At 59.6% G+C, this 139496-nt stretch overlaps 2 protein-coding genes and 1 long non-coding RNA gene across 17 annotated transcripts; 2 read left to right on the top strand and 1 right to left on the bottom strand.

Annotated features, from left to right (window-relative positions):
• Positions 1-22069: 22069 nt before the first annotated feature.
• On the top strand, positions 22070-25561 carry LOC136794337 (uncharacterized). The gene is made up of 3 exons (XR_010840947.1): positions 22070-22219; positions 22596-23919; positions 24092-25561. It is a non-coding gene; the product is annotated as an uncharacterized lncRNA (long non-coding RNA).
• Positions 25562-52445: 26884 nt separating this feature from the next.
• SLC19A1 (solute carrier family 19 member 1) lies at positions 52446-74193 on the top strand. 15 transcript variants are annotated; one of them, XR_010840887.1, is made up of 8 exons: positions 52497-52547; positions 55007-55101; positions 56417-56655; positions 60909-61677; positions 61755-61947; positions 64806-64947; positions 72586-72733; positions 73399-74193. XR_010840887.1 is itself a non-coding variant. In XM_067035257.1 (8 exons), exons 4-8 carry the CDS (start codon positions 56467-56469, stop codon positions 73618-73620), a joined length of 1515 nt encoding a protein of 504 aa, XP_066891358.1. In that variant the 5' UTR covers positions 52497-52547; positions 55007-55101; positions 55689-55781; positions 56417-56466; the 3' UTR covers positions 73621-74193. The 15 variants fall into 15 exon arrangements, 14 of the variants coding, with proteins under 14 accessions (XP_058921370.1, XP_066891368.1, XP_066891356.1 ...); XM_067035257.1 differs by lacking the exon at positions 72586-72733 and adding an exon at positions 55689-55781; XM_059065387.2 differs by lacking the exons at positions 55007-55101; positions 72586-72733 and adding an exon at positions 52923-53044 and having other exon boundaries at positions 52446-52547.
• A 4296-nt stretch (positions 74194-78489) lies between these two features.
• Positions 78490-123469, bottom strand: COL18A1 (collagen type XVIII alpha 1 chain). The gene is given in 43 exon segments (XM_067035268.1): positions 78490-78920; positions 79857-79972; positions 80475-80672; positions 80959-81204; positions 82296-82328; positions 82744-82872; positions 83263-83336; positions 83420-83573; positions 84097-84219; positions 84410-84453; positions 88147-88209; positions 88698-88740; positions 89277-89345; positions 90637-90711; positions 90964-91017; positions 91220-91246; positions 92141-92215; positions 92447-92509; positions 92700-92726; positions 92808-92837; positions 93310-93399; positions 93663-93698; positions 94010-94081; positions 94514-94549; positions 95340-95366; positions 96610-96672; positions 97019-97150; positions 98261-98287; positions 99157-99219; positions 100042-100200; positions 100355-100408; positions 100715-100801; positions 100888-100950; positions 102097-102123; positions 102452-102583; positions 102928-103004; positions 105307-105436; positions 107155-107214; positions 108006-108095; positions 112244-112791; positions 122700-123389; positions 123392-123421; positions 123424-123469. Coding segments are annotated over 43 exon segments (4593 nt in total). The 3' UTR covers positions 78490-78709.
• Positions 123470-139496: the final 16027 nt, after the last annotated feature.

Raw genomic sequence — 139496 nt, 5'->3', positions numbered from 1 at the left:
AGACAGATGGATCGTTGGCGGGTGTAGATGCCAGATGGACGGGAAGTCACACATCAGTCCCCGGGAGACTGAATGTCGACGGAGCCCGAGGCCCAGCCGCGCTGCCCTCAGCCGGAGGTCGAAGAGGTGTCTCGGACCCGCAGAGACCAGAGGGTCACAGGCCGTCCCCGAAGCCACCGCAAGTGCCACAGCCCAGGAACGAGGACACTGAGCCCACAAGAAGGACGTGAGACCAAGAAGCAGCGGAGAACTACGTCCAATGAGCCTGGATGTAAAACAAACAATTCAGTGACTAATCCGGGGAATCTGGCCGTAAGGGGGAGCTGAGAGAGCAGAGCTGTGGGCTTCCAGGTGAGGTGCGGGCACCAGGGACACACCCAAATGAGCCCTGGGTACAGGAGGGACCCCACCCCACAGGGACCCCGCACAGGCTGCCTCCGCCCCGGGCTCCCTACCAGCGGGCGGCGCAGCACAGGCTCCGGCCAAGGGGGGCGGGGCGGGGCACCTCCTTTATTTGGCACGAAGGAGCCTGATGACCTCACAGCTCTGCTCCCTGGCCTTTCCCGGGGGCGGTGGGGGTTACCGAGGGGCCCGGGCAGCCTTGGGCCCCTCCCACCTGCTTCTCTTCCTCCCCGCAGCACGTCCCACCCTCGGGGTGGACGACCGAGCCCGCCCAGCCAAGCTCTGTCCGCCACACTTTGAAAACAGCCTCGCTTGGCCCGCCGCAGGCCTGGGGGACACACCGGCGACCGGGTCTGCCCCAGGGAAGCTCTCGTGGAAGTTTGGCAGGGGATCCCCGGGTGCGGGGCCCCAAGGTGGGGTCCACAAGGCAGGGGCACGGGATCCGCGTGGACCCCTCCCCAGGCCCCTGACGTCTGGTTCTACAGGGGGGGGCAGACTAGGGCCAGAGGGGTCTGAGGGGCCGCATTCCAGGTGACCTGTGCCCACTGATGTGACTTCACAGACGGTGCTGCTTCGCTTTTGTAAGTGCGTTAGCAGACACATGTGCACATGCGCACACAGCCTGAAGACAGCGCTGACACCACGAGCACAGGTGGGGCGGGACGGCGCTGCTGACCTGGCCGCTCCCCTGGCCTCACGGGCCACCTCAGGAGGCAGAACAGGCTGCACACCTGCGCGTCCTAGTCAGGCCTGGGAGCTGGGTGCTGTCGAGCATTTTCAACAAAAGGCGGAAGAGCTCACGTAATCTGTCCCTTCTGGGTGAAAGTGAGGTTTCTAAGAGTTTAAAATAACTGCCCTTTAGGGAATTCCCTGATGGTCCAGTGGTTAAGAATCTGCCTTCCAGTGCAGGAGAGGCGGGTTCGATCCCTGGTCAGGGAACTAAGATCCCACAGGCCGCCGAGCAACCGAGCCAGCGTGCCACAACTACTGAGCCCGAGCACTCTGGAGCCCGCGAGCCACAACTGGAGAGAAGCCTGCACCGCAGCAAAAGATCCCATGTGCCACAACTAAGACCCAACTCAGTCAAATAAATAAATAATTTTTTTTAAACTGCCCTTTAAAAGAAACAGGTGCTGTGCTCTGAAAACCAATATTTGAACTGTTTTTGATGTCATGTGACTTGGTAGCTAAAACCTGTTAAATTTGTCATTTATAGCATTCTCATATTTCCTCATTTTAAAAATATAGAAACATTTTTTTCTAATCTGTTTAAAAAAATTTTTCCAAATAAAAAGGCTCAGTGAGTTTTGAATCCGTTTGTTAAAAATATACTGATGCAACTCTTAGTTTGCAAGAACTGCTATCAGTACCTGGGAAGATGGAAATTCACCAGCTGAATCTCACCAAAGTGTCTGGTGGATGGATGGAAACAAACAGTGTCATGATTTTGTAAGTGCAGCCCACGATGCTGTCTTTTATCTGAATTTACATGCTTCAGGGGGTGTCCTCTTGAGCTCTGGCAGCCCGAGTATTCAAAGAAGCCCGTTTCAGAGGAGAGCCCGGAATTGAGGTTTCACAAGATGGACCAAGATGTTAGAAGGGCCAAGTATCTTCATTCACACTAGCCTCGCAAAATAGCGTTACACTTACTCACTTTATATTAGATATAATGTTAAATAAAGTGTTTGTAATAATAAATGAACATTTTGAAAGATTGTTCATTTCATTTTATCTCATCCTTTCTCATTTTAGTGTACATTTTGCAGTGTATTCGATGTTTTAGCACAACTAATCACGTACATATTTTTAATTAGGTCACATACATTGGGGGGAATTTGTTCAGATGCTTTTTACTGATTGGTAGGTGATCAAAAAAAGTTTTAAGACCACTCATCAAATTAAGAATATTTTTTAAAAAATTTAAATAGTTAAAAAAAAAATACACAATGTGCCGAGAGGAAAACTGGAAACAGCAGAGAACAAAACGCCAAGAGTTGTACGTGGATGATGTTCGTTATTTCTCATTCTGAGCACAGGACGTGAGCCCTGCCTGTAAAGCGGGGGCAGTGATGGCCCCTGTCTCGGGGGCTGGTGGAGGTGGAGTTAATAGACAAGTCGGTGGTGCCGGCACACGGTCGTTGCTGCTGAAGGTCCCTGTGCTTCTGAGGCTGAAGTGTAGGAACCTGCGGGTTTGCAGCGGGGTCCCCCCCGCCCGCCCCCAGGCGCCCGGGTTGTCGCCGTGAGGAGTGCAAGCGCTCAGCCCAGCGCTGTTCCTGCGCCCCGGTCCTTCCGGGATGGGCAGCTCACCCGTGAAGAAGTGACACCTGCGTCCGCTCCCCTCGGCCCAGGAGTGGCGTATGTGATGCTCGAGATGCCTGAGGCCAGGTGGGGAGGGACAGCTCAGCTCTCGCCCAGCTCTCTCGCGGGCCACTCGCCCTGGATCCCCGAGGCTCCAAGGGCAAAGCTCACCTAAAGCCGCCGCGCTGGAGAGGCCCCGAGAGACACAGGGGCGCGGCGGGAGCTCCGGGGAGCCCAGCTGCTGAGGCCTCCCAGCGGCGGGCTGGGCTCGGCCGTGAGCGAGCCTTCGGTGGTCTCCCAGCTGTCGGCCGAGTACAAGCGAGGGGGCGCTGCCTGGAGGAGCCCCGTCCGGTCCTGAGCCAAACAGCCAGGGACATGTGATCACCGTTGCTTTAAGCCCCTACGTGCGGGGGGCACTCGTTCCGGCGTGGGCTGTGCACGGGGTCTCAGTGCCTTAAAGGTGCTGGACCCTGGGTTACCGTCCACCTGTGGGCTTCCCAGTTCTCAGGAGAGCCCTGGGGAGGACGGGGAAACAAGCATGGAGGCTACTCCCGCTGACACCCAGGGTACCTCTTGCAGCCACAAGGTGGGGGGCCGGGGGCCCAAACGTGGCTATCGCGAGGCCCCTTGCACAGTGGGCGGGGAGGGGGTATCGGTGGCCAAACGTGTGAAGTCAGAGACCTCGGTCTCAGGAGAGGAGCTGCCGGGTCCCTCCCCCCCAGACCCCCCCAAAACCTGCCGAGGACCTTGCTGAGGGTGGGCAGCTCATCGCTGCATTTTACTTAAAAAAAAAAAAGAAACAGCAACACAGGCACACACCACCAGCGGTGTCTGCGCCCTTAAAGCTCTGTGAATGCAGAATTTTAATCAGCCCAAAGCTGGGACAGGCCCTCCTAAGCCCTGGGATTAACAGCTCAGCATTGCCGTGGTCCCCAGATGACGGGCCGCCCCCCAGAGGACGTCAGTCCTGAGAGCTGGGGAAGCAAGTCATCTCAGCAGAAGCTGGGCCCCTGCAGCCCCGGGTGTACTGTCACTGCGTGCGCTGCTCATGGTGACAAATGACACTTACCCTGGCACAAAACTTTGTGTTAAAATGTTGGAGGGGGAAAATCTGTGGGTGACTTTGTCAGGGATGAAGTGACTGATCCTTTCCGGGGGTTTATGTCTCGGTGAGGGGAGGGCTCCAGATTAAACCCTCACTTCTGGAAACACAGCACATTGTGTCCCCGCTGACTGTCACTTGAAACTAAAGTATTTGGCTTAAGCTTATTTTTCCTCCTAAGCTGCCTGGCACATACTCTGCCCCGAGAGCGGCTTTGCAAAGCAAAGATGTTTATTTCCTGAGTTTCAGAAAATCCGTACCCCTCCAAGCGACCTGCTTACGTGAGAAGTTAAGTAATGAAACGCAGGGCCCAGTGGATGGGGCCGCCGAGGGTCTGAGGCGCCCCAAACGCCACCGCCGGCTGACAGCCGCGTCTGCTTGCGGCCCACGCCGCGACGGTGCTGACTTAGCTCCCGAGGGCGCTTGGCTGGGCGTGCGGGACGACATGGCTGGGGCAGGTCACCCTCTCTGTCCACACAGCGGGGAGAGGCCAGGCCTTAGGCACCCCGTCCTCCTCCTCTCCTGTCCCCCAAGATGGGGGGCACAGTCCTGGGGGCAGCAGAACCCCCTGTGTCACCGCCTCTGGCCGCACGGCTCAGGCATCCACTCTGAGCAGGGAGCATGGACGCCACGTCCTGGCTGGGCTACAGGCTCACGGGAGAACCGAACAGCATCCCACGAACGTTATGTGGAAGCACTTTAAGGGGCAGAGCATTTGCACTGAGCGTCAGCTGGGCGGCTCTTCTGGGTCCAGCCTGCGCAGCTGATCCCTGCAGGACTCTGGTGGGTCTCAGGGCACTTTACCCATTTCCCGCCCATTTCCCACCCTGGTCCAATCCTGTGCTTTGTGGTTTCAGTACTGTGTATTCTTCAATCCCGTAAGAAGTTATCATTGTTGCTTTATGCATCCAGGTCACTGGATTTACCCATATCTTTCCCCTTCATCATCTTCAGCCTCCTTTATCCTCCAATACCCACCCAGGATCACAGTCCTTCTGTGTGCAAAGTACAAGGGGTGAATTTTATCAGTTATCTGGGTGGCTATGAAAATCCTTTCTTTTAGTTTCTTTTTTTCTCTTTGTCCTTGGTTTTCACTTCTTTATTGATGTTCTTAGGTGAGATTTTCTTTCAGTTTTCCTGCTCGGTGATTTTGGTGCTTCTTGAATCTGGAGTTTGATAACTTTCATCAGTTTTAGGAAATTATCAGCCATCATCTCTTTAAATATTTCTTCGGCTTTTACGCTAAAACTCAAATTACACACTCGTGAAGCCCCTACTGTATCACCTATGCCTTTCCCTCTATTGCAGCTTCCAGTTTTTGTCTTTCCATGTATCAGCTGCCCTCCAAAGCAGTCGTCCACGATGGGAATGAAATTTACGAAGAGCTATACTGTATGATCCATGAATCCACTGACCAGAGCCCAGTTGGACGGCAGAGAAAGTCCAGGGAGGGGATGCCCGGCCCCCTCGGCCGCGCAAAACCCACTCATCTCTGGGGTGTGGCGAGTGCCTTGTGGGCCCTCTGAGAGTGGCCTGCCTTCTACGTTCACGTGTCAGGAAAGGCTAGCTTCTGCCTCATGGCTGAACATTAACTATGCAAATACAGAGACTAAGCTCCCCTATCTGCACTCTGCAGACCTCTGGGAGGCAGGCCCCAGACCTCGAGGGCCTGGTCTTCTACCCCCACAGCCCACAGGGGACGGTCCTGGGCCGGCACTGGTAGTCTGTGTGCTGAAAGAGGAGCAAAGTGTGCCTCCTGAGAAGAGGCGGGACAGGCAGGGGCCGTGGCCAGAGCTGCGACTCCACTCCCTGCAAAACCACGTGGTGCTCCCAACTCCCGAGCTTTCGTGCTGTTTTGAAAGCTCTGACTTACATCTTATCTTTGCCCTTGCAGGTTTTAGGAGACAGCCCCTGTCAGAGGGCGTCTGAGTCACTTCTGAGCTTATTGAAAAGTTGATGCTCTTGGTGTGACGTGTTCTCAGCTAATAGCTGCCTGAGAAGAGCTGAAATGTCTTCCTTGTCTAAATAAGCTTCAGATCTGCTCCCTGGCCACCCAAGCTGGTGGCCTCAGTCACCCCACCTTCGTACACAGAGCTGCGCCGCCCATCTCCGAGGGTGCCCCCCCGCCCCGGGCTCGCGGCCAGGGCGCTGTCGCCTCCCTGATGCCGTGCAGCGAGGCTCTTGCTGTGCCAGCCGAGGCTTCAGCCACAGAGTCTGCTGCTCTCCGGGATCTAGGCAAAAGCCCCCGACTCCCAGGGAACGCTGCCCCTCGCATCACTTTGGAGTGAAGAGGCCTTGAGGCCAACAGATGGACAGGCGGCGTGGGGACGGGGGAGAAGCAGTGTGAGGGCCTCCAGGAGCTTGAAAAGGAAGAAGAGGTCACACGGGTGGAGGGGGGTGGGGGACAGGGCCAGACCACCCGCAATAACAAAACAGCAGGGCAGCTTGCTTCTTTTCCATGATTAATACCATTGGCAAGGAAATAAGAAAAAAGTCACAAATTCCTGCTGCTTTCAGGAGCGAAAAGGTGGTCACTGCCCAGCCTACAGGCGTTAGAAGGTTAAGACAAGGATTTCAAAGGATCTTCACACCAGAAGAAATGGATGGTTTCCTTGAAAAAACTCGACCTACAGAAACTGTCACAAGCAGATATAAAAACCCAGAAAGGTCCTGTAACTATTATAGAAACTGAACCTGTAATTAAACACCTTCCTGCAAAGGAAACTCCAGGCCCCCCGGGGGTCGCTGGTGAGCTTTCCTTTAAGGAAGGACTTGCTCCCGTAGGAAACAAACAAGGAAACACACCCAACCCACCTTCGGGGCCAGCACAAACCCACAGGCCAGCACTTCCCACCAACATCACACGATATCCTAAACTCAGTTCTAGCAAGTTGAATTCAGTGACTAAGAGAGCTTGCACCAGAAGTGCATTTTTATGCATTCAAAATCAACCGATCTTATGGACAGACTACAGGAGAAAAGCCCTGTTATCAGCGAAATAGGTGCAGGAAAAAAAGTGGATAAAAGTCAACCGGTTCGTGATAAAATATATGTGTATATATATATATATATATATATATATATATATATATATATAGTCAGAAAACTGGAAACAGAAGTTTCCCTCCATCTGTTAAACAGCATCTGCAGAAACTCTACAAATAACACACATGATGGTGGAAGAGCCCCAGACACGTCACTTGGATGGGGACATAAAGCTACTGTCAGCTGGCAGTGCTGCCGTAACTGAACTCAGTATGGAACGTAGGGGCCGTGGCCCGTGTTTTACAGCAAATGCACAAAATAACCTGAGATGGTCCAAGACCAGCAGAAGAGGGAGGAGGAGCACAGACACTACGAAGCTTCAGGGGGACACGGAGGAGAACATCTTCTGACCACGGCACTGCTGGGATTTCTCGGGCAGGATAAAAGCACAACCATAACATTAACAAATGATAAATCGGACTTCATCAAAATTAAAAACTTCTGCTCATCAAAAGGTACCGTTAAGAATATGAAAATAGTGGGGTGAAAATATTTGCAACACAAAGGTGAGACAAAGGACGTCTATCCAGGATATATAAAGAACTACTAGTAATAAGAAAAAGACAAACAGCCCAACAAAAAATTGGCAAAGACTTGGGCAGACAGTGTGCAAAAGAGGATATCCAAAAGGCCAACAAGCATATAAAAAAAGAACCCAGTGTCTTTACCCAGCAGAGGGATGAAAATGAAAGCCACGGTGAGACGCCACCGCACACCCGCCAGGATGACTGAAGAGAAGAAGTCGAACGACACCAAGGGCAGCGGGAATGCTCACCCATCGCTGGGTAAACGGCACGGCCACGCCGGACGCACTGACGGTTTCCAGTGACGTCAAATCCACCGTAGGGCCCAGCGATTCTCCTTCTGGCCATTCACCCCAGAGAGACAGGCGCCCGTGTCCACAAAAAGCCGCGACGAGCATGTGCAGAGCCGCCGGTTCTTCACAGCCCCAAACCAGGAACGAGGCCCACACCCAGCAAGAGGGACGCAGACGCAACTCTCGGCTCGCGCCAGGGCGGGATGCGTGCACGGAGCTTCATGGGGGTTCTCCAAGATTAGGTTGAAAGAAGTCAGGCCCAGCAGAGAGCGGGCTGTGCGATTCCGTTCACCTGAAGTTCAAGGAGGACAGCGCTGTCCGTGGTGCGGTGCCGGGTCCACGGGAAACCACGAGTCGGTGTGGGGCGGAGCCCCTCCCACCCCTCGGGGGTGCGGTGGGGGTCACCCCCTCTGTGATGGATCCTAACCACAGAGGCGCTGGGGAGGGGAGGGGGACCAGCCACGCCCTCAGGATGGGCCGCAGACACGGGACGGAACTCTTCCTGGGACCCTTCCCTGCCGCGTCCCTGTGCCACATCCGCGTGCCACGCTCGTGTGCCGTGTCCGTGCGTCCCCACACAGCCGCCTGAAGGCCCCCTCCTTTCTCCCCTTGCTCCCCACTGCTGCATTTAGGGAGATCATGAGGGAGAGCTTTCAGGTGCATCCCAGGACACAGAGGAGGGGAAGGGGTCTCAATGGAGCCAGCAGGGACGCACACCGCCCAGAGCCCCCGAGTGAAAGCCAGTGAGGCCTGGGTGGCCCCTCGCTGGGGAGGGGCCTCTGGGCTTTTCAGTTACAGGAGGATGGCTGCTTTGGGTCAGGCGGGAGGCTGGGAAGGAGCATGGGTGCCGGGCGGTCACGGGTGGGTGCCCTGGCTTTGGCAGTCTGGACCCCTTCCTGCCTTAGGGGGTCCCGCGTCTTGGAGGCTGGAACCAAAGCCAGCCTGGTGGGAGCAGCGCTGTGTCCCCAGGTCCCCTGAGCTCTTCCTACACCACACAGGCCTCCCTGAAGTGTCCTCTGGGTGGCGCTGTCCACCAGCGGCCAGGGTCTTTGGATGCACTTGTAGCGCCCTAAAGCTGTGCAGTGACGTGGCATGTGCACACGTGTCCGTATCAAGACACCGCCTCTGACTGCACGTCCACGAGCAACACGGACACTCGCGCCTGCCCTGCAGTCTCTGCGCTCCCGGCGCGTTGGCCGGTTGAGACACAAAATACCACACCATCTTGTCTCCCAAACTTTGCTCATTTCCCCCTAATTGGGGCGTCTTTCTTCATATAAAACCACAAGCTGTGGCCTAGATTGGCAGTCAAGCCAACAGTGACATCTGCTTGGAAGACGGAAGAGGACGGGAGTGCTGCTCCTGGGTTCTGAGGCGCGTGTCTCACACTTTGGCCTTGTGAGACCTGGATGCACTTCCCACGTGCTGACAGCAGGTGGCGGCCTGGGGCGGCAGTGAGGACCTGGGGCCTGGGGAGGTGGGACGGGGTGGGTGAGCGCGTCTCCTGCGTGGACATCGCCACCAGGCGCGGCCAACACAAATCCCGTCGGCGGGGATCATTGCCAGACTCTCAATAATTTTCCGGGAGCAGTCAAGGTAGCAGCGTATCTTCCGAAGACTCGCACAGGCTCTAGGGGAGCGAGGGTGCTTCCCCAGCCCGAATCTACAGCTGGGTGTCCTGTTCACTTTTGCTTTAAATATTTCATGGGCCCCTTCGCTCCAGAGGCCTCAGAGGAAATGCACGCTGTGTTCTTGTCAGCAGCCTGGACCTCCTTTCAGAGCAGGACACGGCTGCTTCCACTCAAATCAGAATGATCTGTCCCGTCAAGCAGAGGCCGGTTGTCAGGATTTTGTGTTTTTAAAGTATTGCCTGAAAGTGAAATTAACGGAGCGCTCTCGCAGTGCGGGAGGGGACGCAGAGGGACGGGCCATCAGAGGGCACAGCCAGAGTGCCGGCCCCTCCCCTCCCCGTGCGGGACCCCAAGAGTCTGGGTTGGGCAGGGCATGCTTCTCTGGGTCTGCAGCACAGACTCCTGCCAGTGCCTGCTTGGCCAAGCCAGCTACGGGGGGCTCGCTGGCCCACAGCTACACGTCTGGTCCAAGAGTGCCTGCCGGGGCCTCTGGTCCCTGGGGACCTGGTGGGCGTCTGCCCAGGTGGCCTGAAGTGCCCAAGCCCTGAGCTAAAGGGGAGAGCTGTGGACCCCTCCTTGTGCCTCCGGAGGGGACAGCTGGACGTGCAGCCACCATGCCCACCCTGCACCGTCCACCTCTGCCCAGAAGTCCCTGCAGCTGCATCTCCAGGAGCTGGTCAGACCCCCTGATGCTGCTCCCGAGGCTCCGCCAGAAGGGCCCAGGGCAGAAAGACAGGTCAGCTCACGTGCTGGGGCACACAGACGCACACGCACACACACGCACACGCACACACACGCGTGCACACACACGCACACACACACAGGCTCGCGTGCCAACACAGACACATGGATGAAAGAGGGAGCTTCAGGCAGAAGGAAGAGGATCCCAGAGGGAAGCGTGGGGTGAGGAAGGAAGGAAGAGGGAGAGAAGGGTAAACAAATAATAGAAGCAAATGTTGTGAACAATCATAAGAAGTCGCAGTGTGTAAAATGTAAGGAGATTTTAAAAACATTTATTTATTTGGATGCACGGGGTCTTAGTTGCAGCAGGCAGGCTTCTTAGTTGTGGCACGCGAACTCTTAGTTGCAGCATGTGGGAATCTAGTTCCCTGACCAGGGATCGAACCAGGCCCCCTGCACTGGGAGCGTGGAGTCTTATCCACTGCGCCGCCAGGGAAGTCCCATGCCAAGTAGATTTAAAACAGAAGAACAGGGACTTCCCTGGAGGTCCAGTGGTTCAGACTCTGCGCTTCCAATGCAGGGGGCACGAGTTCGATCCCTGGTCGGGGAACTAAGATCCCGCATTCCACACGGTGCTGCCAAGACAAAACAAAACAAAACATAGAAGAACAATACGTGGAGGGAAGGGGTGAGAACCGGGTCCTGGCGCAGTTGGCCAGGAGGTGACAGGACAACAAACGCTACACTTTAACGAGTCAGAGACTCACGTAATCCCAAGGTGACTCCTGAAAGAATGGTAAGTCATAGCTGGCCAGCTAATAGAGGTTAAGCCTGGAATTAAAAAGAACCAGTGAAGAAATGGGGAACAGATGGGAAAAACCAAGACAAACGTAACGTGGTGGATCTGAACCCAAATAATTAAGCTAAGTGTGAAAGAGCCGAATATTTCAGTGACAAGATAAGGCTTGTCAGACTGGAGTCGGTGGGAGATACACCCTAAATTTAAGAGTGGGAGAACCGAGATGTGGAAGGAGAGACCAGGCATGCGTGACCCCAGAGAAAGCTGGCAGGGGCACGTCGCAGCTCTAGCGCGTGTGTGTGGGGACATGGAGGCCGGGGCCCTGCTGGAGACTCAGGGGTCCCTGCACAGCAGATGGGCATCCACCACAAGAGTAGCTCCCAGCGCAGCCGGGAACCTCAGCTCACGGTCTCAACGTGCGGGAAGAAAAGCCTCAGTGCCGAAGGCAGGATGATCCAGCGGGGCAGAACATTCCAAACGTCTCCCTTCGCAGCTGACACACCGACGTGCAAAAACACGAGCACGGCTTGAATGGAACGGGGGCCTCATCGGCGCAAGAACAACTGTCCCCGAGGCGTGGCAGCAGCCAGACCTGCAAACCGGCGGCCATGCCGGCAGTTTTCCTGCCGTGAAGTCTTCCACCCTCTGGGGACCACCACATCTGATGGCAGGTAGTAGTTTTTAATTCGTTGTCAGGTTTATGCAGCTGCTTTTAAATTTTTAGGCTTTTGCACCCTCTTTCACGTGTAAAATCGCTGCCGGTTTTCTTTTGCTCTTGAAAGGGTCCCACATATGACAGCTGCCTCCTCCCCCCCTCACCTGGGCTTCACCTGGGCTTTGTTTACGGCCACAAGTGTGCCAAGGTGGGTGTGACCGCAGAAGGCAAGGGACATGGTTTCCCTTTTCTTACTATTTCAATCACTATGGTAATGCGTACCCTCGTGCGTCCACATGTGTGCGCGCGTGTGTGCGTGCACGTGTGCCAGCGTTTCTCTGGAACAAATACTGGAAACAGCAAGCACCCTTTGTGGAGAACGCGCGTGTCTGTGGGTTCCCGCCCAGACCCCTGGAGGCCAGGGGCGGAGAGGAGGGCCTGGGCTTCCCAAAGCAGAGCCGTGAGTGAGGAGGGCCCAGAAGAAAGGCCGGCCGGGGGAAGCAGCCAGAAGTACGGGGGCAGGGAGACGGGTGTGGGGAGGTCGGGGTCTCCCCGCCGGGAAACTGAGGTGGGCGACACGACCCGCCAGCTGGCGGGGGCTGACCCCGGTGGGGGACACAGTCTCCTGCCCGCCACTCGGCAGCAAACCACGCCAGACCAGACACCTGAACGGGGAGGCCGCCCACGGGGTCGCCGGGTCACTGTGAGACACCAAGGAGAGGGAGGGGCAGCAGGACACCGAGGGAGGCTGAGTCTAAGTGGGTCACGTGGTCATCTGTGTAAATACGGCGGCCTGGGCCTCCCTCCCAGCAGAGCAGCTGACCCTCCCCTCTCAGGGACGCATGCTCCTCTGAGGACCGGGTTTCCCGCCCTGCACGTGAGCCCAGGGCTCAGCCTCCAGCCCCTCCTCACCTCTCCACCTGGGGCGCGTCAGCCGGCAGCCCGAATCACGCTGCAGCGCCCCACCCCTGACGGGCCCTGAGGCTCCACGCGCCCAGGCCTCACCCGGCGGTGCGCCCAGGCCCGTGCTCCCAGCAGAGCCTGTTCTCCCACGCCCGGAGCCGAATCCGCCAGCCCGCCCAGCTGCCCGTCCCCCAAGCTTTCCCACACCCCGCCCTGCCTAGCGTCTTCCCTGCAGCCCTGGGCCAAGCCCCCGTCAGGGCTTCTGGATTATCCCCAGAGCCTCCCCGGCCCCCACCGGCCCCTACAGTCTGCCTTAATGCAGCGACCAGAAAGACCCTCCTAGAACTTAACTCAGATGATACCCCTCTGCCCCCGTCCCCTACGTCTTGCCAATTCTCAGAGTCAGCACCTGCGTCCTCCCTGCGGCCCCGGGCCCCACGTGAGGCCCAGGCGCGCACTCCAGCCACACTGGCCCCGCCGTGCCCGCGGCCATCGCTCACACCTCGTCCTGCCCAGCAAGACCTTTCCGGCCCCAGCCTGGCCGTCCTGCTGACCCCCCCGCCCCACGGAGCCCCCAGCAAGCCCTCGGTCTTCTCCAGCTGGGACGCAGCCTCCCTGCGCAGAGCCCTTGTGGCTCCTTCACCTTTGCCCCAGCACGTGGAGCGCCCCCGCCCCAGAGCAGGTGCTCGAGCAGGCTGTGGGGAAGGACTGGACCCAGCCCCCCTGCTGGAGACCCTCCCGACCTGCCCCTGCCTCACCCCGCCCCTCACCCCGCCCCCGCCGTGACCTGCCCCTGCCTCACCACGCCCCTCACCACGCCCCCGCCGTGACCTGCCCCTGCCTCACCCCGCCCCCGCCGTGACCTGCCCCTGCCTCACCCCGCCCTTCACCCCGCCCCCGCCGTGACCTGCCCCTCCCTCACCCCGCCCCTCACCCCGCCCCCGCCGTGACCTGCCCTTGCCTCACCCCGCCCCCGCCGTGTCCTGCCCCTGCCTCACCACGCCCCTCACCCCGCCCCCGCCGTGACCTGCCCCTGCCTCACCCCGCCCCCTCACCCCGCCCCCGCCGTGACCTGCCCCTGCCTCACCACGCCCCTCACCACGCCCTCGCCGTGACCTGCCCCTGCCTCACCCCGCCCCTCACCCCGCCCCCGCCGTGACCTGCCCCTGCCTCACCACGCCCCTCACCACGCCCTCGCCGTGACCTGCCCCTGCCTCACCCCGCCCCTCACCACGCCCTCGCCGTGACCTGCCCCTGCCTGCGCGGCGGTGCAGGGGGCACATTCCCACTCCCACCTGGCCTCCGTTGCCAGGTGGGAGAAGATGCACTCACCTCTCTGGTGGCCTCTGCGGGCAGTGTGGTCCCAATGCAGTGAGTGGCAGCCCTGGGCAGCTGGGTGGGTTCCTTCCTGCTCCCAGCAGGGGGTGGGGTCTGCGGCCAGGGCAGCAGAGAGGGAGGGACAGCGTCAGCCAGAAGGGCCTGTACCAGGGATGACGTCCCGGGTCTCCCAACAGGACCCTCAGTGAAAAGCCCCGGGCTTCAAGCTACGGGACGAGCCAGGACCTGGGGCCGGAGGGGTTGGCTGTCCAACCCCAGCAGGTGGCCCAGCGGTGCGGGGGTGAGAGACCCCGGCTGTGGACAGGGCAGCTCCGCTCTACCCCTTATACCTGGAGCCCCGTCGTGGGTCCTCCTCTGCCTGAGGCTCCCTGGGGCTGCCTCTACTGCCCCAATCGTAGCCTTCCTCTCAGAGGCCCTGGCGCGTCTGCCCGGCCTCCCGGCGTGCCAGCGTGGGTTCCACAGTCTGCTGGAGCAGAGACCCTTCTGTGGCCCCATCAGACCGTCCGGGTAGTGCTGGGGTATGATTAATTTATCGGGCCGCGTAAACGTGCCAGGCTGCATTTGCAGCTGCGGGATCACAGGCAGAAAGAGCGAGCTACTGCCTCGTCTCCGCGTAAATCACCGCCGGTCCTGCCGCAAGGGCACGTGGGGGCGCCTGGGGCTCCAGCGGGAGCAGGACCCCAGTAAGTGACATTCCCCCAAGGGGCTGAAGCCTTTGAGGTCAAGGAGGGCCACACGAGAACGGGGCAGGCGGCTAGGAGGCCAGTGTCCTCACCCCAGCCCGGGTGCTCTGCACGGCTCGTCCTTCCCAGGTGGCTATGGTCACTGCTCTGCAGGAGGTGTCGACAGTGCGGCCAGACTCTGCCAGCTCTGAAACACCATGTACGGAGTCCTGAGGCCCTGAAGCAGGTGTAGCTGGGTTTCCTGTTCCCAGTGGCCTGCCGGGCCTGCCCCTCAGAGCAGGGCTGCGAAGGAGTGACCTTCAGGAAGGCCTGGTTCGGTCCTGCTCTTGGCCAGGTGACCAGGGCCGGCTGTCCAGCCTCGTGAGCCCTGCTGTCCCCACGCATACAATGGGCGGAGGGCACCCAAGGATGGTCCACGCAGACTCCCCAGCAGCTGCTCCTTCTCCGGGGCAGTGAACGCCCTTCTCTCTCCATCTCCACTGGAAAAAAGTGGGAAGGGAGCAAGGACGTTTCCCAGGAAAACAAATGTCTGCTCTTCCCACTGAAGACACCCTTCCTGTACCGAGAACCCAAACATATTGGAAACGTACTTCACGATATTTTTAAAGCACGGCCAAGCTGGCCATGTGCGAGGGAAGCAGTGGGAACCCAGAAGCAACTCGGTGAGCATGCACTGGGGTCAGAGGGCCCTTGTGACCTGAAGCCCAGATTGCAAAAGGCCCTAGTGAGGGAAGGGGAGGCCTGGAGCCTGGGCAAGGATTGGGGTCCAGACAGAGACCCCCACACAATACCAGGTGTCGCAAAGGACCACACACTCAAAGGAAAACCCTACCCCCAGAAGGACCTGGGTGAAGCAGGAAAAGGAAACAGTCACAAGAAGGAAAGGAAAGACAGAGGTCTGCTCTGAGAACTCTCACAAGAAGCCCAACTCACACAGCTGCAGGGCCAGCAATCACACCACCTCGAGGCAAACCAAGAAAGCCCAGACAAAGGTGTAGTTCAATGTGGTCCCGAGTTGGGGGTCACTTGCTTAAAGAAATGAAAGAAGACATTGGAAATAGGTGGACAAGAGATATCAACATTGAGGAAGCAGATATGGAAAAAGTTATAGAAATAAAAAAGGATAAATGAAATAGAAAACACAGCAAACAAATTAAGCAGCAAATTAGACACAGATGTGTGTAAAATTAGTGAACTGGAGGCTGTATTCAGAGAATCACCCAGAATGCAGCACAGAGAAAGAAAAGAGAGGAAACAGTCCCTCGTTAGTGGTTAGCATTTCATGTGGAGTAAAAGGCTGCACGTGGCCTATCTAGGGTCCAGAATAAGGAAGCAGGTAAAACGGGGCTAAGGAATGTTATGAGATTGTGAGCAAAAAAGACGTCATTCGTCTGACCCCAACATTTTAATGGATGTAAGTAGGGTAAACATGGAGAAAGGCATGCCTAGATACACCATGCTGAAACTGGAAACTTTCAAAGACAGAAGGAAGATTATAAAAGCAGCAGAGAGAAAAGAAAGAGAAATACAATTAAATAAAATGAGACTAATGTCTCAACAGCATCAATGGAACCACAGACAGTGATCTTTTTAAAGGCGGGGGAGAAAATAACTTTAAACCAAGGATTGTTCTTCCCATAAAACTGCCTTTCAAGAATGAGGGCAAAACAAAAACACCTGTAGTTAAACAAAAACTAACCACGATTAGATACCTGGGTCCAGGTTTACTCTCCCACCTAAAATAACTATAAAGCCAGACAAAATAGGAAAAAAATCTTTTTTAGACATTGGACACCAGGAAGAATTGGATAGTGATCTCTGGGTTCTCAGGAACAAGTGAGTGAGCTCTGTAAGTCCCCCTGGCTTGCTGTCCTGCCACGTTGGAGACTGAGTTAGGAGTTAGGAGGCCAAGGCAATTAGAATATGCAGGGCTGAGTACAAGAGAAGTGGGGGGGCTACAGATAGGGGGAAGGGGAGGTAACTGCAGGGAGTCCCCCCCACGTCTAGGGCTAAAGTGATCTGTGCACACATGTGGAGAAACTGTGTGTACCCGGGAAAGGGGCACTGTAAGGAGTAGGCAGAACAAACCCAGGGGTTCACACAGGGCCAGGGTAGTTCCTGTTTCCTCGAGACAGACAGCAGAGACCTCTTAACCCACGGTGGGGGGTGGGGGCTGGTCATAGGGGCCTTCACAAGGGTACCCCCTCAGCAACAGGGCTAAATTAGCCCCAGATGAACGGACCCACGTTAATGAAGCTTCAAAGCAAGACTCAAAATGACCCCAACAAAACCCCCAAATAGTTAAAGTAATATCGAAAGTTCAGCACCCAACAATATAAACCCTTCAATGTCTGGGGTTCAAGTTAAAATTACTACCCATGGAAAGAAGCAGGAAAATGCGATCCATAACTAGGATCAAAGTCTACTGATAGAAACAGACCCAGAAAAGACATAGATAATAGAATTAGTATTTAAGAACATTAAAACGGGTTTGATAACTAGATTCTGTATGTTCAAGAAGGTAGAGGAAAGCATGAACATGAAGGGGAGATTTTTTTTTTTTTTTTTTTTTTTTTTTTTTTTTTTTTTTGCGATACGCGGGCCTCTCACTGTCGTGGCCTCTCCCGTTGCGGGGCACAGGCTCCGGACGCGCAGGCTCAGCGGCCATGTCTCACGGGCCCAGCCGCTCCGCGGCATGTGGGATCTTCCCGGACCGGGGCACGAACCCGCGTCCCCTGCATCGGCAGGCGGGCTCCCAACCACTGCGCCACCAGGGAAGCCCAAGGGGAGATTTTTAAAAAGACCAGATCAAAGTTCTAAAAACGAAGAATACATGATATCATAGAGATAAGATAAAAATCCATCTGATAATTCTGAGTCCTTTAATGAGTGTGAAATAATTGGTAGCATCCATTTCTTTATTAATGGCACATAAAAGAGTGGTACTGTCCTAAACTGAGTGAAATATGGTCATAGTCTATCACAACCTACTTGGCATTTACTTATCCCCTTTAAGATGTAACCGGCACTTTGCTTGTTTGTTTGTTTGTTTGTTTTTCATTTTAGGGTCAGGTTGGGAGCAAGAAGGGAAGTAACCTCCCTCATTGACACACTTATTCACCCCAGTGGGTGCTGAGGAGTCTGAGTAAACCCCAGGCTATGTAGACCGGGGACTCTACACAAGGTTCTGCAGGAGAAGGAGAAGGTGGAGTGAGACAGGAGTTTCAAGGCAAGAAGTCAAGTCTGGCTGAGGAGGAGGGAGAGCTTGGGCTGGACTTGGATGAGGACCATTTGACCGGTGAAAGGTGGGGCTTTCAGGCGAGAGACCTGGCCTCCACCAGCCCTAGTGTGAATGAGGAAGGGCACCCTCTGTGTGGCCCAGTCCCACAGGTACACAAATTGGCAAGTGGGCAACACCTTTGAAGTGAGGAGCTACCAAACCCCTGGCCCATCAAGGAGCTGCCAGGGAAGGAGAAGTCAGCGGGGGCACATGGGAGAGTGGGGAGAGTGGTCTGTATTCCAGAGCAGCAGGAGGAAACCACTCCCGGGGGGGATACACTACATGAGCTCAAGGATCTGAGGAGAGAGATTTGCAGGCAGAGTGTCATGAGGGCTAACTGGTTTCTCCTAGCTTCGTAAAATAAAGTATGGATGAAATAATGAAGGAACTTTCTGGTTTTGAGCAAAATTTAGAGGAAACATAAAGGAGTCAGGATTTGGCTAGGTTCAGTGTTGTTATTTCTTACACGAGTCTTTAAACCAGCAAAATGTGCTCAAAGCAAGAAAATGCCCTATTACGGACTGAATGTGTCCCCTGCAAGTTCATATGTTGGAGTCCTTATCCCCAGTGTGGTGGTAGAAGATGGTGGAGACCTTGGGAAGTGATTAGGTCATGAAGGTGGAGCCCTCATGCGAATGGGATTTGTGCCCTTCTAAGGGGCTGAAGAGACTGGAGCTCTCCCCTTCCACCAAGCGAGGACACAGTGTGAAGACTGCCGTCCATGACCCAGGAAGCAGGTTCTCACCAGACGCTGAATCTGCCTTGACCTTGGACTTCCCGACCACCGAAACTGTGAGAGATAAATTTCTGTTGTTTATAAGCCACCTAATCTATGGTGTTCTGTTACAGCTGCCTAAACTGATTGAGGCATGACCCACGGCAAAGATCAAATTCAGAGGCTAGCCAGTGAAACATGGCCCTAGGCAACAATCAGATTGAGTGTGGCTTTCATACCATTTACTGAGCCTGCAGAAGGATTGAAGGCTGAGAGGACATCTTTTGTCTAATGGAGCAAGCCCCCCCCCCACCATGAGATTCATAGGTAATCCACAAAGTTTTTAAGAAAATTGTAGTGCCAGAAGCACTGTCGCTTGCAATAAAAGAGACAGTTTAAAATGAAAAGAGGTCTCTGGGACATCAACCACCTATGCTCAGGAAGCAGATTAAGAAAGGTACTCAGGGGCAAATATGGGCCATTTCTCCTGGAAAAGGGAGAATGACTTTGGGGGTCAAGAACACAGAGGCAGAGGCAAGGACAGAGGAAAGCCCTTCTAAGGAGAGCACTCAGCCCCGATCAAGGTGCATCTCCTGCGTCCTGAGCAGGGCACCGGTGCCCTGGCAGCTGGATTTCTGCAGTGTGGATCACGGCCGCTGTGTGTCCTCACTTCCCCTCGTTCTGATTAGGAGTGTCCATCCTGACCATCCTTCCTCCCCAGTAAGCTGGGTGTGGAACAGAGAATTTGACCCTTTTAGTTCATAGATCTCCAGATCAAGATCAAGGGAAATTGCACCTGAGGAAATATCTCAGAAATAAACTGGAAACTGTTGACTGAAAAAAAAAAAAACACCACCACAGCCTAAAAGTTGAGAATTATGTTTTATCTGGTGGCATACTGAGGACTTAAGCCCAGGAGGCGGCCTCTCAGATAGCCCTGAGGGACTTCTCCCAAGAGGTAAGGGAGGAGCCTGGATGTATAGGATTTTTTGTCAAAAACAAACAAACAAACAGGTAGTCAGAACTTCCAAAGATTACTGTTAAAGAAAACCAGACATCTCAAGTTAATGAATTTAGTGCTTTACTATGTTTGGGAAGATGCAAGAGTCTGGGCTCATTGAAATCATTCCTCTGAGATGCACTTTAGCTCTCTGGGGCCAGCGTCCTGCTTTTTTCCGTCCCGAGTCCCCTCAGGGTGTACAGCTGGGCAGCTGCAGTGGCTTGATGACCGCAACATTCTTCGTTTACTGGTATGGCAGGGACATTCTTTGTCCACAGGGTACGTTGTGGACCTGCACTTGTTTTATATGATGAGACTCTGGACTTAAGCTGATGCCATAATGGGATGAGAGTGGGAAGGGGGGAGGGGGGGTCGATTGGGGGGAAGCATATATATTACACATGGAATGGACCGGAATACTGTCGTCTGAGTGTGGACGTGACATATTCTATTTTTCAAAAGGGGCCACAGGAGCGTCCAAAGCCACATGAAGAAGCTTGCCACACCCTTGTCCAGAGGTGGGGCTACTTCTCCACCTTATAAACAGTCCAATGAGGCAATAGAACAGGTGTTCATGGTTTGCCTGAGACGGACGTATAGGAGGAGACACATGAGTGAACTCAGGAAGCCTGAAGTTGACCCGGTGGAGGAAAGGATGCTTTACTAGAACAAACAGAACTGGAAAATGACATAAGGGGCTATATTTTCTAGGAGACTTCTCAATAAAGTCAAGCTCTTCAGATTTATGGTATTTTAACTACATTCTATTTTTCTGCCACGTACAAAGTCTTCAAAAATCACATTGCATGTTTTGAAGTATTTCCCTAAAAGATCCGTGTGCCCTCAGGCTGGGTCACAGGCTGCCTTTACCCCATTCCAGTGACGGTGCACTGTGGCCATCACTGGCCCATCATCAAGAGTCTTGACTACCCAGATGGACGAGAGGGTCAGCGGCCCGTCGCCATCCAGGAGCTTGGGTTTTTAAAGTTCCCCTTCTGTATAAATACTCCCTCTGCTTGTTTTCACAAATGCTTTGTTTCAGGTAAAACCCCCATCGGAAAATAGATGTCAGAGAAGGTCTCCAGCAGCCCCTAAAGGGAACCAGGACCTGGGACCACAGATGAAAAATCCCGGAAAGGGCAGCGGGGAGGGGAAGGCCCAGCACAGTCAGGGGCCCTCCGAAGGGGAAGGACCCTCGGCTGCCGGGTGGCCTCCCTGCAAGGCCAGCAGGATCCAGCCATCGGAAGCTGTGTGAACCACTCCTGAGCCTGGGCTTAGCCCCGCAGCCAGGTCAAGAGCCCCACAACTGCTCAGCTCCAGTTTCAGGACGGGGAGGCCAGGTAGTAGTACCTGGGGGTTGCAGTGGGTGCTGCATGGGTAGAGAAGGGACAGAGATGGAGCAGGTGAGGGGCACACGGGGGTGGGGGGGTGCCTGTGGGGGGGGGAATGCATGGTGAATGTGTGCAGAGGTGTTAATCCGTGTGTGGGGGGGTGGTTAATAGGTTGAATAGTGGCCCCCAAAGTTCATGCCCACCCAGAACCTGTGAATGTGACCTTATCTGGAAACAGGGTCTTTGCCGATGTAATCAGGCTACGATGAAGTCATACTGGAGTTGAGTGTCCTGATAAGAGGGACATTTGGACAGAGAGACACAGATGCAGGGAGAAGGTCATGAGAAGATGGAGACAGAAACGGGAGTGATGCTGCTATAAGCCCAGGAGCAGAAAGGGACACCTGGAGCCACCAGGAGCTGCAAGAGGCAGGAAGGATCCTCCCGGAGCCTCCAGAGGGAGTGTGGCCCCGTGGCTCCTGGATTAGGGGCGTCTGACCCCCATGGGTGGAGAGGCTGGGGGTCCAGGCTGCTTAGGCCCGGGAAGACCCCCCGGGACAGAGGCGGGATTGTGGCAGGGGTGGTGGCCTGTGACCAGCCGAGGCAGGTGGCCTGGGACGCCCAGCTCACTCCTTTATTTTGTTGCTGAACCCAAGTCCCTGTGCCGGGCACACAGTGAGGTCAGACAAACCGAAGTGTAGGAGTTTGGATCAGAGAAAGGTTAATCACGGGGCTGAGCAAGGAGAATGGGTGGCTTGTGCTTAAAAGACCCAAACAGTGATGGCTTTCAGAGAGGGGTTTTTAAAGGCAACATTTGGGGTGAGGGCTGCAGGGCGTGTGCCTTTCTTCTGATGGGTTGGTGGTGAGATCACAGGGTGGTCTTCCGGGAATCTCAGTCATCGCCTTCTGGTTCTGACCAGTCTGGGGGCTGTGTGCTCCTGGCCATCATGCAGTTAACTCCTTCCATCTGGTGGGGATTTTAGCATCTGCAAAACTATTCAGCAATGTACGTCAGACACTGTTATCTAGGTACTTCAGAGAGGAACTAAAGATTCTGTGCCTGCCCTATGGCTGATGTATTATTTAAATTGTCACCAGTTCTTCCGACCCAACCACTATTTTTTGCTACTACATGTTCACATCCGTTCAAGCATTAATTCTTGAGCCAGGATTTTGCGACTCAGGGGAGGCCTGGGAGACCACAGCTTTTCTTTTCAGGCAAGAGGCAGGTGGAGGACATGGGGGGTGGGGTCTGTCCCGGGAAGGCCCCAGAGGGTGTTGCTTGGTTACAACGTCACCGTCCTGGAGGAACACCACGAGGCCCCGCCCCCTGTCACGGCGCTGCGGCAGGGAGATTGCTCTACGTCAGGGACGAGCAAACCCAGGAGGGGGGCGAGAAGCCGTCCTGCGGTGGGGATGGGACCACCCCTGCAGGCAGGCGGACCCCACCCCAGACGTGCTCGGCTGCAGAAGAGGGAACAGTCGGGCGTCCCGGTCGCGGGGGAGGGGACTGTCCTTCCAGAAAGACAGGAGACGGAGGTAACGAGGGAGGGTGCACGTGGGCGTCCCAGGAAGTTCAAGTGTGAGAGTCTGAGGGGGTGGTCGCAGATGAGACACGGTGGGGACCAGGTCAGTGAGTTGGGTGCCTCCCACCCCCGCCCCCGCCCAGACACAGGGGAAAGTAAACGCCGCGAAAGTTCTTAGAGACACAATCCCACACGAGTAAGGACTGTAGACACTTGTGAAGAATAAACAGAAACAATGTAGATGGAAGAGAAAATAAGCAAAGACCTACTGGGAAGATTTTCCCTGGGCTGAGAAAGGCCCTGTTCATGCAGATGGAATGTGAACTGTGTTGCTTTAAAGAATCAAAGCAGAGAATGACAGACCTGTGCTGGGAATGTGCAAATTACAGGAGCTCCAGAAACATCCTACATGGGTCCAGTGAAGGAGAAAAAGACCAGAGAAGGGAAACAGCTCATCAACAGACGCCGGAGTCCGCCTGGCGGCCCTCCCGCCACGTGTGTGCGGTGCAGGGGCTTGAGGGGGGCCTGGGTGTGGCCCCCGGACACCTCTCCAGGCTGGGGACCGAGCAGGCGGCCGAGCGTCTTCTGCAGACCTGTCTCCCCCTCTGCAGGCAAAGGGGGCTACAGCTCCTACTCGTGACGTCGCTGGAGCACGAAGTGAATTCCTCCCTGTGAGGATTTGGCAGGTGCCCATATCACACGGTAGATGCTCCCCTGCAGGGCCAGTCCTGGGTTATTTCACTATTGTTCTTTGTATGAATGAACCGGCACAAGGTCAGCTTCAGTGGCCTGAGAGTTCACCCAGCTCTGGTTCTAGAAAACACACTTCCCAGCCAGTGTCAGATGTGACCCTCTAAGTTTCAAGAAACAGAATGCCCAACTCAGACTGGTCTCAACATGAACCTGCTAATAAATCCTGCCTCCTATGGCAGGACAATCCAGAGTAGATCAGGCTTCAGGTGTGATGTGGTCAGGTTTTCAGACCCATCCCTGCAAATATCTGTTCATGCAGCCCTCCACCTGTCAGTCTTATCCTCCGGGTGGCTGCCCTCGTGATGTCAAAGTAGCTGCTAGTTCCAGTCTTCACACCCACATCCAGGGCCTGAGGGTGGGGTGGGGTCTACCTCTTCCCACTCTTCATCCTCAGACCCAGGAGACCTGGAGCTGTTCTCAAACTGCATCCCTTACCTCTAAGTCCAGGTTAAATCTCCTGTCTCTGCTGAAAACAGCCCCTGGTGCTGTTGTGTCCTGGCGTGTTCCCAGAAGCCTGACCTTTGACTTTTGACCCAGCTGCACAGTTCACACTAGGAGAGATTTTGCTTCTTCTCCCCGGGAGCAAAGCTGCAGGGACCCGCGTAAGGCTTTCAACCTTGCTGGTGTCTTCGCCGACACTTAGCTACTTTTACATCATAGGAAACGAACGTCCTTTCTTTTTTTAAACTTTATGAAAGCGCCAAATCAGGGTCCAAAGAGCCCTAGCATGCTCAACTGGAGGGGAGTCCTCAGTGCAAAGAAGAGAAGGTTGGGCCCAGAGAATAAACTGTGTCCTCAAGGTCAGGGCGGCAGGAATGGAAGAGGATCTTGCCCCAAACGGGCTCATTCACAGGGACCTGTGGGCATGAGCCGTTTCATGAGTCAGAGGCGCCTGCACGCTCCCTGCTTCTCACAGCGAAAGGAGGAAGAAAGCCGGGCTTCACGGAGAGCGCACTGGGGGTAAGGCATGCTCGTCCCGGCAGGAACAGGGCGGGCACCTTGGGGACCCCATCCCCATCAGGCTCCCGCGGGTCCGAGTCCGGGTCCTGGACGGGGTGGCAGGGCCACGTGGGCGGAAGAGGGTCTGGTCTGACTCCGAGACTGAAACTCCTCCCTGGCGTATGCCGGCCAGCTCTTGCCTCGGCAGCTGTGTGAACCTGGCAGCCGGAGCGAGAGAGCCCCGTTTGACAAATTAAAGACGCGACGAAGGAAGGACGTCTCTGGAAATTTCCACCCAGGCGCGGGGGACCAAATCCGGTCAGCCCCATCCGGGCGGCAAGCAGGTGGCCACGCGTGGCCAAGAAGCTCGGCGGGGTGCGTTTCCACTCGGAGAGCTGGGGGAAGCCAGCGCTCTGCAGGCTTATTTTTTAAACACGAGACATGTTCAAAGACAGAACTCAGAAGACATGTTTGTCTTAAAAATTATGACTCACTCTCTCTGAGCTCTTTGCTGTGCAAGGAGGTCAGATGGAATTGAGTCAATGACACAGTTTCCCTCAGTGTGTGCCACTTTAAGTTATTATTTGTGTTTGCAGACTTGGGCATTTTCAAAGTCCATTTATCATTTGCAAGCCCAGAAGGAACTTTAACACAGTTTGGGGGTAAAAGCAAGAGGCAGCACCGTGGTCTCAGGCTCCTCCTTCCCTGTTCCCATGCCTGTGATGCTGACAGCTCACAGATTTCACCGAAAAGCCCAAATTCCAGCTTCTTGGGGTGCTCGTGCTTTCCTCCCGCAGCTTTACTGAGATACAAATACACTGCCCACTTTTAAAGTGTGGGACGTGATAAGTCCAGGCTTGGGAGTCAAACACTGGAACCAGGATCCTGGACACAGTCACCCCAGAGCTTCTCCCTGCCCCTCGAAACCTCCCGTCCCCAGGCAACCACCTACCCACGTCCTGTCACCACGGCTGCTCTGTGTTTCCCAGAATTTCACACAAACGGAGTCGTGAGCACGTCCCCCTTGGGGTCTGGCGTCGTCACATGACTCAGCACAGGCCCTCCGAGGCCCCCGCTGAGGGCCCGCCGTCCCTTCCCTTACGGCTGCTTGGCCTCCCCACCTACGGCTGCCCCACGTTCAGGGCCACCTGGTGATGGACACCAGGCCGAGGTCGGGTTTGGGGCGACTACAAACAAAGCTGCTAAGAGCGCAGGCTTCTGCTCGGACGCCCAGGCCCCACGGAAGGTGCACCTTGAAAGTTAATGCGAAGGAAGAGCCGTGTGCTTCCCGGAGCAGCTGTGTGCCTGCCGCGCCCCCACCTCCCCGCCAGCCGCTGGCACCGTCGCTTCTGTGACTAGCCTCCCAGTGGGGCGTGCAGCCGTCTCACTGAGCTTTTCATTTGCTGTTGCCCAATGGGTAGCACCTTCCCAGGCGTTTATTTGCCATAGGTGCAACGCTTGTTCTTTCCCCTAGTATACTTTGTTCTTCTTTAAAAAAAGGAAATTTTATTTTTGAAACAGTTTAAGATTTATAAACTGTAAAGATAGTACAACAATGTCCCACATACCCCCCGCATCTCCCCCTATTGTTAACATCTTACCTTAGTATGCTGTGTTTGTTACCTTTAATGAACCAACATTAATACACTGTTGTTGATGAAACTAAGAAGTTGTAGTTTATGCAGACTTTCTCAGTTTTCCTTGGGGCCCTTCTGCTGTCCCAGGACCGCATCCAGGACCCCACGTGACATGTAGTCATCGTGTCCCCTCAGAGCTCCTGTGGGCTGTGACAGTCTCTCAGACCTTGTCTTTTTAAATAAATAAATAAATTTATTTATTTATTTATTTATTTATTTATTTATGGCTGTGTTGGGTCTTTGTTGCTGTGCGGGCTTTCTCTAGTTGTGGTGCGCGGGCTTCTCATTGCGGTGGCTTCTCTTGTTGCGGAGCACGGGCTCTAGGCATATGGGCTTCAGTAGTTGCAGCACGCGGGCTCAGCAGTTGTGGTGCAGTGGCTTAGTTGCTCCGCGGCACGTGGGATCTTCCCAGACCAGGGCTGGAACCTGTGTCCCCTGCATCGGCAGGCGGATTCTTAACCGCTGTGCCACATGGGAAGTCCCAACCTTCTTGTCTTTAACGACTTGACCGTTTTGAGGACCAGTCAGGCGTTTTTCAGGGCGTCCCTCAGTGGAGACCACAGAGCGGAAGGGCCTTTCTCATCACGTCCCGTCCGGGGCGCGTGCTGTCACGTGACCTGCGCCGTGGACGCTGACCTTGGTCACCTGGCGCAGGTGTGTCTGTCAGGTCTCTCCGCTGTGCAGCTGCTCCCCCCTTCCCCACTGTCCTCTGGAAGGAGGTCGCCGTGCACACCCCGCACCCAAGGAGGGGGGACGCTCCCCTCCCCTGCCCGAGGACGGAGTGTCTGCAGAACCACGTGGATTCTCCCGCAGAGCAGATTCCCTCTCCTCCCGTCTCCTCATCAGTCACTCATTGATGTCCGTTTGGACCCGTGGGTATTCATTTTATTCTTCGGGCCATGGTCCAATACGACTTGGTTCTGTTGCTGAACCGGCTCCAGCTCCGGCCCTTGGGAGCTCCTTCGGTTGGCTCCGCTGTTCCCCTGACACACCCATCCCTGGGGGCTGTTGTGCTTTGCTTCCGAGCACTTTCCTTCCTCTCTGGCCCGAGGAGCTTCAGGCTCATCCCGAGCATTTCCTGCTCCTGTCCGAGAGTCGGCGTTTCTCCAGGGAGCCCGGGTCCCTTCCGTTGGAAGCGGTGTAAGAAGCCAAGATCTGGGCGCTGGTGCGCTGACCGCGGCTGGGGTGTGGTTGCTTCTAGGCCCTCCCAGCTGACAAAGAAGGAAGTATATGTGTGTCTACTAACCCATATGTATACAAGCACACCTCGTTTTATTGTGCTTTGCAGACATTGTGGTTTTTGTTTTTGTTTTTTGTTTATTTTATTTATTTATTTTTGGCTGCATTGGGTCTTCGTTGCTGCGCGCGGGCTTTCTCTAGTTTCTGCGAGCAGGGGCTACTCTTTGTTGCAGTGCGTGGGCTTCTCATTCGGGTGGCCTCTCTTGTTGCGGAGCACGGGCTCTAGGCATGCAGGCTTCAGGAGTTGTGGCACGTGGGCTCAGCAGTTGTGGCTTGTGGGCTCCAGAGAGCAGGCTCGGTAGTTGTGGCGCACGGGCTTGGTTGCTCCGCGGCATGTGGGATCTTCCTGGACCAGGGATCAAACCTGTGATCCCTGCACTGGCAGGCAGATTCTTAACCACTCTGCCACCAGGGAAGCCCCAGACATTGTGTTTTTTACAAATTGAAAGTTTATGGCAACCCTGTGTCAAGCCATTCTCTTGCCACAATTTTTCCAACAACATTTGCTCACTTGGTGTCTCTGTGTTACATTTTTCAAAACTTTTCATCTTATTGTATTTGTTATGGTGATCTGTGATCAGTGATCTTTGACGTTACTACTACAGCTTTCTGAAGGCTTAGATGATGATTAGCAATTTTTATCAATAAAGCATTTTAAAGTTATGTACATTGGTTTTTATATACATAAAGCTATCGCACACTTAATAGACTACAGTATAGTGTAAACGTAACTTTTATATGCACTGGGAAACCAAAAAATTTGTGAGTCCCTTTTTTTCGACGTCCGCTTTATTGTGGGTGCCTGGAACCGAACCTGCAGTATTTTCGAGGTACGCCCGTACACGTACCTAACATTCTTCCATACGTAGCCGTCTGCATCCTCATTAAGCTAAACGTGAGTTCATACTGATGCCTCTAACTCTAAGCCACCACCACATGGATCATTTTAGCCTCGTCTCCCCTTCCTGAGATGTCACCTCCCCCTCAAACAACGAGACAGCTCGCTCCCACTATCTCATCCACTTAATTGTTTAATTCCAATATTGAAACCAAGCAGGACACTCAGGGCATTCCCAGGAACAGACCCTTGTGTTCCCTGTTTCTTGTTTGTAGAAAAGCCTTAGCCACCTAAGCCTCCCCTGACTTCCAAAGAGCAAATTTAATCAGAAAAGTGGGAGGGACTTCACTGGCGGTCCAGTGGTTAAGACTCTGTTTCCACTGCAGGGGGCACAGGTTTGATCCCTGGTCAGGGAACTAAGATCCCACATGCTGCCTGGCACGGCCAAAAAAAAAAAAAAAAAAAGAAGGAAAAGAAAAGTGAAAAAATGCAGAAACAAAGGAAAGCAGTCAAGCAAAACAAAATAATAACACTTTAGCCATAAAGCAAAGTCAAGGATACTTCCTTCCTCCTCAAGGGCTGTAGATAATATCCTGATGAATATCCTTGGGCTGTTTTGCAGAAACTAAACCCCACCAGGTGGAGGAGGTTGACTGCAGGCTGACCACCAACACGTAGACTCCAGACATGATGGAGCCAGAAAATCAATAGTTGAGGTTCCTGAAATATCATCCTGTTACCTCACCACCAACCAGTCAGAAGAATGTCCCTGAGCTGACCGTGCTCCCTGAGACCCTCACCCCTAATGTTGCCTTTAAAAACCCTTCTCTAAGAGTCATTGGGGAATTTGGGTCTTTTGAGCAAGAGCTGCCCATTCTTCTTGCTTGGTGTCCTGCAAATTAATGCTGTACTTTTCTTCACCACAACCTGGTGTCAGTAGATTGGCTTTGTTGTGCATCAGGTGAGTGGACCCAAGCTCGATTCGGTAACAGTATACACGGATAGAAGTACCAGAATTATTAACCCATGCCCCCAGGAAACAACTTTATCAGCCTATGCATAGTTTCTTTGGCCTTTGGACTTACAGATTCCACTTGTCTACAACATTGGTCATTCCTAATGAGGTCAGTGCCCCGCCCTCCTCAGTGAGGATGCTTTATACATTTGTGATAAAGTTAGATTGTTTCATCACATTCTGGATTCCATCCTGAGATCCCCCAACCTCCTAAATGATCTTTTAACTTGCACACAATAAGATGTACTCTTTGTGCTGTAAAGTTCTATGGGATTTGACAAACGCATAATGTCGTATATCCACCATTACAGTTTCATACAGAATAATGTAACCATGCTAAAAAAAAATCCCCTTTGCTTCACCTACCCAATCCCTAATCCCTCCTCACAGATTCCTGGCAATCACAGATCTTTTTACCATCACAAAAGTTTCACCTTTCCCAGAACGTCATACAGTCATAATTACATAGTGTGTAGCTTTTGAAGACTAACTTCTTTCACTGAGCAATATGCATGTATGATTCATCTGGAGTGCCTCTCTATATCTATTGAGATGACCATATGGTTTTTCTTAATTTCTGTCTGTTATTGTGTTGAATTACATCGATTGATTTGCAAATGTTAAACCAAGCTTACATTCCTGGGATAAACCTCACTACATCATGATGTATTTTCCTTTTTACATACTGTTGGGCTTGCTTTTCTAACATGCAGCTGAGAATTTGTGCATCTACATTCAGCCAAGGAGAGAGTGAAGTGAATATTTAAAGTGTTGAAAGAAAACCTCTACCAGCCTAGAATTCTATGTCTGGTGAAATTATCCTTCAAGAGTGAGGGAGAGGGGCTTCCCTGGTGGTGCAGTGGTTGAGAGTCCACCTGCCGATGCAGGGGACACAGGTTCGTGCCCCGGTCCGGGAAGATCCCACACGCCGCAGAGCGGCTAGGCCCGTGAGCCATGGCCACTGAGCCTGTGTGTCCAGAGCCTGTGCTCTGCAACGGGAGAGGCCACAACAGTGAGAGGCCCGTGTACCGCAAAAAAAAAAAAAAAAAAAAAAAATGAGGGAGAAATAAATAAAGACTTTCTCAGACAAACAAAAACTGAGGGAATTCATTGTCAGCAGACATGCTCTACAATGATTTTTTTTTTAAACTTCTTCAGGGAGAAGGGAATGATATAGGTCAGCAACTTGGATCTACATAAAGAAATGAGTGTTTAAGAAGGAATAAAGGTAAATTAAATCCTTTTCACACTTATTCTTAATCGATCTAAAATATAACTGTTTAAAGTAGTAATAATAACAATGTTTAAGGTGACTCAATATATGGATAAGTAAAGCAAACGACAGCAGTGGCATAAGGGATGGGAGTGAAATTTGGGAACTCTGCTATACGGCACCGCCACTGTACATGAAGCAGTACAGTGTTAACTAAAAGTGGGCTTAGGTTAACCTTAGATAAACCTCACTAGGTCATGTTTTAATGTACACTGCAAACTCTAGGGCTAACACTTAAAAGTTTTTTAAATCAGAAAAATTGATATGCTAAGAGAGGACATGAATGGAATTACGTAAGATGTTCAATTAAAGCAGAAAAAGTAGAAAAAGAAAACCTCACATTTTGATAAGCTGTGTATTCATCTTCATCCTGGTTAAAATACTCTCTAATTTCCCTATATATTTTTTTCTGACTTGTGGATCATTTAGATATCTGTTTTTAGTTTCTGGATATTTGGAGATTATCAAATTTTGTTATTGATTCTTAATTGATTTCCACTGTGGTTGGAGAACATACTTTGAATGACTTGGATCCTTTAAATTTATAGAGAATTGTTTTATGGCCCAGAATATGGTCTATTTTTATAAATTATCTATGTACGGCAAAAAGATTGTGTATTCTGCTGGTGTTGGGTGACATATACTATAAATATTAATTTGGTCGATAGTATCATTCAAGTCTTCTATGCATTTATACGTCCTGTGTCCATTTGTTCTATCAGTTTCTGAGACAGGGTGTTGAAATCTCCAACCATAATGGTTGATTTGTCCACTTTTCCTTCTGGTTCTATCAGTTCTTTCTTCCTGTGTTTTGACACTTTGTTATTAGGTACATAAATGCTTAGGGTGTTAAGTCTTCTTAATGAATTGATCCCTTTCTTATTACAGAATAACCCTTTTTATTTCTTTCAATGTCCCTTGCTCTGATATCTACTTTGTCTGATGTTATGAGTTACTCCAACTATCTTTTAAATAGTATTATCATGGTATGTATTCTTCCATCTTTTTATTTCTAACCTATTTGTACCTTTACATTTAAAGTGTTTTTCCTGTTGTCAGTATATTGTTTGGTCTTTGCTTTTTTTATCCAGTCTTACAATTTCTGTTCCAATTGGAATGTTTTGGCCATTAGAGCATCAATGTGATTATTCATTGGTTAAGTTTAAATCTATCATCTTACTATTTATCTTAAATTTGTCTCATCTGTTATTTTTTCCTTTTTTGCTTTCTTTGAGATTAATAGTTTTTAAATTTCATATATCTTTTATGTTGGCTTATTAGCCATAATTCTTGTTTTTTTTTTCTTTTATCTGTGGCTCTAGGGTTCATAGAACACATCCTTAATTTAACACAGTAATATTATGTTACAAGAGTACATTTCCATTCCCCCTTCCCAGGCTTTGTGCGATTGTTGTTATGCATTTTGCTTCTATGCTTGTGATAAACCCCATAATACACCATGTTTTTCTTTAAGAAGTCAGTTATATTTTAAGAGATTTAAAAAATACATCTTTTCTATTTATCCATATATTTTCCATTTCTGATGCTTTTCATTCCTTTGTACTGATTCAGATTTTCCTTCTTCTCAAAGGACTTCCTTTAATATTTCTTATGATGTATGTCCACTGTTGTGAAGTCTTTCAGTCTTTGCATGTCTGAAAAAGTCTATATCACCTCCATTTTTGGAAGACACTTTTCTTGGGTGTAGAATTCTTGGCTGAGTTATCTTTTGGTACTTTAAAGGTGTTGCTCCACTGTGTTCTTATTTGCACTGTTTCTGTGAGAAGCCTGCTGTCATTCTTTTCTTCGTTCATCTATGTGAAAGTGTTTTTCCTCCCTCTGGCTGGTTTTAAGATTTTTCTCTTTGTCACTAGTTTTGAGCACTTTGATCATGATGTGCCGTGGTGTTATTTTCTTAATATTTCCTGTGCCTGGGGCTTATTGAGATTCTTGGTTCTGTGCATTCATGTTGCTCAGATATTTGTCCTTATACCTTTGGGGACTTTGGTGACAATATTAAAGGACTTTAACTTGTCACACAGCTCACTGTTTTCTATTCATTTTTTAGAATTTTTTTCTCTGTTTCATTTTGTATAGTTTCTAGCACTGTATCTTCCAGTTCACTAATCTTTTCTTCTGCAATGTCTAACCTGCTGCTCTTCCCCTTCAGTGTATTTTTCACCTGAGACATTTTAGTTTTCATCTCTCAAAGTATGACTTGGGTCTTTTATATCTTCCGTGTCTCCCTTTATCATGCTTCCTCTTTTTTTCTACCTTCTTGAATATAAAAATATAGTTATAATAATAGTTTTAATGCCCTTGTCTACTAAATCTATCTTCTTTGTCATTTCTGGATCTGTTTCTACCTATTGATTTTTATCCTCATTTTCGGTCATACTTTCCTGTTTTTTCTGCATGCCTGACAATCTTCTATTGGATGCCAGATACCACGTTTTCCCTGTATTGGATGCTTTTGTGTTCCTATTAGCATGTTTGAGCTTGTCCCGGAATGCAGTTAAGTGACTTGGAAACAATTTGTTTCTCTCAAGACTTGCTTTCAACTTTTAATGCAAGATCAGAGCAGACTTTAGCCGAAGGGTTGTTTTTCTCCTGTTCAGAGGCAAAACCCTCTGGATGCGCCATGAACTCTGCTCGGTGCCCCATGAGGTTTTCCACTCTGACTGGAGGAGGCAAAAGCACCATTCCTTGATCTGCGTGCGCGCTGTGGGTTGCGCCCTCTTCTCCCTTGGCCTCGGATACTGTCCTCGCACACACACTGATCTGTGCTCACTTGAATTCTGGATGGGGATCCTCTGCAGATTTCTGGAATTTCCTCTGTGCAGTTTGTTTCAAAGTGGGACCCTGTGCGGTGGTTCCTACCCACCTTCACCTCTTGGACTCCCAGAATTTTCCTCCATGGGGAAACCTGTGGGCTCTGCCTGGACTTCCTTTCCCTGTGCTGCAGCAGGAACTCTCCTGCCCTGACCTTGGGCACTTCTGGGTCACACCCCTTTTGTTTCTCGTCTCAGGGAACACTTACGCATCCTGTTTTCCAGTGTCTGAAAACTGTGGCTTTCTAGATTTGTCTGTTTTTTCCATTGTTTCGTGTGGGAGAGTAAGTCTAGGCTCTGTTAGTCCATCTGAACTGGAATTGGAAGTTGTCAGAGCTGGTCTCTTGAAAAACTTCCCAGAGGCCATCCTAAGTCTCACACAGTTATGGGACTTCCCTTTAGCATGCGTGTGTGGTACGTGTGGTGAGAATGTGGGGGGGGGGGGTGGGATGTGTGCCTGCGTGGAGTGTGTGTGACGAGGCCTGACTGGATGTCATTTTCCACAAAAATGGCTTTTGGTTCAGGCCTGATAATTTGTCTTAGAATCAGAGGGAAATCCTGCTGATTTAGTGCACATTTCTGGAAGCTTTGTCTTCCGTGGCTGCACCGGTGCTCCCACCCCCGTCCTAGCACAGGGCCCAGCGAGGGAGCTCATACCCACTGGGCCGAGTGGGGACAAGGGAGGTGGTCCATGTTCCAGACACGCCATGTGCAATCCTGGTCAAAGGGACCCTGTAAAATCAACGTGCCAGGGTCGTGAGGAAGGACAGATGTGACACCAACAGAAATTGCTTTTACTACAAATGGACGGCAAGCTATTCAAACAAAGTACCTACGTTTTTGCTATTTTTCAGCACATAAAGAAGGTCATTAACTGTTCCTTCTTTTCACCTCAGCCATGACTATCAGAAGCCATTTGCCCAAAGCTGCGTGTTATCCAGATCTCACCCTTCGGCGGGCAGACAAACGCCATGTGGCTCACGTGGCCGTCCACGCTGCGGGGCTGATTAACCACGCAGGGGCAGCACTGTGAGCTCCCGGCACGTCTGCCACTTGCTCCTCCAGGTGGCGGCATGAGCCCATCCCTCGCCTGGGGCCCCACTGCCGCGCGGTGTGTGTCCGGAGTGGGTCTGGAGGAGGAGGCCGCGGGGCAATGACCCTGGAGAGGGGCGGGGGGGCCACAGCGTGCCCAGGCCTCCATCCGACCGTCCGCGCCAGGCCCCTCTGCAGGACGGCTGCCCGCTTCACACTCCACCCCCCGAGGTGTCCCAGCAGCCCACATTGCGGCCAGTTTCCCACACTTTGCCAGTCAGCCGGGTGAAAAGCGCTGTTTAACCTGCACCCCGATGCTCCAGGTCCCCTCACTGCTCTGTTCACACGCAGCCCTGACCACGGGGGCTGTGCCCTCTGCTGACGTGTGGGTGTTCTCACACCTGCAGCGCTCTTTGCCCTCGGTCACCAGAACTGGGCGTCACGGTTAAAACAAACCTCTCCATGCGCCCCCAGCCCCACCTCTACTGGGGCCACGTTGACAGCAAACTTTATTTCCTTGAAAGGATTTTATAAATATCCTTGTGCACCAGTGAAATGGTGAGTGTTCAAGGTGATTAGTTCTTCACTGCTGTTCAGAAGAGAACTCGAAGCTCCTGTGTGTGGGTTTGGAGCTGTCTCCCAGGCTTTACCGAGGGAACGGGGAGGTGGACACAGTCCGCCAGGAGCCACGTGTGCCACCTTGCACATTTGGGGCGGATTCGGCCCCCGGACCCAGGCTGCCTGTCGGGGGCGGGGCTGGGACGGTGGGACCCGGGCAGAGAGGGGACAGGTGGGAGGGAGACATTCACCGCATCACCTTTTATACCTTTTGACATTTGAATTATGCAAATACACTACCTATTCAATAAAAGAAAGACCGAAAAAACCCTGAAAAAATAGGTTAAACTTTTAAAAAAATCTTTGCAAGTTGGATTGTCAAAACACGGCCTTCTCATGACTTCAACGTGACTCTTTTTAGTTCTTGTTTTGAGCCGTCGCCCTCTCCGGCGGTGCCCGTGTTTCGGCACGTGTGCTCCTCTTTTCCTCCTTGGGCCAACAATGCTCATCAAACGCGGGAATGCGCAAGTACGTGCAGACCAGACGCACCCACACCCACCGCCTGAGGACAGCAGCCCCACCTGGCGGCTCCACGCAGACCCGTTCCCAGGGAGCCTCGGGGCTGCAGTGCCTGTGCTCTTTGACCTAAAGACGTTTTCAGTTGAACGTAGGCGGCCCGACAGTCTTTTCCTTTGTGGTCTCTCCCTTCGCCTCCCCAGATCCAAGTGGTTGTTGATGTTTATGTTAAAATCCGATTTACCTGGAGGTGTTTTCTGTGTGCTGTGAGGTTCGAGTCTACCTTCCTCTTCTTCCCAAGGGCTGAGGGTCCCAGTGTGGGGGGTGGGGGCTTCCCCGGGGGGGGGGGGGCGGGGAGGGCGTGTGTCAGCTGCAGCCACACAGCCCATCCCAGCTCTTCGCATCGGCACCACTCTCTTCCCTGAGGCTGCTCTTCTGCAAACAGAAAGTAATTCCATTATACTCATTTATTCGTAGAGATGAGCTTTAGAGACAGCTTGCCAAGTTGAAAAAGACATGTTCCTTGTATCCTGATGGACCTTGTACTGATTCTACAGATCCGTCCTGGGGGAAAGGCAGCTTGGCACCACGAGCCTTCCCCTGGGCTCCAGGTACATCTTCTACTCACTTAAATGTCCGTCCGATAGCTTTCTTGTTTCCCCATATATGTTCTGTACATTTCTTGTTAAGTTTATTTCTAAATATCTTATACTTTCTTCTAGATATGTCCATACATATACACTTCTTTAACAAGTTACTTTACTTAATTCTCTTATGATTCTAACATTTTTCCAGGTGTCACACTTGGCTCTCACGGGTGGTCTCAATCTGCAGCCAATGGCAGGGGAGTAGCTCCAGTGTGGTCCACGGGACTTTGGGACCCTTCCCGGCGTTCGCGCCCGGTCACACGTCGGGGGCCCTGTCACACCCTCTGCTTGCCACCCCTGCCTCCCCGGGAGAAGCCACAGCCCAGGGATGGGGCAGAGGCAGGCCCTGCAGACGCTGACCTCTGGGCTAACGGCTGCACCTTGAGGGCCAGGGCCCAGCTCCTTGATCTCTTTCGCCCCAGGCCCCCGTGGGCACCTCCTGCACGGGGTCCATTCTTGCCCTTGCTGCTGCATGAAGCTGGGTGAGGACGCGTCACATCTGGGGCAGTGGGAGGGCTGGTACGGCTCAAGCCTCCAGGGAGTGTGTCTGGGCAGCTGGGGGTGGGGGGGCTCTGGCCAGCGTTGCCCGCAGATCTGTCTGCGGTGATGGAAACGGCCCACGTCTGCACCGCCATTCGTATGCGACCGAGGGCCTGAAACACAGGAACTGGACTTCAAGTACTGCTTAATGCATCTGACAGGACGCACACAGCTAGTGGCCACTGTGGTGGCCAGAGCAGGTCTGGAGATGACAGGAAACCTTACAGCCCAAACCCGGCTGGTCCAGGCAGGACCACAGTCGGTGGAGCCCCAGCCGGGTTTGGGCCGAAGGAAGAACATCTGGGTGCAGAATCCCCCATGAGGAGGGCGGGAGTTGGCAGAGGGCATTGTACACTGCTCCCCTGTCTAGGGCCACGTCTAGGGCCCCCAGGGGACCGTGGCAGGCCGGCCTTGTAGATGCCACAGCTTGTCCTCAGGTTCCCCTCCGTGATCCTGGTGTGTCTGGACGGCCCCTGTCACAGCCCTCACGTGAGGTGTGGATTTGGGGACCCCCGTGGGACAGGGCGCGTTCTGTATCGGAGCTGTTGGGGAGGCCGTGTCACCCTCCAGGGTTGACAGTGGGGTCCGCGTGGCACAAGGCCTGGGGTTGGAGGGGGGACGCGCCCCAGCTGCTTCCTGGTCCATCCTCTCTGCTCCTCTGCACTATTTGAAGAGGTGAGAGTCATTTCTCCAAGTTGAAAATGCGGCGTTCCCTTGATCAACGTGCACAAGAGGCTCAAGAGAGACAGGAGAGCACCGCGAGGGACGTGGCTCCGTCCTCTCGTCCGAGGGCAAGCTGGCTGGTGTGCCCCACTTGGAGGTGGGCAGTGGGGGCTGGGTGGCCACCCCCGCCTGTTCTCGCCCCCGGACCCGCTTCACTGCTGCCAGCCAGACAGAGCCCGGGAGCAGAGGCAGAGAGATAGTGGGACCCTCCCCCGGCCCCATGGCGGGCTCCTCTTGGCTCCCTCTGGGACCAGGGCAGGGCGAGCAGAGCACGGCCACGGCCAGATCCCCTCGGGAGGAAGCCGCGTGGACCACACAGGCCGTTCCGTGCTGTGTTTCAACTGCTTAGCGAGGTCTCTGTACCCGAGAGCTGCCACCCCAACTGGGTCTCCGGAGGAATCGAGTGACGTCACGCTCCACCCGGACGGGCCCCTGACCCGCAGCCCGGCTTGCAGGTTGCCCGTCTCGGACGCCCGGCAGCCTCAGTGGGCCCGTCTGGTGCGGGGTGCCCAGAGACAGCCCCCCAGCTTCCCCCGGGGGCAGCCTAGCCGGGCAGGGCATCGCCCGCACCCCAGCACGACAGTCGTGCCCGGAGCTGCCCCAAGAGCGCGAGAGAACTCGGGGCCGGGCCTTGCCCTCCGGGTGGCCAGGCCCGAGGAAACAGTCGGCGCCTCCCTGCACCGGGTCCCCGGAGAGCAGAGGTCCAGGGTGGTCAGAACACCTGGGCAGGAGGCTGGGCCGGCCTGGAACCGTCTGCTGTGCTCACGTTATGCCTCCGATGAGCCCAGCCCGCCTCCCGGCCCCATCCCTGTGTGTGGGCCTCGAGCTGCCTGCCCAGGGCCCCCACCGTCTCCCTGGGGCTCTCGGGGCCCCCAGGGCAGTGAAACAGCTGGGGTGAGCCCTTCCCGCCCTCTGGACTGAGCTCAGGATTTCTCAGTGGCTGGGCCTGGAGGCCGGGCGCTCGCGGAGTGGAGCCGGCAGCACCCGAGTCCCAGGGTCACCGGCTGAGGTCCTGCCCGCCCTGCCCGCCTGGGTGTCGAGAGACCGGCTTGTGAGCCATCAACCTCCCCGGCAGCAAGGAGGCCCTGGACTCTCTCATCGGATCAAGGGCTGTGTAACTCTCCGTCTGCCAGCAGCCTCATTTTGAAAGCAAGGCTCTAAAAATACCCCGAGTAGGTGTCCCCAGGGTGCACCTTACGAGGGCGGAGCTGGTGTTGAAAGAGTCGTGAGTCAGACACCCACGGAGGCCGTTCCCCGCCCACACCCTGTCTCAGCGCCTTGCCCTCAGGGAACCGAGGCCAGGGCCGCGCGCTGCCGTCACTAATGGCCCAGTTTTCCCTTGGCGGCATTTTCTGCTGGTGCTGAGGGTCGGCGTTGTCAGCTCCTCGTCTGAGCTGGATGAGCTCGCCTCTCTTGTCACCCGTGCACGACCAGACTCTCCCAGGACAGCAGGGAAGAGGGCAGGGAAGAGGGCAATCACTAGGGCCCTGGCGCCTTCCAGGTGGCCCACCCCGTGCCAGCCTATCCCACCTGCCGTCCACCTGCCCCAGGTGAGTCAGGATTGAGTCCCCTGAGGGGCGAGGGCGCTCACGCAGCTCCATCCGCGTCCGCGGCCTCCATCGGCCCCCATCGGCCCCAGGGGCCACACCAGGCGGTCAGCCTGGAGACCCAACCCCGGCCGGCTCAGGACACAAAATGAGTCCCCACCGCTGCCCCAGCCCCGAGCATCTCTCTGCCTGCTTCCGTGAGCGACCTCGGGACGGGTCTCTGCCCCCTAACACCTGTCGGCTCCTCGGCTGTGGCCACACCCCTCTTGGGGACCAAGGCCAGAGCCGGCCACTCTCGGGCAGACGGTCATGTGCCGGTGGCCCCCAGCGCCGCCCTTATGCCTGTTGCCTTCCCTCCCCTGTGAGTGAGCGGAGACCGAAAGGTCCCCCCCGCTCCTGGTGGGGGGCACAGGGTTTGGGACCAGGTAGGGACAACGAAGCTGCCAGCCGGCGCCTGGATTCACCCCATGTGGACCCGAGGCCTGGGGCGTGCGGCCGGGGTGACAGGGTAGAGCCGTGGGGGGAGGGGCGGGGCCCAGGGGCACAGAGGGAGGCGGGCTGGGGCACGGAGGTGGGGGGCGCTCGCCGGGCAGAGCCCCCGGGACCAGAGGCAGCGGCAGGCGGGCTGACTCCCAGGAGCCTGCGTGGAGGGGTCGGGCCTTGCTCCTGTGCACCAGCAGCTCCAGAAGCCCCCGTTTCCTGTCCAAGCAAGGCTGGGGGAGACCGGCCGGGAGGCACCTTGTAAGTACTTGGCAACGTGGAGAGACAGACAGGTAGCGGCTGAAGCCAGATCGTTTCCCTTGTTCCCTCCGGGCTCAGGCCCTTCCGGCCGGCACCGCCGCCCGCCCGCCGGTCCACGGTGTGTCCGTGTGTCTGCTGCTTTAGTCAGCTCCGTGCTTTGAACGGAATTCAATTAGTTTTAATTGGTACAAATTTAATCCATTTTAATCAGTTTTAACAAATGTAAAGCGTCATTAGTTAAAAATCAGGGCTTTCACATAAAAATGTCCGATAGCAGACGCTTGGCCCCCATTCCGCGTCTCTGTGCCCCCCCCCCCGCCGCCCCGCACCAGCTCCTTCCTGCTTCAAGGCCCTGGCGCACCGGCTGCTGCCCCACAGAGAGCTCACCAGGTCACCCCGATGCGCGCCACGCCCTCCGCCCCCAGGACACGGGCAACCAGCCGAGAGGCGGCCCCGCCTGAGGCCCGCCAAGCTCTGAGGCCTCTCCTCGGGCAGAGGCGCCGGCTCCCCTGCACGCACAGGGCCCCTGCTGGGCTCCCTTCCCCTCCCTGGGCTGCCCCCGCACCCCCCGGCCTGCTCTGGCCAGCTTGAGGGGCGCAGAAAGAGTTGATCTCGGGAGCCAGTGCGCAGGCTGGCCCTGGGTGGGCTGCCCTCACCCTCGGGCCCCCACACAGCGCAGCCCCCCCTCAGCTCTCAGGGCCCCCGGGGGGAGGAGCCAGGTCTGTGAGGTCCCAGAGCCAGGAGGGCAGTGAGGGTCAGTCAGGACAGGTGAGAGGCATTGAGGACAGGTGAGGGCCGGGGAAAGCAGGTGAGGGCAGGGGAGAACCAGTGAGCACAGGTAGGGGCAGGTGAGGGCCAACGAGGGCAGGTGAGATGGGGGAGGGCAGGTGAGGGCCAATGAGGGCAGGTGAGGTGGGGGAGGGCAGGTGAGGGCAGGTGAGGGCCACCGAGGGCAGGTGAGATGGGGGAGGGCAGGTGAGGGCAGGTGAGGGCCAATGAGGGCAGGTGAGGTGGGGGGGGGCAGGTGAGGGCAGGTGAGGGCCAACGAGGGCAGGTGAGATGGGGGAGGGCAGGTGAGGGCAGGTGAGGGCCACCGAGGGCAGCTGAGGGCAAGCATGGGGCGGTGAGGGCCAGTCTGGACTCCCAGCCTGTGTCCTCCATGCCCATGTCTTCCCGCAAACCCCCTTCCAAGGTTCTAATGGCGCTCCTGTCCGTGGACGTTTCTGGTGGGCGTCACCTCATATCTCTGAGCACCGTTTACCCACCCACCCGTCTGCCGACAGACTGTCCCACCAGTGTCCTGTCTGTGACCCCCAGGGCAAGCCATATGCTGAGTAGCATGGTGCGGTGGCCCAGTGCAGCCTCCTTCCTAGAGGCGGGAGTCAGCACCTCGCCGGGCCCCTCGGCTTGAGGAGAATTCCCACTTGGCTACTGCCTTGAGCAGAGCCCCCCGAAAGGCAGGCACGTGGTAGGCCTGACCCCTGACGCCCTGCACCCCACCTGGCGGCCACAGGTGTCCCCGCATCTGCCTTTCGTGGGGCCACTGCTGCTTGTGAAGCGGGTGGTGTCTGCACCCCGCCCACTCTCCACTTCCCACGGCTACGCACTCCCCCTGACCCACCCCACAGCCTCTCCCCACCTGCCTCCTGCTTGCTGGCGCCAGGATCCGGGGCCCTCCCGGTGGGCCTGCCTGGCACCCCAAGCGTGGCTGTCGTGCCTTGCTGCCTGCGAAGCGGGGCCCCCGAGGCCAGGAGCCGCCGGCCACCTGGAGGTCACATCCCAGACAGGGCACGTCTCAGCCACCTTGCTTTCAGAAAAGGTAGTAGAAGAGAAGCCAGCTCCAGAGCCGTTTACTTACACATTTGAAATGGGTCAAATAACAGGGTACCAGGTTTTGGAAACATAAACCATGGACTAGCCCTATAAGTGCGGAATTCACGACAGGGCCCTTCAGGGAAGAAGAGCAGGCTGAGGTGAGGGAGTGCTGACCCCCTGGATTTTCTATCGAAAATGATAAGAAGGTGTCATGTTAGGATCTGGTAAATCTGGATGGTAGGCTAAAAGTAAAATACAATAAAGTAGGGAAAACTCCAAACACTAACAGAAAGGTTCACCTATCAGTTTGTCACTGACAATAATAAGAGTAAAAATAATAGCAGCACCGCAGCCAAAAGTGGAAGCTCCCCCAGTGTTGACGGACAGATGGACAGATAAACAAAACATGGTCCATCCACACAATGGAAGATGATGCAGCCTCAAAAAGGAAGGACACTCTGACACCTGCCACGACGTGGGTGAACCTCGAGGGCTTCACGCTCGGTGACGTAAGCCAGTCACAGAAGGACAAACGCTGTCTGATCCACTGACATGAGGTCCCTGCAGGAGCCAGATTCATAGGGACAGACAGCAGGACGGTGGGGGCCGGCGGCTGGGGGAGGGCATGGGGAGTGAGTGTTTCATGGGGACGCTTCAGTCTGAGGAGATGGAAATTCTGGAGACGGATGGTGGTGAGAGTTGCACAATAATGTGAATCTAGTTAGTGACCCTGAGCTGTGCACTTAAAAATGGTTAAAATGGTACATTTCAGGTTATGCATATTTTGCCACAATAAAAAAGTAATAATAATAGCCAGGCCCCAGGGTATTGGTGCGACAGGGACCCGGCCCCGCTGGCGGGGTGGGTGGAGACGGTAGGGGTGAAGGGGCAGCCCTGCAACCGTAACTCCTCTGGGACTCCGTCCCGGTGGGTTGGCAGGGGATGTGGCCTCAGGTCTGGCCATTACCACCTGATGCAGGACCTGCCGCTCAGACGAAGCTTAAACGTGCGACGTCTCTGGTTCCCTTGGCCAGGATGAGCAGAGGGTGCCCGCAGGACGGTCCCAGGGTGCGCAGGGCACGCTCCCGCCCCTTCTGGGGGGCCCAGCACCCCGCTGCCCTCCAGCCACGAGGCACCGAGGGCCCGTTCCTGGTCCGGGGCTGGGGCTGGTCACCCGCCCAAGGCAGACACCACGGCCTCACAGCACGGAGGGTCAGCGTTCATGCCCAAGGTCGGGTGGGCTCCTGCCCTGGGGCGAAGGAAGACAGCGGAGACTCTTCCAGTGCCGGGAATACGCAAGTTTCCAACATGGGAGAGTCTGCTGGCTCAGCTCTGTTGGGAGGAAAAGCTTCTTGTACCCCAGGTCTTGCGTAAAAACCAACAAAGCAGTGGTACATGTGGTGACCCGTCCCGCCATCACCTGGGCGCGGGCGCTGGCGCTGGCGCAGGGCGGGCGGATGGGCAGGCCCTGGGTTGGGCACAGCCCCAAGGGGGGGACGAGCTCAGCCCAGGCCTGAGGGACACAGCAGGGGGAGCCACTCGGGGCTCAGCTCAGGGAGCCAAGGAACGGCTCGGGGCTCGGGGCTGCTCTGGGCAAGGCACCTCCTCCTGTTCTGGGGACGCCGGCGACATGCTGGGCCCTCCACCCAGGATCCTCTGGAGGTCTGCGGCCCGGGGCCGGGTCTCTGCTCGCTTGGACGCTGCCGGGCGCTGGCCCTGGGCCGAACTCCAAGTGCGCGGCCTGCCCGTCCGGCAGCGCCCCTGGGCAGCGGTGCCAGCCTGGTCCCCCAGAGTCCCCCCGAAGTGTTCCCAGGACCGACGCAACACAGCGGCAGGCAGAGCCGCGCTGCCTGCGGTGGCCGCCCGCTCGCCGGAGGCTCTTCCTGAGCTGGGTTCGCTCTGGTTCCTCGTTCTCCGGACAGAGGAGGGAACCACTCTGGCAGCGCAGAACTGCCAAAGGGCACTCACTCTGCCTGAGGGCCCGGCCTTGGGGCGGCGCCTGCTCACGTGTGCCGAGTGCCCCCTCTTCTGGGTCCCGGGACATGGAGGGGGGACAGTCCCTGCCTCCTGGGGCTGCCGGAGGGGCCGGGGTGGGGGGGACCAGCAGGTGACAAAGACACAGATCCACAGGGGAGAGCACCTGGGTGTGCACCTGGGAGCGGGGGGTGGGGGGTGGGGGTGGGGGGTGGGACAGCCGCGGGGGGTGGGACAGCCGCAGGCGGCGGGGCAGGAACGGGGAGGGAAGGGGGAGGGGAGGGAGCGCGACTGACCCTGGAGTCTCTATGGGCCGGACCTGAGATCTCCAGCTCTCTCCGTTTCTTTAGGCGCTCACGCTCACGCACGTGCGTTTACACGCACGCTGCACGCAGGAAGGTATGAACACAGCGGCCGTGTGTGATCCCGAGTTTGCTCTCTGCCTCTTCCAGACACAGCAGCTCCTGTGTCAGGATGTGCTTTCAGCAGCCTCGTGGTGTCTCCTGCAGCCCCGCCCCCACCCCAGCTTGTGCAGCCCAGCGGGGTCCGCTGACGTCTCAGCGTTCGCTTTCTAAACAGCACAATCCTGTCCGATTACAACTTTACGGAGGTGTGATTTACCCCAGTGGCAAGGTCTTTCTTTCATCGTTAGCCAGAGCGGGCCGTGGACTTCATGCTTGTTTGCCCTCAGCCTGGAGAAGGGCCTCCTTCCTCATCTCGTTGCCCCCGCCCGGCCCCACAGGCTGAGCCCAGACCCCCAGCTCTGCAGAGGCGATGCCCGGGCCTCAGGGGACCCCTAAGTGGCCCTCTGTCTCCCGAGGGTTCGGATGCTTTGAACACAGCGGAGAGGGCAGCAGAGGGGCTGTGCTGGCCCTCGTCAGTGAGAAGGCTGGGCCCCCAAGCAGACCTGAAACATCCAGCAGGGGGGTGGGCGGCAGCAAGCCCCAAAGGTCGGGGTGGGGGAGGGGGGCACCGATGCCGAGGAGCAAGTCCCCCTCCCCACCCCGGGCTTCCAGTCTCACCAGGCCCCGCCCCCACCCCGCCCTCAGGGAACCCGGGGAGGTTGGGCCGGTCTGGCTGCCTTCCCACCTCCCCATGAAGCCCTGAAGGGAGGTGGTAGCTGAGCTGGTCATCGTCTTCCCAGGAGCCCGCAAGCTGAGGGCCGCGCTCGTCCCCCCTCCCTGGCCTATCCCCTAACCCTCCCAGAGCAGGGCCCGCTGCAGCACTCTTACAGCCCCCGGGCAGCCACGGCACAGCGCCGGGTGGACCCCAGGCTGCTTACACTGACCCCATCCTCCGAGTATCCCGACAGTCACTGCTGCAAACGGATGGCCCGAGTAGCCTGTCTAGCAAGACACGAGGGACATTTGGACCCCAACGGAATCACAACGAATCTGTTTAGAATAATAATGATATCAAGTAATAATAGGAAAGTGCTCAGAAGAAATTAAAATAACCAGTGGGAAAAGAGCCAGTACAAGGTAGAATTTGAATGTGGCCATTTCAGAGACCGCCCTGCCCGGTTCTCATTTCCAGAACACTGAAGAACCCTTTCACCCTCCAGAAGCACTGCTGTCCTTAGCCTTCTCTCCCACATGGAGTGACACCCTCGCTACGTGAAATATCTGGGGGTAAGAGGGGTTTCCATCCAGCCCGGAATCACTGGCAGTGGACGCTGGCTGCAAACAAGCTACTATTAAAACTTCCATATAACATTATTCTTCGTGGCCAGAGTCTAGATGCTTTGCCTCTGAGGTTGGGAACAAGGCAAGGGTGTTGGTTCTCACATGAGAATCAAAGTGATAAGGCAAGGAAAAGAAATAGAGGCATAACAATTGGAAAGGAAGACGTGAAAGTCTCTATACACAGATGGCATGATTGTGAGTACAGGAAAGTCTAAGAAAGCGATCCAGAAATACTAGGATCAATAAATGAACTTAGCAAGGTTACAGGATACAAAGTTCATACAAAAATAAACTATATTTGTATATTCTAGGAACAAATAATAGGTAGATAAAAATTTTAAAACACCATTTACAGTACCATTAAAATCATAACATATCTAAGAATTAATTTAATGAAAAATTGCATGTTCTTTACACTGAAAACTACAAAACATTGCTGAGAGAAATTAAAGAGTATCTAAAAGTGGAGAGATGTACCAGGTTCATGGATTGGGAGGCTCATTGCTTGGGTGAAAATTCTCTCAAAGTTGGTCTATAGAGTCAATGCAATCCAATCAAAATCTCAACAGGCTTTTTACTTTGTAGAAATTGAGAAGCTGATTCAAAATTTATATGACAATGTAAGGAACATTCAGTAGCCAAAACAGTTTTGAGAAAGAAGAGGAAAGTCGGAGGGCTCAGACACACAGAAAATCAAAGGAATGAATAGAGTCCAGAAAAAGACCCACACATACACAGACAACTGACTTTCAACAAAAGTGTCAATATAATTCAGTTGGGGAAAGAATAGTCTTTGGATCAAATAGTGCAAGAACAGCTGGGTACCCACTGGGTACCCATTTTCACAACACTCGTTCGAAATGGGCGATGAACCTGATGACTAAAAAGTCATTCGCCATCTGGTTCTATGAGAATTAGGCCACTGGCCACTGCAGTCCTGACCTTTAACACAGCCTGAAAGGTGTTCAGGGCAGAGATCAGGAATGAGGCGCTCTGGGTGAAGGGCTCTGGGAAAACTGGAAAAACAGGATGTCAGATATTTTCAGGAGAAAATTTTATGAACCCAATTCTTGCATCTTCTTATACCTAGAAAAGCAGTAAATCCATTAACACAGACGTCTGCTCCTCATGACCAGCAGCAACCTTCTACCGAGATATGTGCTTGATGGCACGTACTGCCTTCACCAAAATCACATATATACTGACCTCCCTGCTTTACCTCTTCAGAGCAGTTCCTCAGAGCTACTGAGAGGCTGTCTCCTGGGCTATAGTCCTCAGTAAGTCCCCAAATAAAACTGAACTCACGACTCTCATGTTGTGCTTTTTTTTTTTTTTTCAGTTGGCAAACCTCAGTTTAAGAGCTAAATCTGTAAAACTTCTAGACCTGTGTTGTCCATTTGGGGAGCCGTTAGCTATACGTCGTATTTAAATTTAAATTAATTGAAGTTAGGTTAAAAATTCAATTCCTAGGCATACTTCTAGTGCTCACACATATCTGGTGGCTGCCTGTCGGATGGCACAGACATGGGACATTTCTATCATCACAGGGACGTCTATGGGACTGGGTTGTTATACATGAAAACATAGCAGAAAATTTCCCCAAACTTGGGATGGGCAAATATTTCTCAGGATACAGCAAGCAATATTCATGAAAGGAAAATGGATGGACTGGACTTCATCAAAATTAGATCTTCTGCTCTTTAAAGGATACTTAAGCTAACAAAAAGACAAGCCACACCTGGGGGAGAATATTAATATCCCGCGTATCTAACACAGAACTGGTACCCAGATACATAAGAATCATTACAACTCACCAAAGAGAAGACAAATATCCCGTTTTTAAAATATGCAAAAGATTTGAATGGCACTTAAAGATACACAAACTACTAATGAACACATGGGAATGTGCTCCATATCACGACAGGTTGTTAGAAAGACCGACATTTAAAGAGATGACATCACTCAGCGTTGACAGGGCTGTGGACGGGGCAACGGTACAGCCTTGGAACACATTCAGGCAGCTTCTCGCAAAGTTACATGTGCACCTACAGTCAGACCCTACAGTCCACTCTTAGGCATCTACTCAGAAGCGGTGAAAACATACATTCACCAGAAAAACTCGTGCACGGAGGTTTGTAGCGTTTTTATCTATAATCCTTAAAACTGGCAACAACCCAAACGTCCATTAAGGAACGAAGGACGAACACGGGAGGTGGACCCATGTGATGAAAGCTGCTCAGAATAACAAGGGAAGAACAGTTGAGTGCACAGCCCACCCTGAGTAAACCCTCTGCCCTTAAAACCCTGTCCTGAGGGAAGCAGCTCGGCGCTTGCCTGCGGCTGGGAAGGGGCTGTGGGCTCTCTGGGTGGATGGACGTGCGGGTGGGTAGAGAGGTGGGCGGGGTGCTGTCAGAGCTCATTGAACTGCATACTTCAATTTATTTCACTGCAACTTATTGCACGTGAATTGCACCTTAATAAACTTGATTCTTTAAACCCTGCACTGCCCTCAGTGGGTGAAAGGTCGTGGGACCCCCATCTCACTTCCTCATCTCCTGGGGGTCTAGCCCCAGCTTGTTTTGACAGGGAAACAGGCATCGGGAGGAGAGGGGAGTGAGCAAGGGAGTCGGAGGGAACGAGAGGCTGGGGCAGGGAGCAGCCGTGGGTGACGGGGACGGCTTCTGCCTGGACCCTCCCCAGCCAGGAGCGCGGGCTGCCAAGCGGACGGGGCGCTGGCCCCCTGGCCCTCAGTCGCAGGTCAGTCCCGGTGTCCTTGGAGCCGTGAGGCGCGTTGGGGGCAAGGTCAGGTGCACTCCATGCGACGTACACTCCTCTCCCACGGAGACCATCCCCCCCCACCGCCCCTTCTCAGCCCCAGGGCCGCCCTCCCAGGCCGCAGACCCCCGAATCCCTCCTGAAATTTGGGGTCGATCTCTCCCCAGAACCCAGGCTGATGCGCTCAGATTTCCAGCACCTGGTCCCAGCTCGCCGCCCTCCCTGTCCCCGTCTCCCCAGCATTCTGACAGTGTCCCCCAGTTGCCCACCTGGCCCAGGGGATGCCTCCTGCTGGTCTGAGTCACCCTCCGGCTTTGGGGCCTCCCACCTCCCGGCGTGCCCCAGGGGGCGCGTGGGCCTGGCTCTGGGGACCCCTACCTACCTGAGCAGCAGCCGGGTGGTCCTCGCCTGCCCCCTCCACGTGCTGGACCCACTGCTGACACCACTGCCGTGGGGAAGCGAGTTATGAAGGGCTCTTCTCCTTGGAGTTTCCTTGGCTATTTTGTCACATTTAGTCTTAGCAATGAACTTACATTTTATTTGCCAAGTTTCATAAAACAGACATCTCCTCCTGAGATATGGAGCAGAACTGCATTAAATGAAGAGGCGGTGTCTCTGCAGACTGAGGTCTGGACAGACAGCGTGCTCTCCCTCAGCTGTCACGCTCAGGGGGAGGGGCTGTGCACAGACCCCCAACTGTGAGCGCCGTCCTCCAGCCCAATGGGGACATTTGTGTTTACTGTGTTTCTTGGTCAAACTGGCAGGCATTTGACAAGCATTCCCCACGCCATGTTATTTTAATTTTTTGAGGAACTCTCTTCTGGATTTAAAAAAAAAATCAAGTTTTATTTGCTTTCAAGTTAATGAATTTCTGGTTTTCTCCGTATTGCATTCTTTTCTTACTTTCTTTTGTTCATTTTGTTCCATTTTTGTTCTAGCTTCTGAGTTAACTGCTATGTTTCTTTCATTTTAATAGTACAGCCAGGAGATGGTGAACATGATCTAACAGGGAACTCTCCTGGGGCCCTTTGTCCGGGCCCCACCCACCTTGGTGATGGGTGTTTAGCCACAGAAGCCTGATTTCCTCTTCGACCTGTGGCTCACTTGGAAGAATGAGTGAAAATTTTCAACCAGTCAGATTTGATTGCTTTTTTGGTATCATTAATATTTAGTTTTATGAAGTTAAGATGTGAGAATATGGCCTACGCGAGTTTTCATTTTTTGAAATTGGTTTGAGCTTTGATTTGCAGCTTGATTTGGGGTCATCTTTTAAACTTTTCCATGGGATTTTGGGGAAAAAAATGTCTATTCTCTCTATGCATACTGCACTTTATATAAAAAATAGTATCAAAATTGTTCACAGTGGGACTTAAGTCTTCTACACACTCACTGTGCACGTTCCATGGGGATCTCTTGAGTCTGGCCACAAGAGTCAGCGTCCCCGCCATGGCTGGATGTGGCCGCATCCTCCCTGCATATTCCTGTACCCGGTGCAATACCATGTGACTCTTAGAACTTCTGCACCAGGCGGGGTCTGGGTGAGAGGCAGGAGCGGGCAGGGCAAGTCCCACCTCAGTGCATAGTTCAGACCTCTGCCTGTTATCGCCTGTCATCCATGGGCCAAAGCCAAGGGGCGATGACGCCCCCACCTCCCCCCGGGCCACGCGCACCTTCAAAGAGACCTCTGTTCCCAACAGCCCGGCACCCACCTTGGCTGACATGTCTCAGCTTGTTTGCGCCTGTCCTGACACAACCCCGCCAGCCAGAGGCTCCGTGAGCCTGGAGTGGAGCCGAGGGTGCTCAAGTGTCCATTACACCCCTGGGGGAGGACAAGGCCCCTTCCCTGATGTCCTGAACCCCCAGTGCGGACATTCCTGGTCTCCACTGAAAGCAATGCCGCCCACGACTGTGGGCCCTAAGCCTCAGAGGTGCCCTGACTCCCATGTCCTCCTTCCTGTAAGTGGCCACAATCCTCCTGAAGTCCTCATCCACGTTTTCTGGGCACCGGAGACCGCAGTACACACTTCGTGGGTGAGGGCTGAACAGATGTTCAGGCTGCGAGGCAGCAGGATGCCCGAGGCCGATCTGTCGCGCAGACCAGCGCCTCAGGGCGAGAGCCTGGGCCCCTGGCCTGACCCTGTGGGGGGATGTGTCCTTGGGTGCCTTTGAGGGAATCTTTCCAGAAGGTGCTTGTTGGGGTGCCTGTGGCATGCGTGTGTGCCCATGTGTGCGTGTGCCTATGTGTGCTGGCATCTGGTCTCAGCCTTGCTTCCAGAGGTGACACATGATACCGAGGCCGAGGCTTGGGGGAAGGCATGGTCCATCCCGCTGGCCGACCAGGCCAGAGGCCACAGGCTCCCCAACGGGCCCGGAGCATGGGGCGGCCCAGGTGTGCTGGGCGGGTCCAGGGCCCCGTGTCCCTCCTGCACTGAGCACTGCAGGTATGTCCTGGTCCCCTCCCCCGGGCTCTCTGTGTCTCTCCCTCTCTCTCCCCCCGTCCTCCTTCTCTCCATGCTCCCACACCCCTCAGTCTGGTCTCACTCAGCAGGGGTCACCTTGGCTCCTGTCTCCTTTCTGTCCCCCCCTTGTTGGGCGTTTTGCAGTCGAGGACAGCCAGCTTCTCCAGTGTGTGAGGATCACATTCCCTCCCCACTCTCCCCTCGGCGCAGCTCGAGGCCACCCCCACAGCCTTGTCCCTGGGCCCTCCTTTCGGGGATGGACCATTTCCCTGGGTTAGGCCAGGGTGTCCCCGCAGAGCCTGAGGGGCCTGGGCAGGAGCTGGCAGCTGGGAGAAGTCCACCATCCGCCCCCCGAAGCCTGGGAGAAGCCCTTTGGGAGCCTGGGCACCACGGACCCCCAAAGATGAGCCTCCCTGGAAGTCCTCCCAGGGGGAGTCGTGCCGCAGATTGGGACCCCAGTAGGCTGGCCTGGACAGCAGGGAGCAGGCCCCTCGCTATCGCAACCCGGACTTGGGGTGCGGGGCTCTACCCGGGGTGGAGAGGGAGGGGGATGGAAGGGGGATGGGATACACTCTGGGGGGGTGTCCCAGGAGGCGGTGAGCTGGGCACGCCTGGAGCTGACAGGCCGGGGCACCCCGGCGCGGGGAGACAGGCCTGGGTGGGCCAGGTACGGGCTGGGGGCTGTCATTCACTACAACTGCTGAGCGCGCCTGAGCTCCCCTTTGAGGGGGGAGGGGTCCCGTGGGGCAGTAGACCCTGGACATCTCCGTGAGCAGGCGTGACTGGAGCCTGCAGGCTGGTGAGGCTGTGGTTCAGCGCTGCCGGGTCCATCCTGACCCCTCCCGACCATGGGTCCACCCAGGGACCGACTCTCGCTCCCTCTGTGACCCCCGCGTCAGCTACCCCGATCCTGCGTGGAGCCGGCATGTAAACATCTGACGCATAGACTGTTAAAGCCAAGAGAATCACTTAAAGCTACGATGACTGAAGCACAAGATCCATCCTCCAAAATGACCGCTCGCCCCAAGCCGCTTGATTCTGCACGGCTTTCTGCCTGGCAACCCCACCTTCCGGGCAGCTGCACCTGCGGGGCCTCTGGGACCCTGTGCCCTGGCGTCCAGGCTGCTCCGGCAGCAGGATCACATCGTGGACTCCAGAAGCCCTTCCCTCTTCCACGGAGGAGCGGCCTCCTGGTGACGATGCCCATGGGGTGCTGTTGGGCACCGTGGCCCAGCCAGACACTGCAGCCCCAGCCGGGCTGAGCCCGCCTGAGCCCCCCTTCGGGCCAGTGATGCCCCCCCTCGCCCCAGGCCCACCTCATGCAGGGTCCCTGTGCTCTGCGTGGCCGGGGGTCACAGCGAGGCTTGGGCTCTGTTACTCGGGCTCCACGCATGCCCACATGCCACAGAGAGACCACCGGGTGCGGGACTTGGGGGACGGAGCTCTGACCCTCGCTGTGGGCCTGCTCAGGGGCAGCTGCTTTCTGCACACCCGTGCACACCTGCGTGTGCCATGGGCGCCCACCCGGCCTGTCCCGGTCCCAGGGTGCTGTGCGTCCTGCTCCACGAGGGGCCGCACTGCCGGTCTGGGCCAGTTCCCAGACTTGGCCAACGGCAGTGGCTCACTGGTGCTGGGTGCCCCGTGGCGACGCTCCTTTGCGCCATCCTTTAGGGCAGCGGGAGGGCGTAGCCGCTCTCTGAGGTTGTGAGGGCAGCCTCCAGGTTCTCCCCCTCCCAGCAGAGAGGAGTGGGGTGCAGCAGGGCTGCCACAGGGGCTGCTCCCCACTGCTCCAGCCTGAGGGCCACAGCCTGGGCACCCGCAAACCCCCTGCCATGACTCAGAGGCCGGCATCCCTCACTGCCACGGGCCTCACTGCACCAGACAGGTCAAGTCCAGGGGGGTCGGTCCTGCCGTGGGGAGCGGGGAGAGACGTTGGCCTGTTGCATTCCTGGGATCCCTCCAGGGGACCTTCTAGGTCCAAACAGACCTCTGGTCTGTTCCTTTGTCTTTGTGCCCCTCTCCCAATTTACTTTGCCTCCCTCGGGAAGGCTGAGCCTGTGCCTTGTTGGAGTCCCCAGTCAACCGCCAGAGCAAGTGTGGGTCAGGGTGATCTGCACGGACGGCTGCGTGGGGGGGAGGGCGCCCCTGCCAACCCCACAGCCCTGTCTCCTGCCTGGCTCAGTGACCCGCGTCCCTGTTGAGTTTGCGGGTTGGCTAGTAAAGGAGCATCTCAGAATGAATGAACCCAAAAGAATAGGCACAGGGTGGCGGCGGGACAGGCTGTGCAGAAGTCAGGGAGTCTGCCCTCGTCGAGGGGCGGTCACAGCTTGCGGGGCGCGGGGGGGGGGGGGACGAGTCTCTGTCCGGGTCCGTTCCCGGAGGCCTCCAGCACAACCCCGAGCTGTGACCAGTATGACCAGAGCCAGGCGCTGGGGTTAGGCGCCAGGGGCGCGCGAGGAGCTCGGGAGGGGGCTCCGGAGGGTACGGCCGGGCGTGCGGACGCACGGGGAGTAGCCCGCGCTGGGCGGTCACGGGCGCGTGATCGGGGACGGCGACGTGGTGGGCTGGGGTGGGGACCGAGTCCCGAGTCCCGGGGCGCGGCTGCTGCGCCCGTTCCGCGGGGACCTCGGGTGCCTCGGTAGGGCGCGTATCAGAGACCGAGCAACTGCTGTCCGCGGTGACGTGCGGCGGGGGCGGGGCCAGGTGCGCCCCCTCCCCCAGCGTCCCGGAAGCGAGCCGCCGCGGGGCATTGTGGGCAGTGTGGTCCCTTCTAGCGCCAAGCAGCGGAGGCCGCGAGCGCTCAGGTAGTGGGGCTCCCGTGTCTGCAGGAGCTCCGGGGGTGAGGAGCGGGGGCTGTGGGAGGAGCGCGGGGGTGCACGCGCTCCGAATGTCGAGGGGGCCGGGGGCCGGGGGCTTTGGGGCCCGGGGAGAGCACAGGGTGCATGGGCCCCTGGTGCCGGGCTGGGCGCGGGGGCGCTGGCGCTGAGTGAAGGGGCGGTGAGTCCCACGTGCAGCGTCGCCCCATGTGGGAACCCAGGCGCACGCTCCAAGCGTCTGGCACCTTCGGTCTCCGCGCGGGCCTGTGGAGAAGCCCCCGGTGCGCTTCTGGTCTCCAGCCAAGCCACTGTCGTTTCCTGCGCCGGGAGTCTGCAGTTGTGAACAACTTCCCCTTGGAGCAGCTCCTGGCGCGGTCGGAGCCCAGCGCTGGAGACTGTCCAGAGCAGTGAGACGCTCTACACGTCTACGGGAGAAAAGCCGCGTCCCCCGGGACCTGTCCGAAACACTTGTCCTGAGTGTCTAGGTATCCGCCAGGCACACACGTGTGTTCATGGGGTTCCTCGCCATGTGGGGATCCCCGGCCGCAGGTCTCAGATTACAGGTTGGAATCTGGGCCAGCTCAGAACTCCAGAAAGCATGTAGAAGCAGCTGTCTCCCAGGCTGCCCGCGGTGCCGGAGCCGTAGTCCTCGGAGCTCCCTGCTGGGGGCCCAACCTCGCCAGGGGAGAAACTTGCTCCGCGTCCGCCCTTTCCTCTGCACCCCCATCCCACGCCCCAGTACAGGTGGCCTTTCCTCCCGGGGGCCCTGCTGCTCCCGTGTGGCGGCCCGTGCTCCTGGGATGGGGCCAAGCAACTCCCCGTGACCCTGCAGTCCAGACATGGACCCATGAGTTGGCAGCCCTCCGCCTGTTTTGGAAGCTTTGGGAAGCGCGTCGGTGGTGCGGAGCCAAGCGTGGGAGACCGTGTGGGAGGGACGCACCTTCCAAAGTGGGCCCGGCCTCGTGTGGCGGGTGTCCCTTGAGTTCGGATCAGTGCCACCGCTCACGGCCCTGGGTGGTCGTCCCGCAGCGGCCGCAGTGCTGGCTCCTTGAGGCCTGGTCCTTCTCTGTTCAGTGAGGCCTGTAGGGGCGTTTCCGCCTGTGATGGGTGACAGAGGTCAGCGCTGCCTCGCGGCCCCCTCCCCGCAGCTCTGCCCTGCGTGCCCCTGCAGGGGCCCTCTCACCGTGGGGAGCCAGGGGTGCTGGTGAAGGGCAGGCCCAGGACCGTGCCCCCCACAAGAAGTTGGAGGAGAGCCTTATGTGGGTGGAAGGGACAGATTTTAAAGCAACACTCAGGAGAAAACGTCCAGCAGGAAAGCAAGTGGCCATTTCTGAAGGGAGCCCCGCGGGGTCTGGTACCTTCTGTGCTTCTCGGCATCCTCACTGCCGTCTCTGCTCCCCTGGCATGGGGTGGGGCGAGGCTGGGCTCCAGGGTCACTGTGCCCCCAGGGGCGATAGAGGTTTCCTAGGATAGGCGGCTGCCCTTGTCCGGGGTGGGCATCTTCTCTCACGTCCTTGGAGAGCGGGCCCCTGGCACCCGGGCTGAGTGAGAAGCACAGAGGTAGTTTGAGTCCCTCTTTCTGGCGCGTGTGATGGCCCTTCCCAGCCCCAGTGAGAAGGCTGCCTTCCCTCGGCCACCCCTGCTGGGTGGCAGGCCTGAGGCTCCGGGGCTCCTTGAGCAGACGTTTTTGGAGACAGCAGGTAGAAGGCTCCCCGTACAGTCTGGGAGGCCCGCCAGCCAATGGGCTGCAGCCCAGAGGTGAGACGGTGCGCACATGAGACCTTGGCCCTTTGCTTCCTGTGATCCAAGAGCAGAGGAGGCCTGGATTTCTCCCTGCTGGCTGGGGGCGGCCCCTCCGTCCTTCCAGGTGTCCGGTAACTCAGGAGGAACGCGAGGGACTCCAGCACTGAGCACAGCTTCCCCGGACTGTAGGGGTGGGGCTGGGAGGGAGGGGGCGCAGCTCGTGGGGACACTCCCTGAGACCCCATGTAAACCCCGTCCCTTCAGCCCTGCTCCCCGGCTGTCAGCAGACACTGCCCCCTACCCGCCGCCCCCCCACCGCAGCTCCCTGGCCATCGCAGGGTGTGGACCCTTGCGTGTCCTTGCTTCTGGGGATGGCGGCGGTCCGCCACTGTGTTGTGACCCTGGAGGACTCCTGGGACCCTCAGGGCTGGGCACGGGGCCCTGGGGCCCATCTGCGTGCAGGTGTAGGCGGCATTGCCGGTGGGGGCGGGATTGCCCTGTCGGCCTGAGATACCGGAGGCGGAGCTCTCATCGGTGACCAGCTGGAAATCCCGAGGCAGCAGCTCCCTGCGTGCTCGGTCACCTGTTTGGGCGTGTCTGGGGGTCGTGTCAGGGTGCAGAGTCCTGGGGTGTGTCCGAGACCTTCCGACACACTTCTGACAAGCTCTCACTGGAGTCTCAGAAGTACCGCCTTGGGGTTTCAGAAGCCATGGGAGTCCAGGAAGTAGAAAGAAGAAGCTGGTGAGCTTGCTGGGTTCTGGTGTCTGACGCTTCCGCCCCGGGATTCGGGGGACGCCAGGTAGGGAAGCCTCTGTCATCTCTTTCAGAACGGGGGGGGCCAAGAGCAGGGGCCCCCAAGCCCCTGGGGGACAGGGAGGGTGGGGGCCCACTCCTGAGGACCCTGGGCTTTGTAAATTCTTGGCTGTTCACCCCATGCTGGGTGCTTAGCTGGCTGAGAGTCTGCAATTTTCTGGCACCCAGGGGGCAGCGCCCTGGGAGTGGGAGAGTGAGCTTGGGGGACTCCTGGGGCTGGAGTGGGGGGCTGTGTGTGCACCCCCCGCCCCAAACATCAGAGTGTTTCTGCTGGAGCCATTTCGCCTGTGTGCTCTTGGGGGGACCACACCTCCCGGGGGGAGGGGGGCCGGGGGAGGGGCCGGGGGAGGGGGGCCGGGGGAGGGGCCGGGTTCCAGCCTCCGTCCTAGCCGGTGTTGCGCTTGGCCCTTGAGAACGTTGGGACCTAGGACCCTGTAACTCCTGGGCCACTGTTGCCCCCCTCACCTCTACCCGGCCCCTCATTGTAGCTTCACAGACAAACCTGCCAGCTGCAGCTTCTTCAGGGGGTTTACTGCTGTCACACAGCAGCCCTCCATTTTCCCTCCGTCACAGAAATCACCACAGGAGGGAAGAAGAACAGCCGGGCTCATTTGACTGTCGTAGTTCCCCTTGCTGAGCAAGGCCCAGGCCTGTGTTGAAATCCTGGTACTGGGGTGCAGTCTTACTCTGCCCTCGGTGGCCCCTGGGGGTTCTCTACCCCCATCACTGACCCCTGTACTGTGGTCTGGCGTGTGCCTGGCCCGGCAGGTCCTCCTTTTGCCACGTCCTCTGGGCCGTCGCGGGCACGACCGCTCCTCCTCTGGGTCTGGCACTTGGACACGCCTGGTGCTGTGACACCGTGAGGATTAGGCCGGCAGACCTCGCGGGCGAGGTGCACGCAGCCCAGCGATCCCAGCTGGCGCCGTGAGCGCGTGAGATGAGCCCAGTGTCCCTGGGGAGCTGGACCTTCAATTGCGTTTAGTTTTCGTGACTTAACATTTACGGGCCCCACGTGGTTGGCAGCCACCCTATGGGAGCTGCAGCCCTGGAGCCCCCAGAAGTGGTGACAGCGTGGCCTGGCTGGGCCTGGCTCCTGGATCGTCCCAAGCTCCAGGTTGGACCATGGGGCCGGGACTGGGCCTGGGGCTGAGGCCTCTCCACTGCGTAAGGTTGAGCCCGATTGGATGACGGGGGGAGGAGCCCTTTGCAGCCAGGTTTGCGGGGGTGGGAGACGGCTGCGGGGGTGGGAGACGGCTGCGTGCTGTCTGCTGAGCTGCCCTGACTCTGGCTCTCCTTCCCAGGTACGGCGTCCCCTTCGGTCTCCTGCAGGGCCGTCGGGGACCTGGGCAGCATGGCCCTCTCCGGCCCGGAGGTGGAGAAGCGGATGCCGGCGGAGCCCAGGCCGGGCCGCAAGCTGCAGTCCTGGTGGAGCCTGGTGTTCTGCCTCTGCTTCTACGGCTTCATGGCCCAGATGCGGCCCGGGGAGAGCTTCATCACGCCTTACCTCCTGGGCCCCGAAAAGAACTTCACGCAGACGCAGGCATGTGGGCGCGCGTGTGAGCGGGACGGGCCGGAGTGCGGGGGCTGCAGGCGCTGGCGGCTCCCAGGTCCCCGCGGTTAGAGGGATGGCGGGTCTGGCAGAGGGGTCCATGCCTGCCGTGGGCCTCTGAGGGGAGAGCCCAAGGGGGCCCCCGCCCTCCCGCTGGGCCCTTGCTTCCAGCAGAGGCCTGTTTGCGCAAAAGGATTACGGAAGGAATTTGCCTTTTGCTCAGAGCAAGGACAAAGCATCTCACTGGAACCTGACTAATAAGCTTATACCCGACGGGAGTCTCTGGGGTCAGACGTGGGGTAGAAGCAGCGACAGGCAGTGTCCCTCCCGGTTTGTGTCTCCATAAAATAAAACAGATCAAAAGGGCTCGGAGGCCGTTGGTTGATGAAGCTCACGGTCAGGGCCATGGTCACCACACCCTGCTCATCCTGCCCGAGGACCGCGCGCCGCCCCAGAGCCTGGCCCCGGCCCGCCAGCCCTGTCTGTCCCCTCCAGGGGGGCCACCGGCCTCCACACCCCCTGTCGCTGTCTCTGGCCCCTGTTGGGTCCCACCGGGATTTCCCACTTGATTTCTTCAGGGAGCCCCTGCCTCTCCCTGGCCCAGAGCTCGGCCCCAACCCCTCACCGGCCCCAGAATTAAGTCACATGGACTCGCCATGCAGATGAGGCCTGTTCCCTCAGAGTAGCCCTCTTGGAAAATGGACACACCGGGGTGCCCGGGCCGCGTGCGTAGGCTCAAAGGTCTGTGTGTGTGATTGTATCTGAGTGCACGGCCAGCGCTGCAGCCAGAGGGGTCACTTCCCAGGTGAGTCCGGGGTGGGGGCTTGCCTCCCTCGAGCAGCCGGTCTGGCATGTCCCTCGCTCACTGATTGGCCTGTTCCCTGGACACCACTCTGTTCTGCGAGGGGCCGTCTTCCACCGCGGAGATGACGTAGGAGTGAGTAGCAGGCCCCGTGAAAATAGCAAGAAGGAAAACCTGTCACGCCCTCCCCCCAGCTGCCCTCTTAGCGCACACGGTAACTGATTAAACAGTAGGTGGCAGAAATTAAGCCACCCACCAGGCCTCGGACGTGACCAGAGGATGGCAGAGGCCTGTCTGGAAAGAGCCCGCCGGGTCTGTGGCCCTCCCACGCAGATTCGGGCTGCTGCCGCCCAACTTGCACCCAGGACCTCAAACCTCAAACACAGGGCCTGCCCACCCCTGCTCCGGGGGGCTCCGGGGTCTCCAGCTCGTCCCTGGGGGAAGCGCTGCTGCTGGTGGCTTCCTGCTGTGACCCCGCGCAGCGTGAGACTGCTTCCAGCTCCCTGGCCAGCACCCGCGAGGCGCTGTTGAGTTTCTGCCCATCTGATAGGCGGAAGGGCTCGCTGCTGGGTTTGCATTTCCTCGATTTCTGCCACGATCCCGTGTTCCTGGCTGTGCCCGGAGCGAGGCCTTGGCCGGTCTCCACCTCCCTGCGGGCGTCTGCCTTCCCGCGCCTGGCGGGCTCCTGGCGCTGGCAGGACCCACCGCCTGTGGGCAGCGGCTTCTCCTGCCTGCGCTGCCCCCCCGCCCCCCGCTTGCCGCGCGTCCTTTTATGCCGCACCTTCGCCTTTTCATTCTGCCGCATCTTCCTTTCGGTTTGTGCTCAGTGATGCCCCGCGTGCCGCCACCCCCGCCTTGTGAAGAACCTCCGGGAGGGTCCGAGCTTTGCGTTGCGCCTTTGGGCCCGTGATGCCTCTGCATCTGAGCTGCCTGGGCTGGGTCACGCCCCCACCCCCTCCACGATGACCCCTGCCCTTCACATCATGCCCCCAGCTGTGTGAAGGGCGCTTCCAAGCCCATGGCTGACCCTGCCCGTTCTGGCGGGATCCTCTGCGACGGCCGCTGTCCTGTCCTCCCTCCCCTATCAGGCAGGACTCGGCGCCCCTCTGGGTGCTGCCAGGTGCTGGCTCTTGAGGCCGCTCCCTTTGGAATTCAGGTCCCCTGTGGCCCGGCCTGGCCCTGCCCTGCTCCCCTGGTCCTGGCTGCTGTGGGGCCCCAGCCAGGCCTCCCGACTTCAGAGCAGCTGCTGCCCTGAAGCCACCTGGGTCACGACCTGGGCCCAGCTCCCACGTCCTGCCCCTTAGCCTGGACCCGGCGCGTCCCAACCGATTTGTTGGGAACGTGGTCCAGCGGTGCTGGGCCGAGGCCAGCAGGAGACTGTGCTCGTGCCAGCTGCCCGCCCGGGGACTCTGGGGGTGCCCCTGCTCCCAGCACTTCACAGGCGTGGCACGGCTCAGCCTCTCTCCCGGCCTGCATGCGTGCCCAGCCTGAGTGCGGGCGACAGCAGCGGGAGGGAAAGCCCAGCTGGCCTGACCCGCAGCTCTGACCCGCGGCCCTCGCCGCCGTGCGAGCCGTCTGCCCAGAGGTTTCGTCAGCTGACGGAGGCATGGCTTGATGTTCCAGGAATTTTCCATAGACGAGGTTCTGAGCCCTGCCGCCGGCGCCCGTGGCTCCGGGACCAGCGCTGATTACTCCTCCTGCGTCAGGGACGGACTTGCACCAACACTGCCTTGGACCGTCCCGGGGCCGCTAGTGCTTGGTGTTGGGGGGGCCACAACCTTTGGAGTCAGCCGTGGCTTCTGGTGGGCATGTGGTGCGGGAGGCCACCCGGCGGGGGAGCCCTGGAGGCGGTGGGTGTGCGTGCCGGCCCGGGGTCCTGGGCCCACACTGGGAAGCGCTGCCCTGGGGCTGGCTGGTCACGTGGCACATCCTGGGTGGACGGGTTCGAGGGCTGCAGAAACCCAAGGTGAGCCGGCCGCTAAGCGGTGGGCTTGGCTGGGCCCCACGTGCTGGCCTGGGCTCGGCTCTGGGTCCTTGGTAGCATCTGTAAAGTGGGCCTTGGTGCCTGCTGGCCTTGCAGGGCTGAGGGCCCCCCGGGCTGGCGCAGAGATCGCCCCGTGGTGTCAGCAGGTGGTCAGGCCTGAGGCAAGGTTAGCGCCCCGAGTCAGGTAGGACCCAAGGGAGGCCAAGGCCTCTGAGAGCCCGACAAGGGCCGAGGCTCCCCTGGTGGTGCCCTGGCTGAGCTGAGCCGTGGCCAGGCCCTGGGCAGCATCACGTGGAATCCCTGGGTGGAGCTCTCGGTGGGAGCCCCTGGGAGGTGTCAGATGGGGTCTGGTGCGACCCCTGTGAGGGGCCACCTGCTGAAAACCCACCCGGGCCTCAGGAGAGGCTCTGAGCACAGGGTGCCTCCCGTGCCCATCCCCCAGGAAGGGGCCGAGGCCAGGGACCTGGGCCTCTCGTGAGCTGGGACCCCTTGCTGGGGGCTGGGCCCGGGTGAGTCCAGGATGGCCCTTCCTGGGCAGCCAGGGGCACGTTTGGCTGTTGTCCCAGGTGGGCCTGTGGCTCTGGCCTCCGCCCTGTGTGCCCAGGAGGGGGCGTCCTACTGGGCCAGCCCTCTTTGAGTGGAGAGCCGAACGGCCGAGGCTGCGGGCAGCTCCCGTGGACGCGTCCCCCGCGTCCTGCCTGGCAAAGGGGCTTGAGGGCCCGGTCCTCTCCTGCATCCCCTGTGCCCTGGGACCGAGTGGGGCCGGCCACTGGAGGCCTTCCTTGGTGGCCAGCGTGAGTGTAGAGTGGTCCCAGCTCTGTTTTCTGTATCGGTAGACTTAAGGTGAAATCATATCGTGTTTTTATTTCATTCGAAACAGACAAGCCTGGATCGGCACGGCTTAGCATGTAGTTACCGGTTATTTTCAGCGTACTTGCCAGCTCTGCGTGCGTCGGCACCGAGCTGCCGCCTGAGAAGCACGCCCGTGGGGGATGGGGTCAGGCTACAGCACGGTCTGGGTGTCGGGCGGTGCTTTTCTCCATTTCCCTGGCTGCCCCGGACAGTCTTTTTTTTTTTTTTTTTCTGTACGCGGGCCTCTCACTGTTGTGGCCTCTCCTGTTGCGGAGCACAGGCTCCGGACGCGTAGGCCCAGCGGCCATGGCTCACGGGCTTAGTTGCTCCGCGGCATGTGGGATCTTCCCGGACCAGGGCACGAACCCGTGTCTCCTGCATCGGCAGGCGGACTCGCAACCACTGCGCCACCAGGGAAGCCCCCGGACAGTCTTAATGGGCTGTGCGTTTTTGGAGGACGGCACACCCCGCATAGTGCTGGTGGGGCGCCGCGGTAAAGGAGTGCGTGGGGTCCGGGTGGGGCTCCCGGGCAGCCGGCCCAGCCCGGCAGGCGTGACGGGCGACGGGCGCCCCGGGGGCTTGGGGTCACACGCGTGCCGTCCGCAGGTCACCAACGAGATCACGCCGGTGCTGTCCTACTCCTACCTGGCGGTGCTGGTGCCCACCTTTCTGCTGACCGACTACCTGCGCTACAAGCCGGTGCTGCAGCTGCAGGGCCTGAGCTACGTGTCCGTGTGGCTGCTGCTGCTCTTCGGCACGTCCGTGCTGCACATGCAGTTCATGGAGTTCTTCTTCAGCATCGCCGTGGCCGCCCGCATCGCCTACTCCTCCTACATCTTCTCCCTGGTGCCCCCCGCCTGCTACCAGCGCGTGGCCGGCTACTCGCGGGCCTCCGTGCTGCTGGGTGTCTTCACCAGCTCCGTGCTGGGCCAGCTGCTGGTCACGATGGCCACGGTCCCCTTCTCCATGCTCAACTACATCTCGCTGGCCTTCCTCACCTTCAGCCTGGTCCTCACGCTCTTCCTGAAGCGCCCCAAGCGCAGCCTCTTCTTCAACCGCGGAGCGCCCGCGTGTGCCGAGGCCTCGCCCTCCGAGCTGGGCCCGATGAACCCGGGCCAGGCTCAGCCCACGGCTGGGAAGCCGGGCCGGCCGCCGGCCTCCTGGCGGGACTCGGCGCTCGCGCACGTGCTCCGCGAGCTGGGCCACACCGCGCGGCTGCCGCAGCTGCGCCTCTGGTCCCTCTGGTGGGTCTTCAACTCCGCCGGCTACTACCTGATCGTCTACTACGTGCACATCCTGTGGAACGTGGTCAACCCCACCACGGACAGCACGAGGGTCTACAACGGCGGGGCGGATGCCGCCTCCACTCTGCTCGGTACGCCCCGCCCGCCTCACCCGGACGGTGGTGCCCCGTGAGGCCGAGGACGGCGCTGACGCGTCTCGCCTCCCCAGGTGCCATCACCTCCTTTGCCGCCGGCTTCGTGAAGATCCGCTGGGTGCCGTGGGCTAAGCTGGTCATCGCGGTGGTGACGGCGCTGCAGGCCGGGCTGGTCTTCCTCATGTACAAGACTAGCAACATCTGGCTGTGCTACTCGGCCTTCGCGCTCTTCCGTGGCTCCTACCAGTTCCTGGTGCCCATTGCCACGTGAGTCGGGCTGCTGCGGGGTGGCCACGCGGGACTGCTGGCGGGAGGCTCCCGAAACGCTGGAGCCGGGGGTGGGCACCTGGAGGGTCGTGCGCTGTGTGAATCGAGAGGCCTCCTTCCAGAAGGTTCCAGGGGGAGCAGCAGGGGTATGTGCCGGGCGGCGTGGGGCAGGTGTGCTGGCACGTGATTCACGTCAGGAGGCGCGTGAGCGCTGGCTGCCTTTGGCCAGGGCCCCACGCGTCCGCAGCATGCCCCGTCCTGGCCACCGGGATCTCAAGGCTGGGCAAGGAGCCACGTGGGCGTCCCCTTTGCTCCCCCCTTGAGCCACGGTGTCCACAGGGACCCGACCTCGGCGAGTCCCTTCTTCCGGTCTCCTGGCCCTGCTGTGCCATCTTGGGTCATCCCCGTCCCCTCCCGCTGCTGGGCATGGTGGCTCACAGCCCAGGAGCGACTGGTGACCCAGCTTGCCTTCTGCCTGGGGGAGCCCTTCCCCCGATGCCCTCGCGTTCCTCACACTCCTAGGGATGCTCCCGCGCTGGCCCAGGGACGTCCCGGGAGCTGCCTGCCGACCAACCGTGCCTTCCAGAACCTTCCTCGGCCCGCATCTTGCTGGCTTCTGACACCCTCGTACAGCCTTTGAACTGGACCTCTCACGGAGCTGCACACGCACACCACGTGTTCACCGCAGACATGTGCTCACACCGTACGCGTTCACACCGCAGACACGTGCTCACACCGTATGCGTTCACACCGTAACACGTGCTCACACCGTACGTGTTCACACCGTGACACGCCCTCGTGCCACACACGCTCAGGACACACGCTTACACCTCCTGCACCTGGCAGGTGGCCTGTCCTTGTCCCCAGCCGTTTGGCCCTAGCTCCCCTCCGAGCCCCATCTCCCTAGGGGCACCTCCCTCCCCACTTGGACTGTCCACTCCGGTCACGCCCGGCGAGATCTCTCCCTGCCTGGTGTTGAGCTCAGAGCGCGTCCTCGGACTCCTGACCCTCTGCAGCCGTAACCCCGCGGTGTGGTGGCCTGGTTCCCCTGAGCCGTCTCACGGGAGCGCCCGGCACCCAGCGTCCCTCTCCTGCCCTGGGCCATGTCCTTCCTTTCCTGCCCCCCGGGGTCAGTGCTGCCCCGACCCCCCGACTACCCTGGACCTGCGCTCTTGATCTCCTCCGCTAATGCCCCCCCCGCCCCCGCGGCCGCGGCTGTGGCCTGCACTTCCGCGCAGACCGGACGCTGTGTCCTCCCCTCCTGACGCTCAGCCCGTCAACGTCCCACCTGTCCTGTCACTGTCAGTGTTTCGGAGCGGGCGCCAGGGCCGTGGGTGTCTTTCCCTCGCTTCTCCCAGGACCACTTAGTGTCTCATGTGTTCTTGTTAATTGTAAAAGCCGTAGATGTTTGTGGCAAAAAGATCTGATACAACGCAGGAAAGGTCAAATGTGAGGCACAGAGGCGTGCAGGAGGCAGCGGAGCCCCTCCGACGCCAGCCCCCGGGGCTGGCACGGGTGTTGGGCTGCCTGGAGCGAGCCAGGGTCACCCTGCACCCCTGCCCCTCGTAACCGCGTGGCTCCACGTCACAGGGCGTTGTCGTAGGTCCTCCTGGTGATAAGGCCCCCGTCTCCCATATCTTCCCGTGACAGACAACACGGGATCCACACCCTCACCTACGTTTTTCTTCCCCAGTTCTCATAATGGCCTCAGGTGGCTCCTGGAAGGGAACCGGCCAGGTCAGAGGGCACGTGCTTTGGAAGGGGGTTTCGGAGACGTTGCAGACGCTGCCCAGGCAGGCACACAGCCCCTGCGGGTGGTGGAGGGCGGCCCGCGGGCCGGTTGCCTTTCCCTGGTGTCCTGCCCAGATTATACCCGTGACTTCTTTCGCTGCTGGGTTTTCTTTTTTCCTGATTATCTGCAGTGCGCTTACATCTACCACATGTGATGGGAGCCTTTAGTTGTGTGTTGCCGTGTGACCGTTTGCTTTAACCTGACTCTGGGAGTTCGTGCAGCGCTACCTGAATCAGAGGGGTGTGTGGTGTGGCGTTCTGCCCGTGCCGGCGGGACCTGGCCCGGCTCCGGCCTTCCAGGACTTACTCTGCTGTCGGGGACCCTCGGTCCACCTGCCGTCTTCTCTTAGTTAGTGCGCCGTTGTCACGTGACCGCTCATCCTTGCACTTCGCCTACTGTACCCTCCCCCTGAGCCCCCCTGCAGGAGCTCCTGGGTCATTCTCTTTAAAGGCTTCTTGGGTATTTTTGTTCATTTATTCTTCAGAACTGTAGGACACTTCTTGATCAGCTTTTTCTTTTCTTTTCTTTTTTTTTTTAAAGGCACTTAGGGGCTTTTAATTGGAAGTACGTTCAAGTGTTAATCTCTTTGCAGAGCACTGCAGGCCCTGAGCGTATTAATTCCTCCTGCCTTCTTTATTTGTTTTACGGTTCTTTCTGTAATTTACTGAATCATTTAACGACAAAGGACTTTAATCCCGGAATTTTCCTCGTGCCCTGTCCGTGCAGTGCACTGTCTGTTAATGCCCGGTTCTCACGAGGCTGACTTTCTGGGGACCCTGTAGTGACTATGACTTACTCTGTCCTGGAGTGACCTGCAGACTTTAAGCATCTCCCGAGGTTGCCTTCCGCACCTGCTTTTGCACTCGCTTTTGTGAGTCATCGCTGGAGGACGCGCCAGATCAGGACGCGGCTCCGGAGCGGTGGGCAGCCTGGGTGCCGGGCGGGTCTCGCCTGTCCCCCGCGGCTGTTCCTGGCGGCCCAGGAGCGCTGCCTCGCACCTGGGCCCCCTGCACCTGTGCGTGCATCTCGCCCCCAGCTGTCTGACCTCGGCCGCTTCCCCGTTAAGTTTTCAGATCGCGTCTTCTCTTTCTCAAGAGCTCCGCGCCCTTGTCTTCGGGGTCAACACGTTCCTCGCCACTGTCCTCAAGACCGTCATCACCCTCGTGGTCTCCGACAAGCGGGGCCTGGGCCTCCCGGTCCACTCTCAGGTGAGCCCCCGTCTTGGGCTCACTTCCTTGAGGAGGGAAGGCTCTGGGGCGTGTCCTGGCCGGGCCTCCTGGTGGCCACGCAGCCAGTGGCGTTGCCTTTCCCGGGACCCAGACCGCAGACCCGCTGGGGGTGGGGCATCTCCATCCAGACCCTCTGGGCTGCGGGGGAGCAGGGAGGGAAGGGTCGGAGGTCCAGGTGGCAGGGGGCCACAATCCGGCCTGTGCGGCTCCCTGCCAGGGCTGGGTTTGGGGCTGTGAATGCCGCCCGCGTCTGGGCAGTGCGGTGGGCACGCGCAGTCGAGTATGGTGGGATCTCGGGGGCCTCCAAGGCCGGCCTGGGTGCAGGTTGCTCTGGAGGCGCTCTCACCGGCCCTGGGTGCCCCCTGCACTGGCTGGGGTCCCAGGAGGGACAGAGGCGTGCCCTCGTCCCGGTCCCTGCCTGCGATGGGTCCTGGCTCACGTGACAGCTGTCTGTCTCCTCTGTGGAGGGCAGCGGAGAGTGGAGCTCGTGGGGTTGACGTTGGCGCGTGCTGGCCCCTTTCCCGTCCCCTCCCTCCATCCAGTCCTAGGCGGGTCCTCGGTCTTCCAAGAAGAACTTGAGACTTCCTGTTCGCTGTGAGGCTGGGGGCCGCTCGGGCATGTGACCCCCGGCGGCCTCGCCCAGGGCAGGGCCACTCTTGAGTGAGCTGGAATTACCCAGATGGTGGTCCAGTGGGAGAGACTGTCACCGGGCTGCCCGGGGAGCCTGCCCCGCCCTCCGCCTGTGGGACGCAGCCTCCATCTGCTGGGGGCCCAGACCCCCCTGGGGCTTGGTCGGCTCCGTGGAGGAGTCCCAGCCCTCTGTCCGAGGTGCCTTGGTGATCCCAAAGCTGGCCGGGAAGGAGGTCCCGGGCATGAGAGACCCTCTTGTTCAGAAGCTGGCTTTTCGGGTGGGGTTTGGACATCCATTTTGGTGAAGGACATCAGAGCCTCTGGCCCTTTGTGTCCACATGGGCAGGCAGGTCTTGGCCCTTGGTCACCAGTGGGGCCCTCCAGGGACGCTGCCCCTTCCACCCCAGGCTGAACACCGGGGACTGTGGCTGAGCAGGTGGCCGGGCTGCACTCAGGTCCGCAGGTGCGTGTGCAGCTGCCCCTACGGGGTGGGCGGGAGGGCTTGTCCGGAGAGCACAAGGCCTGTCGTCCAGAGGTGGCGGGCTGAGGCCTCCTTCACCGGGGACCCTCCAGGGGAGGCCTCTGCCCCAGAGCGGTGGCCTCCGCAGGGGAGCATGTTGTCCCCTGGCCTTTCCACGGGGCCTTGCCTGGCAGCTGTCCAGCTGGCCTGGGAGGGGCCCCAGCCCCTGGGGGAGCCTCTCCCTCCCTGGAGCCCTGGGTGTCCCGGCACTGGGCAGCAGGGCTTCCGAGGGGCCCGAGGCGGGGGGCGGGGGCTGGGCCTTGCTCACCTGACCTGGCCCCAGCCCCTTCCGCGTGACAGCTTCTGGCCACGTTGGGTCCACCTGACACCGATGTATTGATTTTTCTCCTGCCGGGTTAATCTCCGGGTTAAAAGGTAACTCTAGAGGTTTGTTGGCCGTTAGAAATCCCGGTGGCGTCCAGAAGGAAAGTCACCCCAGCCCATCCTACTCAGCTTTCGTGCGTGTGACGCTCTGGGCGCCCTTTCCCTCCGTGCTGGGTGGTGAGAGTGGGGCAGAGCCGGCGGTGGGGACCAGCATGGAGCGCGCAGGAAGCTGCCCTGGGCTGGCTCGTCTTTTAAGTTGAACTCTACTTCTGGGTCAGCACACACTCACCTGCGGGGTAACAGGCTGTGCAAAGACCCACGTGCCTGGTGCGGGCCCAGCCTCCCCGCCGGCCGCGTCCTGCAGTTCTGCGGCGCGGGCACTCTCGGGAAACGGACCGCGCAGTCGAGACGGGAGCCCCCCTCCCTGCCCGCTGCGGCCGCACCGGGCCCCCAGCCTACCTCCCCCCGACCCCTGGCCGCCGCGGTCTGCCTCCCGTTTCTGTGGTGTTGTCACCGCGAGAGTGGGACCTGCAGCTGTGAGTCGGGATCGCCTGCCCCCCTCGGCCCACGTCCTGGCGACGCGTGGCTACTTCACTCCGGTCCTTGGCCACGTGGGGCTCCGCGGCGGCTGGGCCACGGCTCACGTACCCACTCGCCGCCAAGAGCCCTGGCTTTATCCGGTTGGGGGCTGCTCTAAACACTTGTTTATAGCTTTTCGTGTGAACCCAGATTTCCATTTCTCTGGATAAGTGCCCTGAAGTCACGTGGTGGCTGCCAGACTGATTTCCGCGGTCGCTGCACCATTTTACATTCCCACCGGCCGTGCCTGAGGGATCCGGTCTCCCCACGTTCTCATCAGCTTTCAGTGTGGTCACCGTTTCTGTTCGGCCGTTCCGGACCGTGTGGGGTGCTGCTGACCCCCGTGGTTTTAATTTGCATCTCCCTCCTGGCTGTGATGCTGTTCTTCCCCCGTGCAGCTGCCGTCTGGACATCCTCTCTGGTGAAGTGTGTCTTCACTTTTCTGCCCATTTCCTAATTGGCTCCTTTGTTCTTTCACTTGAGTTTTGAGAATGTCTGTGTGTTCTAGGTAGTAGTCCTTTGCTGGATGTGTGCTTTGCAAAGTCTTCTCCGTGCTAGTAGCTCACCATCTCATCTTCCTAATTGGGTTGTTGGCAACCTAAGTTTTTAATTTTGATGAGGTCTGATTTATTCATTTGTCCTTTTGTGGATCTTAGTTTTGGTGTCACATATAATAACTCTTTGGCCCTGGGTCCCAAAGATTTTCCCCAACATCTAAGTCTGTGACCTGTTTTGAGTTAATATTTGTGTAAGGTGTGAAGCTTACACAAATTTCATTCCTTTGTCTGTGCGTGTCTGGTTGCTCTAGCACCTTTTGTTGAAAAGACTGAATCGCTTTCCACCACTTGCATGAGTCGGTTTCTGGGCTCTCTGTTCCGTTGAGCTATGTGCCTACCCTCCCTCCACCACCACACCGTCCTGCTTGTGTAGCTAGGTGGTAAGTTTTTGAAATTCGGTACACTGATTCCTCCAACTTTGAAATTTAAAAAAATTATTTTAGCTATTATCGTTTCTTTGCCTTTCCCTATAAATTTTAGAGTAATCATGTGTATGTCTACAAAAATTTTTGCTGGGCTTTTGCTAGGAATTGCATTAAGCCTGTTTATCCATATTGGGAGAATTGACATCTTTTATTACGTTGAACCTTCCAACCGGCGAACATGGTATGTCTCTCCATTTATTTAGAACTTTGATTTCTTTCAGCATTTTGTAGTTTTCAACATGCAAGTACTGTAGTGCTGGGCATGTTTTGTTAGATTTATTCCTAAGAGTTTCAGTGTTTTTTTGAGCAACTGTAGATGATACTGTATTTATAATTTTGGTGTCTGCATTAATCTAGGGCTGCCATAACAAAATATCACAGACTGGGTAGTTTATGCAGCAGAAATTTATTCTCTAACAGTCTGGAGGCTGGAAGTCTGAGATCAAGGTGTCAGCAGGTTTGGTATCTCCTGAGGCCTCTCTCCTCAGCATGCAGACGGCCGTCTTCTCCTTGTGTCCCCATGTGGTCTTTCCTCGGTGCGTGTGCACTCCTGGTGTCTCTCTCCCTCTTATAAGGAGTCCTACTGGATTAGGGTCCCACCCTCATGACCTCATTTAACCTTAATCATTCCTGAAAGGCCCCATCTCTAAATACAGTCGCCCTGGGGCTTAGGGCTTCAACAAATGAATTTTGGAGGGGTACAGTTCAGTTCATAACAGTGTCCAGGTGTTCACTGCTAGTACAGGCAGACCTCATTTTGTTGTACTTCGCTTTATTATGCTTCACAGATATTGACTTTTTTACAAGTTGAAGGTCGGTGGCAAACCTGCATTGATTGTCAGTTGATAGTGAGCATTTTTTAGCAATAAAGTGTTTTCATTAAGGTATGCACATTGGTTTTTTTTTAGACATAATGCTATTGCACACTTAATAGACTATAGTATAGCATAAACATAATTATTATATGCACTGGGAAACCAAAAAATTTGTGTGACTTGCTTTATTGCAATACTTACTTTATTGCAGTGGTTCGGAACTGAACGATATCTCTGAGGTCTGCCTGTATGAGAAAAACACTGATATTTGTGAGTTAACCTTGTATAGTCTTGCTGAGGTCACTTATTAGTTCTGGGAGGCCTTTTCTTTTAATGCTTTTTATCTATTTTTCTTGCCTTACTGTTACTGGCTAGAAAGTTTGTCCTTATTGTTTCCTTCTTTCTACTTGCTTTGGATTTATTTTGCTCATCATTTTCTAGGTTCTTTAGATGGGGGCTTAGATAAATCATATGAGAATTTTTCTTTTCTAATATTTCCATGTATTGCTATACATTTCCTTCTCAGCCTGCTTTAGCTACACCCCACAGATTTTGATATGTTGTATTTTCTTTTCCATTCATTTCTGTGTATTTCTACCTCCTTTCATACTTTCTAATTGACCTATGATTATTTCAAAATGTGTTGTTTATTTTCCAAGTGTTTTGATATTTTCCTGTTGTCTTTCTGTTATTTATTTCTATTTTGATTATGTTCTATTGTGATCAGAGAACACAATCTGTATTATTTCAATTCTTTTTTTTTTTTTTTTTTTTTGTGATACGCGGGCCTCTCACTGTTGTGGCCTCTCCCGTTGCGGAGCACAGGCTCCGGACGCGCAGGCTCAGCGGCCATGGCTCACGGGCCCAGCCGCTCCGCGGCATGTGGGATCTTCCCGGACCGGGGCACGAACCCGTGTCCCCTGCATCGGCAGGCGGATTCTCAACCACTGCGCCACCAGGGAAGCCCTATTTCAATTCTTATAATTTGTTGAGGTTTGTTTTAGGGGCCAGGACATGGTCTATCTTGTTATAAGCTCCACCTACACTTGAAAAGAAGGTGAATTCTGCTGTTTTGGGGTGGAGTGTTCCATAAATATCAATTAGGTCCTATAGTCGATGGTGGTATTCCTTTCTTCTCTATCTTTATGGATTTTTTTTGTCTGGCCTGTTGTTGAGAAGGGGTGTTGAGGTTTCCATTTATAATTGTGACTTTGTCTATTTCTCCTTTCAATTCTGTCATGTTTTTGCTTCACATTTTTGCAGCTCTCTGTTGCATACACATACACTGGATGTCTTGGTGGATTGAGCCTTTTATCATTATATAATGTTCTTCTCTGCCTGTGGACATTTTCTTTTCTCTGAAGTCTACATTACCTGATATTAATATAGCCATTCTGCTTTCCTTTGGTTAATGTTTACATGACATATTATCTTTCATCCTTTTACTTTTAGCTTGACTATATTGTTATACCTGAGTTTCTTGTAGGTAGCATATGGTTGTCATGTTTTGTTTTGTTTTGTTTTGCTGTACATGGGCCTCTCACTGTTGTGGCCTCTCCCATTGCGGAGCGCAGGCTCCGGGCGCGCAGCCTCAGCGGCCATGGCTCACGGGCCCAGCTGCTCCGCAGCATGTGGGATCTTCCCGGACCGGGGCACAAACCTGTGTTCCCTGCATCGGCAGGCAGACTCTCAACTACTGCACCACCAGGGAAGCCCGGTTGTCATGTTTTTTTAATCCAGTCTGCCAATATCTGTCTTTAATTGGTTTATTTAGACCATTTATATTTAGTGTAATTGTTGATGTATTAGTCCTTATGTCTGCCATTTCATTTTTTGTTTTTTTTTAATTATCTGTCTTTTGTTTCTGTTTTCTTTTTGGGGGGCCTTCTCATAGATTATTTACAGATTCTTCAGAATTTCATTTTGGTTTATCTGTTGTATTTTTGAGTGTATCTCTTATGGTAATTTTTTTGATGGTTGCTTTGTGTATTAAATGGCCAGTTGTAGTGAAGTATTGAAATCTCACGTCCTTTAGGTCACTTTTCTCTCTACTGTTTTAAGTACAGGTGTCTTACTTATTTCTTCTGTATACCATTAGAGCCACCTACGATAAGATAATTAGTTTTGTTCCAGCTGTCAAACATTTAGGAAACTGAAGAGAAGGAAAGTCTATTTACCCACAATTTTGATCACTGTGTTATTTCTTCTTCCTGATGTTCCAAGTTTCTTATCATTTACTTTCTGTTTAGAGAACCTCCTTTAAGCATTCTTTTAAGGCAGGTCTGCCGGTGACAGATTGTTCTTTTGGTTTTTCTTTATCTGAGAATGTCTTGATTTATTTTTCATTCCTGAATTTTTCAGTATGAGAAAAATTTGTCATTTCCTTGTGGCCTTCCTGTTTTCTGATGAAAAATCCACTGTTGTTCTTATTTTTCCCTCAAGGTGTCATTTTTTTTCTGGCTGCTTTCAAGATTTTTCCTTTTTCTTTGTCTTTAGCTTTCAAAAATTTGAATATGGTGTGTGTTGGTCTGATTTGGGGGGTGTTATCTTGTTTGGGGTTCTCTCAGCTTCTTGAATCTATAGGTTTATGTCCCTTGCCAGACTTGGGAAGTTTTCCCAGTCATTATCTCCTCAAGTACTTTTTCAGCCCCATTCTTTTTCTTTCTTCTTATTTTACACCCATGACACAGTGTTACATTTTGTCCCCTGAAGAATGAGGCTCTGCTTTTTTTCCCCATCTGTTTTCTCTTTGTTGTTCAGATTTGGTGATTTCTACTGTTCCATCTTCCAGTTCACTGATTCTTTTCTCTGTGCCCTCCATTCTGTTGTTGAGACCATTTGCTGAGTATTTATTTTGGTTATTATATGTTTCAATTGTAACTTTTCTTCTTTATCCCTTCTGTTTCTTTTCTGAGACATTTTTCATTTGTCTCAAGCACGTTTGTTATTGCTTGTTGAAGCATTTTTATGATGGCTACTTTAAAATCCTTCTCAGATAACTTTAACATCTCTGTCATCTTGGTGTGGGTGTCTGATGATTGTATTTCATTCATTTAGAGATCTTTGTGGTTGTAAGTATGCTGAGAGATTTTTTTTCTTTTAATGAAACCTGTACATTTTGGCTATTACGTTTTGAGACTCTGGCTCTTATTTAATCCTTCTGCTTTAGCTAGCTTCTCCTGACACCAGCCTAGCAGAGGACGAGGGGCATGCACCTCGTTATAGCCAGGTGGGGTGGAATTCTAGGCTCCCGACTCAGCTCTCCTCACACTGAGGGGTGGGGGTGGGGCTTCTCCTTACTGCTGGGCAAGGAAGGGAGTGCCAGCTCCCCACATGGCCTGCAGTGGTCAGGAGGGCCATGGGTGCCTCATTACTGCTCCCCATGTGGCCTCCAGTGACACTGGTCGGGGAGGGGCGTTCTCACTGCTGCTGGGTGGGGTAAAAGTCCTGACTCTTCAGGGAGGGGGGGCACCACCAGTGGGGAGTGAAAGTCCAGGCTTTCCATGTGGTCCCTGTGGGGGTGAACATTGCAGCTCCCCACTAGGCCCTGACCAACACCACCCGACGGGGGTGGGGGATTTTACAGCCTGGGTCACGAGGGTGGGGTCTGGCTGGAGGAGGGTGGTTCCCATTCATCAGCATCCTGTCCTGCTGGGTGGGGTGGTGGTCCCTCTCCTGATCCTTTGGTCGGAGCAGCTTTAGTTGAGTGTTTCCTTCTGTGTTTCCTGGTATTTCTGGTTTGTGGGCTTCTTTGGTTCCTTTAAAAGCACTTGCAGCAGAAAGAAAAAAAGCCCAGGGAACACGTTGCCGCAGTGCCCCTTGGATGCCGAGGTCCCAGCTAGCGCCGCCCCCATCCCCGTTTCAGAGTCACCTCTGTGCGGCGTCCAGCGTCTTAATCGTACTTGCGAGGAACAGGCAAGTCACGCCAGCTCCATCCTCCCGGAAGCCAAGTCCCCGACGCTTCATTTCCTGCTTTTGCTTCTGAAAATGAGTTTTCCTAGAAGGGCTGAGCATGCAGTGCTGAGGGGTTCTCGGGGAGGCCACTTGGGGCAGCTGAGCTCCGGGGCCGAGGGCGGGACTCACGCTCCGGCCCACACACGAAGGGGACCACCCCGGACCCCCTGCCCCTGCAGTCTGAGAATCGGGGGGAGTTCCCGGTGTGCCGGGCACTCCTCCCTGTACGTCACCGCCGTGCAGCTTCACTGGTCCCGGGGTGCAGGGCTGCACTGCCCTGCGGCCATGGGGGCTGCGGGGGGCCGGGAGGCCTGGGCGCCTGTTCTCCTCCACCAGCCTCCGCCCACACAGGTGTCCTCCATGAGGACTTGGCCCCAGAGCCAAGTGCACATTTGCTGTCACACCAGGTGATCAAAGCGCTACGGGGCGGATGGCGGAGGCGCAGAAGCGCTGGGCTTGCAGAAGCTCCGCTGGGCGGGTGGAGGCTGGGCCCTGCTCTTGCCTCCGTGACCCCTGGGTGCCCACCCCCCTTGCCGGGCCTGCTCCCCTGGCCTCTGAGCAGGAGGGCCGTGAGGGCGGGTGCCCCCCCCCCCCGCCCCGCCTCACCTGCACCCTCTCTGTTCCAGTTCCTCGTCTACTTTGTGTACTTCCTGGTGCTGTTTGTCGCCTATGTCCTTGCGGCATCGCTGGCGGGCCTGCGCCACTTCCGACAGGGCCGCCACCAACCCCTGCCGCCGGCCCAGGAGCTGATGAGCCCGGTGCAGGAGCAGGCCGCGCAGGACGGGCCCGCCCCGGAGGACGTCATGTGCCGACCTGCTCTCCTGGCCTGTGGGCGGCCAGATTCCTGACACCAGAGGCAGCTGTGCCCGGGCCTTGACCTCAGAGCTGACACGTCCCCAGCAGCTGCCTATCTTCTGGGTGTCAGCAGCCGGGTTTCCGGCGTTGTCCACGTTGTCAGATTGTGGCGCTGGTGACTGACGGGCCTCGGGTGCTCTGTCCCTGAGACCCAAGCCTCGGGGGCCTCCAGCCTCCGCCAGGGGTCCTTGGCTCACCCCGATCAGGGCACTCTGCAGCCCTGCTCCATGCCCTGGCCGTGACCCGTGGCCTGCCAGGGACGCTCAGGCAGCTGCCCGGCCACTGGGGGCTGGTTTGCTGTCCCTGCCTACGGGTAGCTGGTGGCGGGGGGCGGGGTCCACGTGCCCGCCAGACCTCCCTGCTTTCACCCCCTTGTCCCGGGGAAATGGCAAGGGGGTCCCAGACGCAAGCCCAGGGACCCTGTGCCCACGGGGTGTCCCGGGCCCTGGGGGTGGGGACCGTGTTCCTGAGCCTGTGGCTGAACTGTGACGTCTGCAGTTGTCCAGGTACTTTGGTCGTAAACGATGCTTTGTTCCTTTTATAAAAAAAAAAACTGACAAAACTGAGGACCCTCTTCTGGCTTGTTTCTGGGAGAGAAGCGGGGCTCTGGGGCTGGCGGTTCCGTCGGGTGGAAGCCCGGGAGCACCGGCTCCTCCGTTCTGGGCTTCACCCCAGGTCCTCTCTGTCCTTCGATCTGGAGCTGGGTTGATGCTGACCCCCTCCCGGTGATGGGGGCTACTCACGCGCCAGCCCCCCGGGGACTCGCCCATGTTACCTGGGCACTGCCGCCGGGCCCGAGAGCCGGTCGTGCTTCCTCTGAGACGTGACGCCGTCCGCTTGGCCCCAGGCACGTGCAGCAGACGCACAGCCCGAGGGAGGGGACCCCCGACTCCACGCATCCGTCCGGTCAGGAGACTCCCAGCCCTGCCCCCCAGCAGGTGAGGACCCAACCCCGTCCTGAGCTGAACCCGGCCCCTCCCACGGCCTCCGGCCCTCATCCAGGGTCTTCAGGAAAGGCCGCTGCTGCGAGTTCAGAGCAGGATGCCTGCTGGAGGAGGGGCCCCCCGAGGTCGGGATGGGTGAGCAGGGCGTCTCGGGGCTCCCTGAGGGTCAAGGAAGAGACTGTTCACGCAGCTTGACCCAACTCACGGCCGTCGCTGTGGGTTCTCAGGGGCCCTCTGCACGAGACACCACAGCCGACCCCAGGGTGCTGCTGGGAAGGGGCAGCACCCCCTCCGTGCTCAGGGAGCTGGCGGGGCTTGCTGGGTGGAGGAGGCTCGCCTCTGGCTACTGACCCAGGAGGCAGGGCTCTGCTCTGTGCCCCCCACGAGCACCACCCGCCTCCCCCTGCAGCCCCTGCAGCCTTCCCACGGGCGCTGGTCCCCGCACTCGGCCTCTGCCACCCCCGGTGCCGAGCTCCTGGGGCACCACTGAGCCCCTGCTCCGTGCAGTGTGCACGGCCCCTCGGGCTCAGACATCTGCCACAGCTGTGGGGGACACGGGGGCCGGGGCCGGACCACCTACCCGGCTCCGAAGAGCTTGTGAGGCTGCTGGCCACTGCCAGGGAGACCCTGAGAGAAGAAAGGTGTGGGGAACCCGTGGCATCCAGGGACAGCCGTGTACCTCCACGTGTATCTGTATCTCACACCCGCGTACATCTGTGTACACCCGCGTGTGTCTCACACCCATGTACGTCCACTCACATCTACGTGCCTCTGCGTTTATCCATGCACACCCGTGCACAGATGTGTATATCTGCACACGTGTGTACGTCCGTGTACACCAGCGCACACCCAGGGTGGCCCTCCGTATCCGTGCATTCCACATCCGAGGGTTCAACCGACTGTGGATTGAAAATATTTTTTTCTAAATTCCAGAAAGTTTCAAAAAGCAAAACTTGAATTAGCCCTGTGCCAGCCACTATTTACATGGAATTTACATTGTATTTACAACTATTGATACAGCATTTTTCTTGTGTTAGGTATGGTAAGTAGCCTGAGATAAAGCATACAGGAGGCCGTGCATAGGTTGTGTGCAAGTATTACACCATTTTATATAAGGGTCCTGAACGTCCGCAGCTTCGGTATCTGAGGGGGTCCTGGAACCCATCCCCCACGGGTACTGAAGGGCGACCATGCGTCTGAGAACCCATGTGTCTTCATGTGCATCCGTGTACATCTGCACACCTGTGTGTAACTGTGCACACCTGTGTGTATCCGTGTACATCTGCACACCTGTGTCCTGTGCACACCTGTGTGTATCCGTGTACATCTGCACACCTGTGTATAACTGCACACCTGTGTGTATCCGTGTACATCTGCACACCTGTGTCCTGTGCACACCTGTGTGTATCCGTGTACATCAGCACACCTGTGTATAACTGCACACCTGTGTGTATCCGTGTACATCTGCACACCTGTGTCCTGTGCACACCTGTGTGTATCCGTGTACATCTGCACACCTGTGTCCTGTGCACACCTGTGTGCATCCGTGTACATCTGCACACCTGTGTCCTGTGCACACCTGTGTGCATCCGTGTACATCTGCACACCTGTGTCCTGTGCACACCTGTGTGTATCCGTGTACATCTGCACACCTGTGTCCTGTGCACACCTGTGTGTATCCGTGTACATCTGCACACCTGTGTGTAACTGTGCACACCTGTGTGTATCCGTGTACATCTGCACACCTGTGTATAACTGTGCACACCTGTGTGTATCCGTGTACATCTGCACACCTGTGTCCTGTGCACACCTGTGTGTATCCGTGTACATCTGCACACCTGTGTCCTGTGCACACCTGTGTGTATCCGTGTACATCTGCACACCTGTGTGTAACTGTGCACACCTGTGTGTATCCGTGTACATCTGCACACCTGTGTATAACTGCACACCTGTGTATCCGTGTACATCTGCACACCTGTGTATAACTGTGCACACCTGTGTGTATCCGTGTACATCTGCACACCTGTGTATAACTGTGCACACCTGTGTGTATCCGTGTACATCTGCACACCTGTGTCCTGTGCACACCTGTGTGTATCCGTGTACATCTGCACACCTGTGTCCTGTGCACACCTGTGTGTATCCGTGTACATCTGCACACCTGTGTGTAACTGTGCACACCTGTGTGTATCCGTGTACATCTGCACACCTGTGTCCTGTGCACACCTGTGTGTATCCGTGTACATCTGCACACCTGTGTCCTGTGCACACCTGTGTGTATCCGTGTACATCTGCACACCTGTGTGTAACTGTGCACACCTGTGTGCATCCGTGTACATCTGCACACCTGTGTCCTGTGCACACCTGTGTGTATCCGTGTACATCTGCACACCTGTGTATAACTGTGCACACCTGTGTGTATCCGTGTACATCTGCACACCTGTGTCCTGTGCACACCTGTGTGTATCCGTGTACATCTGCACACCTGTGTATAACTGTGCACACCTGTGTATCCGTGTACATCTGCACACCTGTGTATAACTGCACACCTGTGTGTATCCGTGTACATCTGCACACCTGTGTATAACTGCACACCTGTGTGTATCCGTGTACATCTGCACACCTGTGTGTAATTGTGCACACCTGTGTGTATCCGTGTACATCTACGTATTACCTGTGCTCCTTTAGCACGACTGGCCAGCTGGGCCGTCCAGGACAGAGGCTTCCGAGGACTCATGACACTGAAAGCTGCTTGCAAACCAAGTGTCAGTGCAAATGGTCATTTTTATTTGGCGCCTATTTGGAAACCACAGACACAGTTCACGGGACCAGCCCCTGCGGTTTACGGCCACAGTGCCTGGACAGCAGACTCGGGGGCAGCTGGGCTCTGGGCCACCCCGCCAGCTCCCCTGGAGATGCCCGCACACACCCCAAAATGTCCCCTTCACTCCTCCCACAAGGAGGGCAATGACGTGGGCTTTCCCCGAGACGTGCTGCTACAGACAGTGATAAGCAGGGTCCAAGCATGCGTGGCCCGCCTGTGGACACGGCCCGGTCCTGTCCTGGGCCGGCCCAGCCCCTCCACGCAGCCTCGCCCGTCCCGGGGCTCGGCTGGGCAGCCTGTGGGCTCTGTCCTGGCGGGGCGGGGCGGGGTGTGGCCTTTTGCCTCCGAGGGCTTCTGCCTCTCTGTCCTGCAAAGGTGACCCCGGGGCCTTGGTGCCAAGCTCAGCAGGAGGCAGGTCTGACCCAGGACCGGAGGCAGCCTGGGTCTGGGCCCATTTGGGTCCCCGGACATGCTGCTGGGCAGAGCTGTTCAGGCATTGGAGTCAGGGAAGGAGCGCCCGGTGTGAAGTCTGGGCCCAGGGACCCGGTACTGGTTTATGGACCCCTCAAAGCTCTCCCAGTACAGTCCGGGTCGGGCCAGGCTCTGTGCCGGTGGGACCTCAGGGGACACAGGAAGCCAGCGGGGGACAGACAGGACCGCAGACAGGCCCACGTGGCGGGGCAGGAGCCCCGGGGCCGTGCGGGGGAGGGGGTTGAGCTTGGAACCTTGCAACCAGGGGAGCTGCTGCCAGAGGCTGAGAGGAGGTGGTCTCCCCTGGCACCGCGCGTGGCCCAAGAGAGGGCCGGCCAGCTGGAGAGAGGGCAGAAGGGAGGCCCCAGCGCCTCCTCGCGGCTGCCCTGCAGACAGGCCTGGCATTGGCGCCACAAGGCTTTCTGGGCGGGAAACGGAGCCACCGGCACCTGCCTGGGCGGTTGGGGGCGCCTCTCGGCACCCGGGAGGCCTCCCCAGGCAGACGGTTCCAAGGCGGCCTCTTGCTTACATGGGCCGGGTCCACCGCTCGGTCCACAGGCCCCGAGGTTGTGTCTGTGCTGGGGAGAGGCGGGGGGGAGGAAGAGTTTGGACACCAGGCTGTCTTAAACTTTTTAAAAAATACACTCTTTGGCTTCTTTTTATTTCTGGAGGATTACATGAAACGTGAACCATACAGCAAAGTGTCCCCGCCAGGTCCCCGCCCTGGGCGCCAGCAGAGGCTCCCTGCCCGGGCCGGGGCTGCGTCTGCTCCCCTGCCTGCCGCCTGGCTCTTCTCCAGCCCTCTGTCTGTGTGTCCATCTGTCCACGGAGCCAGCAGAGGCCCTACTTGGAGGAGGTCATGAAGCTGTTCTCGATGCAGAGGACGATGAAGGCGTTGTAGCAGCCTGCAGCTTTCTGCTCCAGCAGCCGGCCCGCCAGCAGCGAGGAGGCCTGGCCCGTGGCCGCCCTCGCCTCAGTCCGCCACGTCTCGCAGTAGCTCTCCGTCAGCCGGCGCCCGCTGGGGTCCGAGCCGTGCCACAAGCTCTTCTGGGGCCTGCAAGAGGCACCGGCCGTCAGCCTCACCGGGGGCCACCCCCGCCCCACGCTGGAGGCCACCCCAGGCAGGACAGGGCGTCACCCAAAGACAGAGGCTTGGCGGGCTGCGGGGGCCGCTGGGAGGGCAGGCACTCAGGCGGCCGCGAGCCAGGCCCACCTCGTCCTGGGTGCTCGGCCTCCCACATCACACCCCGTCCTGCTGCTGCTTTGGGGGGCACAGCCTGGCCAGCAGCGCCCGGTGACCTCGAGGGCTGACCCTTCGGGGCCTGGGTGGACCTGGCTTCGAGTCCCCGTGCTTCGTAAAGCCCATCTCGGCACGGCCTCCTCGCTGGGAACGAGGCGCAGCCCTGGGGTTCTGGCCTTGGACCAGCCCCTGGGCCGGTGGAGCCCACAGCCCTGCCCAAGGCTCCCACACGGGCGGGAGCGTGGCCCCGGGCGGTGCTGCTCGGTGAAGGCAGGGAGGCGGGCTCGTCTGAGCCCCTGAGCCCCCGGGTGCTGAGGAGCAGGGGCCTCACACCTGCAAGCGGGGCCACGATGGGCGTGAAGCCGACCCGAGGGCAAGCTAGCAACTTCTGCCAGCGTGTCAGGTAGGCACGCGTGTTCTCCGACCCGGAGATTCCACGTTGAGGAATTTATAGAAGTAATTCACTGTGATGTTTATGTGACAGACAGAGAGGGCTGGAGCCTGCCTCCCCAGCAGGAAGTTGGGGGCACTTGCCCGGGGAAGCAGGCCAGGTGAGGGTGTTTCAGGTAACACCGCAAACGACGCTCTCTACTCTTCCTCCTGTGCTTCCGGATTTGGGGGGTTTTAAGCCGCGAGCGTGTTCCAGGATCGGGTCAGCCTGGAGGCTCAGAGCCAGGAGCGTCGCCCCTTTGCTCAGGGCTCTTGGATCCAGAGAGGCCCCGAGCTGCCGCGCCCACACGGTGGACCTACCAGGCGGGGTGCTGTAGGACGTCTCTGCCGTCGAAAGAGAAGATGCGGGCCCCGGGCTTCAGCTGGCCCTCGGAGCCCGAGAACAAGGCCTCCCAGCTGGGAGACAGCACCTCATCCTGCGGAGGGAAGCGGGGTCATCCCGTCTCTGGTTACATCTCCTGCCAGAGGGACGAGCGGCCGAGGGGTCTCAGCCACGCCCACGCCCACCCAAGGGTGCGCTGGCCCCAGGCCTCCCGCCCTCTCCCAGGAACGCAGGGCACCCGCCCCCAGCCCTGGACCCTGGGCCAGAGCGAGTCCACCGCCTTTGGTCCCGAGGAACACCGGCGCTCGGCGCGTGCAGAGAGCACGTGGTTCCGCTCGCGGAGAAGCCACGGAACGCGTCCCCGTGAAGAGCGCCAGCGCAGAGACGCCCAGCCCTGGGCTGACACCCGAGTGGCGAGGGCCCGAGGGGCCAGGCCACCTCCGGAGGCTGGTGATGCACCAGCGCGCCTGGCAGGCGGGGGCAGGGGTCGGGGGCCACGTCGGGGCTCCATGGGGTGCCCAGTGGTCCTCAGGGGCGAGGCCTGCCCAGCGCCCACCCGACCCCCAGGCCCGGCCCAGGTTGGGGCGCGCACGCACTCTGAGGTTGACGATGGGCAGGGAAGCGCGGTCTGCGCGGCGCACGATGCTGTAAAGGTCCTGCAGCCGCGAGGACAGGAAGGCGCGGAAGGTGCCCGCCAGCCCCGCGGCGCGCGCCTGCTGGAAGCACTGGAAGTCGGCGCCGCGGATGCCGCGCAGGCCTCCCGACTGCGGGCTGTTGAGCGCGACCAGGTGGAGCTGCGGGTGGAGCCTCGTGTCAGCCCCGATGGCCCGGGTCTCCGCGCCCCGCCCCCGACCCCGCGTGGGTCTCTGGGATGCCAGCGGGGTGGACCCCGGGGCGGTGGCTGGGGGGGGGGGGGGGGAGGGGGGGGAGGGGGCGGGGCGGGGAGGGGGTGGGGCGGGGCGGGGGCGGGGGCGGGGCGGGGCGGGGCGGGGCGGGGGCGGGTCCCAGCACCAGCACCCTCCCCGGCTGCTCTGGGCTCCGGACTCTCCACCCCCAGCGCCGCCCGCGGTGGTCACTCACCACCGGCTGGAAGTCGTGGTGAGTGTGGGCGGGTGAGGCCGTGGGGGTTGCCGGCCGGAGGTGAGCGTAGGCGCCGGGGTGCGGGGCCCCGGGGTAGGGCTGGCCGTGTGTCAAGCGCTGGGGGCTGACCAGGATGCCGTCGGCCCGCCAGGACCGCGCTGTGGGGGGCGGGGGCTCCCGGCGGGGGTACGGGTTGCCCTCGTGCAGCTGCACCACGGGGGGCTGCAAAGCGGCCACCTCGTTGTCCTGCAGGCGGAGAAGCAGACCGCACCGTGGGGCCGGGCCTCCTGCACTGCGGGCCCCCCCGCCCAGCCCTGCACGCCCTGCACGCCCTTCGTCTGCACACGGCTGTGCTCTTGGGCCGGTGACGCTGGACTGGAGGTGGCGAGCTGGACCCGGGGGCGCCCGGCGTGTCGGGCCAGAGCCGGCCTGTGGCACCTCAGTCGGGCTGGGTGGCCCTCTGCTCAGGCCCCCGGGTCCAGCTCCCTCTGAAGCCAGCTCCTCCCCGTGGCCCAGGGCACCCTCGGCCGGCCGCATCCCCGACCTCCCCCTGCTGCACCCGTGGTACCAGCAGCCCCTTAAGCCTCTGCCCGGTTCCTACCTCCGACGGTGACCTCGACCTCCAAATGCCAGCCCCTGTGCCCCACCCGCTTCCCACTTCCATCCCTTTCCCACAGCACCCAGCACCTTCGGACACCTGTTACCTGGTACCCGTTACCTGGTAGTAACGTCTAATGCAATCATAAGTTATAGAATGACTTCGTGTATCTATCTGAAACGTTTATATAATTATATGCTATTGCCTAGTCACCTACTGCCCTCACTGCCCGTCTCCCCAACACGATGTCACCTCCGCGGGGCGGGGGCTTTGCCTGCTTCAGGCACAGCTGTCCCCGCGCCCAGAACAGCGCCCAGGACTAGGTGCTGCGTGAGAGAAGGGACTCCCCGAGCCTGGTGTCGGGGCAGGCCAGCCCACACTGAACCCAGACCCCCGAGGCCTAGCACGGAGCCCTGCTCTTGAGCCGCCTGAGAGGCTGTGACTTCTACTCAGAGGAGCCACCGCCTGGGGGCGCAACCCCTGATTAGGGGGGACTGGAGTATCCTAGGCTCCTCCCGCCTGCCCCCTCCTTCCTCCTCCCCCCGCACCCTGAAGGCCTGTCCCCGTGCCCGGCCCTCTGGACGAGGGCAGACAGACAAGGACTCAAAGAAGCCCCTCGCCTGGGGAGGGTGATGAGAACGGTCTGCACACCCCCTGCCCGGCAGGGGGGCCCCACCCAGGCTGCACCCCTGCCCACCGGTCCCCCGTGACGGTCATGGGAAGAAGGGACGCTCCTTACCGTCCCGCGGGGAAGGGGTGTGCGGGCCTCCAGCTGAAAGAAAACAGGGGGTCACCCCGGGTCCTCTGACGCAGCCATTGCCACTCGCCCTGGACGCCCCCCACACGGGGAAGGCTGGCATGGCTGCACCCCAGTGCCCCCCACCCGGTGCCCTGCACACGATAAGCATGTGTGTTAGTTTAAAAACTTAAGAGTCGCTTCTCTGTGAACCTAAAACTGCCATAGAGCAGCTTCTGATAAAGAGAGAAACGGAGGGAAGCGGGTGAGGACGGAAGACCGCTGGCCGCATGCCCACGGGCCCCGCCCGGCTGGCCCCTGCCGCTTGCCAGGTGCCGGGGCCCCCTGCAACGCAGGTCCTCCGCCTCCCGTCTTCTCTGTACCCTTCGCCCCAAAAGCGAAGTGGGAAGTCCCCCCGCCACGTGCAGGGATCGCCCTGTCCAGAACTCACCAGAACCTTCCGGAACCCGTTCCGGACCCGGACGTACAGCTCCTCCCTGTCGGCCACATAGATGAGCCAGCCCTCCGGCACTTCAGGCACCTGGTCCAGCAGGGTCTGGTACGTGGCCCACACCCTCACCTGCTGGAAGCCCGGCCCAATGGGGTCCCCTGCGCACAGGGGGCCTCTGGGCTCACGGGGGGGGTCGGGGGCTGCGACAGTCTGAAGACCTACGTGGCCGCCCCCTTGCCAGGCTGGCCCCATGAGCGCCACGGGGAGACCTCAGCCCCCGAGTGGCTGGGCCACCGCAGCCTCTGCACAGCAGACGCGCCCCCGGGGACCTTCTCAACACTCCTCCTTCATTCTCCTCCCTTGCCCATCTCAGACCCCAGCCACACCTGGGTCCCCCACTTCTGCTTTGGAAACCTCGTCTCGGGGCTCTTGGCGCTGGGGTACCCACCCACACGCCTCCAAAGGGAAGGGCGGCCGGGCAGTGAGGGTCCGACAGGTCAGGAACAGGGTGGCACTTACCCCTGAGGAGGTGCCCATGGATCCGGGCGGGCCTGGGGGCCCAGGTGGGCCTGGGGGGCCAGGAACACTGATAGCTACACGAGAGAAGCCAGAGGTGGGAACAGTGGCCCTTCCCGGATGAGGCTGGATCCCAGGGCCCACTCTCCACCCGACTTACTCTGCCTGTAAGGGCCAGGAAAGGATGGGGGTCCCGGGGGCCCTGGAGGTCCGGGGGGGCCAGGAGGCCCCTGACGTCCCTCGTAGCCGATGCCAGGGGGTCCCTGAGGTCCAGGAGGGCCAGGCTGGCCCTGGATGCTCTCTCCCTTGGGCCCCTAGCGTGGAAGACAAAACACAGGGTGCTGTCACCTATGTCCCCAGGCTGAGGACGAGCAAGCTCGAAGGTCCTGTGGCTGCGTCTGCCACGAGCCCCTGCAGGGAGCACGGCCCCCAAGCCCCTGGCCCCCACTGCCCACGCGGGGCCCGGGAAACCCAGCCTTCCCACCCCGTGTGTCCCCACTGGGACGGGGCCCTGGGATGTCGACGAGGACAGCCACCCACAGAGGTGCAGCCCCGAGGGCCCCCACCCCTCCTCCACTCCCGGACGGAAGCTGGGGCCCACGGTCCCCCAGACGCTTTCAGGACAGAAGGTCTCCCTGAGGGGGGTTGGTGGAGAACAGCGCCAGCAGGAGAAAGGAGGATCAGGTGCCCGGTCCGGGAGGGGCACGCTCGGGGCCGAGGCCGCAGGGTGGACCTGCCCTTGGCTCCGGGCCCCAGGGACCCTGGGGACGCAAGCTCTGGCACAGGACGGGCCTGGGCCTGTGTGTGGCACCCGCAGGCGTCTGGGCTCAGACTCACCGGAATCCCAGGGTAGCCTGGCGGGCCAGGGGGGCCAGGCACGCCGGAGCTGAAGAACCCGCCGCCCCCGGGCTCGCCCCTTTCCCCTTTCTGCCCGGCGGTCCCTCGGTCGCCCTTCTCCCCCTGTGGATGGAAAAGCTTGTCGGGTGGGGAGGGGCGGGCGCCGACCCCCAGAGGCCCACGGTGAAGGGGCTCGGCCTCCCGGCTTCCCACTGCGTCAGCCGAATTCCCGGAAAACGGAGCCAGGGGTGCGCGTCCCAGGTGCCTCTGGGGCCCCGTGTGGGGGGCAGCGTGAGGGCCAGGGTTCACCCACCTTCATCTCAGCGCCCAAGCGGAGGAGGTCCAACGGGAACTGCCCTACGGGGGCGAGAGTTTGGGGGGTCCTCAGTGAGATGCTGTCTTCCCGCCTGGTCCACCCGTCCCCCCGCCCCTGGATTTACCTAAGCCTCCTCTCTCTCTAATTCCTGTAGCCCCCCGCATGTTTTGTTACACTTATTCCCAATCGCTTGATATTTTTTGGTGTTTTTGTTCATGGTGCCTTTTTCCCTTCGGTTTTTATCACTGACATACGGCGCTGCAGACGGTCAAGGGGGACCACTAAGCGACAGACTTGACGTTGGCTGCGAAACGACCACCCCAGGACGTTTAGGTAACAGCCACCAGCTCACAGAGACACACACGCGAAGGAAAAAACATGGCTTTCCCTTGTGACGAGAGCTCTTCTCTCTTCGCACCTTCAGGTTCACCGGGCAGGGGTGTTGGCTATAGCTGCGTGCCCCCCGGCGCTGTGTCCTGTAACTGGACATTGGTATCTTCGACCCCCTTCACCCCCCACCCTGCATCCCGCCTCTGGCAGCCAACCTGATCTTTTCCTAAATGGTGCCTTTTAAAGATTTCATTTGCCTGTGACTGGCCATCAATGCTTGTGAACTGCCCCTGTGGCTTTGGTGAATTTACTCATTAATTCTGGCGGTTTATCTGCACATGCGCTGGTTGCTGACATTCAAAACGGTGTCCTCTGGGAAAACAGCAGGTTTGTTTCTTCCAGAGTCACACCCTGCGTTTGTTTCTCTTCCCTGCCCCACAGCCTGGCTGGGCCCCGCGCCGGCAGCCGTGACCGGCCACCCCCCACGGCCCCAACCCGCCACTGCGGATGGTGGAGAGAGGGTGCCCGCTCTTTCCAGAGCACGGGGGTGCCATCTTCAATGTCTCTTGCTGTCTCTTTCCTTCATCAGTCCCTCGAGGGGAGTATTATTAGTCTTTTCAAAGAACTAACATCTGACTTCTTTGCTTTCTTGATGCTTCCTGTTATGTACATTTTTTTTTTTTTTCCATTGGCTGCATCTCCCATCTGTTTTCTGGAAGTTAAATCTATTTGTTTTCTAACTTCCTGGGCTGGATGCTTGAAGTGCAGCCTACTTAAGGCTGTGACCTTGTAGACAAGGAGCTGACAAGACCCTCACTCCTTCTGGGTGGGAGAGCGACCTTGGCTTACCCTTCTGTGGCCTTTCCCCTGGAAACCTGATAAAGCTGGGGGTCAGACCTCCAGGGTGAAGTGATGGCTGCTGAGTGAACCATGGGCCTGGGGGGCTGGGGGAGCCCCAGATCTGGGATCCGCCACGGCTGCTCCGGGAAACCCACGCCCGCCCAGGGCCACCGGGCTCATGTTCACGGCCCGGAGCTCCTGTCCCGGGTCCTTCCTCAGAGCGGGGTGACCCCACCGCCACCGCGGGCCACGGAGTGAGGGCCGAGAATCCCAGCCCCGGCCCTGGCCGCACGCTTGCCCCTCGGACACATCCTTGTCCTTCCGCTCCAGGGTTTCCGGTTCCCAGCGTGGCCTCTCCTCCCCGCAGGCGCCCTGCTCGGTGGGCCCGTCCGCGTTGTGTCTTCGATGCTCCCTCGAGGACAGACAGGCCTGAGGGACTTGCTGTGTGCCCGGCGTGGGCCCGTGGCCTCCCACGTTGGTGCTGGGACTGGGGTCCAGCTTGTCACCTGCTGTTCAGATCTTCCACCTCCCAACTGACCCGCTCTTTCGTCTGCTGCTTCCCTTGCTTAGAGATTTCCCCCCGTACTGAGTGATCTGTGTGTTTTTCCTTTTAGCTCTGTCCATTTTTGCTTTTCATACCTTGAAGCTATGTTATTACCGGCGTAGAAATTTAGAATCGCTGTACTTTCCTGGCGGGTGTACCCCGTTATCATTATGGAGTTAAAAAAATTTTTAGCAGTATTTCCTGCTTTAAAGTACACTTGTCTGGGCTTCCCTGGTGGCGCAGTGGTTGGGAGTCCACCTGCCGATGCAGGGGACGCCGGTTCGTGCCCCGGTCCGGGAGGATCCCACGTGCCGCGGAGCGGCTGGGCCCGTGAGCCATGGCCGCTGAGCCTGCGCGTACGGAGCCTGTGCTCCACAACAGTGAGAGGCCTGTGAACCAAAAAAAAAACAAAAAAAAAAACAAAAAAAAAACACTTGTCTGATCTCTCATGAGCACACACACAGCTCCCTTCTCACCGGACTACCGTCCCCTTCCCCCTCGGCTCTCACGTCCTCACGCCTGGGGGCGTCTCTTGGAAGCAGCACGGCTCTGGTTTTGTCCCATTGGCCACGTTCGTCCTTAAACAGGAGCGCGGACCCGCCCGCTGAACGTACGCGCCAACGGGTCTGATTTAATCAGTCTTCACCCCCCGTTTCCTGTTCCTCCACCTGTTCCGAGCGCCTCTTCTCTCCTCTCCTGCCGTCTTCGGGGCGGGTTCTCCTATGCTGTTCTTCCTTCCTGCTCGGTTAGCAGGGGCACATTCCCTCCTGTCCTCGGCTGGTCCCCGAGGGGACAGGTGCGTCCTCCACTCGGGTCCGACGTAACGAGGTTTCGGCCTCCTCGGGGCCAGGCTGGGGTCTCCGGGACGCGCCCTTGGCGGGGCGGGGACGCGTGGGCTCACCGGCCCTCCTGCTCTTCCTCCGTCCCCGTGTCATCAGCGCCACTGCCTCCCCCCCGGCGGCCCCCGTGCTCCCCACCGAGGCGCGTGTCCTGAGGGGCGTCGCTGGCCACTGGCTCTTCCCGTAGAAGACGACATCTCTGCCGGCTGCAGAATTCGAGGCGAGCGGTTACTTTCTTCGGACCCGTGGGGCCCTTTATGGTCTCTGGCTCCTCTCATCCCCGTGAGGACTCAGCCTGTGGCTCGTGTTGACGCTTCGCGTGAAGGGTTCCCTGAACCTTGCCCTGGTGTGGAAGCTCGGCCGTGACACCTTCAAACGCTCTTCTGCCCCGGCCGCGCCCGCGTGTCCTCACCCGCACGCGTCTGACCTTCCTCGGCGTGTCCTCCGGCCCAGCGCGTCGCCCAGACGCCGGGCGGACCCCGCCCTCCTCCTGAAGTCGCACAGAATCCTCACGGCCCGAGGCCGCGGGTCTCCGGTCCCGGAACTAAAGCCGCCTCTTGCGCGTGGGCTCCAGCTCTGCGCTGCCGTCTCCTCTCCACGTCTGGGCATCATCGCCGCGGCTCAGGCCAAGCCTGGACTCCTGTCGGTGCCGGCTGGTCGCTTGCCCGCTTGGGAACCCCAGGCCCTCAACGAGCTCATCTTCCTCAGGGGGCGGGGTTTTGCTTCTGCTTCTGGCAGCTCGTAGGGGAACCCCGAGCTCACGCAGACCCCGGCCGTGCCCGGGACTCCGGCTCTGCCGGCTTCTGCCTGGCCTGCGCCGGCGTCACGCTTGTTCTCCCGCCGCACCAGCTGCAGTACCAGGACTCCGCAGGCGGGGATCCTCGCCGTCCCAGGGGGCAGCCGGGGTGCCGGGAGTTCATCCCCCGGATGCTCCGGGCCGACGAGGCTCCCGCGATGCACTGGGGGTGCCGGGTCTCCCCGGGAGGTGCACACTGGGGCCCAGCCCCGCTCCTCAGCGAGTGGGGGGCCGGGACATCCTGCCTGGCCACCACCTCAGGCCCCTGTCCTTTTAGCCCCCAGCCCTGGCCCGAGGCTGCGGGGTCAACCAGGCGTCCCGAGGGCTTCCTTCCTCTGGGAGCCGGGCGACCACACACAGCCCGAGGCCCCCAGGGCACTCTCACCTGGTGGCCCGGGTGGGCCCACTTCACCTCTGTCACCCTTCGGTCCGGAAGGCCCCTGGTGCCCTGGAGGGAAAGAGACCCCAGCGCCTGTTACTGAACGTGTGACAGAGGCGCCTGGGACAGGCCCTCCTGCCCACGCATGGCGCGACCCGCGTGGGCACCGCGTGCACGGCAGGCCTGGACCGGGAGGGGCAGCGCGTGAACCCAGGGACAGTCAGAGCGAGAGCTTGGGCCCGCTGGTCGCGCCCCAGGGGCTGCCGCCTCTGCTCCCAGAGGCCGCGCCGCACCTGCAGGGAGGGGCTCGAACTAGCAGCAGCTTGGACGAGGAGCGGGAGCTGGACAGCGGGTGGGCGGCCGGTGTTCACTCGCATCCGCGGCCGGGCCGCCTGGAGGGCTGGGCTGGGGGGACCCGGGAGCCCAGCAAAGGGGGCCGTGACCAAGTGGGACTGCGGGGCCCGGACCATCCAGCACCCCCGTGGGGCCGCCCGCACCCTGCCCTGAGCGGTGGCTGGAGGGGTGACCTGCCCTCCCCGAGGCCCCAGGACCCTCACCTGGCAATCCCGGGGGTCCAGGGCGGCCAGACTCCACAAACGCCTGCGAAGAACGGGCCAAAGATGGCCGTTGAGAGAGACGCTCTGGAGATTGAGGCCACCGCCTGCCCGCGGGTCTGCGAGGCCACACCCCCAAGCAGCCCTGCCCCCCAAGACACAGAAGCAGGGAGGGGGAGGGAGGGGACACAGGGTTTGGAGTCGGGAGCCCCGGGCACGGCATATGACTACCCCACGTGGTCACTTCACGTCACTGAGCCTTGCGAGGTAGGGGGTGTTCACCCCCCAGGACCCCAGGGCTCGAGCTCAGGAGCCCCGATCCAGAGAGCCCTCCCCCGACCTCACTTCCCCTGCGGGCTTGTCTGCTAACCAACGGCCCACCGGGTGCGGCCTACAAGGCAGGTGGGCCAGGGTCCCACCACCGCGCCCCTCCCAGAAGCCCCCCGCCAGGGGCTCAGAGGCCGGGGCTCCGGCTGCCCTGCCTGGGGTTCAGCCCTCCCGGGTCAGCAGAGGGGAAAGGAAGCCAGTGCAGGGAAGAGTGTGAGGACACAGAGGGAACAGCAGGGATCGCCGGTGACTTACGTTGCTGTCATAGACAGGAGTCCCGGGAGGGCCCGGGGGGCCTTGGGGCCCGGGTGGGCCGGGCGGACCCTGCGTGGGGGGAAAGAGAAAGCCCGGTCAGTCAACAGTGGCCATCGACGCTGGCCAGGACAGCAGATGTGGGCAGGAGCCCTTCTGAGAACCACAGTGAAGTCAGAAAACGTCAGCTGGAGAACGCGTCCACTTTACTCTGTGGTCGTGGGGTCCCCGAGGGCAGAGCTGTCCCCGTCCCGTTCCCAGACCGGAGCCCTGCTCAAATCCTCCCACGGGAGACGTGCGGGCGGCCGTCTGGCCCGGACACGGCCTCGGACACGGCTCGCGTGGTTACTAGCTGCCAGCCGGGTGAAGGTCGGCTCCGTTCACTCGCGCGCTCGCAGAAAAAGGACAAACGGCCGATTCAGGTAGTGTCAGAAGAGCCTGTTCTGAAAGTAACGGCTCACTCGCCGAAGGGCTGGCCTGAGTGACGAAGGTGCCTGGGGACAGGGTCCTGGGACCTCACGGGCACCTGCTCTCGGGCCCCTGGGCACCTTCGCCCCTACCCTGCGGCCGAGGAGAGAGGGCTGGCGGCGGAACAGAGGCACAAGCTCAGGCCCACGAGGAAGCTGGACACGCTGGACGCCCTGACCAGGGCGCGCACAGGGTGGCTGGCGCTCCGCCTCTACAACTCAGAACCGCGGGGGGAATTCGAGAGCCCCCCGACCCCCTCGACGGAAGTGGCCCGGTCCACCTCCACCTCACAGCTCTGCAAGACGCCGCCTCGTGTTCTGAGATTTCATGAAACCACCGCAAGGAGGAGGGAGCCCGGATGAAGACGCGCAGTGACGGAAACAGCGGAGGAGCCGCAGCCCGAGCCGCTGCCCTCAGGACCCCGCGTCGCTCGGCCGGGCCGGGTGGGAGGAGGTCCAGGAGAAAAGGCACCGGGTGCAGCCGGCGCACCCACTGGGCGCCCAGCGGGATCAGAGGCGAGTCCTGCACCTCGGTGGCACCGTTTCAGGTAGCGGTGATGATAGGGCCTCACCCGGGGACTTTACCGAACCCTCGGCTCCCAAGGCGGCAGTAACTGCAGCGTGAAGGCGGTCGGAGCGAGAGCCCCACGGGCCAGAGGCGCCCACCCCAGAGCCCACGCGGCCTAGAGCCCCTTCTGAGAAAACCATGCCGGGGCCCTGTCCGGTGGCCTCGGCGCGTGCGTGTGCGTGCGCGTGCGCACACACGCGTTCGTGTGCGTGGGGGTCTGCGTGTCCGAGGGCCACGAGGCTGCTCAGAAGCCTCCCCCAGGTGAGCTCCGGGCCCTGAGCCACTGCGGCCAGGCCTCCTGCCCCCGCCCGCCCCGCAGGACACTCACCCTGGCGCTGAATCCCACGCCGGCATCTCCCGGCTCCCCCTTCTCCCCCTTCAGTCCGTTCATGCCGGGGCGCCCCTGGGGCAGAGCACAGCGGATGGCAGCCGTGAGGGCGGGCCCAGCAGCTCCTGTGCCCACCCAGGGCCTCCGCGGGGTGCCCGTCTCTCTGCGGCCCGGGCTGCCCGCGAGCGGGGCTGGAGCGAGCCGCGCTGTGGCGGGGGGTCCCCGGGAGGAGGACAGCGGAGAGCCTGCAGCCCACTCCCCTCCGGGCCCGCCGTCCACGTGGGCCTGGGCTGCTGTCCACGCCCGGCGCGAGACCCGGGGACTCACCGGCCGTCCAGGGAAGCCAATCTCTCCCTTGTGCCCGGGCCGCCCATAGGGACCCTGTGGGGGGAGCCAGGTTTTAGGGGAGCCGTGACCGGCCCCCCACCCCGCGGTCTCCCTCCCGACACCCGCCTCCGCACGTAGAGGCGCAGCTGGGATAGAAGCTCGGCTGCCTCGCCTGCCCGGCAGCCAGGCCGGCGACGGCGCCCTCCGCAGCATGCGCACGTGCACGCGCGCCGTGGGGAAGCCTGGCTCTACTCACCGGGGGCCCTCGGAAGCCAGGCTCACCCTGAACAGAAAACCAGAAGGCACCGTTAGGTGGGCGTAGGTCACGCCCCCCAGCGGGCAGCCCCCGAGGGGTCCCTGTGTCTGGATGCGCCTGGCGACACCCGAGGCACTGACGACACCCAGGAAGAAAAGGAAACAGCAACAGGGAGAAAGCTCCGGACTGGGGTTTGTGTCCCGGGGCCCACCCCAAGGGCCCTGAGACCCAGGGGGTCGGCCCCGCAGCGCCCGGGCTGCAGGGGTCTGGGGGCCCCGACCTCGGCTGTGACACACGGTCTCTCGGCCCATCCCCCGGCAAGCCTGGGGGGCCTTTGGGGACCCCCTGCAGGCCTGTCCCCAACAGCCTCCTGATCCAGACCCAGCGCTCCCCAGGGCTGGGGGTCCCCTGCTGGGGGGCAGGGGACTCAGGGCACAGCCCCCCGTGGAGCCCATTCCCAAGCCCAGCCATGCTTGGCCCCCTCCTGAGGAAGGCAGGCCAGGATCCCTGCCCCCAGCGGCACCGCCCCCAGAGGGCCAGTCGGGCACCACAGGGGCACAGCTCCCACAGGAGAGGCCCAGGCCGGGGCCCCCAAGAGCCCCCGGCCCCTCTGCAGCGTGGGCTCCGCTGACGGGCAGAGGAGAACCAGGGGTCAGCCAGGCTGAGGCTGAGCTGAGGTGCAGGCCCCGAGGGGCCCCGAGGACCCTCCCACCAGGGTGGTGGGAGAGGAACAGACGGACGGGCGAGGGAGCCCGGCTGCGGAAGCTTCCAGAGCCTGATCGGCAGAGGCTCCCACGCACGGGCAGGAGCTGGCTCCTCTCAGGAGGACAAAACCCTCTGTGCCATCTCCACGGCCCCCAAGCCCCGCTGCCCGGGCCAGGCAGGACAGAGGGTGCAAGCTGGGTCCGGACGCCCCCTCACCTTGGCTCCTTTATGGGAGGAGGTCAGCGCTCTGCCGTCAGGGCTGAAGACCACGCCGGGCTCACCCTTCTCGCCCTGGAACAGGGGGGCATGTAAGGGAGGCCGCCTCAGGCAGGAGCAGGCCTCGCGCTCCCCCAGCCCTGCAGGGAACGCCCCGCGGCACCCATGCGACAGCTCAGGACACGGAGCCACGAGTGGGGCCTCCGGCAGGTCCAGGGAAAAAGCCAGAGGGGAATCCGCACCAAGTTCCCGGGCACGGCCCCCTCCCCCTGAGCGGTCACCCGGTGACCCTGGACGGCCCCTCACCTTGGGTCCCGGGAGGCCCTGCTGGCCTCTGGAGCCCAGGTCCCCCTTCGGCCCGGCTGGTCCCTGCAGGAGACACAGAGCGCTGCCCGGAATGCCCCTGGCTCCGGGCCGTGACCCCCCGCCCCGCCCTAGACGCCCGCCCGACCCCCCTGTCTGGATGGGGTCTCCGGCTCCGGTTCCTCGGCCTCACGGGGGCCCACCCGGCCCCCCGCCTGCGAAGCAGAGGCCCCGCGCCCGCTGGGGAGCTACTCACGGTGAGGCCTGCGAGCCCCGCCCGGCCCTGTGGAGAGAGAGACAGCGACGGTCAGGACCGGCCGCGGGGAGGTGCCCGGCGCCCAGCCCGTCCCGGGGCCGCACGTACCTCGGGGCCCAGCACGCTCGCCAGTGCCCTCTGTCCGTGAGTCAGCAGAGCCGGAGCCGGTGTCCCGGAGGAGGAAGGAAAAGGACCACGTTTACCATGAACACCCAGCTCCCGTGACATTACCCACACAAGACCCACAGAGAACACCAGGAAGTCAACGTGAAAGACATCTTCCTGCCTTGGGCCTCAAGGTCCCTGAGACGAGAGACGAAGCCGCCCCGGGAGTCCGCTCCCGCATCACAGAACCGGCCCGGGACCCTGGGAGCAGGGGGACAGCGCCCCCACCCCCCGGGGTGCTGGGCATGGGGGCCTGTCACAGCCGGAGTGGGTGACACACGGCCAAAAAGAACGGCCAAAGGGCAGCTCTGGAAGGGCCAGCTTCGATGCCAAGAAGCCCCATGGAACCAGCAGACCGGGACCCCGGTGTCTCTGGAGGTGGCCCTACAGGGGGAGGGCTGGGGGCCTGGGGCAGAGCACGCGTCCACCCATGCGGGGTTCTTACGTCCTGCTCCGACACGTAGACGACAGGCCCTGGGGGTCCGGGGGGTCCCGGGAGGCCTGGCTGCCCCACTCCGTCCTTCCCTGGGTCGCCCTGGAAGAGAGTTTCCCCCGGGGGTTGAACTGCAGCCCAGCCCGGACTTGGAGGGGCTTCCGGTGCCCACGGGGTGTGAGGAGGCGCCTGAGGGCGGAGCACCGTGGCCCACAAGCCCCCACCCCAGGCAGGGCAGGCTCTGAGCCCGGATCCCGCCCCAGTCCCTGCACCACGTGGGCGGGCACGGGGCAGAGGGCAGCGCCCCGGCCCTGCCATGCACCTGCCACCCGTCCATCGACACCCGCCAAGCCCCACAAACTCACTTTCTCTCCCTGGGGCCCTTTTTCTCCTTTTGGTCCCTGGGGAGACAGGAAGGAAATCGTTCATCATAAATAGCACACAAGCCCCGCCTCCTGGAGACCCCAGGCCACCGGGACTGGCCCGAGTGAAGATGTGGAGTTTCCCTGCACTGACCAAATGGGGCCTGGAGGGTGGGGGGTCAGCCACGCAGGAAGCCCCCTAAGGCAGCCGGGACGGCCGACTTACGTCCCACGGAGCTGGGGTCTCCGGGCCCTGCGGGGACCCTGAGATACACACTGGGTGCCGGCTCTCACCCAGGCGTGGCCGCCTCGGGGGGTGTCAGCCGCAGCAGCCCTGGGTGGCCACTCACCTGGAGTCCGGCTGTGCCCTCCCTGCCAGGAAGGCCGGGGAACCCAGGAGCTCCGTCGGCTCCGGCCTCTCCCTGCAGAGGACATCAGGAGAGCACGTGTGTCAGCCGCGGCACCCGGCGGCCACGGCGTCCCGGAGCTGGCCAGGCTGGGGCTTCCGCCGGCCCCCAGCCCACACCCGATTCAGCCTGGTCTGTTGACCAGGCCGAGGGAGATTCGACCTGCTCGCCCTCCTGGGGAGCGCCGTGGGGCGCAGGGCGGGGGACTCTGCTACAGAGCTGGGATGGGAGGAAAGCTGCCCCACGTGCAAACCTGGGGGGCCCGGGGGGGACGGGGCACAGTGGGGGGAGGACGCTGGGCCTGGCGTGGACTCACCCCTGTTTACTGAGGCCCCAGGCAATGGGGACCCACCAAGCTCCTGGTCTCAGCCTGGGGACCCCACCCTGCACCCCAGATCAGGGCTGCTAATGACTGTGGATTTCCTGAACCCGAGGTGCTGTTCTTACCTTGGTCCCTGGTGGCCCCATGACTCCAGGATCCCCCTGAAGTGGACAGAGGGTTCTGTGGGGCCGCGAGCGCTGGCCCAGGCCCCAGGCAGCGCCCAGCCCTCCTCAGGTAACCCAGTGGTCCCCACGCCGCACCCCGCAGCTCAGAGCTGAGGGCCCCGGGCCCGGCGCCCACCCCCGCGCTCAGAGCACAAGGCCTGGACTGTTCTGGAGGCCAGGCCACTGTTTCCCGCAGGAGCATTCAGGTGACTCCAGCTTGAACGGTTCAAGAAAGCTAAGAAGTATGTCCTTCTAAAAAAGCCGTCTTTCCAACTGTCTCAAAGGTTTGCAAATTAAACCGGAACGCTCTAAGGGACCGGGTGGCACAGCTGGCCCGCGGGGGGACCCTGCGCTCCCGGACCGCACGGGTGCCAGAAGAGCACGGTGGGGCTACTCCTGCCCTCGCCCCCGCCCCCCCGGGAGGGGTGGGGGATGCTGCCCCCCGGGAGGGGTGGGGCGGGGGCAGGACCAGGGAGGCAGGGCCGGCGGCGGCGAGAGAAGCACCCAGGTTCTGCCCCCCGGGCTGGGGGCTCCTTCCCTGAGCCCCTCGCTCTCCCCAAGTCCGCACACACCTGGCACTCGTGGAGCCAGAGATCTGGACTCACGGGGTAAGGAAGATGGGACGGCGCCACCCCCTGCCTGAACTGGGCTCTGGGGACCGCCTCCCCGTTAGGCTCTTCTTTACTTTGCAAGTTTCCCGCGAGGCACTCAGGGCCACTGAGCAGTAGCTCCTGGCGGGGAGGGGGAGGGCGCTGGGCGCCCCGGGGCTAACGAGTGTCTCACTGACCTTGACTCCAGGCCGGCCGGGCGGTCCCTGTGGGGGGCAGAGAAGGAAGAGGGCCGGGTGGGCGCTGCTCCCACCCCTCGGGGGAACAGCCTTCCCCGCAAGACAACTAGCCCCTCTCATGAAAAACGGAGGAAAAGGGCGTTTGTGTTAACGGGGGCGCGCACACCCCCAAACCCCACCAGAGGTGGCCTGTCCTCGGCACCACGTGGCGTCCCCCACACAAAGAAGCCGCGGGGAGGACACGAGCAAGTCACCCCAACACCAGAAACGCGCATTTTATTAACCAGTAACAAACGCATTTGAACGGATGGGATGCTGCCTTTGGGCCTCCCCAGGGCACTGGCTGCTTTAACCCCACCCGAGGGTCTCCATCACCCTGAGGCCACGCAACAGCCCACAGACCCCGCCAGGGGTCAAGCGGCACTGGAGTTGTGTCCTTGGACCTAGAGGAGGGGACCCTGCCCCGCGACCTCGCCCTGGCACCTTGGCTCAGATCTCACCTGACTGCCCCAAACTAAGCCTTTCTAACGCACACACGGAAAGGCACCAACTTAAAGGGGCAAAACTTCACCACAGAGTTAGCTTCCGCCCAAGTGAAACTCCTCATCAGCGGTGCTCAGAACGGGAGGCCCTCACCTGGAGCCCCACCACCCTCTCGCTGGGCTCGGACTCCAGGGGCCAAGCTGGGCACTGGTTCGAGGTCCCCTAAGGACCCCCAGTGGGGTCTGTGTCGGCCCCGCGGGCTCCTGGGGGAGGGAACCCTCTCTGCCCGTCCCGGGCATCCTGGCCCCGGGAAGTTGGCCCCTCGTGTGTCCGTCCGGTCTCAGCTCGGTGACCTCTGGACACGATCCTGACCAGTGCACATGTCGATGGCACAACAAGGTGGGATCTCGTAGGAGTCCGTCCATTTTTCATAGGGAAAGTGTCCCCATTTTTCTTTAACTAAAGTTCTGCTCAGGTCAAAACTGCGTAACTTCCCCAAACTTAGAGCCACGAAGAGAACCGGACTAGTGTCTCCCAGGGAGAACCGTCTTTGGGGCCCGTCCCGCCCCGTATGGCCCTTCAGCTCGACCTCCAGCCGCATTCCCCACACTGGAGACTGGACTCTCTCCCCAGCGGCCCGAGGTGGACGGTGTCCTGCAGGCAGGTGGCTCGCAGGCTCTGCGGGGCTGCTCCTGGTCCCACCGGAGGCCAGTTCCAGGGACGCTGCCCCGGAAGCCCCCAGGCGGCCCCGCCCCCACGCTGACCCGGCCCAGCCCTGGGGCGGTACCTGCGGCTCACCGGCACCTCGGGCTGTCGACCAGAAGGGGTCCCCGGAGCCTTCCATGTCGTCCTGGAGGAGGACACACAGGGACGCCAGGGTCTGCGTGTCTTCTCATAGGAAGAGACCCGCCCCAGGCTGGGCAGGGACCCAAGCGCCCGAGCGGGTGGATTCTGAGGCTGGGGCTGCCCGCTGCAGGGCCCCCGCTCGGTGGGCCACGGGGACGGCAGGGCAGACACCATGCGGGGCTGCCAACGCCCCCCATTCAGCGTTCGCACGCGGGGAACTCTGTCACCAGCCAGGAGGGGCCCGGGTGGGGGTGGCGCCAGTCTGGCTGCTGCATGGCAGCGTGGGTGCCCGAGGGCGCCTGGGGCCGCAGAGCCGGGCTCTCTGGGGGCCGGGAGCAGTGGGTACTCACAAACCCCACAGCGAGTCCTGGGCCTGGGGGCCCGGGGGGGCCCGGGGGCCCTGGTGGTCCTGCTGGTCCGGGGCGTCCTGCCAGGCCGTGCTCCCCAGGCGTGCCGACGGGGCCGGGGTCTCCCTTGCTTCCCTGCGCAGGTGGGAGAGAAGGTCACCTCCCTCGGCCCTCGGGGTGTCCCCAAACCCCAGGCGCCCCTGCGCTGCAGCTGCACCTGTGTTTTTTACATCTGAAGAGCCAGGGGGTGAACAGCCAGCCAGGAGCTACGCCAGCCCCACAGCACCTCTTTCTTCTGGCCTCACCAGACTTTACCCACTTAACACGAAACCACCGAGCAAGACCCCCAGGTGGAGGCCTGAGACGCTGCTTCCAGGAGGGGGAGGACTCCACTGGAGGAAGCGGGGCGGGGGGCCCGGACCCCATTGCCACGGGGATGAGGGAACCGCGAGAGCGTCTGTGACTGGAGCCGGCCCAGGCACCTCCGTCAAGATACTCGAGGGCCCTCGCTCGGCTTTGAGCAGCCTGGGTGGCTGACATCCAACTCTGGTGTCCAGGGTCTCCCACGACAAGTGGAGTCTGGCCTCACCTTTGCTGAATTTCACCCCGGCTGCAGCCTTTTCCCTCACTGCAGATCTCCCCAGCTTTCCCCGTTTATCCCTGGAGCCCGTGCCCGGGTGTGCATATGCACGCGTTGCGTGTGCGCGCGCGTTTACACGCCCAAGTCTCTACTCTGAACCTCGTCCCTCCCTCCAGGCCCCTCCGGTCCCACCGTCATCCTCCCCCTCCTCCCCATGGGTTTTCCCGGCGGACGGGTCTGGAGCTGCACCACCACGGCGGCCTCCCCAGTGACGGGCCCTCCCTCCTGGGAAGGCTGTCGGTGTGGCTCATGGAGGGGCTGGGGTGGCCTCCCCAGGACCTGGCCCGTGTGACGGTGCTAGGGACCCACTCGGGCCACGCTGGGGCCCCGGCACCCCCCTCCTCCGCTGCAGCCCCCGGGGCCCCAGGGCTGCCTGCCTCCGGGCACATCTGCTCTCGCTTCGCCCCCGAACCAGAACTCGGGTGGAAACAGCCTTGCGGGACAAACGTGGTACCTGCTGCCAGGGCGGTTCCTGGCCGGACCCCACGATTAGTGCCCGGGAGCTCGACCTCTCGGCCGCCATGCCCTCACCCCCACCCCCGTCCCCTCAGCTGGCGGGCCCATTCCGTCCGGGAAGAGCGGTGGCACTGGGGCTTTGTCTGTACCTTGGGTCCTGGGGCGCCCGCCTCGCCCTGCGGGAGGAGAGAACAGTTACTACGCAATCGGACCAGGGTGCGGGCAGCAAGAGAGAGCAGACAGCGTCTCACTTGCTTTCTCCCGACCCACGAGGTCAAGTTTTCCCCTTGTATCAACTATCTCTAAAACTCCAGGTGTCTCCTCTTGGCCCTGGCGCACCCCTGGCTGTTCCTGCCGTCACCCCTGTTTCAGATGGGGATGGAGGCTCAGCCGTGGAGGGGGCAGAGCTGACCTCACTGAGCAGCAACCCTCGCCCCCCCGCCACCCCTGGAACCAGCAGGAGAGTCCTTCTAGCTCAGCGGCTGCAAAGCAGCAAGCTCGGAGCACAAACGGTTCCCTTAAAACTAGCCTCCTCTGCTGAGCCCCAAACAGCCAGGTTCTCGCTGAAAGATCACAGGGAAGTGTTATCTCCAGACGACTGTGTGGGGGTATCTCCCGTGGCCCATCCCCGAAAAACCACGTGGAAACCAGGGGCCCCGGTTACAGGTCCGAGCAGCCTTGAGAGTTTCTCCATTATCAATGCAACCAAAATGGAAACTAGAAATAAAATGTCCAAATCAAGTAAAGCATCAATATTCTTCAAAACCATGAGGCTAATTGTCATCATGGAGAAAGAGCATTATGTAGTGAAGCCCTGGATTTTTACAGGAGCCCCAGCGGCCGGTTCTGAGCCGGTGTGGGAAGCCCAGGGTTCCCTGGCTGTCGGACCAGACGGAGAAGACGGCGGCTCCCTGTTGGGTTAAAGCCGTCACCGCCCTGCCCTGTGGCATCTCTCCTCCGTTGACCCGGGGCCGCACCATCCAAATACCCACACGCCCTGGGTGCTAGGTCAGGGCCGCCCCGGCCGCCGGGGCGAGTGACTTACAAGGCCGCCTTTCTGGCCGGTCTGTCCTGGTTGTCCATCTTTTCCTGGAGGACCTTGGGGTCCCTGCGGAGAGAAGAGCGGAGTGTGAGGCCAGATGGAGAACGATTGGGGTTTGCAGAAGACCCTCTGTGCATCCGGCACCCGCAACACTCCCAGGACGCGGTCGAGTCCCACGGCTCACGGGAGACCCGCCCACGTGCACGGTCAAGGGCGTCGGACAGCTCTGTTCACGTTTTTATTTCTTTCTTCCCCCTTTTTAGTTTAATTTGAGTTGCCAATCAAATTAGGGAGGGTGAGAAGAGCCACCAGCCCCGCAGGGAGGGGGCGGCCTCACGTGCAGAGGTTGGGGCTGGTGACCGGCCGTGGACCCTCAGTAAAGGGTCATCACGCCTTCAGCAGGAAACCGTGTGGCCCACGGGCTCTGTGTCCCGAGCACGTCTCTGGGTGGCAACCAGGTGCACACCCTGGTTCCTGGGACCCAACCTCAACAGCGACAGCTCCAGGCGCCTGCCAGGCCACGGTGCCGTGTGCCCAGTGCCAGGAGGGGGGCCTGCAGGGCCAAACGTGGGCCCGTCTCGGCCTCCCATCCTCCGGGCATCAGCACCAACCCCGTCCCACGAGTCACCCCCGAGACGGCCTCTGCAAGGGCAGGGAGGTGAGCGGCTGTCACGTGGGCACCAGCGGCTCGGCAGCCAGAACCACGGGGCTGCCCACCCAGGTTCCTCCCACCCTGGGGGGCCCAAAGACGGGTGGCCCCCCAAAAGGTTTTGGGGGGGAGGACGGAGGTGGTGAGGGAGGCTTTCAGCCAGACGGGGGAAGGCCCCACGCTCACTGTCCCCCCGACCCAGACGCGGACCCAGGCAGGTGAGGGGAGGCGGGCCTTACTGGGGTCCCAGGATGCCCGGGGGGCCCATCCCGCCCAGGCACTCCGGGAAGGCCTGCGGGTCCGGGGACGTCCGAGCTGTTCATCCCGAAGCGGCCTGGCTCTCCGGGCAGGCCTGGGACACCAGGGGGCCCAGGGGGGCCGGGGAAGCCTCGAGGGCCCTGGACACGGAAAACACAGAACCATCACTGCATGCAGCACCGGCCGGAGGAGGCCCACCGCACCCCACCCCGCCGGGCCTCGTCGCCGCCCAACGGGCTCCGCCAGTGCTCGGGGACGTCGGGGCAGCGGCCGCCCCGGCCAGGGGTCACTCACGCGGAGGCTCTCCAGGTCGCCACCAAACCCGGACCCCTCCATGTCGATGAAGGTCTGAGGGGAGAGGCCGAGTCACCAGAAGCCCCGACGGCCCACCTGCGGTCAGCCGGCGAGGCCGCACCCCTGCCCCGCGCTCCCCCGCGAGCACCGGCCCTTGGCGCTAGCCGTGCGGGACTGTCACAGTGACCTCGAGCCCCCCGACCCCCGAATGAAAACACCCGAGGCGGGTCAGGGGCCAAACGCCCGGGGCCTGCGCACGCCCCGGGGAGGGCCGGTTCCGGACGGAGCAGCGCGGCATCGGAAGCCAAGCGCGACCAGAGGCCCCTTGGCTGCGACCGCGGTGCAAGAGAGAGGACTCACCAGCCTGTCGTGTCTGAAGGAGGGTCCGGGTGGTCCCGGAGGCCCCTGGGGTCCTGGGGGTCCCCTCGGCCCGACCCCAGGATCCCCCTGGGAACAGAAGACCCCTGTCACACCAGGGTTCACAGACCCACCTCGGGCCGCGCCCGCCCCACGCCCGGCCCGTTACCCCTCACCTTCTCGCCCTTGGGGCCCACGTCCCCCGGGGTTCCTGGGAAGCCCTGCGGCCCGGTGTCCCCCTGGAAGACATAAGCCAGGAGGCTCGGTCAGGAGAAGGCCCCGTGCCCGTCACCGGCCAAGCCACCACCGACACGTGGCTCTGTGCCTACGGAGATGGGGCTGACACGGGGGCCGCAGGGGGGCACCGCCAACCTCGGAGATGCGAGGCCGCCGCCAGGGAGCAGCGGCCCGCAGAGGTGACCTCGGCGTCCCGGGGACGCGGGGCCGGAGGGCGGCACCCTGCCCGTCGCGTGTCTGCGTGCTCGCGTGTGCTGCGGGGGCACCGAGGACAGGAGCGCCTCCGTGGGTGCTGCCTGGGTGAGCGGGCGGCGGCCGCGTGGCCGAAACGGCCCCCTATGTGTTTGAGCCTCCGCACGCAGGGCGCGTCCGACTCGAGGCCCCGGCGCGCCCCGACCCAGGAGCTGGCTAAGCCGGTCACCGGACCCTGGGTTCCACACGTGCGCACACGTGCACCCCGCTCTGCAGAGGCTCCCCGCGACGACTGAGCCAAGCTTTGTCCTCAGGCACCAAGAGGCCGACGAAGGACAGGCCGAGTCCACGTGAAACGTCCCCGCCGTCCTTCCTGACGTCCCGCCGGGCGTCCGCCGTGTCTCCGGCTCGGTCCTGAGAGCCTCCCTCCCTGCCTTCCCGTCACCATTTGTGGGCCCGTCGTTTCCCAAATCTTTATTTGAACCTTCCTGTGTCATTTTATTCTGTTATTATCAACAAATAGCATTTGTTGATTTTTTAAAATCCAGACTGTCTTAAGATAGAAGCTGCCCTACCCAGCGTGGCGGCTGACGAGCCTGTGGTTTCTCCTGTGCGCGTCTCTCTTCTTCTCTACGTGCCGTGTCCCCGCTCGACCGCCCACCCCCAACTCCAGGCTGTTCCTCTCTCACCTCCAAGAGTGTGGAAGCTTTACTTTTACTTCTTTCCTTTTCTTTGTTTCCTGGTAGCCTACACGTCTCAATACACACACATAACTTTATATTTCTCTGTCAACCGTGATACTCTCTTAACAAAAGTTGCATTTTGAAAATGGCTGCATTTTGAAATCTCTTCAGTTTGTTGAACTTAGAAACAGTCACTGGGTGGGGAAGAGGGGAGCCTGGGCACTCACGCCAATGTCACAGGTAACACAGGTTCTGAAAGAAGAGGCAACTTACAGGTTTCCCATCTGCGCCAGGATCACCCTGCAAAGTGGGAGAGAAACCGTTAGTGACAGAAAGTCACACCTGACCCCACCCCGAGCTGAACACGGAAACGGACCCCTGTCCCCCCGGCCTCTCTGCTCCACGGCAGGGTGGCTCTCTGCACGGGGCCGGAGAACGTTCCGTGCAGGGCACTGCGGCCGCGGCCGCGTCCCCGCCCGCGGCCCTGGGCTGGCTCTGTCCGCCCCCTGGCCACCCTCCCGCTGCACCCGGGGAAGGAAGCGGCCGTCCAGAGGCCCGGGGCCCTGCTGCCCTCTCCCCTCCGGCCAAGCCCCCGCCCCCGGCTGGACCCAGCAGAGACAGTACTCACGGGCTCGCCATCCTTCCCCGGGGGCCCCGGGGGGCCCTGCGGCCCGGGAATGGGCTGTGCATCGGGGCTCTGCACGGCCGGGCCGGGGGGGCCCCGAGCGCCTGGTTCTCCTTTCTGCCCCTTCAGGCCTTGCTGGGGACGAAGAGGAGAGGGTACAGGCTGGGGCGGGGGCACACAGCGGGGTGGGGGGGCACAGACGAGACAGGCACAGGGGACAGGCAAGGGAACGTGCTCGTGGATGCGCACGGGGCCGGCACGGTGGAGCCGGCACCGACAGGGTCTGGCTGCCCGGTGTCCCCTACACCCGCCCCTGTGCTCTGGCTGGGGAGCGTCCCCGGCCGTGGACACCCAGTGCTGCCGGCGCGCACGGGCACAGGGGGGCATGGAGGACAGCCGGGAGCCCCAGAACTCTGTCAGGGTCCCCGGTGAGCAGAGCAGGGGCTCCGACGGCTCTGGGGTCCCCGTGGTGACCTCACCTCTTTCAGGCCGCCCCCGGGGCTCCACTCGCTGCCGTCCCACGGGGCAACTGTGCTCAAGCTGGGGAAGGTGTGAGCTGTAGGAGGCAGAGGTGGCCGTCAGCCCGTCCCCAGGCTGCCCCCTGCCTGACGCCCGCCCCGGCCGGGCCCCGCCCCCTCGCACTCCCATTTCCCCTCCCGATGACCCATCTCTCGCGACCCTTCTCCCCTGAGGGCCAGGCGTCGCCTGGGAGCGAGGGCCTCCGAGAACCGGCTCGCGTGTGGGAAGCGCAGCGCTCTCCTGTGCGGTGACCTAACCCAAGTCTCCCCTCGCGCCCAACCGCGTCCCCGTGGCTTCCTTTTGGGGGGCGGTGATGGTGGCGGTTCCGGGACCCGTGGAGGGTGAGGGTCGGTCCACCCGCCAAATCCGGCCAAAGCCAGCCTCAGCCCCCGCCAAGGACGGTTCCCACAGAGTTGGGAAAGCAACAGAACGGCACAGGGGAGAGTGCCCGCGGCATGGGCGCGTGGCCCCAGCACATCATCCAGCGCGTCCCCCCTCCCCCGTCTGCGGGTTCCCCCCACTGGGCACAAGACGACGCCTCCCCTTTGTGACGGACAGGAATTTGGGGGTGGACTTTGAGACTGTTTCCCCAAAGCTTTCACCCGATAGCGTCAGCACCACTGAGTCAATTACACAACGGGATTCAAGCCGCTTTCCAACGTCCCGCTTCCTGAGGGGTCTGTGGCCTTGCGAGGTCCCGATCTCACTCTGACAGTGCCGGGCGCTGAGCTTGGGGGCCGGACAGGACCTAAGTTTCCAGGCTCGCACAGCCCTGGGGGACGTCCGTGCCCATTTCCAGAAGAATTCGGGGCCACAACCCCCCATGCCCACCTGCGGCCGCCCCTGGGCTCTCGCCCTGCTCAGTACGCGAGCCGGCCGGTGCCTGCTGGGGGCACTGTCGCCTCAACCCCATCCCACCCCGCAGACCCGCCAAGTCACAAGTCAGCCACCAGAGGGCACCCCATCCTGCTCCACGCTGGCCTGGGAGGACACCTCCCAGGCCTCTTCCTGTGTTAGCACGATTTAAGGCAAAATTAAAATTCCTGCCTCAGAAACACTTAAAACCGAAAAAATGTCGCTCAGAGAAAGCAAAGGCCTAAATAAGCCAAAGGAGACAGATCCTGAGTCCGGGCTCGGAAGACTCAACATTAGCTGGACGCCCAGGCCGGTCCCCACGCTGACCTGCAGCGCCAAAACCCTGGCAGCCCTTCTCGGAGAAACTGACATACGGATGGAAAATTCACCCGAGACCGCGAAGCACGCAGAACCCCAGAGCGGCTTCGTAAAGGAAGAGCGAGGCTGGAAGCCGCACCCCGCCTGAGCCCAGGCTTCTCGTAAAGCCGGGCGACCAGGACCCAGTGGAACAGCTGTGAAGACGGTGAGACAGGGTCCGGCACGGAGCAGAGTCCAGACAGGCACATACGCACAGCTGTTCTCAGCAAAGGCCCGGGGCAATGCCGAGGCGAAGCACACGCCGTCCAACGAACGTGCTGGAACCACACACGAGAACCACATCCTGTGGATCACAGGCCCGAGTGAAAAGCTAAGACCGGGCCGGCTTCTCAGACGTGACACCGACACCGAGACCCATAAAGAACAAACTGGTAACTCTAATTTCATCCAAGTTAAAACCTCGTGCTCTTCCAAGTCACTATTAACAAAATGCAAAGATAAGCCGCAGACTGAGAGGCTATCTGACAAAGGAGTCGTGTACAGAATATAAAAACTCTCAGAAATCGATAAGAGGAAAACAAATGGCCCGTTAAAAAACGGGCATGAGACTGGAACAGATTTTTATTAAAGAAGATACCGGAGTAGCAACGGGAGGGGGACGTGGGCCCCGTGGCAAGCAGCAACCTTCGTGGGCGCCTGCGTGCGGCCACGGGCAGCTGCGCACGAAGACACGGTCCACTTCCCAGGGTGGCCCGGGCGTCCGCGCCTGTGCACCCTCTGGGCCGGGCGTGGTGGGGGGTGTCCCCGAGCCCCAGATGCTGCCCGACTCCGCGGAGGGCCTGAGCAGAGACACCTTTGCACCTCTGCCCTGAAACCAGCTCTCACATCCTCCTGGGGACCCTGCTGTCCGCAGGTTGGGAAGTAGCAGCACCCTTGGGACGGTCCCACAGATCCCTCCGGGGCAGCAGAGAGTGAGAAAGAAAACACAGGAGGGACCACGTCCACGGGGCAGCTGAGGAGCCGCAGCCGGGGCCGCGAGGGGGTGTGCGTGTGACGGGCAGGAGCCCCTCCTCTGCCGCGCGGACACAGACACGTGCCGGGCGCGCACACTGAACGCACACGCACGCCCGCTGACCAACGCTCACGCCACCCCGGCAACGCTTTACCTGCTGACGAAGACGCCGTGGTCTCCTCCTCCATTTCCTCAGTCCTGAAATCTTCCTGGTTGCCCACTCCAGCCAAGGGTGGGGAAGTGACTGGAGGAGCCCCGGGAAGCCTGGGTCCCAGGGGTGCGCCCTGGGGTGAGAGTGGGAAGCAGCTCTGTTATTCAGCGGCGCGCGTGGCCCGTGAGCGCGGGCAGAGCTGGCAGGTTTACACGCGTTCGGTTGTAAAACGAGATGTTTACGGCCTTCAGGAAAGTTAAGAAGGAGCCACCAGAGGCTCCATCACAGACAGGAAGAAGCTCGAGGTCTCTCCAGAGCCATTTTCTTCTGGACAGCTCCGGGGGTGTGGGGCTCCTCGCCCTGCAAGTCGGCAAGTCCCCCAACCCCCCACACCCGGAGGGGTGGCTGAGCGCCGGCCCTTCCCCTCCCCCCTCAGGGCCCAGGACGGCCCCTCGGAGACTCGGGGAGCCCCAGTTCCTGCCCGTGGTCCGGACAGTGACGGGCACGTAGCCGTCACCACGGCGGGCACCCACAGAGGGAGGGAGCCTCTGCGTCCACTGCACGAGGGGAGGGGTGGCCCTGCTCTGTAAGCCCGCCTCCCTGTCCCCAGAGGCACCCGGAGCTGCGAGGACGCGGGCACCAGCGCAGTGAAGACGCTTCCCGTGACCAGCCGTCCACACTTGGCACAAGCCCCCTAGCGACAGCGCTCGGGAGACAGTGCTGGTCCAGGTGCCCGGGACGGCGTGCCTGCGAGGCCCGTCCCAGGGCTCCCCCACTGCCAGGTGGGCAAGCGGCGCCTGGCGCTGGACACCAGGCCTCCCCACTACAGCCACAGCCCTCCGATACGGGGAAGGTCCCCGGGGATCCAGAGCTGGTCAGCCGCCGACACCCCAGACCCCGTGGGTGGGGGCGGGCAGAGGCACGGAGGACCACGGAGAGCGTGCGGGGGGCGCTGAGAGGCCGAGGCGGCCTGGACCAGGCTGGGCCCCACCCAGAGGCTTCCGCACAGCCCCTCCTCCCTCCCCCACTGCGGCCTTGGCCAGATTTCCCGAAGCAGGAGCTGGCAGGGACGGCTCCCTGGCTAGCGCGCTGCAGGCCGGATGACTCCTTCCATCTCTGGCTGCCCCCGCCTCCAGTCTGTTGAGAGAGGCCCCGCGGCTGCAGCGCTTCTCGCCTCGGCACCGGCACGGCGGGGACACTGCCGTCGCCGCGGTTTGTGCCCAGGGCTCCTGGCTGGAGATGGCTGAGGAGTGGACGGGCCACGCGACCCTGGCAGGGCCATCGTGGGCACCACCCTCTGACACCCTCCGGGGGGCGGCCGGGCGCCAGAGCCAGCGCGGCTCCCCGAGAGCTGCTCTGGCCAGTGCAGGGAGCCCCGGCGTCCCCGGCGTGCGGGGGGCCGCCAACCGCCCACCCCAGGGCAGCTCAGCACTCCGCCCCATCGCGGCCCCTCAACGCCCACGCCCTAGGAGGGGGCGATCTGTCCAAGCGGGAGAAGGCTATGGCCCTGTCACTCCCGAGACGCCCCCAGCCCCGTGTGTGGCTTTGGGCCGCGTGGGCTATGGAGCAGGGCTGGCCCGAGTCCCTCATGGCCCCACAAGCTGACGGGAGACGCAAACAGATGCCAAGGTCACTCAGACAACCGCACGAGGTCTGGAGCAGACACCGGATTCGAGAGAACATTCCCCCCGAGAGGAGGCTCGGCCAGAAGGCGCGCCGGCCACTCAGCCAGAGCCCCGGCCCCCCGCCTCCAGCGGGAGTTTGTCTTGGCCGCCCGGGGAGCCCTTAGAATTCGCACACGCGTGTGCACACGTGTCCCCGGCACGCCACCCTGAGGGCCCCGGCACTCACCAACTCCTCCCCGACGCGCTGCCAGGGCTCTGCGAGGCCGCTGCCCGAGTCTCCTGACGCCTGCGGGGTTGACAGGAAACAAGCCGGTGAGCGAAGCCCCCAGCCCCCCGGGAGCTTGGAGGGGGGGAGAGGGCGGGCTGGGGGTGGGGGTCAGGGTGGTCCTCGACGGGGCACGTGTCCATCAGACCACTTAGAGCGAAAGGCCCGCGGGAAGCGAGCTCAGCGACCGGCCGACACACAGACCCGCACGGAACGCGTTCCTTCCTCTCGACGGGTCATCCTGTCCCCGGGACGCTGTCCTGGGAAACGGCCGAGAGGGGAGGCCCCGCCCAGGGACCCTCGGGCTCGGACTCAGCGCGAAGGTCTTGCCCCCTCTCGCCTGCCATGCTCCCTGCACACGGCTGAGACCTGGGCTTGCCCCAGGGACGCAGGTCTCCTGCCCGTCTGTCCTTCATGCACCAGAACTGGTGTGCTTTCCGCCTTAGGTCCCACGGGACCGTGTGCGCACACACGCTCTCACACACACACACATTTTTTGCTCTGCCGACTACTAGTGACTCTATCGCCAACCGGCTATCCTAGGGGTGATTTTTAACCTTTAGGTTCTGTAAGTGTTTCTGTGTGGAAAGTTCTAGGCAAGGGAGGTTCCTTCTCAGGTTACAGGTAGATAGATAGAAACGTAATCCAAGGTAACATCGACCCGAAGTGGCATCTTTCCAAAGAGACCTTTCTGGTCCCGTTACTTTGGGTTTCCAGGCAAGGCCACCCCACTCCCAGCCTCGAGTCCCTCCTCCCGCAAGGTGGGGGAGGGGAGGGAGCCCCCTGCCTGAGCCCAGGCAGCGGCCACTCACCCTATCATCATCGTCCTCCTCGTCCGCATCCAGGCAATGCAGGGGGCTCACCTGGGGGTCCTCACGCAGCCTCAGATCCGAGATCAGGCCCTGAACACAGAGGGGAAGGTCACCAGGGGTCCCGAGGCAGGAGGCCCAGGGCGCAGGGAGACCCCGACTCAAGCTGCAGCCAGCTCGGAGCCCGGCACCTCTGAGGCCAATTCCAGGGGTGGCATCACGGCGGGGGACACCACAGAGGGTGGCATCACTCACTCCCCCTCCTTTCCCTCTTCACCACGAACGCTCATCACCCTCTCGCGGGCTCCGCGCTCCCTCTGTGGTCCCAGCCCCACACCAGGTGCCAGGACACAGCACAAACACATCTCTCGGGTCCCAGTGCAGAGAACGGGTCAGCAGTGTGCAGTGCCCTTGGAGGCGGTGTCCCCTCGGGGCATGAGGCCGACGGCACCGGCCGGGGGGAGGTCAGGGCAGCAGGCACGGAGAATATGCGGGACGTAGGGCATCTGGGCGTGACCGTCCCCACACAGACACTGTCCCGAGGCGAGGGTCCCCACACCAGCCGGCATCAGGCCAGTTGCTCGGCAACAGGCTGCGGGACCCCGGGAGGAATGAGGGGCAGGCCACGCCCGAGGCCATGCCCGAGGCCACGCCCAGCTGGGAAGCCGTCAGCGGCACAAAGGCCGCAAGACCCGCTGCACGCGCTGGACGGACTTGCAAGCAGAGGTTATGAAATCCAGACCGCCTGCAATCTGTCCTGTTGCTGCCTCACCAGGGCCACTAGACTTAAGAGTTGTGTGCAGACGAGCAGGGCCCCAGGCCGTGAAAGCGCAGCCCTAGTCACTGGTGCTGGGTCTGTCTCCCTGGGACCTCAACTCCGGGCACCCCGGGGCTCTCCAGGGGGCCTCCCACACTGAGGCGCGTCAGGGGCGTCTGCTCCACCTGGAAGGGCCGTGTCCCCGCCCAGGGCAGTGGGGCTGAACAAGCCTGGACGCGCGGTGGGTGGGCCGCAGCCCTCCTGGGCCTGCTTCGCCCCTCCTCACCCCCGGCCCCTCCCTCCTCTGCTGGCTGACCCCCAGGTTGCCTGGTCCCTTGTCACCTACCCCGGCTGTCTCTGCGATTGGCCCACACCACCACTGTCCCATTTCCCATATGTCCTGAACTGACTGGCTTCTGACCAGCTTCCCACATCAAGCCCCAACTCCTCAACTATCTGCATCAAATTCTATTACAAGCAACTCTCTCCCTATTTCTCCATTTCATGAAGTCAGGAAATTGCGTGACTGCCGCAGGACTGCGACCGGTTACGCTACGGGTCCAGGTCAGTTCAGATGACTGACAGAGGGGTATTGGGAGAAGCGAGTGACAGTGACCTCTGGTGCCCCGAACTGTCCCTCAGTCAGGAGCAGCAGGTCTGGCGTGGCTGGACTCGGGGGCCACAGCGAGAGGACTGAGGGGTGTAGAGGATGCCGGAACTTTCCCCGCCCGCCGTGCTCCATCCTTGGGGCCAAGCCTACCCAAACCTGGCGTGGCTGGTGGGCACCCTCTTGGCTTCAGTGGACCAATCACTTATGTCTTATATAACGTGGCCAACAAAGCCGCCTGCTGAGGAAAATTCACAGCCTCCAGCGCCCTCATCGTAGAACAAAAGCGGTGAATGTCCAACACGAGGGGCACAGCTGGAGCGCAGCCAGGGAAACTGGGCCGTGTCTCTTGTTCTCAAGCACAGTCCTGCCCTGGCCCAGTACCAGTTTCGGACAAGGGTCCCAGGAGGTCTGAATAAATATATGACTAAACGTCTACAGAAACCTGGGTGAAGAGGAAGGTGGCTTCATAAACAGAAAAGCCAATAGGAATGAGAAAACAGGAACACTTTCAACAAAGAGAAACGAAGTCAAGAAAATTCAACTACATAGTATTTGAAATAGTTAAAAAAAAAAAAAAGAATGAGGTCAATAACCACTGAAAAAGAATTGGAAGTAACATTTTAAGCGGAATGTTGCAACAACTGGGTGGAATTAGGGATTTCCCAAGAAATATTTATTACCAAATAAGCTCAAGAATAAGAATGAACGTCAAAGACCAAGGACGTTCATAACTCTTGTGACGGGAGAAAACAACAAAGGGTCTGCAAGGATCGTCAGGGGGGGAGCCGGGCTGAGTGCTGGGTGGTCGGCAAGGGGCTGAGCAACGAGCTCCGGAGCCCATCGGGGGGGGGACACCCTGGCTCATTCCCCACCCTAAGCTCAGTGCTCATCCGGGCCAAGTCTTCACAGTCACACGTGTGAGTGATTCTTTCCCAAGAGTCTGAATCCAGAGAGGCTGACAAACCCTGTCCTAAACCCATCTTGTCTACGCCTCCCCCCCGACAACACGCTTCACCTCTCACTTGGCTGGAGTCTGATCAAACTCCCAGAGAGATATTCCTGGAACTGGAGTCCGAGGGGACAGAGGAGCCACACCACACTGGACTCAGCTGGAAGTGGCACGTGATAGCAGGGGGAGGGGCAGCACCCTGACCCTGGTAAGCAGGGCTCCAGACAGAGCCGGACAGTCCCCTCTGCTTCTGTCTCCTGCTTCTGTCTCTCCAATCTTCAAATATTTTTCTGGGTGTCTGTTCCAGGCCAGATTTAACCACATAAACACTTCAAATATCCCAATGGTTAAAAAGAACGACTAGGTGAAAAGGCAAATGAAAAACTGGGAAATAAAATCTGCAGAGTATAAAACAAATGATGAGTGTCTTACATACATAAAGAGTTCATATAAACCAATAAGAAACAATTGAAGCCATTAAAAGAAAACCGCAAAGGACGTAAACAGGCTAGTCACAAGAAGAAATACAAATAGCCAGTAAACACGTGAACTATTAAAGTCTGTTTTCACTCACAACTAAGAAATGCAAATTAAAACACCCAGACACTGTTTGCCTGTGGATCTAACCGGCAAGTGTGTTTTGCACAGATGACCCCAGCCGGGTGAGACCCTCTGGCTGTCCTCGATGGAGGAAGGCAGTGACCCCTGTTAGCACCGTGAGACAGGCAACCCCTGTCCCCACCAGCACACGAGCAACTTTTCTTTTAACGTGTTAAGGAGACATGGAACTTATGGGGGAGATTTCTGTCTAGAGAAGCGTGGGAAATCTCACAACTCGCCAGTCCGCACAGCCCCTCCCTGGATAGAACGGCTCTCTCCCACTCCTCTCCAGTTAAACAAGTTTGAGAATCAAAATGAAAACACGAAGAGGCCCAGTTTGGTATCAAAGTCCTGCCGGCTCCCAGACCCCATGGGTGAAAGTTGCTGCCAAAGGTGAAAGGTCAGCTTTCAGAACGAGTCACCAGGACTTAGAACAACTTTAACCAAGCAGCCTTTGTCTGGGCAATAATTAACTTTCTGTCCCCTGGGGACACATCCCCCATTAGCACACACAGGGACCCCTGTCTGGAGCGCCGGGCGGGGCGTGCCAGCTGCAGAGCGGCTGCAATGTTAGAATTCAGGGGCTTGTGGATCAGCGCCTGCTGGAGGTGCCCACGCGCTGTTTCCAGGAGGCGGGCTCCGGCGAAAGGTTCCAAGAACTGTGAGGGCCAAGGGCCCAGGAGAAAGACTCCACTAGGATCTGGGATCTACCTCCCCCCAGAAGTGAAGGCCGGGGCCCGGCCTGGGGGAAGGGGCTCCCCTGGGGAAACGGTAGAGACCGCCACATGCCAGTCACCGCTGGGGAAATCTGCCCGCGCTGCTCTGAAGCGGAGGCCTGCCCTGGGCTCACCGGCCACGGGGCCACTGCACACTTAGGCAAACATAATAACCAGCGCGATGAATGCTGGTGCATGGCGCGAACCGCCTGGCCCGGCCCGGCTGCTGTGCGGCCACAGCCCCCAGAAAGGCCCACCCCCAGCGGGCCACTGCCGTCTTGAAATTCTTAATTTTCACCGTGCGTGGTCCGCTGCTGGGCCCGGACAAAGCCCCCTGCTCGCTGATGGCGGGGGGCACCACGCCCACGTGCAGACACACATATGCACACGTGGGGTGGGGCCCCCGACGGCAGCAGAGGTGGGTATCCAGTGAAGAAGGCGGTCCCAGAGCGGCAGGGGAAAGCCCAGGGGAGCTGGGTGGACCAAGGGCCTGCCCCCCCTGGGGGGTTTTCCTGTCCCCGGAGCCCCTGCCGCAGCAGGTGGGCGCAACCGTCGTCCCCATCCCCAGCCCGTCCCCCCGCCCCGGGCGCTGGCGGCCATCGCGGTTACCTGGAACTTGTCAGGGTCTGCTCGGCCGGCCTGGGCCACGAAGAGGCGGGCGTCGGGCTCCAGCTGCAGGCCGCGTGGGGGGCGCACCAGGGGCTGGCGCTGGACCTCCTTGCAGTCCACGAAGAGCGCAGCATGCGCGCCGTCCACGGTGAGGGCCAGGCGCGTCCAGCGACCGTCCAGCGCGGGCAGCGCGAAGCTGGCGGCCGTGTGCGTGCGGGCGGCACCAGGCTCGGTGTAGAGCAGCTGCACCTGCTGCCACGCCCCGCGCGCCGCCGCCAGCTTCACGCCCACCAAGACCACCGCCTGCGCCGCGTCCGTGACCGCGAAGAGCACGCCCGCGCGCGCCGACGCCGGCCGCACGCGCAGCAGCACGGAGAAGTGGCGGAAGAACGTGCTGGGCAGGAGGCTCCGGGCCGCCCAGCCGTCACCGCCCACGTTGGCGCCGAACTCGTAGGCGGGCCCCACGTCGGGGTCGTGCACCAGGGCCACGTGCCGCGGCAGCGGCTCCCCGAGCAGCGGCTGGAGCCCCACCTCCACGACCTGGCTCTCTGTGGAGAGAAAGACAGCAGTGAGGCCGCGCACCCCAGGGGGACCGAGGCCCGGCTGCCCGCCCACCCGCCCCCACAGGCTCGCTGCTTCCAAGCGGGGCGCAGAGACCCTCCCAAATCAGCGTGGTGGGAGGGGCAGGGGCACAGCCCGCTGGGGACCCCCTCGTTGGCACAAGGAGCCACCTCCAGGTGCCGAGGGCTCGAGCCCGCCCCCGTTCCCACACTGGAAGCACAGGAGGAACGCACCGGACACCGGTCAAGGTACCCTCACCCCACCCCGGACACTGGTGTAACTTGAAGACGTCGAAACGTTACAAAAAAGACAGAGATGCACACAGGGGGTGTCCTGAGCTGCGTCTACACTAGGAACGTCCGGAAAGGAATTACACTCCCAGGAAGGGAGGCCGTAAAAGGGGCCGCGTTTCTTGGGGTCCCGTCTTAGCTGTGGTCTCCAGGTCTGCTCACGCTTGGTACCGCAAGCTCCGCCCCCGCCTCCCAGGTTGCTGGGGGTCTTACCAGCTGGCGGCTGCTTCAAGGGGCTCCTCGCTGCCAGTGTCTACACCGGACGCCACACACAACCGCCCGACCTGGACGGGGCTGCCTGACGGACGGCCCTGGCCTCCTCCCTCACCGACCGTTCACACTCTCGGCCCCACGCCGCTCCACCCATCCTCTCAGTTACCCCGTGGGCCTTCGTCCCTCCTCCTCCTCATGTGGTCAGCGACCCCCCCACCAGACGGAGCCCCCTCGGCAGCACAGGCCCAGGCCGGGACGCAGCCACGGTGCCTGGACCCGCCCGAGCCGTGGGTGCAGCGTGGACAGTGCCGCTTGCCAGCGTGTAGGGGCCGCCGGTGGCCTGGACTCATGATCGCGGGCACCGGGGGTGTCCAGGGCTGGGGCCGGCAGGGCCTGCCTCTCTGTACAGGGGACGTGGTCACTGGCCGCCACAGGAGGGGGACACACCATTGCGAGGAGAGGCCGGTCCGCCAGAGGCTTCCCTGAACGCCCACACTGCCGGGCAGGCTGGGGGCTTGGGGGCCGTAGTCTGGCCGAGGGCCCCCCGAGGCCTTCCCTCTCGAGACCCCCCCCCGTAATCTGGGTGCGGTCTGCCTCCAAAATGAGGTCCACGGGGAGACGCTCTCCCGGGGAGCGGCTGCTGGCGTGTGGGTGTCCTGACCAAGGCGTGGGTGAGCCCGCCCGCGTGCACGCGACTATGCGTGCCGGTGACAGCGTGGCCGCGTCCCTGCGTCAGCGTGTGCTGGGCGCCTGGGGTCTGGCCCCCGAGCGCAGGGACTTCCTGGGACAAAGCAGAGGGAAGAAAAGCTGGACCCCAGCTTCCTAAGAGAAGCCGTGCCTTCCAAAGAGCACCCCGGGAACAAAATGTGAAAAGAGAAGAGACAAGAGGTGCCCACACGAAGGCCAGGGCTTTGGGTACCCGCCAGGCCGGCCCCTCCCGGACAGCGGCGTCTCTGCGTGGCCCCGACTTCCCACAAAGTGGGCTCCCCCTCGGCCTCACCCTGCCCCTTGCAGGCAAGACCCCTGTGCAGATGAGAAGTGGGGAACAACCAGGGCAGCGCAGACAGCAGCATCCACGGACCAGTGGCCTGGCCTCAGCGCCTGCCCAGGGTAAACGGCCCCTCACAGGGGCGGGGGATCTTCCCCAATACCCTGGGCTCCGGGAGGCCAGCAGTCACTTTCGGCTCAGAGACAGACCCTGCTGTCCACCCAGATGGCGGCTGCTATACGGTCCCTTTGTATCGGAAGTGCCCAGGGCCCAAGTGTCCACTCGGGGAGATGCTCTGAGATTAGGAAACAGGACCCTCACCAGCCTGAGTGCCAGTGGCCCCAGCGGCCCAACTCAGCTGCCCCCAAAGTTAAACATGGATGTGCCCCAGCAGCGCCCTTCCTCCCAGGCAGCTAGAGCTTTTCCAGATTAATTGAGAACACAAGATGCAGCAGCCGTTGACGTCCTGGGCTGGAAGACAATAGCGTGCTAGGGACCCCAGAGATGCACGAGCAGTTCCTTTCCAAAGTTCCCCAGTTTCCTCTCCATGAAATTCTCCATGGTTCCCATCGGGAGTAGGCCTCCGAATGCCACAGCCCTAAGATCACTGCTCCATCCTCCAATTACCGGCGTCTTGAGCGGGGGATGTGGCCACACCTCCCTGCAGATCTGGCAGCTGCGGTGCTGGAGGCGCTGGCCCCAGGCGCTGGCCCAGCTGTCTCGGGAAGGGAACCAGTACCTCTCCAGAGAGCGAGGGCCCAAGCCAAGCTCTGGGAGCTCAGAGGTACGCCTTCCTGGGAACACCGACATAAGCCAGGGCCCTCTGGTCTGCCGCACTCGCTGCACATCAAGGAATCGGGGACTTGCTGGTTGAAGACAGTTTCCCTTTCAGCAAACGGGCCAGCCAGGACCAAGTGGGATTCAGCCCAGGTACTTAAGATTGGTTCAACATCTGAAGATCAATTAATGGAATCCATCACATCAACAGAATTAAGAAAAATCACAAGGTCCTATCATTAGATGCAGAAAAAGCACTTTATAAAATTCAATGCACATCATGATCAAAACTCTTAGTAAACTAGGTATAAAGGTGAACTTCCTCAACTTGATAAAGACTATCTACTAAAAACCTACAGTGAACGTCATAATTAATGGTCTACTTAACGGCGAGAAACTTGAAGCTTCCCTACTAAAACCAGGTACACGGCAAGGATGCCCCCTCTCGCCACTCCTTTTCACCGTAATAGCTAATGCCGTCAGACCAGAAAAGGGACCCGAAGCACACAGATTGGAAAGGAAGAAATAAAACTATCAATCTGCAGATGACATGAAAATCAAAATGTAGAAAACCCAAAACTACTCCTGGAAGTAGTGAGAATGGCAAGTTTGTAGGATATAAGATTAATGTACAACAGTCAACCATTTGCTATATACCAGCAACGAACAAGTGGAATTTGAAATTAAAAACACAGTACCATTTACATTAGCACCCCCCCCAAGATAAAATATTTATATTTATACCAGGTATAAGTATGACATATATGTATACAAGACCTACATGAGAAAAGCTACAAAACTCTGACAAAAGAAATCAAAGAAGGACTAAATGAATGCAGAGCTATTCCAGGTTCATGAATAGGAAGACTCAATGATGTCAAGATATCAGTTCTTCCCAATTTGATCTATAGATTCAGTGCAATCCTAATAAAAATCCCAACAAGTTATGTTGGGGCTATAAACAAGTCAGTTCTGCAGTTTACACAGAGGCGGAAAAGACCAAACACTACTGAAGGAGAAGACCAAATTTGGAGGACTGACAGTATCTGACTTTAAGACTTATTATAAGCTACGGGAATCAAGATACTGTGGTAATGGTGCAAGAGAGACAAGCAGATCAATGGAACCGAACAGAAAGCCCAGAAATACACCCACATAAATACAGTCAGCTCATCTTTAATAAAAACATCAAAGGCAATAATACAATGGGGAAAAGATAGTCTTTTCAACAAATGGTGCTGGAACAACTGGACACAGACCTTACACCCTTCACAAAAATTAACTCACGACGGATGATCACAGACCTAAATGTAAAATGCAAAACTCCTAGAAGATAACGTGGGAGAAACTCCTGATGACCTTGGGTTTGGCAATGACTTTTTAGATACAACACCAAAGGCACAATTCATGAAAGAACTGACAAGCTGGACTCCTGTGCCCCAAAAGACACAGTTACGACGAGAAGACAAGCCACAGACCGGGAGAAAAAAATTGCAAAACACGCAGCAGATAAAGGGCTGTTATTCAAAATAAATAAAGAACACTTGAAACTCAACAATGAGAAAATGAACAGCCTGATTAAAAAATGGACAAAAGATGTGAACAGACGCCTCACCAAAGAAGATATACAGATGGCAGTTAAGGACTTGAAAAGACGCTCCAAATCAGCTGTCATCAGGAGAATGCAAATTAAAACGAGGGAATTCCCTGACGGTCCAGTGGTTAGTACTTGGCGCTTTCACTGCCGAGGGCACACGTTCAATCCCTGGTCGGGGAACTAAGATCCCACAAGCCGCGTGGCTTGGCCCAAAAAAGTATACATACATACATACATATACATATATATATATATATATATATATATATATATAATAAAATAACATAACAATGAGATATCACTATACACCTATCAGAATGGCCAAAATCTGGAATATAGACAACACCAAATGCTGGCGAGGGTGTGGAGCAACAGGAACTCTCATCACTGCTGGTGGGAACGCAGAATGGTGCAGCCACTTTGGAAGACAGTTTGGTGGTTTCTTATAAAAATAAACATACTCTCACTATAGGAACCAGCAGTCATGCTCCTGGGAGTCAAGAGCTTATGTCCACACAAAAACCAGCACAAGGAATTTCTAGGAACTTTATTCGTAATTGACAAAACCTGGAAGCGACCAAGAGGTCCTTCAGTAGGTGAACAAATAAACTGTGGCCCATCCAGACAATGGAACAGTATTCAGAGCTAAAGAGAAATGAGCTAGCAAGTCAAGAAAAGACATGCAAGAAACTTGAATGCATATTTCTAAGTGAAAGAAGCCCATCTGAAAAGGCTACAGGCTGTATGATTCCAACCACGGGACATTCTGGAAAAGGCACAACTATGGAGACGGTAAAAAGATCACTGGCCGCAGGAGTCGGGGAGGAGGGACCAACAGGTGGGGTGCAGAAGATTTGTAGGGCAGTGAAAATACCCCTCGTGATACTATAATGGTGGACACACGTCATTTGCATTTGTCAAACGCACGACGGAACATATGACACCAAGAGTGAACCCTGGACTTCGGACTCCGGGTGACCGCAACGTGCCAGGGCAGGTGCATCAATAAGAACAAATGTACCGCTGGGTGGGGGTGCTGACAGTAGGGAACTCTCTGGACCTTCCTCTCAAGTTTGCTACGAGCCTAAAACTGCTCTAAAGAAAAGTCTGGTAAAAAAATTAGGCAAATAATTTTAAAAAGTAAGTAAATATTGCAACCCTATTATCAGATACAACAGAATTCAAGATGAAAGGCGTTAAGTGGGACAAAGGGGATGGTAATTTTGACAATCCACCGTGATGAGGCCGGTGCCAGCCGGCGCACCCAGGATGCGTGTGGCAAAAAGGGGAGAAAGTCCTCATCCACGATGCAGGCGCTGCGTCTCTCTCCGGCCCTACTTTCCAGGTGAGATGGGACATAACCACCTCAGTAAGACAACCTGACCACGTGCCTAAAGAAAGTCCATGCTGTCCCTTCCTCACACATGGCAGTGCTCACCGAGTCCAGACAGCTGTGGGGTTGGGGAACCTCATCTCAGCATCACAGAGAAAACCCGCAGAGAACAAACATCTCAGACACGTGCAGGACTGGGAAGCATCCTAAACCAAGGGAGAGGTGACACAAGTCCCTGAGGATGTGCCGACACGTTTACAACGTTCAGATCTGCACACGCGTCCACCGTGACCAACCATAGCCTCGGGGAACGTTTCTGATGATCTAGGAGGGAAAGTGCCCACGGGCATCCGAGGAGTCTTTGAAGAAGACCGTGCATTCCAAGCGGGGCGTGTTACGCAGCGCCCAAAGCTGGGATGCACGGGGCCTCTCCGGCCTCCAGTCATTAACACAGACGTGAACAATCGAGGAACAAAGAAATCGGGAGGCTGAGTGGGGCCACTGGCCCTCCAGAGACACAGGGAGGCTTCCCAGACCCTGTGCAGGAAGAGGAGACTTTCAGGTACACAGAACGTGATCCCACGTCCACAAAGCAGGACTCACAAGTACGTGTAGGCGCACACACGTACACGCGCACGCTACGGCGGCAGAATAACGGGCCCCGAAGATGTCCGTCCCGCGATGCCTGGAACCTGTGAGCTGTCGCTGCACCCGGCAAAGGGGACTTTGCGGGTGTGGCTACGGTGACGGCCCTTGGGATAAGAGCCTCCCATCTAACCACGAGCTGAGCAGAGAGCCTCTCCCAGCCAGGGCAGAGAGCCAGAGAGACGCAGCCTGAGCAGGGCGGGCGGCACCACCGGCTTTGAAAGTGGAGGGGCCGTGAGACCAGGAGCGCGGGCTGCCTCCAGCAGCTGGAGAAGACAGAAGCCGAATCTCCCCTGGAGCCCCAGAGGAGCGCAGCGCTGCAGACACCTTGCTTCTGGCCCAGAGAGACTGATTTCAGCTCCTGACCCCAAAGGTGACACACTTGTGCTGACTTGGGCCCCTGAGTCTGTGGTCATCTGCCTCGGTGGCCACAGGACACTCACAAGTGTGCAAACGCTCAGAGACGCCCCCACAGCGAGCTGTGTCCGGCCCTCCCTGGTGAGGCCCCGACCCTGACGCGTGTGCTCACGACCGGCTCTGGAATGAAGATCTAACACAGGGAGAAGCAGCGGAGGACGCGATGGGAGCAGGGCGGCCCTCGGGGGCGAGAGAGGCAGGCGCAGGCGGCCCTGGGGCCAGCACGTGCACGGTGGCAGGAGGAAGGCCCGCTCTGAGCAGAGGCCACCCTGCGCTCTCCCTCCTCGGGACTGAGGCCGCTCACCTGCAGACCCTGCCCCTTCCAGTGGGGCCTCCCCCGACACCCCAGGCACCCTCTCCCCGACCCCAGCTCCGTCCTCGCTCCCAGGGGTCAGCCCCCCCTCTGGCCCACCCCGCAGGGACCCGGGAGGACCTGGGACGGATGTTGCCCCACCCGCCCCCGTGTGGAGGCCTCACCCCCCAATCTCTGGGGCCTGAGGAACAAGAGACCCTCCCCAACAGTGTGCTCTCCCCACGGCACCACGGGGAGGGGAGGCGAGGGGAGGGGAGGGGAGGGGAGGGGGGTGGGCCGGGACACGCACGGCCCACCGTGGACCAGCCAGGCAGGGGCCGGGCACGGCTCAGGGGCCCAGCCTGACCGCAGACACCGACGGAGCTGGTGGGGCCTTGGCGGCGGCAGGAGCCCTCCCCTCCCCTCCTGGCCACACGGTGCTGGGGGCCCCGCACGGGGGCCCCTCCCGACCCCCTCCCCGAGCCCCACCCCGCTGGCCGCGCATCCCCCCAGCCGCGAGCAGGCGCCAGGGAGGAAGGAGGTCCGGCGGGAGGCGCTGTGATGGGCTGCTGTGCACCCGTCCACGCCCCACCGGCCACCGTGAGGTGAGGGTGCCCGTCTGTCCTGGGGTCCCCGCCACCTCCCTGCAGGACACACCTGAGAGGAGGGACGCAAGTGGTGGTACCGCGGGGGCGCGGGGGCGCGGGGGCGCGGGGCCTGGGAAGGAGGCAGCACCCGCGCGCGGCTCGGGCCTCACCCGGCCCGCCCCTCGGCCGGCGCCAGCAGCCCCAGGACCTCGCTCGGCCAGAGCCAGGCTCATCCCGGGGCCGCCCTCCCCCGCTGCACGCAGGGCTGGCCCAAGGCACTGGCAGGGTGGGCAGAGGAGGGGAAGGGCACTCCCGCCCTGGCCCCGTGGGACACCCCCAGCCAGGCCACAGCCAGCAGGGCCCCCGGTGTGGTGGACACGGAGCGGCTGGCAGAAGAATCCCGCAGGCGCCCGCTTTGAGCACGGCCTCAGGCCGCGGCCCCGCCAACGTCTGCCCTCGCCCAGCGAGAAGCCCCCGTGAGGCCGCTCCGCAGACCGGGCAGCTGCGGTCCAGGAAATGCCACGCCCCGCGCAGTCCTGCCTGGGCCCTGCCCGCACGAGGCGCATCCTGCACCAGCCCCCGGCCCCGGGCCCACGGGGGCCGAACCCCCAGCCCAAAGGGGACCTGGGCCCAGCCGTGTGTGTGCCCGGGGCTCTGAGCGGGCAGGCCTGGCCCTTCCCCGCTCCCCGCCCCGCCCCGTGGAGGTGGGCCTTTGCGGGGCACCGGGGGGGCGGGCCTCCTGGCAGGACACCTCCCTGCAGTGCTGCCTGCCCCTGCCCCACGCGCTTGGCTGGGGTCAGGGCAAGGCCGGCTGGGGGATGCGGCACGGAGGTCAGAGGGGCCCGGGCTGGCCCAGCGTTCAGGTGCACCGGGCACCAACCGCGCGGAGGGTGAGGGAGCACGCAGCTCGCCGCGGCCCCCGCCCTCGGCGTGAGGTCAGTGCCCTCCGTGCCAACAGCCCGGGCAGGCCCCTGCCTCCGCCCTCGGCCCCGCTCTCGGGGTCCGCCACAGGGCCCACGGGCTCCTCACGCACCGAGCCCTCCCAGAGAGGACCCTGCCTGGCTGTTCCCTGGGTGCCCACCTGGCCATCCTGCTTACCGCAGGGCTCGGCCGCCGGCCCCCTCAAGCACCGTCCCCATCCGTCTGTCTGCAGAGGCCACGGTCTCTCCTCCCTCTCCTTCCCAGCCCTTTTGCTTGGCTTCTCCCTCGGGGTGGGCACCGCCCGTCATGGGCACTTGTTCCTGCCCTGCCGCGGCCTGGGCACCGGCAGCCACCTCCTCGCTGCGTGCCAGGCCCGGCCAGGGAATCGCCGGTGCACGTCCCTCGGGGGCTGCAGAGTGACATCCCCTCTCGGGGTCCAGTGCAGGCGGCCCACCCCCACTGGCCCAGCTCCAAAGCCCAATGACTTCGGAGACCAGTGATGCATCACGGCTGCTCTCCCCACGGCACCACGGTCGGTGCGGGGGGCGGTTAGCAGTACACACAGCAGGGCACGATGGGCCCGCAAGCGCAAACGGGGAGCAGGCTCCGCTCAGGGGCCCAGCCACACCGAGGACGCAGAGAGGGAGCTGGTGGGCCCTAGGGGGCTGCGGCGGCCCGCTCCTCTCCCCTGCCAGCCACGTGGTGATGGGGCGAGGTCCGTGTGTGGGGGGGTGGTCCCCAGGAGGGAGTGGCCCTTTAGCCGCCCCGGGGTGGAGAGGCTCTGGAGCTCACGGACCGGCTGGGGGGCCCCCGTGAGCCCCTCAGACTCACTGGCCGCTAGATGGTCAAGACCTCTCGACCTTAAGAGCAGCAAGCGCCCCTGTCCCTTCCACCCCCACGACCGTGCAGGCTGGGCAGAGTTCGGTGGGAAGTCCTGTCGCCGTCCTGTGCCCTGGTTTCCCCCTCCACGACAGGCGTGTGGCAGGCGACCTCCGAGCGTGGGAGACCTGCCATCACGCACAGAACCTCTGGTCTCGAGCACGCTTCTCGTCCTCCCCAGACCTCAGCCTGCCCCCCAAAGGAAGCAGCGCACGCCGTCCAGCCTCCCGAGGGCGCTCTCCCAGCCGGACCGACGGGAGGGCGGGTGGCGGGCCGGCCGTTACCTGCAGGTGGCCCAATGAACACACAGCGCCCGTCCTCGCGGGCCGGGAGCGAGGCGCAGGGGAACGGCAGCCCGCGCCCGTCCAGGTGGCTCCAGCACGCGTCCTCCAGGGCCTCGCAGAACTGGCGGCAGGGCGGCGGCGGGCCGGGCGGGGCGCCGGGGCCACAGGTGGGGGCCGGCAGCAGGCAGAAGAACCAGGCCAGGAAGCGGTGACAGCGGGTCTGGAGGAGCGCCCCCCAGGCCCGGCCCGCGGCCTGCACCTCCTCGCCGCTCGCGTGGAGGCCGCAGAGCGCCAGGGAGGGCAGCGGGGGCGGGCAGCGGCCGGGGGCCCCCAGCAGTGCAGAGCTGTCAGCGAGACCAGGCCCCGCAGGACTAGCCACGGGGGGAACCCAAGCACCCCTGTCCCCACTTAGAGCCAAGAGCGCAGCGTGAGACAGCCTGGCGGAGGGCTCGGAGGAGAGAGCCCCGGGGGCAGCGTGCGCTTCCGGGGAGCCCGTCACCAGGGCAAGCGGAGGAGGCGTGCGCGTGCGGTCATCAGGGCGTCGGTGCCGCTGGCCGGGACGGGCTGCCGCGGGCAGGACTCTCTCGCTGGCCGGCTCCTGGGGCCACCCCGGGGGCGGCTGGCTTCCCTGGGGAGGGGCCCCGGCCCGCACGGCGGACAGAGAAGCTCTACCTGGGGATGGCGGTGGTACCGCAGGCTCCCCGAGCAGGGCCCGGGGCCTGTCCGGGGAGGGCGGCGGCTGGGTGGGCGCTGGCAGGGTGCTGGCCTCGGTCCTCTGGGTGTCCGGAGAGCTCGGGGCCCCGGTGCTCAGCCAGAGAGTGGTCCCGTCGTCCTGGGGGCGGCTGGAGGGTCCAGGGGTGGTGAGGGGCTCCGTGGGGTCCTCGGGGCCTGGCGTCCCCGCCCTGGCGGAGCTCTTGGTGGGGGTGGTGTCGTCCCACAGCTGGACGAAGTTCCGGATGCCCAGAGCCACGTTCAGGATCTTGGCTCCGACGCCGGCGATGTTCTCCTCCTTTGTGTCTGGGCTCGCGGTGGAGGCCGCCGGGGGGACGGTGGGGGCCTGGCCCTGGCCCACCTCCGGCCCCTCCAGAGGCGGCGCGGGGCTGGCAAGGGCTTTCCACTGCTGGGTGGGGTCATCCTGGGGGGCCACGTGCGTGGTGGTGTCCTCCGTGGGCCGCACAGGTGAGCCGCCCGGGGGCTCAGAGGCCGGTGCGACCGTGGACCCGGCAGTGTTAGCGGGCCACAGCCAGGACATCAGGTCGGCCCGGGCGGGCGCGAGGCAGCAGGCAAGCAGCAGCAGCAGGCCGCGGTGGCCGCGGCGGCCGCTGGGGTCCGGAGCCATCAGGCTGTGAGCAGCACGGAGCTGCGGCGGCCGCTGCTGTCCAGAGGCGGGGCCCGCCTGCCCCGCCTCCCAGCCCTGGGCCGGCAGCCAGCTCCCCATTCATGCATCCGGGCGGCTCCTCCTTCTACCTCCCCGCCCTCCAGGAGGAAAACAGACGGGAGCCTCTACCCAAGGTGACAGGCCCCCTCGAAAACGCCTCACACCTCCTTAAAGCAGCCGCAGACGCTCCCTCCACCAGAGGCCAAGGGGCACTGACAGAGCAGCCAGAGGACTTCCCAGCTCCTCCCCGACTGCCCCGAGCCCCTGCTCCGGAGCCAGCGTGGGCACGGCGGGCCCCTCCAGGGCGGGGGCGCTCCTGGCTGCTCTGGAGCTTTGGGAAGGACCCTCCTCCTCGCCCCGCAGCCTGCAGAGCCCAGACCCAAGAGAAAGCGCCAGGCACAGGTGTGTCCGTCCTGCGTGTGGCTGGGAGCCTCAGGACACCGGGGTACAGCCCCGGCCCGCCCCACCCCCCGTGCCCACGATGCTCTGCACTTAGAGCTTCTCTGACTGAGAACAGCCTGGAAGCCCGGCCTCGAGCCACGGCTCTGAGGCAGAGCTGGAGCTTAGAAACCACGGGATTCGCTGCGAGTCCATCCTTCCGTCGCGACTGCTGCCGAGACGGTAGCGTCCAGTGCCCGGGGCCTGCTCGGTCACCTGTTCCGCAGCCTGCCCAGCTCTGTCCCCCCGCAGACGCCCGGCCGCCCTCCCTCCATGCCGCCAGAGAGCACGGCCCCTTTTCAGCTTTCGCTCTTAAAACCTGCTCAAACGCACCGGCCCTCTGTCTCACGGGCTGGCGCCGCGCTCCCCGCTGACCCTGCCGGTGTCCGGGTTCTCATCAGCGCTTAGCGGAGGCCTGGGCGAGTTGCCGATGAACTCCTGGGAGCTGCTCCACAGGGACGGAGCACGGCAATTGGGAAGCGACAAAAGGCAGAGGAAGATTAGTAGACAGACAGACAGACAGACAGAGGTCCCGCCTGCCACTCCCACACCTCAGAGCTCAGCCCGTGTGCAGGGTGGGTGACTGGGGGATAAGCCCTTCACGCAGCCCCCGGGGCGCCAGCCTCCTCCAGACATCACTGGGCGCCCCTTTCGGGGGGTCCCACTCTGCGGACCGCTCCAGGGCCGGGTTCGCCTGGCCGGCCTGCAGCTGGACTCTTCCCCGGAGCCCTGACTCCTTCCCCTCATAAAACTTCAGACGGCACAGTCCCTCTGTCCAGAACACTGTGGATGCTGCCCCGTGGCCTGTAGTCCGGCCAGCGCCTGCTGCGGGGCTTGGGGAGAAGGGCCTGGCCTGGGACTCACAGCCTGTGCGGGTGTCTGACCCGAACGACGGCTGCTCCCTGCCCGCGAGCACTCCAGACGGGGACCCAGCTCAGGCCTTCACAGCCTCGGCCGGAGACCAGAGGCTCTGGGTCACAGCCCAGGAGAGGGGGACCCCGAGTGGAACCCAGGTGTCTCTCCACACGCCCACACGCGCCTGCACACGGGGCCAACACTCGCTGACGCAAACGCACGCGTTCCCTCCCGCAGGCTCACGTCATCACACGCACCCTCACACATCCACACACGCGCACGGGTCTCACCACACGTTCCACGCTAGACCCCACGCGTGCCCTGCGCGCCAGCCACCCCTTCTGGCTGAGTCCCCTCGGAAGCCCGTCCTCTCCAGGCCGTGGCAGGGACCCCAGCTCAGGACGCCGAGGAGGCCATCGATGAGCACGGGCCAAAGGGCAGAGCTGGGCTGTTTGGGGTCAGAACCCACGTTGCAGGGCAGCTGCACAGCGGGGCCCCTCTCGAAAGGCGTGGGGCACCCTCTAAGCCAAATCTGGGTCCCACCATCCATCCCAGAATTCTTAGCAACGCCTAGAGAACAGTCTCTTGCTAGTCACTGCCGCTCATGCGATTTTACGCCGGAAAGTCTCTGGAAAATCTCAGGACAGATATTCCAAAGGCCCTTCCCCTTCTCCTAGCACGTTCTGGAGAGGGACCCCGGGCCCTTTTGAGGCAGAGCCCATCAGGGGGGGGCTGCCCTTGTCCTTCGTTCTCCAAGGCCGGGCCCAGAGAGCCCTCAGCCCTCGAGGGAGCAGGATCAGACAGGACGCCGAGGGCGTCCAGGCCAGCACCCCCCACCCAGCCCCAGCGGTGACCTGGCCTTTCCTCCCTCTGTGCCCACCGCCCGGGGTACCACAGAGGCACGGCCGTGCAATCTGAGAGGTTTCGGGGTGGCTCAGCGCTGCCCAATCAGAACTCGGGAGCACAGCCTCCCCTGGCCCCCCCGGCCCCCCATGCAGAGCAGCCCGGGGGGCCCCGTTTCCCGGGTCCCAGCCTGCTTCCTGGCGGGGACTGGGCCAGCGTCCCTGCGGCTCCTCAGCCCAGACTGGAGAGCAGAGGCCCAGGTCTCAAGGGCACTCGCCCTCTCGCCTCGGGACTGAAGTGGACCCCCCCCCCCCCCCGTGTGCCCTGCCCAGGGTTCGCAGCCACTCCCGACAAGGAGCACGGAGGCCGTGTCCTCAGCTACTTCACGGGGAGCTCAGGAAACAAACCAGCCCCTGATCACACACCCCCAGCCAGCATGTGCAGACGGGTGGGCCCCCGTGGAGCCCAGAGCATCCCGGGACCCCGTGGGCCCCGTGGAGCCCCTCCCTCGAGGTAGTCTGTGGTCTCCCTTCGGGTTTCACTTATGAGAACAGCCGGCAAAGGGCCGTCCAGCTGACCACGGGCTGCCCGGCACCATCTAAAGCCTTCCTGGGCTCCTAGGACCTTGGGTGACTCTCTAGTCATCCCCTGGTAACCTGGGCACTGCTGTCGGTGGGGACAGCGGCACCCGAGAGGCCAGACCCTTGGAAGCCATCGCGGGGGCTCCCTGCACGCAGTGACTGGAGCTGGGCAGGCCCCCGCTGGGACCCTGGCCGAGAAGCCACCTCCCGTGGGGCCTGAGGCTAAAGGTTCCTCTGCCCTGAGCACTGGCCGTCCCCCGCAGGAGCTGAGCTCTGTCCCGGGCCCTCCAGCCGAGTTTGGCCACGAGGGCTCCAGAAGTCTGAGCGTCTACCTGGCCCTGGAGGACCCTGAGGGCACTGCCCCACCAAGAAGTGGCCTCGATGTCCACAGACCCACGCATGGGCTCGCCACTGCCTGCCACCAGCCAGCGGGGCTCAAAACTCAGAAGGAGGCCGCAGCTCGGCGCCCGGGTGGGACGGCCTCCGGGGAAGCCTGAGATGCATCTGAGAAGAGCATGCATTGATCTAAGCTCCCAGAGCGGCCCCCGGAGGACGCTCTGACCACATACCGGTGCCCAGAAGGGAGAAAGCCCACGGCCGCCCAGAGGGCCGTCCACGGCAAGTCCTGCCCGTGCAAGGAGCCCTGGGCCCCCAGCATCCAGTTCAGGAAAGACCATGATCCAGGAATTCCTGATGAGCTGGGAATTCACCAGGTCCAGGGGCCAAAAGCCAATGACAGCACAATTGCTGCTGTGGTCTCCATCTGGCAAACTCTTACACATCCCTCAAGACCCCATCCCCTATGCTTGCTGTCCTGTGGCTCCCAGACGGGGTTCACTGTTCTTGCCTTGGTGACAACGCCCCACTCCTCGATGGTGTGGTAGCTTCTGCTCTTTGTTAACTGGTGTCCGCCTGTACTCACATTTCATGCTGTGTCCTGACTTAAGGCAAGTCCTCCTGCGTGGGTGGGTTCCTCCTCCCACCCAGCCCTCCCCCTACCTGCAGAACTGTCTCTGGTGGCTGAAAACTCCTCTGGAGGACATCAGATTTCTGTCTGAAGGCTCCTGGATACTACCCAACACAACAAACAAGGGTAATTTAGATTTTAGAAGAGAATTCTGGACCCAGAGGAGACATGCGTGTGGCACTGTGAATAACAAGGAGGCTTTCTCTTCCTTGGGAATGAAGCGGCCAAAACTCCTGTAGATGCCTCGTAGGTGCCAGGTGACCCCTAGCAAAGCCCTTCTCCCCTCACGCCCTCACTCCGCCCACGCCGCCTTCCTGAAAGGCCCCCCTCTCTCCTCCACCTACGACACACACAGCGGGTCGTGGCCCAAACCAGCAAACACCTTCACCCCTGTTAATTCACCCCAGGGCTCGCCAGGTGCACGGGTGCATGTGCGTCTACAGGTGTGTGTTTGTGTCTCTCTGATGGGCGTGTGATTATGTCTCTGTGTGTGTGCATGTGCATGTCTGTGTACACACACGTGTGCACACGTTTTGGGTCTGTGCCTACATGCGTCCACTCACTCCCGTGCACACAATTGTCTCTGGGTTTCTGGACGCCGGGGAGGCTGCAGGAAAGCCCCGCCAGGCCGGGGTTTGCAGGCCAACCCCTGGGGTCTGCACTACCCGGGGTCGGGGGTTAGAGCTTGCTAACCTGTTAGCCAATGTTTGCACGTTCTCGTTGGAATGACATCCCAAAGCCGCAAATGTCTAAGTCGCTCCCTCAAACGCCTGCCTCGGCCTCCCCACAGGCACCTGGGCACCGGCCTCATCAGACGGGTCTCTCTGGCTCAGGATCACTCCCCCCACAAGCACCGGGGGAGAGGGGGAAAGGGGCCAGCCACCCCTTCCGAGAGGACCCAGCACCCAAAACTTCCAGAAGGTTCTGCCCTCCTGCTGCTGGGAGACCCGCCAGCCTCCAGCCCCACCTCTGGCCCCACCCTGCGCCGTGCCGGGGTTTGCTCTGTGTGGCCCTTCTGGTTTGGATTCCTGAAAACTGTGCTCTTTTATTTTCATGTTTTCAAAAGCACAAAACACCCACGTGTGAGCCGAGCAAATCCGAGGAACAAAGCGGAGAGCGTGTCCAGGACTGAGGCTTCGGGCTGTGAGCTCAGGGGACGGCCTTGTCTGCCCGGGGCTCAGGCATATGATGCCGCTGGGGCCTCAGCCGACCTGGGCCCACGGTGGGGTCTCTCCTGGGCCCCTCTGGGTGGTCTGCCTGTGGCTGCCCACACACGGCCCGAAGGCTGGCCGAGCGAGATTCCTCAGACCATCCCCGCCCCCACGCCCCCCAGGCCAGCAGTGTCCTGCAGGGACCCCTCCTCAGGCTGCCCCGGGTCACCTCTCCTGCTCCTCCCTCGAGGACCAGATACTAGAGACCATTCAAGATGCGTGGGCCTCCAAGGAGCAGGCCTGGGAAACCACAGTCCCAGCATCCAATGCTGGGGACAGCCCCCAGGGCGGCAGCACGTCCAGTAAAGACCCGCACATTGTGGGGACTTCCCTGGTGGCGCAGTGGTTAAGAATCCCGCCTGCCAATGCAGGGGACGTGAGTTCGAGCCCTGGTCCGGGAAGACCCCACATGCCCTGGAGCAACTAAGCCCATGTGCCACAAGTACTGAGCCTGCGCTTTAGAGCCTGAGAGCCACAACTACTGAGCCCACATGCCGCAACTACTGAAGCCCGCGTGCCTAGAGCCCGCGCACCGCAACGAAGAGTAGCCCCCGCTCACCGCAACTAGAGAAAGCCCACGTGCAGCAACAAAGACCCAACGCAGCCAATAACAAATAAATAAATATTTAAAAATTAAAAAGAAAAAGACCCGTACGTTGTGGACACGTTTACAGCCCTTCCAGAATGGAACACACCTTCCCGTCTTTCTGTTTATAATTGTCCAAACTGTCCAAACGTTCTGCCCCTACCCTGTGTTTCATGGTGACTTTTTTGAGCCACAGTGATAAAGGCCACAGCTCTTGAGATGCCCATCGAAGGCCCTGCTGCTGGGCCTGCGGACGACAAGCTCTATGCGGCCCGCTGGCCACGTCCCTGAGCTGGCCGGGCCTCTCTTTGTGGCCACTGCCCGCCCTCAGGCTGCTGTGAAGCTTAAGTGGCACGAGGTGGCCCGGCCGCCGGGGCTACGGGTCAAGGACCACGGGTGCCTCCCCTCCCCTCGGGTGTCGGTGACCCAAGGACCCGCCTGGCCACACCGCCAGTGAGAGCCGAGCACACAGACATGAGGACCGTGGGCAGCGGGGACGTTGCGACACCGTCTAATCTTTAACCGCCAGGCTGTCCAGCCCTCCCCCTCCGCCCTCAGGTGTCCTTTAACCCACTTCGTCCCGGTGTGGGAGAGTGGAGACCCGGGCTCAGGTCGCCAGGTGCACGCCCTCAGCTGGGCCCCCAGCTCCCGTGAGGGCCGAGGCCCCGCTGCCTGGGCAGAGAGGGCAGGGCAGGTGCTGCCTGGTGGGGAGGAGGCCGTCCCAGCCCAAACGCAGATCCCTCTACCGTAACAGCGGGGCCCACGGGAACCCTCTGGTTCCCAGATCGACACCAAGCGTCGCCCCGCACTCAGCTGGGCGTGCTGTCCCAACGACCCCCCCACTGGTCCGGGGTGACAGAACACAGGGGACCCTCCGGCCCCCACGCGGCTGGCCCTTTGGGGAGGCGCGCGTGGCCGGCGGAGACCCCGGCGGAAGGGGCCGGCGGTGGAGGTGAAGGGCCTCTGGGAGCAGAGATTCTCAAGACGTCGACACATCTGGGGGGAAAGGCACCTCCCCGGGGCCACCCAACGACCGCCAGGCACCCGCGCCCTCCCACCTCCCGAGGGAAAGCCACGCGGCGCACGCGCGGTTGCCTATTTGAATGCGCAGCCGAAGCCTTCGTCCAAACACGAGGAAACAGCTGGACAGGTCGGACAGGGCGCTTCACGGGACAGCGGCCGGCCTCTCCAGAAACGTCCACGCCAGGAAAGATGAGGAGCAAGGGGAGGCTCTAAACTAACAGAGGCTGAGGGGCCTCGGCCACCAAGGGCCACGCGGCTCCTCAATGCTCCCAGGGCCGCCGGGCAGAGACGGGGGCCCGCTTCATAAAGGACGTCATTGGGACCTGCAGGACCCTTGAATGTGGCCCGTATGATAGAGGACGGGTGGACAGGAGGCGCGCGTGGAGGAGCAGGACACGGGTCGGGATGCGGCGCTCACGTCCCCAAGGAGCGTGTGCCCCTGCACGGGGATGTGAGCGTGGGCGCACGTGGACACGGCGTGCAGGCGTGCACGGCCCCGGGGACCCACGGGGACAGACCTGGAGACCAAGGGGAACCGCGGTGAAGGAAGTACGTGAGCAACCCCCACGCTGTCCTTCCGACTTTTCTGCAGGCTTGAAGTATTCCCATGACAGAAGTTCACGGGGAGAGTAAAGCTCTCCTCCTGTGTCCGCCTGGGAACACTCCACCAGCTCTGTCTCTGGAAAGGCAGGTGACGCAGCAGAGGGTGGTAAGAACTGCTTTCCAGGCACGTCCCGTCCCCGGGGCCACACGTGGGTGTTATCCCTGCAGAGCCTTCAAAAGCCCCTGGCAGGTCGCCACACGGCTGGGAGTGGCTCCCGCCTTCCCTGAGCGCCCAACGGGCAGCAAAGTCGCCGATTTCTCTTACTTGGCGTCATTTAGGTTCACTTTCACAAAACAAAGATGTGAACGTGTTTCTCTCAGTCAGGTTTTAGACTCTACAGGAATCATCCAAGCTACACCCCAAGGCAAAGCAGATAACGTTTACAGGCTCTAAAAACTCCTTTAAGAACCAAGGGGTTATTCTACTTTGCTCTTCTTTTTTCAAGAGTGTTATTCTGGGTGCCTTGAAATTCCATATGGATATTAGGATGGGTTTGCCAATTCCTACAAAGACATCAGCTGGGATCGGGTAGGAGCTGTACTGGCCGGAGGTTGTTTGCGGGAGTGATGCCGTCTTAACGACGTTAAGTCTTCCAATTCGTGAACATGGGACGGTTTTCCTTAATTTCTCTCGATGTTGTTTTTTTAAGTTTTCAGAGTATATATTTTGCACTTCTTTGTTAAATCTATTCCTAAATATTTTACTCTTTTTGATGCTTTTGTAAATGGAATTTTTTCTCAATTTCATTTTTGGATTGTTCATTGCAAGTTATTGAGAAACACAATTGGTTTTTTTATATTGATCTCGTATCCTACAACCTTGCTGAATTTATTTGTTAGCTGTAACAGTTTTTTAGCAGATTCCTTAGGACTTTACATATATAAGATCACGTCATCTGTGAACACAGTAAAACACTGAATAGAAGTGGTGGGAGGCGGTGTCCTTGTCTTGTCCCCAGTCTTGCGGGGACCGTCCAGCCTCTCACCAGTAAGTTCGATGTTAGGTAAGGGTTTTTCGAGATGCCTTTTATTGGCTTGAGGAACTTCCCTTCTTTTCCTAGTCTTTTAAATGTTCTTATCACGAAAGGGTGTTGGATTTTCTCTGATGCCTTTTTTCTGTGTCTATTGAGATGATCGTGTGATTTTTATTTTTTATTCTGTTGATTTGATGTTAATTTTCAGACATTAATCCAAACTTGCATTCCTGGGATAAAGCCCACTGGGTCATGATGTATAATTCTTTTTCTATGTGGCTGAATTTGGTTTGCTAGTATTTTAAGGATTTTTGTGTTGTAAGAAACGTGGGACAGTAGTTTTTTGTGTTTGTGATATCTGTATGGTTTTGGTATCCAGGTAATACTGGCCTCATAAAATGAGCTGGGAAATGTTCCCCCCTCTCTTATCGTTTGAAAGAGATTGTGAAGAACTGGTTTTAATTCTTCTTTAAATGTTTGGTAAAATTCAGCAGTGAAGCTGGTCTTTTCTTTATGGGAAGTTTTGGGATTACTAATTCAATCTCTTCATTTGTTATAGATATATTCAAATAGTTTATTTCTTATTGAATTTCAGTAGTTTGTGTCTTTCTAGGAGTTTGTTCATTTCATCTCAGTTATATAATTTGTTAAAATACAGTTGTTCACAGTATTGAGTTAGAACATTGCGTAGGGTTAGAACAAAACTGGAGGAATCACGTTTCCCTACTTCAAACCTTGTATAATGCTAAGTAACCAAGACAGCAGGGTCCTGGAACAAAGCCAGGCAGGCAGATGAGTGAAACAGACTTGAGAGTCCTGAAATCAACTCACACATCTGTGGTCAACTGACTTTTGACAAGGTGGCCGAAAGTATTCAGTGGGGAAAGAATAGTATTTTCAACAAATGAGGCTGGGACACAATTGGACAGCCACAGGCAAAAGAATGCAGTTAAACCCTTACCTCACACCATGTACAAAAATTAGCTTAGAATGGATCAAAGACCTAAATATAAGAACTAAGACTATAAAACTCTTAGTAGAAACCATAGAATAAATCTTCATGACCTAGGATTTGGCAAAGGATTCTTAGATAAGACACCAAAAGTCTGAGCAACAAGGGAAAAAAAATAGATAAATTGGACTTCATCAAAATTGAAAACTTTTGTGCTTCAAAGGACACAAGAAAGGGAAACGACAACCCACAGAATGGAAGAAAATATCTGCAAATCACATACCCAGTAAGAGATGTTTATCTAGAATGTAAAAAGAACTCCTACAACCCAACAATAAGAAGACAATCCAATTTTTTTAAATTGGCAAACAACCTGAAGACATTTCTCCACTGAAGACATACAAACGGGGACTTCCCTGGCGGTCCATTGGTTAAGACTTAGCCTTCCAATGCAGGGGTGCAGGTTCGACCCCTGGTCGGGAAGCTAAGATCCCATATGCCTCGAGGCCAAAAAACCAAAACAAAAAACAGAAGCAATACTGTAACAAATTCAATAAAGACTTTAAAAGTAGTCCACATCCCCCCAAAAAAGACAAACAAATGGCCAACAGGCACATGAAAAGATGCTTAATAACACCGGTCATCTGGGAAATGCCAGTGGAAACCACAAGGAGATACACTTCACACCCACTAAGATGGCTAGAATCAAAAACGTAATCACAAGTGCTGGCAAGATGTGGGGAAATCACAACCCTCATCCCCTCCTGGCCAGAGTGTAAGATGCGGCAGACGCTTTGGAAAATAGTCTGGCAGCTCCTTGAACGATTAAGCAGAGTTACCTTACGGCCCAGAAATCCCACTCTGGATACATACCAAGAGAAATGAAAGCGTGAGTCCACACAAGATCTCGTACACGAATGTCCACTACAGCACTATCCACTTCAGCCGGAAGGTGGAACGATACAAGTGTTCCGCAGCTGGCGCACAGATACACAAGGGGGTCCATCCACACTGTGGAGTGTGACTCAGCCCCAAAAGGATTGAAGTCCTGACACATGCCACAACGTGGGTGAAGCCTGAACACATGGCCTCCAAGTGAGGGAAGTCACACACAAAAGGTCCCATGTAGGTGATTCCATTTACATGAAATAGACCGAACAGGGAAATCTATAGAAAGTAGATGAGTGATTGGTTAGGGCTGGAAGTGGTAACAGATAAAAGGTTTCTTTTTTTCACTGAAGTATAGCTGATGTGTAATATCATATGTTACAGGTGTACAATACAGCGATTCACAGTTTTCAAGGTTATACTCCATTTAGAGTTACAAACTATTGGCTATACCCCCGTGTTGTACAACATGTCCTTATGGCTTATTTTATACCTAACAGTTTGTACCTCTTAATCCTCTGTCCCTCTCTTGCCCCTCCTCCCTTCCCTCTCCCCGCTGGTTACCACTACTTTGTTCTCTGTATCTGTGGGTCTGCTTCTTTTTTTGTGATACTCTCTAGCGTGTCACATTTTAAAATCCCACATAGAAGTGATATCACACAGTATTTGTTTTTCTCTGACTTATTTCACTCAGCATAACGCCCTCCAGGTCCATCCACGTTGCTGCACGCGGCAAGATTAAAGGCTTCTTTCTGAAGTGACAGAGATGTTCTGAAACTGCACACATCTCTGAACATGCTAAAAACTGCTGAATCGTGCACCTGAAGTTCGTGAATTGATGGCACGTGAATTATGGCTAAATAAAGCTGTTTAAAAAAAGAACGAAGGGGGCTTCCCTGGTGGCGCAGTGGTTGAGAATCCGCCTGCCGATGCAGGGGACGCGGGTTCGTGCCCCGGTCCGGGAAGATCCCACGTGCCGCGGAGCGGCTGGGCCCGTGAGCCGTGGCCGCTGAGCCTGCGCGTCCGGAGCCTGTGCTCCGCAACGGGAGACGCCACAACAGTGAGAGGCCCGCGTACCACACACACACAAAAAAAAAAAAAAAAAAAAAGAACGAAGGGAGACTGTGTCACCTTCTTCAAACCACACAACCCTAAACGCTACTTAATTTGCATTTATTTGATTGTTCCTGAGGTTGAGGTTCTGAATACATCAGTGAAAATCTCTCTTTCCGGGCTTCCCTGGTGGCGCGGTGGTTGAGAGTCCGCCTGCCGATGCAGGAGACACGGGTTCGTGCCCTGGTCCGGGAAGATCCCACATGCCGCGGAGCGACTAAGCCCGTGAGCCATGGCCGCTGAGCCTGCGCGTCCGGAGCCTGTGCTCCGCAACGGGAGAGGCCACAACAGTGAGAGGCCCGCATACCGCAAAAAAAAAAAAAAAACCTCTCTTTCCTTTATAAATTCCTATGAACTCTTACTCATTTTCTAAGGGAGTATTTGCCATTTTTGGAAACACCAGGGATAGGGTCACCGGTCATCCTCGCTGCTCATGTTGTTTTTCAAGCTTATCACAAAGCCCCTTTCACAAAACCCAGGTTCGTACTTTCAATGAGCTTAAGCTTGCCCTGCCGCGCTCTCTGTGCCCACGGGGCCCCCGCGGGCCCGGACGCCCGGCCCATCCACAGAGCTGCCGGCGCCGCTCAACCCCGCGGGCTCGCGGCCGACGCTCACGGGCTGCTCGTTCCGCACGAGGCGCGTCGGGCCGCGCTCCTGCCCTGGCAGGCGCCAACCTCACCGCCATCCTCCAGCACGTCGGGAGCCCGGGGGAGGAGAGGCGGCGGGCCGGCCCCCAGCGGGGGCGGGGAGCCAAGACCCTCCGGCTCGGGGCCCGCAGTGTAGCCACACCTCTAATTCTTCACCTCCTGGGACGTCTCGTCCCTTCCTTGGTTCAACAAACGTGCACTGAGCTCCTACTGTGCGCCCAGCCCTGCTCTGGGCGCTGACGACGGGTCGGCCTCAGGGCAGGAAGAGTCCACCACGCAGAGGGCATGAAGGAACAGAACCAGCTGGGAGAGCAAGGCACGCACGGGGTGAGCGCCCAGACCAGGACGCGGGGCACAGGGGGAAGGCGACTCTCGGACGATGATAAACACGGCAGCGTCCCCGAAGCCCCGGGGAAGCAGGTTCCCCGCACGCGGACACCAAAGTCCTGTGCGGTGATGGGCCTTCCCCGTGGGAAGGCCAGACACCTGCTTGGCTACCCAGGAGGGGACAGGCAACCCCTGATGGCCAGCGGGGAGCACGGTCCCCTTTCCAGGAGTCTTGAGGTCAACCCAAGCCGAAGTCACCGTGGGATCTGGGTCCTTTAGCAGCTGCAGAGTCCTCTAGCGTCTGCAGCTTCCGTGTCATGTCCGGGACACATATGACGGGGCACAAGCGGGCCAGCATTTCAAATGAAGGCTCTTGACCCAGGAAATTAGTATTTGACTAGTGTCTCCACCAAGCGTCCCAGGGACTCAGAGCCGCAGAGCGTCACGTCACTGCTCCATTCTTGAGTGACACGTCCCCACCACCCCCTCCTACAGGCACAGGGCAGCCCCAACCCCCCGTGACCTTCTAGAACCCATGAGAACACGCTGGGGGGGCGGAAGGCCCCGGCCAGGCGCTCCCAGCATCTCGAGGGCCCCCCAACACCTGGGAGCTGGGCTCCTGCAGGCGCGGGCCAAGCAGGGAGCAGAGAGGACGCAAAGGACCCGAGGGGACCTTTAGAGCAGCGAGCAGCCCGATTAGTTTTTAAGGGCCTGGCAGCTGCTCATTAACTGGATTTTTCACGGAAGGCTGGAAGGCAGGCTCCCACGGCCAGCTTCCCACGGGGAGGGGCGGGGAGGCGGTGGCCTGCCCGGCCCCCACCTGTGACCACCCTGGTTAGGGTCACGCTCCCTGAAGGCGCCACACTCTGGGACTCACGGCCCGGCCAGTCAAGGCGGGAGCCCGACGCCCCAGGGGCTGCACAGCTGCCCTACTGATTTCACATCCGCAGGCACTTCCTCGGTGGCGGGGCCCTCACTCATCTCACAGAGCCGTGCGCTCGGGGAAGAGGGCCCGGGCACGCTCGTCCACCGGCGGGCCAGGCAAGACGCTGCTGCCCGATGCCGGAGGACCCCAAACCACAGCGGAGGTGCAGGGGGCCAGGGAGGAGGGCCCAGGACCCGGCCAGGCTGGAGGGTGCCGGGCAAGGACGGGGCATCCCCGCGGTGACGGTGACAGCATAAACGGGGTGCAGCACGGCCGCGGGTTACCTGCTCCTTGGCTCTTGGCGTGCGTTTTTGAAAATCATGAACACAAAACTCACAGACAACGAAGAATAAGGAGAAAGAGCAAAGTACAGGGACTGGGGAAGCGGATGGTTTGCTCCACGTGGGTGCCACGCGGCCGAGGGTGTCAGCAGCGTCTGGCGGCGTCCAGACTCAGGGTAGCGGCCCAAGGTGGCCGGGCTGGGTGCCTGAGCAGGACCGGCGCACGCGAGGGCGCTGCACGCGTTTATTTTACGGACAGGGCTGGGCGCGCCTCTGTGGGACGGCTCCTGTGTTCCGGGGCTACACGTGAGCGGGGCCCTCCCCTGCCCGGACTGCCCTCCGGGTCGGCCCTGGCTTCGCCATCTCCCAGCCGGACCCTCCATCCCACAGCCCCGGCCCTGGGCCCACGTCCCCCCCTCACCTCCAGCAAGGCCCTGCCCTGGAGCAGCCGGGGCTCTGGGATGACCCGAAGGCCGGGGCTGGCAGGGCTCTGCAGACTGATGCGAGCAGGTAGCGAGGGTGGTGGCCAGGCCTGGCTCCATGGAGCACTTGGGCTCTGGGAGGGCGTTTCTCGTCCTCCCCGCACCGCCTGGCCTCTGCATGGCGCGACCCACAGGCTGGCTGAGCGAGCACGTACGCGGTCACACCCCAGGAGCCGGCGGGGCGCACGGGGTGACAGGAGAAAGTGCCACGGACACCCAGCGCCTGTGTGTCCCCAAAAGACATGCCCACCTCCTAAAGCGCCATGGTACCCACGGACGTGATCTTATTAGGAAGAAGGGTCTTTGCAGGCGTCATTAAGGATCTCAAGACAATATCATCCCAACTGCGCCCCAAATCCACAACGAGGGTCCTTACAAGAGACACAGAACAAGGAGAAGAACATGGAGATGCAGGCAGAGACAGGAGGGATGCCAGGGTTAGGGTTAGGGTTAGGGGTTAGGGGCTAGGGTTAGGGGTTAGAGGTTAGGGTTAGGGTTAGGGATTAGGGGTTAGAGTTAGGGTTAGGGGTTAGCGGTTTGAGTTAGGGTTAGGGGTTAGGGGTTAGGGGTTAGAGATTAGGGTTAGGGGTTAGGGTTAGGGGTTAGAAGTTAGGGTTAGGGGTTAGGGGTTAGAGTTAGGATTAGGGGTTAAAGGTTAGGGGTTAGGGTTAGGGGTTAGGGTTAGTGGTTAGCGGTTGGGGTTAGGGGTTAGGGGTTAGGGGTTAGGGTTAGGGGTTAGGGTTAGGGGTTAGGGGTTAGGGGTTAGGGTTAGGGGTTAGGGTTAGGGTTAGGGGTTAGGGGTTAGGAGTTAGGGGTTAGGGGTTAGAGTTAGGGTTAGGGGTTAAGGGTTAGGGGTTAGGGTTAGGGGTTAAGGGTTAGTGGTTAGGGGTTAGGGTTAAGGGTTAGGGTTAGGGGTTAGGGTTAGGGGTTAGGGTTAGGGTTAGGGTTAGGGTTAGGGGTTAGGGGTTAGGGTTAGGGTTAGGGGTTAGGGTTAGGGTTAGGGGTTAGGGGTTAGGAGTTAGGGTTAGGGGTTAGGGGTTAGGGTTAGGGGTTAGGGTTAGGGTTAGGGGTTAGGGGTTCGAGTTAGGGGTTAGGGGTTAGGGTTAGGGTTAGGGTTAGGGTTAGGGGTTAGGGTTAGAGTTAGGGGTTAGGGGTTAGAGTTAGGGGTTAGGGGTTAGGGTTAGGGTTAGCTGGATGAGGCAGGAAGGACCCTCCCCTGGAGCCTCCGGAGGGACCACAGCCCTTGACACCCTGACCTCAGTCTTCTGGCCTCAGATCTGGCAGAGAATACTTTTCTGTTGGTTTAGTCACTACAGCGTGTGGTCATTTGCAATGACCACCCCAGGAGACCCTCAGGGTGGGCACAGTGGGGGCGGGCAAGGGACAGGGGTCAGCAGGCCCACCCAGAGCCCCGCGGCTTTCCCCTGCGGTCGGGCTGTCGCCCTGTGACCTGCCTGCCCACAGCGCTGGTCCCACATCTGTGGTGGAAACAGTCCCTGGCTGGGCGCCTGTGCACTGGGTCACGATCACCCACAGGGCTCCAAGGCCCTCGGGGGCAGAGCTAAGTCTGGGGGTCATCATTGCCCGCTCTGTCCCCCCCGCCGGGTGAAGCCTCAGCTGGGCAGGAGACGAGGACGTGGTCTGGTTACAGCCGCCTGTGCAGGCTGCCCAGGCCCCTGGCGAAGTGCGAGGCGCCACGGTGGCGTCTCCCAGAGGCGGACTCTGGTCACCGCCCATCTGTGTCGCAAGAACACGACCTCACCTACAGGGGCCTCAGCTGCCCCCTGGGGTCAGGGCCATAGGGTCGCCTTGCTCTGGCCTCAGGGGGGGAAGCGAGGGAGCGCGTGCCCGGCTGCCCGTTGGGCTCCAGGCCTCACCAGGGAGGGCTCCATGCAGCTAAGACCCCAGAGGGAGAGTCGGCCCTGGTCAGAGCGTGGGGACCCCATGCCGCCCCTTGCACGGGCTACCCACTCCGGGGTCCACTCCACGGGCTGAGAAGCCAAAGGGAGGGACATCGCAGCCCCTGACCCCCATGGCTTCGGATCCTTTGCTAACCGCCCCCCGCCCGCCGTGCCCCACCATCGAATGGCGCTTGCTTGAACGATGCGACCAAGTCCACCCAGGATCCAGAAAACGTCACTGGTGAGTCGGTGCCAGAACAGTTACGGAACAGACAGCTGGTTCGGGCCATGACCTCCTTCTCTGCCGCCTGAGATGTCCCAAGAACCAGGGGCAGGAGACCCGCCAGCCCACCCACGGGCCCTGCTTCCTGCCCTTTCAGGGCCGCGGCGACATGGACGGGTGGAAGCATCAGGTCGGGGCTCCACTCTCTCAAGCAGGCGTCCAGACGCCGTGGTCCACTAGGATCCCACTTTCCCTTCTGGCTGAACTCATA

The sequence above is a fragment of the Kogia breviceps genome, chromosome 5, assembly GCF_026419965.1.
Source record: "Kogia breviceps isolate mKogBre1 chromosome 5, mKogBre1 haplotype 1, whole genome shotgun sequence".
Taxonomy (NCBI): domain Eukaryota; kingdom Metazoa; phylum Chordata; class Mammalia; order Artiodactyla; family Physeteridae; genus Kogia; species Kogia breviceps.
Note: the sequence above shows the minus strand (reverse complement) of the source record. Positions and strands in the feature narration are given on the sequence as shown.

Excerpts from the sequence above, each read along its gene's own strand:
- SLC19A1 (XM_059065387.2), top strand. The coding sequence starts at position 56,467 with ATGGCCCTCTCCGGCCCGGAGGTGGAGAAGCGGATGCCGGCGGAGCCC. Across the intron at positions 56,656-60,908 it reads AGAACTTCACGCAGACGCAG|GTCACCAACGAGATCACGCC; the intron begins GCATGTGGGCGC and ends TGCCGTCCGCAG. Across the intron at positions 61,678-61,754 it reads TGCCGCCTCCACTCTGCTCG|GTGCCATCACCTCCTTTGCC; the intron begins GTACGCCCCGCC and ends TCGCCTCCCCAG.